The sequence below is a fragment of the Lepisma saccharinum genome, chromosome 17 (genome assembly GCF_977018435.1).
Source record: "Lepisma saccharinum chromosome 17, izLepSacc3.1, whole genome shotgun sequence".
Taxonomy (NCBI): domain Eukaryota; kingdom Metazoa; phylum Arthropoda; class Insecta; order Zygentoma; family Lepismatidae; genus Lepisma; species Lepisma saccharinum.
Window position 1 is genome coordinate 26,786,465 of NC_139245.1, and position 144,179 is coordinate 26,930,643.

At 37.7% G+C, this 144,179-nt stretch overlaps 2 protein-coding genes across 5 annotated transcripts; one reads left to right on the plus strand and one right to left on the minus strand.

Moving 5' to 3' along the window:
• Window positions 1-6,050: 6,050 nt before the first annotated feature.
• Window positions 6,051-28,604, minus strand: RFeSP (Rieske iron-sulfur protein). 2 transcript variants are annotated; one of them, XM_083139205.1, is made up of 6 exons: window positions 28,277-28,604; window positions 22,958-23,074; window positions 22,007-22,184; window positions 13,675-13,823; window positions 10,611-10,781; window positions 6,210-6,348 (listed from the first exon to the last, which is right to left on the minus strand). In XM_083139205.1, the coding sequence occupies exons 1-5, from the start codon at window positions 28,479-28,481 to the stop codon at window positions 10,639-10,641; spliced, it is 792 nt and encodes a 263-aa protein (XP_082995331.1). In that variant the 5' UTR covers window positions 28,482-28,604; the 3' UTR covers window positions 6,210-6,348; window positions 10,611-10,638. The 2 variants fall into 2 exon arrangements, with proteins under 2 accessions (XP_082995332.1, XP_082995331.1); XM_083139206.1 differs by lacking the exon at window positions 10,611-10,781 and having other exon boundaries at window positions 6,051-6,348; window positions 28,277-28,600.
• Window positions 28,605-28,827: 223 nt separating this feature from the next.
• On the plus strand, window positions 28,828-72,090 carry chinmo (Chronologically inappropriate morphogenesis). Of its 3 annotated transcripts, none has more exons than XM_083139209.1 (6): window positions 28,828-28,870; window positions 36,638-36,787; window positions 42,499-42,716; window positions 45,639-46,272; window positions 56,933-57,103; window positions 60,911-72,090. In XM_083139209.1, the coding sequence occupies exons 2-6, from the start codon at window positions 36,670-36,672 to the stop codon at window positions 61,129-61,131; spliced, it is 1,362 nt and encodes a 453-aa protein (XP_082995335.1). In that variant the 5' UTR covers window positions 28,828-28,870; window positions 36,638-36,669; the 3' UTR covers window positions 61,132-72,090. The 3 variants fall into 3 exon arrangements, with proteins under 3 accessions (XP_082995335.1, XP_082995333.1, XP_082995334.1); XM_083139207.1 differs by having other exon boundaries at window positions 28,838-28,917; XM_083139208.1 differs by lacking the exon at window positions 28,828-28,870 and adding an exon at window positions 29,059-29,124.
• The last annotated feature ends 72,089 nt before the right edge of the window (window positions 72,091-144,179 follow it).

Below are 144,179 nucleotides of genomic sequence, written 5' to 3' on the forward strand. Positions count from 1 at the left end.
AAAAAAAAGGAAATTTATGAATATAATTGCAGTGGAATATGAAAAAGGAATATTTTGAACAACTTTTAATTCATGATGGTTGCGGTAAACGCGGTTTAAAATTACTTACGTGAAATTTAGAAGATTTCGCACTTCCGCATTGCACAATTTAATGGTTCAATCCTATTAATTTTGAAGATCCACTGTCTTCATTCACAAAAGGGTACCGTGGTACCATCTCCGCTTCAAACGCTGTACCCTTTTGTGAATGAAGACATTGGATCTTCAAAATTAATAGGATTGAACCATTAAATTGTGCAATGCGGAAGTGCGAAATCTTCTAAAATTCACGTAAGTAACTTTTAATTGTTCTAATTTTCAAGCATCAGTATCAGTGAGACTTAATAAAATTATTGGCGTCATTTCAAAGTGCTATCAGCTCAGCCCTGGTTCATACTAGTTTTCTATTTTCCTTGACACTTTTTTTTATCTTAATACCATGCTACAATTGAATCTTTAAATTAATCATACTTCCCCCATTCAGTGGCGGATTACCAAATAGGCCCATTAGGCATGTGCCTAGGGGCGGCAACTCTTGGGGGCGGCAAATCTTTTTTCCAGAATATCAAGAATAATAAAAAGTGTCTTACGTACACAGTGACAATTTAGATCTATGAAACCAATGTTTCAAATCAACGGCTTGCAACACTTTCGCTTCATACGAAAGAAACCTTGATGTATCGGATTTGTGTTATCAAGAAATGTTTCGTCTGCTCTGCCTCCTTCAGGCGTTAATCAATTTGTTTTTAACCCGTGCTGTGGCTTTTATCGCTTACAATGACAATGCAAGCCGCCCAGCCTTTCTTGGTTTGTTTTTGTAAATACATACCCCTCGATCTTCCACTAAGCTTTTGTTAATGGCCAGGCAGGAAAGAAGACTGATTGTTTGAAACTCGCATCTGTAACAATGCCAGTAATGCAGTCTTAAAAAAAATAAACACGTAAACACTGCTGATAAGTGTGCGAGTGAGTGCAGCTTTCGCGTGGACCGCAACTAGTTTTTGTCTTACTGTATTCTCTGGCTGGTGCATTTAGTTTGTTGCTATTATAGTGCGTTTGCGATTTGGTGTTTTTTTTATTATTTTATGCAGAAGGCAGCATGAAGCGAACAAAGTTAAGTGGGGCGGCTTATCGTAAACTTGCAAACGAAAAGCATGAAAGAGAAGCAACCTTACAGAAAAAGCTTTGTAGTGCACACGTTTTTTAGGCGAAAGGAACAAGTGATTTCCGAAAGATGTTCAAAAATTGAAGTGGAAGCGGCTACATCGAGTGAACTCTGTGAAACGCAAAATGTCGAAAATATTGTGGGTTTAGTGGAGGAAGAAAGTGCACCTGAGGTAGTGTCCCCTCAGTTCGTAGGAGTTCCTGATTGTGGCAGTGAGAGTACAAATTTCGTCAGTGACGATCCTGAATGAGTCTACAATTGACATTCTTCTAAGACGTGGAATTAATCAGAATGCTGAAAACGTTGTTTGTTATTGCTTTTTATCCTTTGTTTTTTATTTCAGTGTCTTCACTAATTTTTATATTAGCCTGTAAAAATACTGCAAATAAGTTACTACTTTTCTTTTCAGAAGGGTGCACAATAAGTTTGTGCCTAGGGGCGACGAGGAAGCTTAATCCGCCACTGCCCCCATTACATATTGGCAACTTATCTTGTGCTCTCCTTGTTATACTCTCTGCTATGCCCTACTTGTGTTCTTTTCTTCTTGTGTCACCCACATGCTGATTTTCAAAATTGGCACGTGAAGCCTCATAAACTTCTGCATTTTCTTGTTTTTGTGGTCTCAATTGTTTTAGAAATGGGATGTAAGTTTGTACTTACTAAAATGGGATTAAAGATTTTCCCTGCATATGATTAAGTACACCGATAAGTTTCTTGCTTTCAATGTCTATTCCTTCTTCATTTTTGAGAACTTTTAATACTGATTGCTTTATTGAACTGATAAAATATCTATTAAACTTTAGCAAATGGGAACATTTCAAACTTGCAACAATGTTAAACAATAAAATAAAAAAAGAGAACTAATTCAGGGTTTGCCACACATCTGGAAAACCTGGAAAAGTCAGGGAATTTTGCAGATCGTCTGGAATTTACGTGCATTTTGGAGTCTGCAAGAGAAAAAGTTGCAAAATGAACAAGCAGTTCACTTCCACTTCTGGATCCAGTTCTTGTCATTCCACTCCAAAAAAAGATTGTTTTGAAACGTTGTTTCTTTCGTTCTTATGATGCTGTCGAATTTCTGTAATAGGGATGGGCCGATATGAAATTTTGGCTGATACCGATAAACTAACGATATAAAATTTACCAATACCGATATTCTACCGATCCGATATAAAATTAGAAATGGTCCTTGAAGAACCTGAAAGGTTCATTGACCTCCTTAATAAATGTGTTTCAAGGTGACTGCAGTGAAAAATAAATTGCATATTTAGATATTTACTTTTTAAGAAATTAGGGCATGGAGATTATCCATAAAAATTACAACAAAATGGCAGAATTTTGCACTACATTATCAGATATTTATCGATATATCGGATCGGTAAAATAATCGGTAATTTTACCGATAAACCGATATAGTACTGATTAATCAGTCCCATCCCTATTCTGTAATAAATTTTCACTTTTATAATACTAGATATTAGAAAGAATATCAAAGTAAAACTTGCAGTCCAGATATCTGATTGATAAATAAAGTACATTGACAATATGATCACAATTATCGGAAAGGTTGGTGAAGATGAGGTTATCGTCTATTACTTTATAATAGGCTTGTCTTGTTGGCATTTTCTATAGAATTCCTATATGCAACAAACATTTCTCTAGATGCTGTGTACTTATAAATGTAAGCAAAAAAGGCAGCATTTTCTAAGACACTATAAATCTGCTAGAAAATGAAAAATTGTGCATGGTTTATGAACTTTTTCTGTTTTTATATTGTGGAGGTCTGTTATGGTGAAATAATGTACCTCTGTTACTTAAGCCTGAAGGCTAGATGCATGTGATTGTAGCCCCCAATACATTTGATGCAGATTGTAATTTTACATTTTATTCTTCGAATTTTCCCATGTTCTTGTGTGTATAGAATGAAATTTGCTAAAAGAAAAAGTTGTGAAAGTGAATATTCATAATAATCAACGGATTAAAAATATTAATTAAAAAAACAAGGTTCAAAATCAAAAATCATAAACATGTCCGAAAAAAAATCATTTTTGGATGGGAAAAACCTGGAAATGTCTGGGAATTTCATAATCAAAAAATCGTAGCTACCCTGTAATTGCTGTAGAGAGATGTAATTAGTTTTTTTTTTTTTCTCAGAATGAGAGTACTCTTAGCTGAGGACTTTTAAAATGGGAGTAACTTGTGGCATAACTTTTTGGGAAGGCAGAATCAAACTTTGCACTTATCTTCAGAATTAAGTTTTTTTGCTGAATAAAAAAAATACATCAATACTTTTCTACTCAGGTCCAGGAGGTTAACAAAAGTATCATTAACTTTTAAATTTAGTAGCCTGAAAATTTTGGGGGGCCCACCAATGTACGCCTATGACTTTTACATCCCAAGGGGGGGGGGGGGGAATCAAAATTTGTATGTATGTAGCAGTGGCACATTCCTAGTCATTCAAAATAGTGTGGCAAGCAGTGTAGCCATCTTCCAGAAAATTGCTTCTAGCATCTACCTTATGGACCCCAGATGCACCAAATTTGCAGGGAAGCATGACAAGATTACTCTTTGAAGAAATGTAATCCCTGTCCCCCAATTTTGGGAGGAATTAGGCACAGTTTAGAAAATCAATTTTCGGATAAATTTGAAGTCTCCTGCTGAACCCTAACTGCCACATGCTGTGAACGTCTTTTTTTTTTTCATTATTACATGTAAAAGTCAAAAACATCAACAAAAATGAGTGGTTGAAGAGTAATACCCATTCATGGGTTATATAACAATTTGAGAGAATAAATAGTTGCAGTATTTTCAAAATTGTTTAAATAGTAACAATAAACAGATTGTTCTGTCATTCCAGTATGCCAAACCTTCATATGTATATAAACGAAAAAAAGAGAAAAATGAATAGTCATTCAAGAAATGGCATGTTAATTGCTGCCAGGTGGTGGTTTCACCTGAAACTAACTGTCTGCTAAAGATTAAGACTAACCACACTTTGCAAAACACTGGGAGAATTCACAGCGAAGAGACAAGGTGCACGTGACACTTGTTTCTTTGCTCAGTTCGCATGATGGTACCAATATAATTGCATTAATCAATTTAGTAGTCACCTGAAAAAAACGTAACGAGACATTGTTAATGTAAATCATGCTGTAACATGTGTGGAAGTTATTGAAACTTGGGAGAGGCATGTTGTGCATGAGAAACTGAGAAATAATATGCACTGACCTCAAACTGTAAACGCTAGACTTTCCAGCCTGGATAAACCGAAGACCCAAACACTAGAGAATTGGTTCTCAACCTTTGTGAAACCATGTCCTGGTATTTTTTTTAAAGTCAATACCTTTAGCCCAAGAGTTTTCCTCGTAAATACCTTTCCAGTATTTAATATTTTATGCATGAATTAACATGTACCCATGGAATTAAATTTTAAAAAAAAGGTAAAGTGCTCCCCTGTGCTTAGCACCATGCCATGAAGGTGTATAGGGGTGTCGGGGTAACGCCTCACACTTTCTTGATCCGGTCGTGAGTGGGGGTGGTGATGTGATCAGCATCACACCCCTGACCACCTTTACCCCCCAGGTACCCATGTCATTTGATGCTGGGTGGGCGCCGGGGCTGCTTCCAAATTAAATATTAAATAAATTCTAGCATAATCATAAAGAGTAATAATAGTTTCATTACATGTAGGACAAATATATAAATATGGATGACGAAGTAGATAACGTCGTCTCCTTGTAATTAAGTTATCCTGGGTTCGATACCCGGTGGAGACACCAGGTAGGTCCAGTTGGTTAATTAGTCTATTTCTGCATAAAATGCACTTCTAAAACTAAAACTCATAACTCAATGTGATATTAGGATTGTGTTATTCGTCAACCACTTTCAGCAGAACCTTTCGCAGCTCAGTATAGTTGATACGAGAGCCTGGCAGTTGAGAAACAATGCATTAGAGTACTTTACCACGTTGACTGATCTATTTTAGACTAAACTGCCTCCATGTGTTGGATTTTTAAAATAAAAGCAGTCACGCCATAAATGTCCAAAACACTGCCTCTTTAAACATTGTTGAAGGCAAATTACAGCCGATAACTTCATCAAAAAACTTGATAAAGCGAAAAGAACATTTTTAAATCTTAAAACATTGTACATATCGATACTTTATTATATCAACAAATTAGAGCTTTAAACATGTTGTAAGGCATCCGGTTGGGCTCTCTTCTAGAGTCTAAATATAGCACGCAGTGAAGCATTGACTGTGCATACGTGAACAACAAACTTGAGGCAGCACAATACAGGGTATTGAGTAAATAGCATAGTCTGAGCGACACGCAGCCAACATGAGCAGCTTGTGTTGCTTCAGTTCGAAAGGTTCAATTGATTACTGATTATCTAATACAATTAATATTAGGGATGGGACCGATTAATCAGTACTCTATCGGTATCGGCCGATATAGGCATATCGGTGTATCGGTAAAATTACCGATTATTTTACCGATCCGATATATCGATAAATATCTTATAATTTAGTGCAAAATTCTGCCATTTTGTTGTAATTTTTATGGATAATTTCCATGCTCTTCTTTCTAAAAAGTAAATGTCTAAATATTTAGCTTCTCTTGCACTGCAGTCACCTCAAAACACACAGTTATTAAGGAGATCAATGAACATTTCAGGTTCTTCAAGGACCATTTCTAATTTTATATCGGATCGGTAGAATATCGGTTATCGGTATCGGTAAATTTTATATCGGTACTTTATTGGTATCGGCCCATCCCTAATTAATATACTTTCCCATCAGACTTTTATATTTTATTGCTACACTAGACAAAATAATATTACTTCAGAACCTTCAACGGTTTATTGTTGGACATTAAATATATATTACAATCTTCACATACAAGTATTTGAACAAGAGTTGAAGCAGATATGCAACTGTTTCTCAAATACTGAAAACAAATTAATTTCTACAGTTAAAATTCTGCAATCAAATCACTACCATATTTAACCAACAACGAGACTCCCCTCCTCTGGGAACTCATAAGGTGGGACTTCCAAGTTTAGGGGAGCCGGGCCTTTCCGTATTCTCCCAGAGGCATCGTAATGGGAACCATGGCAAGGGCAATAGTAGCCAAAAAAGTCACCTGCAAAGAAAGCAATTTGTGAAAATTTTGTTCGGTTATTTCCAATGAAGCACGCATGTTGTATATTGCAAATTACAAGAAAGCATTAAATCAGTACAAGACACACAAGATACAGATGTGTCAGACTGTTTGCAGATGCTTAGTTTTTAGCTTGAGAGAATACCTTTGCTCTATATATATACGTATATGGAAAAAAACAAAACCTTTCATGTATGTGAAAAAATGAACGGAATTAATATTTCATTTCCAGTCAGTCACACCTTTTGTATTTCATGTATTTTAAGAAAAGCTTTATAAAATCTTTTCCAATTGTGCTTATATATTCAAAATTTTCATTATAATGCTTACGTAAGTGGATGATATTCTAATTATCTACAAATAATTCTTCATGTACAAGCAGTAACTACTATTCCACTTAACATACAAACGAGCTCTGTTCTACAATTTGAATATGGGCCAAGAAAATAAGCTAGTATGAATGAGCTATTGAAAAAGTATATTCAATTTTACATACATTCAAGATACAGTGAATCTGATGCTAATGAAAAACTGATGGATTAAATATGGTTCAAATTCAGAGGCATAACCAGGAGGTGGTGGACGATATAACACTATTATATTATCAGCCTGAGGGATGATAATTAAAGAATGAGCCATATCCACCCCTACAAATAACTTGTGAGATTTTTGGTAAATTTCTTGAATACACATTTTTTGTACACTTCGCCAAATGTTACTTGACCGTCCAGAAAGTTATCCAAGTCCAGAAATCGTTAATTTGGCAACATAGCTCTGCAGAACCAGCAGAGAGTAGCCAACTCTACTGCAGGTCCTTCTACTAGGCAAGAAACCCTGTGTGAAAGTTTTACATTCTTGTTTATAATAAGAAGTCAGAAACTATATTCATTCACCCAACATATTAATAGAGAACAAAACTGAAAACTCAAGAATGAGGAATAATTTAAGGGAATACATGCGATTCGGCATGCTAAAATTGGGATTATTGTGAGGTTGGAAACACTGCACTCACTTGGAGAAAATCGCTGTCAAGTTTGAACACAAAAGAGCATAATTTCCAATAGTTTATGCAAATTGTATAACACCACCTTTGCAAATACTGTGCAATGAGCAAAAAGTAACAATTCTCGCAATTTCGAGTGAAAATGTGTTCGTCGGATAGAAAAGTGGTAGTTTGCGCAGCCATCAACACGTTTCAAGGCATTTGCTACAAGCAAAGTTGTAGAGTATTGGTAAAGTATGTCTCGGTTATGTTTTTTCCAAGAAATTAATGGTCCCAGGTTCATATCCTCAATCCTCCATATTTTTTAAAAACTTTTTTTTATTTTGGTCATTCAGATACATGGAGTTTAGTAATTAAGTTGAATAATTTAGTTTCAGAATGTTCGCAAAATGTAATTCAGTTTGGAATTTGACAAATGTTTTCAGCAGCTGAATGTATTTTTTTTTTTTTATGTGCAGTAAGGTTTACAATTCAGAGATGAGATTTATTTCAAGGCACTAACTTTCCACTCAATCTAGGCATGCTACATATGAAATGTCTGCAACATGTGAAAAGTCTTATGATCCCTCACACACGTCAAGCACAATACCGCTACACCCCAGGTGCCACTAGTACTAAACACGTAGTTTAAAAAGTGACAGTTCACTATTTAGGTCCTTTAGTTTAACAAAATCTATTCGTATTCACTATTAGTTATATGAAACATGCGGGGAATTACTCATACATGTGCAAATATTGCGTTCCTGTGTTCAGAAGTTCAAAGTACTGAGAAATGTTGTAGAAAGAAGAACGACCAAGCACAAACCTTTTCTATCACAAGTGGCAAAAGTGAAATTATGTCCATATATTGATTGAGAGAGAGAGAGAGGGGGGGGAGGGAGGGAGAAAGACACCTTACTATCCCATGTGGGTATTTACAATTTCATTTTGTGTGATTTGAGAAATACGGATATGAGATGTCAAATTAAAGGACGTAAATAATGGACTGTCATTTTTTAAACTACATGTTTAGTACTAGTAGCACAAGAAGAAAGTGGTATCATGCTCAACGTGTGTGACAGGGGTCGTAAGATCGATCCCCAACCACAGGAGATAATTTTTCAGAAGGCGAGATGCATTTGACGAAATATTTCTTCAGATTCATGAATATAACTGATTTCTTCCAATACCTTAAATTCCAGACAGGTATCTAAATTGAAGCAGACACACTGATACCACGTGACAGGTGCAGAAACCACACAGGAAGCATAGCTTAGACATCGTTAGGGCTCAGAAGTTGACCTGTAGAATAACCTTGAAATTGATTTAAAAAATTGCCTAAAATATTTTTCGCACTGAAAATGAAAGCTTGATTTTTTAATAAATGAAAAAAGAGTTGTTGAATAATTCGATAAAACCTGCTGTTTGGAGGTTTAAACTACTAACTACTAAAGTAAAGGGATAAAAGCAGTTATGTGCTAATTTAGATTTCTTTAAATTAACTTCAAGGTTACATAACATACACTGCAACTTTTATTTGTATAAATTGTTCACCTCCATTGATAATGGGTCTTCCACGATACAGTAGACGGCCAGCAACTGAAAATAAATTTGTGCTTGGTGGACATAAGATTATATATTTTGTAATATTGTGCCTAACTTTATTTTAAATCACAAATTAAAGAAATAACAGAGGCTGGCAAGGGAATCTTAAAAGTAGACTTCACACAAAGCATTTTAAGTTTGTTGCAGGAAAAATAAATTTACCACAATTAATTATTTAATGCATTGCTAAATATTTCACTTGAAAATAATAGTTGTGCTTTTCCATTGACCATATATTCGTTTAATGGTAAACTTGCTAAAATGACCATGTCAGGAAATTTAAATTATAAGTTATGCTAGCAAATGCATCTAAACTTCACGAAACAACAAGGAAGGAGAAAAATAAGTTTTAAACTTCAGAAAAATGTAATAAAAAAGAAAAATATTGAAAATGACTTAAAAGCAAGAAAAGGGCCGACAAATGCAAAAAGAAATATGTTTTCTAGTTCCAGCTAAAGGGAAACAGACTGATATCAGGTTTAGCGTTGTTCCGAAGGCTCAGAATTCTTCATTAACTTCCGAGCCTTAGTCAGCACATTCATTGTTTGGCCAAATATTTTCTGTTGGAATACAAAAACAATTTAGGTATTGTTCGATCCAAATTGATGAACATTCCTATTAATTTTCAAAGAATAATAAAAATAATTACTTAGAATGAATGGTAATAACAATCAAGGGCATGTGTAAATTAGTTTCAAAATAATGGCAGACTTTTCACATGTAGCATGCCTAGATTGAGTGGGAATTTAGTGCTTTGAAACAAATCTCATCTCTGAATTATATAATTACTGAATTCCATACTCAATGTATCTGAATACCATACTTGGGGGGGAAGGAGGCTTCAGGATTTGAACCTGCGACCCTTAATTTATAAGAAAAAAATCTCTTTACAATTTCACTTGTAGCAAATGCCTTGAAACGTGTTGACTGCGCAAACTACCACTTTTCTATCCGACGAACACATTTTCACTCGAAATTGCGAAATTTGTTACTTTTTGCTCATTGCACAGTATTTGCAAAGGTGTTGTTATACAATTTGCATAAACAATTCAAATTATGCCCTTTTGTGTTCAAACTTGACAGCGATTTAATCCAGATTGACCACGAGCGAGTGCAGTGTTTCCAACCTCACAATAGTTTCTCTGATCCTAATTTGAACATGCCGAATCGCAAGTATTCTTTTAAATTATTCCTCATACTTGAGTTTTCTGTTTTGTTCTCTATTAATATGTTGGGCGAATATAGTTTCTGAGTTAATGTTATAAACAAGACTGTAAATCTTTCACCACAGGGTTTCTTGCCTAGTAGAAGGACCTGCAGTAGAGTTGGCTACTTTCTGCTGGTTCTCCAGAGCTATGTTGCCAAATTAACGATTTCTGGACTTAGAAATCTTTCAGGGCGGTCAAGTAACATTTGGAGAAGTGTACATACTTGCACTCAACTATTATAAAGTTCATGAGCAGCACATGTTGATATATGAAAAAAAAAGTGATACATAATAATATGCACCAAATATATACCGCCATCACCCATTTAGGCAAAATCTGAGTCATTTATTTAGATATGGAAAGATGGGAAAGGGAAGGAGAGAAGCAAAAAGGTAGCAAATAGCAAAACTACTCAAAAATAGATTTTTCAATGGATTCTATGACATTACCACACTGCATCAAGGAACAGGAATAGGTTTAACCAACAATAACAGTATTATCATCTGGGAAAGCATAGACAGGGATTTCCATGTTGGTAGGAGCAGGGCCTTTACGGACTCTGCCTGATGCATCGTAATGAGTTCCATGGCAGGGACAATAATAGCCACCTGCGAAATCACCTGAAAAGAAAGCTGGCGTGCTTTAAGACATGCAATGGGAGAATGAGGCAAAATTCCCTTGTAGAACTATATACACAGTAGTAAATCTATTGAACCAATGCACACACAAATAAAGCACTTGTTTTTGTATGACAGCACCACGTTTTCATGTGTAATGAGAGAAGTCTTGGATTTACCTTCATAATAGAGTAACAAAGATGAAAATGTTATAATTGATAGGCCGAGCCACATTTTTATAGTGAATGAAAGATCCAAGATTTTGGTACAAAAGCAGTATATAAAATGGTATTAAAAATTATACTTATTATGCCAAATAAACTTTTCCCTTCTAATAGCACATTAATATCTCCTGTGTAAGGGAGTCCAATTTTGCTTCACAAATATTTACAGCAGAATTAATCAATTTTTCATGATTTGCATAACTCTCAGGATGATTCAGACTAGACCAAGTGTCGCATCGGTAAATAGACTAAATTTTGTGTTTTAGAGTTTATTTCGTACTTTGCAGTACATTTCACATCATTTCATGTCAAAACATGGTAGGAAAATGCACCTCTCGCCTTTGAAAAATGAACATTAGTGTTATTTCAAGTTTCATGTTTCCATCGGAAACAAAAATATCAAAAGTTACAGATGAAATTATATTCTTGCCAGGTCCTGAATTTATACATTCCATCTAACCAGATTCACTGAGGCTAAAGAGAATAGTGCTAGAATTCCATCCTAATGTTTATCAAGTTGGTGTTCTATGTTGGCTGCCTGAATGATTTCTTATTTTTTATTAATATACAGAACATTTCATCTTTTTTTTTTTACTCACACTGGTTTATTTATTTATTTATAGAGCTCAACAGGCTGACCCCAATTGTAGTGCTCTAATTACATAATATTACTACAATAGATTCAGTGTTCCAGTAATAATATTTTAAAAATTGTATAAACCCATTGCAAAAATATCAATTGTGTTGAAAGAGTTGCACGCTCTCCACACCAGAGAGGTAGAAAGAATTGATGTTTTCGCTCTATGGCAATGAAAGATTTTGTGCTTGGGACGTGTTTTAACTGGGAATATTAAATGATATGGTTGATAATAAGTTGGAATCGTCTATTATACCGTTAATTACTTTATACAGAAAGAGCAGGTCATTTACCTGTCGTCGGAGTGCTAGTTTGCTGAAGTTGGTCTCAGACTAGATTATCGTATGAATTGAATGTTGAATATTCTCCACAGGCTTTCAATTTGAGATATCTATGAAACTTTGACTGAATACGTTCTAGTTTATGAATTAAGTCTATTTGAGTGGGATTCCAGATTACTGACGCATATTCTAGTTTTGACCGTACGAGTGGTTCTATTTTCGTGAAGTCGTGGCTTGACCGGATTATAAAACCTAAGTTTCTGAAAGCGTCGTTAGTAACAGTTTCAATATGCTTATTAAATTTGAGCTTGGTGGCAAAGGTCACTCCGAGGTCTTTAATTTCATTTTTGTGCGTGATTTGTACATTTTTAATACGTTATGGAAACACACAAGGAGCTTTGCATTTTGGGTAAGTGACTATGCTGCATTTTGTTGGGTTAAGATCCAACTTGCTATTTTTACACCAAGAAATCACTGTCTACATCTTCCTGTAGTTTCAAGCAGTCGTCAGAGGTAGTTATTTCGTGGAAAAGCTTAAGATCGTCGGCGAAAAGCAACTTTTGAGAATTTTGTATGCAATTTGGTAAGTCGTTGATAAGTAATAAAAACAGAAGCGGTCCAAGATTGGACCCTTGGGGAACACCAGAATGTGGTGTGAAGGGATGACTTTTGATTTTTCTGTATATTACAGTTTGCATTCGATCGGCTAAATATGAAGAAGAAATTTAAAGTATTATGTGAAATATTGAATGATGCAATTTTCTGTAGTAATGTCATGGTCAATTTTGGCAAATGCCTTAGTAAAATCGGTGTATATTGCATTGACTTGTCCTGTGTTATCTAGTACATTGCATGTGTAATGGGTAAAGTTAACTAAGTTTGTTATGGTAGACCTCTTTGGAGTAAATCCATGCTGATAAGGAAAGATAACTGGATTGACGTGTGTTAACATCCTCTTGTAAATGATTTGTTCAAATATTTTAGCAAGACTAGAAAGGATTGCTATCGGTCTATAATTTTCTAAGCTTGATCTTTGGTGAGACTTGGGGATAGGACAGACTGACGATGTTTTCCATCTTGAAGGAAAAGTATTGGTATCGAGGGAAAGGTTAAAAATTTGCAGCAAGGGATATTTTAAAATATCGCAACATCCTTTTACTATATATGGTGGTATGTTGTCGGAGCCGGTCATTGATTTGGATTTCAAATTCTTAATGGCAGCTTCTACTTTGCTTACGCAGATGTTGCGCAAAGTCAAAATACTAAGTTGTTCGTTAGAAATTGCTATTTTCAGATTATTTACGTCATATTTAGCACTTTAGGCTGCATACACAGAATGAAAGTAAGTTAAAAGGCATTTGTGATGTCATTTTCGTCTGTCAATATGTCTGCGCTGACTTTAATAGCTTCGCAGTTTTGATGGGATTTTTTACTTTTGATATAGGACCAGAATCAAGAAGGGTCTGCACTTATCTGGTCTTCAGACTGTTTTATGTAATTAGTGTGAGCTACAGTTACGTCTTTCTTAACCTGTGAACGGAGCAGAAGAAATTTTTCCCAATGGTATTCATAGATGCTGAGAACAGCACCTTGACTGACATACAGCCTTACTGATGTTATCAGTAATGCTAATGGAAGAAAAGTACTGGTTCAAATGGAAAAATATACATTAAAGAAAAATTTCCCTGGAGCTGAAAGTAGAACATTCATTGTTAGGAAAAATGTACTTTTGCATGTTTACATAGACTGCCTACCTGCATTAGGAATAGGAACACATCCAAGATGTGTGCAAACACCAATCAATATCAACCACTCTGGCCGCGGTGCCCTGTCTTTGTCATGTTGTGGATCACGGAGACTTGCAAGATCAACTTGACTTTCTCTCTCTATTTCTTCCTGTGTTCTATAAAAAAGAAATGATGATATATTAATTTGCCTTTCCTTCATGTAAAATTAAATTACAGTTTATACAATATATAGTGAAACCTTGATCATGATTTTTGGGTGACTTCAATTAACAAATAATGAGATAAAGTTTCCACTGAACTTATGATAACATGCAATGGAAGTAGCATATAGCTTGTTTCATCATAAACATACAGTATAGCACATACTTATTTCTTCAATTCTCAACATATAAGTGCATTGGGTCCTAAAGCCTTTCCTTTTTTTGGCTTTCTATTCTAGACTGCAGTTCACTTCAACTATGTCATTTTACACTCTAAGAAGATGGAAACACAGACATATTTCTTTGGATTCTCATAAATCGTGCCTTCTGCCCTATTTTTGACATTTAAAAAAAATGGTGCTGTATATGAATATTTACATGATTTAGGTTCCAATTGTGTAATGACTTTCACAAGTATTACAGGCAGGGTTGGCATTTTGCTTTTTTTTAAAAAAAAAAAAACAACCAGGGTGGGGGTTTTCAGTTTTTTCCCCAGATAAAACCCAATAAAACACTGGGCAAAACTGGGTTTTATTGTTTTTTTCAGGTTATGTTTATAAATTTTAAAAATGAAATACATTTTTCCCTGAAAGTAATATATTGGAACATTCAATTTGTATTGTTTTTGTTCACTGAATCAAAAACTATTTAATATTTTCTGTTAACATAACTGTCTCAAATTCTCCATGGAAATGTCAACACTCAATCTACCATCTCTGTTTTGGACGATCAATCTGTGTTTTTGCATTACAATGACTTTGATCAACTCATTTTTGCTGATGAGATTATCCACACTCGCCAATTGCTAGACACGACAGTCGCGACGTTAGATGTTCCTCTACCATTTAATTTTTCTGACATCATTCTTCCGGATTGGACAGATATGAATCTAGCTTTACAGAAATTAAATCAATCTTTGGCCACAGAAATCCCGTTACATGAGATAGTTCTCTCAAAATACTCAATCGCCAAATTCCTTCTTGTCGTCTGGAATTTCGCACTTACCGGCCATGCTTTATATCATTATTACAAGAATTTTTGTTCAACTACCACATAAGAATTTAACCTTCACTTATTACATTACTTCAGTTACCTTTCCGATCACGGTTACATTCAAAATTTTGTTCCGATTCGCATACTAATTGCTTTCTCAAACCTCTGTAGATTTACGGACACTTATTGCAGTTTTGTTAGCCTTTGATCCATAATTTTCACCACGTTTGCACTCCAGTTATGATCAAGTCATGTCCATTAGCAATTTTTTAACTTTTTTTTTTTGCTATGAAGTTATTAAATAATGATTTAAATTCCCTTTACTGATCATTATTATTATTATATTTTATTTAACATTGGCCCCAGATTTAGTGATATTGTACTTTTATTGAATGGCATACTCTGGTTTATTGTGATTTAAGACTGTAAATTGGTAATCTTTTGAGTTGTTTTTTTTCATTTTGCCACCTCATACCTATACTAACCTACTAATGTGTTGTATCTCGAATACATCTACGTCGCATGGCAGAGACCTCCTTGAAGCCTCAACATGGGAGTTCCACGAGCTAGTGGCCCTCAGAGAGCGATTCCATCCATCTTCGCCTCTCAGTCCGTGGAGTGAGCAGTTTCAGTTTTCACCCGGCATCCATAAACCTGCAGAGTACTTCGCATGGCCTCCTCGAACTCAGGACTTCACTGCGACCATTGGCCGATGGGATTTGTGCTAGCCACCATCCCATTTCTATGCTACGGCCCTCCAGATGCAGCGGAGACACACCTCTTTCCCTAAGGTACTTTCTCCATTTCCGCTGGAGTTCCAGTCAGAACTACATTCCAGCTCAAAGTGATGCAGTAGATGAACAATTTTCCCATCATGTGTCCCAGTCTACAAGTTTCATGTGTCCAGAAGCATGACACCTTTTCCCAATCTTCAGTCTCTCTCGACTTGTTTACCATTCAAACGCCCATACGCAGCAAGAACAGCTATACTTTCATGTACAGTCCCCACCACAAGTGTTACCATCTTCGAGTGCAGGCCTATGCAACCCGCCAAGCACACCTACTTTAGCTGTTACTTCTACAGCATGGCAGATTTTACGAGACTAGTTTCCCTAGTCCGGTGACAGCAGCATCTTCCCCTGACTGCTATTTCAGCAGTACAGTTGGCAGCAAAAGTTATTCCGACTGTTTCTTCATTCTGTTCACCGGCCGATCTTCAAGATTTTTACCCCCCCCCCCCTTCCCTCCTCAGCACACGTCACTACCAGAATTTTACATCCAGTGGTACAATCATGAACACTTTTTGTTCCTTTAGCTACAAAGGACAGATCTTCTCACGTGATGATTGGGATGTAAATTATGCCACAAATTTGTTCCAGAGTTTCACAGTTGAAAACACTTTTGCATGCACAGAACCCATGGAGTGCAGTGGAATTTACACGCTACACCAAAGTGCTTTCACGATTTTAAAACATTCCGAACTTTTAATTGGAACTTTTCCACCGTACGATTCTACTTTATTAACCAAGATGTACACATATAATGGACTTTACTTTTAATATTCCACAAATTATGTATTTGCAGTGGAATAAGTTGGGTTTTCTTTACATATCATGTGTGTATTCGATATCTACTCATATCTAATGGACGGTGTTGGACAATTTTTTTTGGGTATATTAACATATAATGCAGTGTAGCATTTCACTATTCTATGAGATATCTTTTCAACATTTTTTTTTTTTTGGATGATTGTACTTTTATTTATGCATATATTTTTCTCAGAGAGATTCAATGGACGGAGAACATGCGTGCGCTTCGATACAATATATATTCATATGGATCTTCTTATATTAGTGCTCCGTACAAATTGACCCACAATTTATTGTGGTGTGAGTTGTTGCTCCCGTACTCCACATGCTTTGCCCCCCCCCCCCACATGCTTAGTGGGAGGAGCCACAACTCATGCTCATTCTGACGTCAGTTCAGCTGACAAGTGATAAGTGACTCTTTGCGCTGCCTCTCGTGAGAGGTTTGGCCGAGTTCGTTGGTGTGTGTATGTTTGACGTATCAACATATTTCTCATGGTTCTTTGACCCGAGCTGACGTCACAGCTTGGCTCATGTTGATAAAAAATTCTTGGAAGCCAATGTATGTGCGCTCAGCATAAATTTTGTAGTATGCACGCGTTCCTCTCATTCATGCAAGAGACAAACAAAACATGACATTGGACTTCTCGTTTTGATTGTCATCTCTATTTTCAATTTCAATTTTAGTCAACCAGAGATTAAACTTTGATTTTCGATAGTCAAAATTAGATTTATGATTTGACACATGTCAATCAAATCTAATTCTGATTGCAATTTGGTTTCCAGTTTAGTTTTAGAGTAGTTTTAAGGTTCCATTTTTTTTCTCTATTATGGGTGTATTTTATTATTTTCTTCGCTGAATAAATAGACCTTCTATGGGACTGGATTGGCATAACCGGCAATATACCTGCAGTTTATCGTAACATTTTAAAAATTCGAGGGAATTTGTTTTTCGCCCAGCTGGATATTGTTACATATCCCTTAGTTTGTGTCATTTTTCAAGTTACACTGAACGAGGTAGCCAGGCAGGAAACAGTAAGGAATGTGTTAACTTCAGCGCCACCTCAGCGAAAAGCATTTGCCAGTTATTGCATTGAAAAGTGGGCTGATAGGAAAAGTAGAAGGAGCTTAAATGGACAGGATGGAAGTTGAATCTGAAACAGGAGTGTCGAAGTTTAGCTTGAAAAGGGGTTGGTCGAGATAGTCAGTTTGGAGTTTGGAGAGAGAAGAGTGGGATTTAGATTTGGGGAAACGACAGGGAGTCATTCGAGCTGGATAATGGAAAAGTGATCGTGAGTTTAAGAACTTTATTTGGGATTGAAGTGCTGAGATGCTGAGAGACAAAACATCAGAAAGTGAGTAAGAGTAAATTTGGAGACTCTTTGATCTACGCTTCAACAACGAGACAGGTAATATGTTTTTCTCATGCCAACCTTGCCTTTGCAGTCCTTAGGTTATTATAACCAAATACGAATGCATTCTTTTAAAGGTTCAATAGGTTAAGTTATTTAGGTACCTCCTGCAGCCAGCAGATGCAGCAAAGCGAGTCCATCCAAGCTACCAAGCTCTTACCCCCAAATGGTAAGAGCCACATTTATCTAAGGGATCCTGGTTCGATCCCTGAACCTTTAAGGTTCATAGCACACACCAAAAGTGTGTCACAATACGATAGTTAAGAATTGACAATGAAGGTCTCACACCTTGAAATGATTAAACTAAAAACATACATAACCCGTACCGCAGCAGACCATTGAGGGCCCAGGCCTACCTACCAACTGCCGGCTGCATTCCCACCTGAACCTACTCTGAGATGAGAGATCATCAACCAGTTACGGGGTGACATGTGGTCCGGTCCCTAATTATGAGACAGACTTCTTGGGTATAGAGCTTCTAACCACAAATAACATTTATCCTACATGCGCAAGCAACCCATTACGTTCAATCAATGCACTGAACTGGAGGGAGGAAGGGATTACTTTCTCCGTGCAAGGCATTGGAAAGAAAACAGAACATTTGAACATGTACTAAATTTTGAGAAATGAAATGAATCATTTGAAAAGCGTTTGATTTCATTATACCACAGTTAACTTTATTCTACTTTCACGACATTTCAATAAAACATACTCAATTCTCCTTTGTAATGTTTTTTTTTTTACATGGAAAAATTTATTGTAAAAGTTGATCGTCACAGGTGAAACTATGTGGCTTGCCCATATACGGAAGTGACTGATATATAAAGTGCTGCCACATTTCAAAATTATAAGCTTTGTTCATTCAATGTTTTATCTAAATATTTCAGACCCTTTCGATTTTTTGTTTCCTGGATATATGTTCGTATTACTAGGTAAATCAAAAACTAAAGGCAATTTTGTGTTTTCGCAAGAATACATGAAGACTGGGTGTGTCTGATGTCACCACGAGTATACTTGGAGTGACGTGGGAGTAGGAGTATCCATCACTGCCCCATTCAGTCGAGTGTTGCGGAGCTAAAAGGACACACATATGGACGCACCACTCCACGAATGCACCATCGAGGAACAGCGTGCCGTAGTGCGCTTTCTGTGATCGGAGGGAGTCAAACAGGCAGACATCCACCGTGAGCTGTTAGCGCAGTATGGAGCTAGCACCATGACCCAACGAAAGGTGTATGAGTGGGTGGACCGCTTTAAAGCTGCGTCGTTGTCAGTTCAGGTCAGATGACGAGGTCCAGCAGGCGGTGCAGACGTGGCTTCGTGACCAACCAATTCTTCGCGGACGGGATACAGAAGCTGATTGCCGTGCAGGGAGCATATGTGGAAAAGTGATATGTGTAGTTGTTCTTCTTGTGTGGAAATAAAGATGCTATGTGAAAATTGCCTTTACTTTTTCATTTACCCTAATATTTCTGTTAAAAGTCCATTTCTAGCATGATTTGAGAAAAATATCCTGAAAAACCCACTGTGACTTGTACCACACTAATTATTTTGAGTATTATAAGCTTGGCTAAGCCTTTGTTTTACAAGTTTTCTCAAACTGTTGACAATTCTAGAACCTCACAATTATTTAAAGCAATAATTTACAACCAGGACAATCCATGTCAAGTGGTCCAGGATATGAGAAAATCGTTGCTAGACAATTTTTAAAAAATCTAATTTTTTCTGTGCAGTTACTATACCATGTTGTTAGTTGAAAACAGTCATTATTTTAATTTTAGTGGCTGTAGGTTTCGAGTGGCAGCCATATTTGTTTTCAAAGATAGGCCATTTGGTGGTGTCGTAAGGGGTTACCCAATCTGAAATATCGTAGACCCCAAATCTCTTCATGGTGGTGGGTTGCCACAGGCCGAGAACCCAGGCGGACTCGAACCCATGCCGTCCCGCAGTCACAGCCTAAAGCACAGCACCTTAGACAGCACAGCCACGGAGGACGTTATTTGTATTTGGTCTGAATAAGTAAGGTTTATGAGGTTTGCGAGCCGAAAGTATTTCCAAACTTCCTTCTCATATATGAAACATTCTCCATGGGAAAACAGAAATGCTTCAGATAGCAGCAACTCTAGTATGGTTGTTTACACAAACTAAGTTCAACATCATTTCTGTAGAGAAGATACAAATTAGTTTCCCCCAACTGTAAACTTATTTCCAGTATTCTAAACCCATACTTCATGCTCTGAAATCAGGTGTGCCCAGCCCAGTTTTCCCCACGCAGGTTTTTTCCAGAAAAACCCACTCAAAATGTTTTTTTTTTTTTTCAGAAAAGGCTGGGACAATCAATGTCAAGTGGTCCAATCCTTGTTGCTCGACAATTTTTAAAAAATCTATTTTTTTCTGAGCAGTTACTTTACCATGTTGTTAGTTGAAAACAGTCATTATTTTAATTTTAGTGGCTGTAGGTTTCAAGTGGCAGCCATATTTGTTTTCAAAGATCCGCCATTTGGTGGTGTCGTAAGGGGTTACCCAATATGAAATCTCTCAGCCCCTAATTATCCTATCATTGTGGAACAAAAACCAAAATGATCAACAAACTGTAAGCTACAAGACTGTGTATTAGCCATTGTTATACAGGGTGATCGAAAAGTCCCCGAACCAAAACTTCAATTATTTTTTTCGCCGATCGTTATTATGATAATGTCAAAATTTCTGTGGAAACTGGTTTGTGAGGGTCTTGGCTGTACACGACACAAGAGATGGCGCTGGGGAGTGGCGCCAGCAGTCATGGCGAGGAAATGAACTACGAGCAGTGCTGGTAACAAAATAATCACGCCAGTTGCAAGGATGACTTTGTCGGTGGAGGAGGATTTTTTTTCGAAAACCGGGTGAATTCTATTGTGTACCAGGACATTATACAGCAGTTTATCGCGCTTTTGTATGCCGATGAACGAGATGTGTGGTTGCAACAAGACGGGGCAACATGCCATACGTCCAATGCCACCATGGCAGTTCTGCGTGAATTTTTTGATGACCGCCTGATTTCATCAGGGCTTTGGCCGGCAAGATCACCCGATTTAACAACACCCGATTTTTTCTTGTGGGGTCACAGTTTAGGTTAACTCTTGGTTTGGTTTACCTGATTATTTTGTTACCAGCATTGCTCGTAGTTCATTTCCTCGCCACGACTGCTAGTGCCACTCCCCAGCGCCATCTCTTGTGTCGTGTACAGCCAAGACCCTCGAAAACCAGCTTCCACAGAAATTTTGACATTATCATAATAACGACCGGTGATTTTTTTTTTTTTTTTTTTTTTGAAGTTTGGGCTCGGGGACTTTTCGATCACCCTGTATATGAATTATGAAAGGGTGAAATTTACATTTGAAAAAGTAGGTTATTGACGCTAAAAGTCCCGATTTTAGGAGATAATATTTGCAAGAAGGGAAATGGTCAGAAAGTTGAGCTTTACTGGATAAAGAGCTCTGATATAGATGTGCTCATTCACCAGGTTGCCCCCCTTTTTTTTCTAGAAATGATTAAAAAGTGAAAAAAGTGCACCTTTCACAGGTAGATATCTCTGGTGGGGGACCTGATAAAAATATACAATCCCTCCCCATAACAGTTCAGTATGAATATATTATGTACCAAAAATTAGGATTTTCAGATTTCATTATAAGTACCTTTAATATTAACACACGGTTATATCTACAAATAAGCATATGCAGAAGTATCGATAACTGAGAGTTTACTGTATATACATCATAAATCAATTGACAGTGATAAATTATTCATTCCTATCATAAAAACTGACTACTTGAATGCTATAAAACTTTAATAAATTCAATATTCACACAAACATACATAAGATATTCAAGTAGTACATTTTTAGCTCTAGGGCTCACCCAGCCTAAAAAAATGGGTACCCGGGGCAATTTTGGGGGGCAAGGTGGTGGGAGTATGGTTCTGACCACATCATTAAAAAAAAAACTGGCGATTGAGAATGTGAGGGGCCTACCCCCACATCCCATACAATGTGCCTTCATGGCACGGTGCTGTATGCAAGGAAAACTTTACCTTACTATCCTATGCAAACAACATTAACGAAAAGGAGTCTTTTGTGATACGATGTGGTGGAAAATACTGTACAACTCACCTGTGTTTAATAAACAAAGGCTTTCCACGCCACTTGAAAGTAACATGCTTTCCCTCCGGAATATCAGCCAATTTTACTTCTATCTTTGCCAGAGCCAACACATCGGCGGCTGCACTCATGGAGCTCACAAACTGTGTAACAAGAACTTTAGCTCCATAGGCTCCTCCCACACACCCTCCTGCAAAGAATAATCCAAATTAAACAAAAGCTTGCAATTACAACTTGTGAAAACTGAGGCTCACGTAGGGACTAAATCTGGCACTTTTTGAGTGCTTTCAATATCTATTTCTATGCAAATGTTAAGTAAGGAACTTAGAATAAAGCCATTGGTGAGATCTAAATCACTTTTCTCTACCACTCACAATAAAAGTTATTTTCATGACATGGAGGCGGATGATGACAGATTACATGGATGGCAACTAATATTCTCTTGAAATTTATTCAAAGGCTTATTTACTCTATTAAAAAAATAAAAGCAATCATAAACAAGAATACTACATCAATCTTCTTTGGACACAAATTTCATTTATGGTCACTAATTCAGAATTTATTTCACTTGTACCATAAAGCAAGGGTTCTGAACCTTTGTGAGCCTGCGGGCGGTAAATTTGTCTAATGGAATCTTTTAGTTTCCTCTGGCCAATATCATTAAATTAAGTTGGTAAGTGCTAATTTTCATTGGCATGTTATATTTCGGGCACCGAAATATTGCAATTAATCAGAATATTTCCACTTCAATATATTTGTTAATGAAAATTACTCTGCACACTAAATTGACCGTGGTGACAGTCCATGAGCTTCCAAATTTGGAGGCAATGACCCCTTCCCCCAAACTAACTTTTAAATCACAAAAATTCCTCTCAAGGAATAAAAATTTGTGATGTCTAGTGGAAATGGTAGCCACTCTATAAAATAAAAAAAAGATTTGCATTAACAACAGATTACACTTACCTGCACCAATTAAGTAAGTAAAAGATTTGCGAGCCTCTTCACTATCACTCTTTCGTCTGTACTCTGAGAAGTCTGGTACCTGAATATCAGTATGAGCAAATCGTGCTTGTGTTGTGACTGAAATAGAATAATATTCAGAATCATCATAGGAATCAACAGCTTTAACAGAATGAGACTTTTCTCTAAATTGATAATGGTTCCAATTGTTTTATGATATTTTCCAACTGTCCTAAATTTTAGCAATCATTTCACACGAAATTTGAACCTTCCTTAAAGTAATGAGCAACATTTGGATTTCGAAAAAGTTATGGCCCAAGTTCCTTTTGTTTTATTGCAATTTCATCATACTAAGAATGCAATTTTCACATGGTTCGTTGTCGATTTACGTCTGTTAACACATAATGTGGTGTTTTAGCGATTACTTAGATCTTGTTTAATATATGCTTTCGTGGTTACGTTAGGCAGGTCAGGTTTGGTTCTCTTAGCGGTAACAGTTTCGACTAGTCAAAATGGATTTCTTCATTTTTACAGAAGAAACTACTTACACAAATCACTTTCTGTAGCATTGTTGAAGTTCCTGAATATATTTTCGGTCATCGTTTCATCTTTTTTAGCCATAATTCATGTTTTTATCTATAAAAATATCGCAATTGCCGTTGCTTCCATGTACTTTCCCTACCTCAGCCGGATGTTCCGTGCGTTTGATGACGTAACCCCCTGTCACTGTTTCCAACTACCCCGTCTTTTTCCAAAAAGATTGTGAGACCCCAAATTTTATCTATGCTTGCCTAACCTAACCTTACTGTGAATGATTCGTGGGGCTATCCGTGAATGGTTTGTGGAGCTACCTGTGCATGGTTCTACGTATTAGTACAATTTAAAACCCGGGAAAAAAATAGGAAATTAACATAGAAGTATGTATTTTTTTAGTTTACAAGCTTGGAAACACTGCATACCCACTCCAAATCGACAAAATACAAGCATGACGTGCGATGATCCAAAATGCTCACACCATATTGTGTCACGCAAGCGAAAAAAGGAAGAACAATAATTACTCGTTACATTAAAAATTGAAGTTATCTTCGTCAGAAATTCATAATTACACCTTATAGAATGTTCCGCAATGCACAATAAGTAAGCCGCAATGTTAAAAAGGACGAAATAAATTAGTTATAGGTGTTTTGACTAGATGAAAGTAGTAATCTCTTAGCATTAAAATAAAGTCCCTAAAGGCATTCTACTAAGGTTCTGATTTATTTCTACATTTATTCTCACTAGTCTATGAAACTTACTGTCTCTTGTCAACAGAGAATACAGGTCGGGTACCCTATTCTACACCCTCGAATTTAGAAATTTTTTTTTTTCATTATGAAGGTTATGTGATCTTATTTGTGAGTAAAAAAAATTGGAGCGCGGAAAGAAGTATTTAGGACTGTACAGCCTTTTAAAGTTGCGATTTTGTCGTTTCAAATTGTTGAGTCAAAATTTCCCGCCGGTTCCGGGCTCCGCCCCTGGGGTAATTGACTTACCGCCCCCTACCGCTACCGTGGCCCCGCCTGTATCTATAGTGTTCCTTTTAAAGGCATGTTAGAAATTGGCCGAAGTCATCTGCCCCCAACACTATTTCTCACTGTTTTCCTACGTTGAAAGTCCTTGTTGTCCTTTTCCACAGAATACCAACCTCCACTCCCTTCCCATCATAATAATTAGAAGTCGCAAATTATCCCATCCCACAAGTCATTTAGAAAAAACAACCCTCCCCTTTACGGCATGCAGTTGCCAAAAAAAAAATTATTATATCCAATTTCTGAAGTCGCATAAATGAAATTGAATGTCTGAAATGTCCAATCCGCCAATATATCACACAAAGAACATATCGCAATCGCAAATGTTCCTATTGCACAAGTCAATCATAAGAAAAAGAAAAAAAATCAGATGTGCGCCTGTGACATAAATCGATGATCCGAAATCTTCAGACTTGCGCCTGTGACATGAATGCATCATTCGCCATCATAAAGTTGTGAAAAACCTTTTTGACGTTACGCAAGGAATTTTAATTTCATAAAAAACGTAAGTTTCGTAGCACGTAGATCTAAAAAATTACTTTCCGTGCTATTTAGAAACATCGTTTATTATGAAGAACTAATTTTTGTAACGAGAATATTTGAAATGTGCGAAAATTCGAGGGTGTAGAAAAGGGTACCCCAGTTTTTTTTCCAAACATAAATAACTCTTTTTCAAATCCAAGCAGTGCTCATTACTTTAAGGAAGGTTCAAATTTCATGTGACAGTGATTTCCAAAATTCTACGTTAAATAAGTCTTTCTGCTAGGAGAATTTGAAAAAAAAATCATAAAACAATTGGAAGTTGCCAAAGTTATTTGTTGGAGAAAAAAACAGCTAAAAATTACCTTTCACAAGTATACGTGCTTTCCATGGACAATGCATTCTCCATTGGTAGATGCGACAGTATCGTAGACTAGTGAGAATGAATATAGAAGCAAATTGGAACCTTCCTGAAACCAATCAGCCAAGTTCAATTTTGAAACAGTCCAATTTATGGGCAAAAATAAGATGTTTCAGGTGCCTTGCGCAAAACTCCCCGTTTCGCACACATGTTTCCCTTATCAGACAACGTGACAAGCTTGCATTCTGACGTTCCAGGAATACTTTCATTATCATGACCTAAGTTCTTACGTTAGGATTAGTTCTCTTAGCATAAGTAATACATTTACAGTGTATTTATGCTAAGAAACGAATGGCTGTTGGCAAGTACAGGATTATATAGAAGTACATGGAAGTGAAAAACCAGTGTCAAGGAAACACGCAGTAAGCAATCGTAAGTAATCTCTAAAACTCGGCAGTATTTGTTAACAGACCTACATCAAAATTGAACCATGTAAAAAATGAATACGTAGAATGATGAAATTGCAATAAAACAATAGGAACTAGGGATGCCTTATAATGCTACATAATGATGAAACTAGTTCCACAAAAATGTTCACAATCTCAACATGTAGTTTACTTGTGTGTGTGTGTAGCACCCCCCCCCCCCATCAAATTTCCATACACCCCGAGTCCAAGAAGTAACAAAAGCATACGTATCTTTGAAAAATCTGAGACAACTGTAAATAGGGTGCATTTCAACATACAGGAAATCTTGTTTCATTTCGGACAATACACGGGGATTTCGAAGTTTGTGCTCTTGAAGATATTGCATTATTATTTACCAGATTCAAACGTACTCAGAAAATATTACTTTCAGGGCAGAATAATGTAGTTGCAATGCAAAGACAAAATACTTCAGAAAAAAATATGGAGGGGGTAGGCATGTTATTTGGGAAGTGAATGGGAACGAACTGAAATATTTGTTTTAGAAGTGTGTCTGGTATAGTAAGTGTTGTTAGTGAATACTCTAAACATTTACTATGCTACGTGGAAAACCACCAATGTTATTGAACACTGAAAAGTGAATTTAAAATCAAACAATGTTCGAAAATTTTATTCTGGGAAATGAGATGAAATAATTTTACAAATAAAATAACATTGGTCATTTAAGGTAACCCTTAAATCTATGTTTCTGTCAATAGAATTAACATCTGTCCAAACTTTACAGCACTTAAATATGTAAAGTTGCAAGCATAGAAGGAACGGTCAAATTAAATATAGATATAAAATAGACGTTACATTTAAAACATTGGTAACTATATGGTATAGGGAAAACACCAGGAGAAACTACTTACAGAACTGAGTTTCTGTAGACTTTTCAAAGCTCGTGGAAGCATTTTCTCTGTTTGTTCAACTTATTCGGCCAGTAAATCATGTATTTTTCGACATTAATTTATCTCCGATGCACAAACGCTCTTACCTCCATTACGTTCGACTACGTGAACCAGATGTTCCGTGCGTTCTATGACGTAACCCCCGGTCAGTGTTTCCAAACTCGCCATTGTTTTGCCTGAACTTGACAATTTTAACTATGTTTGCCTAACCTAACCTTGGATGCATGGTTCGTGGGGCTATCCATGAATAACTCAGAAGTTATAGGGGTAACATTATCGTATGAGGGAAACGGATTCCTTCAAATTTACAGGAGAAAGTACTTACGTAAATCATTTTCTTTAGCGTTGTGGAAGTTCCTGAATATAGATTTGATTCATTCTAATGTGAATGTGTGTTGTTTTCTGCGAAAATCTGTCTGACACGCTGTTTCTGCTCCCGCCATTTGCTTTCTGCATGAGAGTGCAATGTTCCGTGTGTTAAGATGATGCAACCCCGTAGCCAGTATTTCAGCCTCACCGTGTTTTCACTAGAACTACGTGTCGAGTATTTTTAATTTTTTTTTTGAACTATGGTTGCCTAACCTAACTTAACCTAACCTCACGGAAAATTGTTTTTGGGGCTAACATCAATGGTTTGTGGGGCTAACGTCAATGGTTTGTGAGGCTAACGTCAATGGTTTGCGACGTATTAGCATAATTTCAAATCCGGGCACGAAAGTAGATATTTTCCGGTGAACGAAGTTGCAACACTGCATAAATCGACAAAACACTCTCAGAACGCCCCCTAAGCCAGTACGCTATCACGGCCATAATGTGTTACAGATTCGAAACAACAAGTAACAGTAAGTACTCGTAAATAGAAGAAATAGACATTATCTTAGTTAGAAATGCATTATTTCACCTTAAGAAATGTTCCGCATTCGAAAATAACACGTTAGCAATGTAAAGAAGTCCGAAATATATGATTCGTAGGTGTTTCCCTCATACGATAATAATACCGTTATAGGTGTCCGATGGATAGTAAACTTTTACTTCTTCCGGTGAATATGGTTGCAACACTGCAAACTCACTGATCATCGACAACGCTAGTCAAGATTTATCCGCCATATTGTGTGAGAGGAACGAACAATCATTACTCGATATGTGTAAACTTGAAGCTATTTTCGTGAAAGAAGCGAAATCCCACCTTAAACAATGTTTCGCAATGCGTAACAGGCAAGTACGAATGTAAAAAATGACGAAATGAACGAGTGAAATGTGTTTTCCCTATACCAAACTGTTACCAAAACATTTTACACTAAATCGGGAAAAATAACATAGAATTTGTGGGGGCGAATAAAACCCAAGACATTTTCACTATTGCCCATTTCAAGAACAAACTATAAAATGATCTAAGTTTAAAGCTAAAACTCAATTACCATCAGAGATATTGTCGGTTTTTTCAATATTTTTTCATTCAACATGGAAAGGAAAAGGCCTTTGCATACTGCTGATAACTCATATAATGAAATGATTCTGTAACAGAAGAAAATACAAACCTCCAGGGCCAGATGTAACTCGAATAGCATTGCGTGCTAGACATTGGCTTATGGAGTAATTTGTTAATTTTTCTGCCTTCGGTTCTGCAACTACTTTTGCCGATGTTAATACTGGTGGACACAACGGCTTAATATAAGATGGTACAGCCTGGCTAGTCACTTTGAGACATGCTGTCAACGTGCCAGGCTTGTAAGTGTTTATCATCTTTCCGCTTTAGAAAAATGCACCTTATTATTTGACCACTTAGGTGATTCTCTCGCTGTGCTGGTAAAGGATAGGAAACTGGGAAAGGAAGATTGCAGTTTCGGGTTGGTGACGTAATATTAAATCTGTATTCTGCCGCTAGGGGGATATGAGAAATTATTGAACCAACATACAATTTGCAAATTTATAGTTGCGTTGAAAGCTATATAATTCCTCTACATCCATTCTGATTTTGTTACATGATAATATATACTTATGCCATGTGTAATTACTATACGCCGTAGATGTGCTATAATACATGAGCAAAATATAGTCGATTAGTCAGAATTTCTCATACAATATCAAATCGTGCTTCCGGCTGTACACCAACATTTTCTTTTTATGCACGGGTTAGAGATTTTAAGTTATTTATATATAACAATTGGATCTATCTCAGGTGATATTATGCATTTTTTGTTTGTTATACCTCGTTTCAGTGGTTTGTAGATGTGCCAAGGATATTTGCTTTCGCACAGAAATGTTGCGAAGTTTGATTTTTCACAAATTTTGCAACCGAGCAGTTTTCGTATTATGGTGGTGGATTCGCGGTTGGTGTTTCGTGTCAAGATGGATGCATGAACCGTGTTGCACTTCGGAAGAACGGGTAATGCGTTGCCAATCGTTGGTATTTTATCGATTTCAGAACATTATTTTCGTGGAAGTTTAGAAATTTAATGCAGAGAACTATAAACTGATGTGATATTTGCGATAGTTTGTCCAATATATGTATGTAGGCTCAAGTGCATTCGTCGTAATGTCTTGGCCTTCGCTTGTTACATTTTTTTTTCATGGGTCGTCATATTCACTGAACCTATGAAAAGCATTTCGTCTGTGAACTTAACATTAATAAGCGACATGTGCTTTATTTATTGGCATACATAAAGGTCTTAGTGCATTCCAGTGGGTAAAAACTGTGTATTTATTGTTTCGAATATAATGAAGGTGCGCCGTATTAGTGCGTATGTTACAAAATATACACCTTGTTGTATTTATCTCGTGGCAAAGTGAAGCCAGTGGTAGATATTAGTATTTATTGCGGAAATTGTTGATTGCACAATAAAGAGCAGAAATTAAGGTTATATAAATAGCCAAAATAGATGTCATTGACTGATGGATCAGTACAAACAAATACACACGGCATGCAATTGTGGAATAGTATTTGTGTGCTAACTTAAAATGCATTGCTGTAGTTCATGTAAATTCAATTTGTCCGTGGAAAACTATTGTATATTCTAGGAAGTAAAGGCGGATCATTAACATTTTCTGTAGAGGGATTGCACAAGTATATCTTGCAATTGGGGTTTCAGGTTAGCAATGTTGATAATTATGGAGAAAATAATTAATAAAACTTATTCATGGGAAGCAACATAAGCAGGTTTTATGTTGCAGATAGTGATGACTTAGTTTCTGCAATAGTTTCATTGTTTTGGCATAGTAAACTTACAGCCACTGTAAATGATTCTTGACCTTGTACGAATTTGGAGTAAATGCTCAATTATAGGCACAATTGGTAACTTGGCTTGCATTGTTTTGGTTACCATCAAGTGATAGATTCATTATGTTTTCATTTCTTTTCTTCTCATTGAGTGTTTTGTAGTTGATGACTGACATGCCAGACTTTTGTTGATGTGTGTCATGTGAATTTATTCCCCATTTGTAATATTGGTTGCCAGCATTTGGCATGTTCAAATGTTACTGTTGTTGTTTAATTTTAATTTGAGTGCCTAATTGAAGACTGAAGTCAGATATTTTAGCTACGTCATTTTCAACTTGTTGATTTTTCCCCCATTTGTCGAAATTTTTCTACATTTTATGGTATATATGTGCTTCTCTACTGCATCAGTACAGATGTACTTCATGCTCAACTATTCATAATTGTATCAAAGAAAATAGGCATGATATGAAGGCAAGATTGACTCAGTTAATACATGTGATCATTTGGAAAATTTAACATTTAGAAGTTTTTTAAAACCCAGGGTCAGTTAATTCCATTATCATATACCTGCATTTTCTGATTACTTAACTGAAATTTTTGTACAGAACAATTCACTTCTATATGCAGATCACCTTTGGAATTCTTGCCATTATAATTAAACTTCTAGATACTTATTTGTTGTAGTAAGTCGAAGCTCTCCTGAGAACACAGGAACAGATTTTCTTGGATAATCAACAAATTGAGTTCTGGAAGGGTTTCCAAGCTTTCAAGACCTAACATCACTCACCTTCATGGTAGAATTAAAGGTAAGAGAGATGTTAACTCTCAAAAGCTTGAAAACCTATACACATCTCATCTGGTTGAAATCCTGAGAAAATCCATTAATTATGCTTAGTTCTATTTGCATTTTTAAGTTTGTTTGATTGTGTTAGTATTTTCCCTTCATGTCCTGCACCTGTGCTCAAGATTTTCCATACAAAAATAATGCTTCAGACAGTGGTAACTTACAAACTTGGTCATTTACAGGCCCAACTTACTTTTTGTAATATAATTCCTTACAACTTGATACTTTCTGCATCTTTAAAACACACCAAAGTTACTTCTCTAATCATTTCAAGAATTCCAAATGCTTTTCTCACATTTGTAAAGATCAGTACAGTCAGCATTATCTTATCATTTGTATACCTTTGTCACCTTAACTTCTTTCCAACAGAGATCACACAGTGGGCATGTGCATATTTTGCATATGATATTTAATTATCGTGTATTATATCTCTTGTTATTCTTGAATGGATGCATAGTAAGGAAATAACCAGAAATCACAAAATGCAACTAATAATTCTTTGACACACATGCCACAGATGTATTTAGGGAATTGGTGCGTTGAACCTCCTCCTCCAATGTACTAAAGCAAATAAGAAAAGTACTTGTGCGGTTTGTTGTTTAATATAAGGTTTACTGATTTCCACCAAACTTCCATGAAGAAAGAGATTCAATAGAAATTGATTAGCTATCTGTTGACAGGGTTTATGAAAATTAATGGATGATAATATTTCTTAGTGATGATAATATGCAAAAAATAATAATCAGGGGCTTCATTATTTAAAAGTTGGAGGTAACCATACAAGTTTATCTCAACGTCTTGAATTTTTCTATTTATTTTGACATTATTTTCCTTCATAAAACAGCTTAATGTACGAAATTTTAGTCGTCCTAACTAGAAACGATGAGCGGAATACAACCATCATTTTAACTTATGTAATAATAATAATAATAATAGTTGTGCAAGTGATCCCTGGTGCTATACCCAGTGGGAGCTATTTGAAAAGGAAGTAGCAGACTGCTATCTCGGAAACAAAAAGCATTACGTGCTGGCCATGCATCGCCCAATGAAAAAACTACTTGTCAGTCCCTGCCTCTCGGAGGACTGTCACACAGTCGCGGCGGTTAATGGGACAGTTTCCCCCCTTTTTTTGCCACTTTCGTCCTTCCACTATGCTAAACCTTATCTACAAAGGGAAATATTCTGTCTTTGCCCCCACCCCCTGGTTTTCGTTACACCATGGAGTTTAGTTAATTTGATATTATTCTTAATGAGAACATTTATTATTTTGAAATATGAGACAACATGCAATAATTGTTTTTATTAAATACATGCCAGACCTCACTCAGTTACTACTACTTCCCATGACAAATTTGGTACAGTTGAACTCTAGATGAGTGTTCCTGTTAATGAAGATCATTAAAATTAATTGCTTGGAGTAGCCCACTAAGCTTAACTGTTTGAAAATTATTTTGATTTTGATAAAAAATCTGACAATTTATTGTTGTCCAGGTAATATGCAATTTGACTGCTCAGTCTAATCACCCAAATCTGATCTGGTCAGAGGATGTGCAGAGATTTTTAAATAATTTCGGTGATCCTAGCTCAGCCTCTTATAATGGGTTCTTGGGGGTTAATCCTGAAAAATCTGTCTTGAGAGTGGTGTTGATTACACCAGCTTTACCTAAGAGAGTATTGAGTCTTCTTTCAAGTCCTGGCAGGGTAGCAAGAAGGTGAAACCATGCTTGCGATAAATGAAAGATTTGTGTTAATTTGCTATGACCCTAAAAAAGATGTCGCACACAATGTTTTCCTCTTGATATAGATACAGCATATGTTTGTTTTAAATCGTTTTTTTTTTTTTTTTTTGGTAACTGTCCTTCTGTTCCTGAATTGGCTGTCTTGTCTTTCTAAGTTTTGGTGTACAAGTATTATTTGTCAAGTGCCAAGGTTGTGTTTCAAACATCAAACACTGTTTTATCATATGTTAGAAAAGGAAATGGTGGAGAATTTATGAGGTTATGTGATTCAAACTTACGTGAAATGCTTTTAGTAAGCACCAGGTCCTACAATTTTTTTTAGTATGTTATTCCAGCATTTATAAATCTGCAAATTTCAACACTAGCGTCAATGAAATCTATGAGCTAACACATTGCTCACTAGTATTTTCCTTATTTATGTTGCTTTTCCATAACTTTTTGTTAATTATGATGAAGATGACTGATAGTGGTCTCTCTGGTGGCCTAGTGTAATCAAGGTGTCCTCGGTTCAGATCCCACTTTAAACTGTAGGTCCAGTCCCAATTAGCCTTACTGTGCATAAAGTGCACATTACATAATTTAGAAGTACATAATTTGTATCCATGTCCAGATATTATTAGAATGATTAAATCAAGAAGACTTAGGTGGGAAGGCCGGGGGGAGGAAAGAAGAGTTTACAGGATTTTCTTTGGGAAACCTGATGGTAAGAGACCGGTAGGAAGACCAAGACGAATATGGAGGGATAATGTTGAGATGGACCTGAAGGAAATCTGTAGGGATGGAAAAAGAGTATATAGATCTTGCTCAGGATAGGAACACATAGAAGGCCTGTGTTGCTACAGCCATAAACGTTCGGGTTCAAGAAGGCTAGATAGTTAGTTAGTGCATAAAGTGAACTTAAAAACACCAACTCAACTAACAAAAATTATGCCCAAGTACAGAGGTGGCAACATGTTGTGATTTGTAGAAATTTATGTTGCATATAGGGTCATTCCACGTCAAATCATGAAAGCTCACAACCCGACCATATCAGATATTTATGCAATTTGGTAGGATGGTTGAGGAATGAAGTAACTTGCATGTGTAAAATTTTAGCCTCAGTGATACTTACACATTGTTCATACAGCAGGGTTGCCAACATAAAAAATGTCAAATTTATGATTACAAGGTCAACAAAAAAAAAATCATAACTCTTCTTCTAATCATGGTATAACTCTCATCTTGGGCTTGTTTTGATGCTAAAGGAGTATAGTTTTCATAAAAAATACTTTTACATGAAGAAATTGGAATTTTAATTTCAAGGTTGCATGATGTGTCCGCTGACCTTGAATACCTAAGAAAGTGTATCTTCAATTTTGGTATGTCTTTGGGAATTGGAATAAAAGAAACCTGACTTTCAGTGAAACACCGTTTAGTCCGGTAGAATTAATAGCAAATTTGCTGTTATTTGTGTCAAATACCAACTTTTATGCTAATTCAAAACATTTTAGTAAATGAGTGAAGCCTTCTAATTCAATTAAGATTTAAGGTAGCTCTATAAAACAGAAACCATGTTTTATCAAATTTTCTGCTCTTTTCATTTTGTTTATCTTCACCTTTTGTGTACAAATCACAGTTTTTGAGATATAATTTTTTAAAATTTTCAAGGTTAATTTTTGGCACCATTTTTCAAAATGGCGGCGAACCTACATTTCAGAGAGTGGCAAACTCTTCAAAATCAGATTCATCACATTATTTTTATCATAGAGGAAGTTATTTTAATTTCTATTGCAATTAATTCTCCAGACAACATACTTTTTGCTAGATTATAGGGTAAACACTGAATGTAGCATTTTCTAATGTCAGATTTCTTTTTTCCTGTTACCAAAGACATCCCAAAATGAAACTTACACCAAACAGAGATTATATTTAATTGAATAACATACCTTATTTCCACCAATATTGAAGATACATTTTTTAGGTATTCAAGGTCAATGGTCACATCATGTGACCTTGAAATTAAAATTCCAATATTTTCATATAAAACTATTCTTTGTCAAAACTGTATTCCCTTAGCTTCAAAACAAGTTTAAGATGAAAGTTATACCATGAGTACAAGAAAAGTTATGATTCTTTTTTTTTGTTGACCTTGTAAGCATATATTTGACATTTTTTACAAAGTTGGCAACCCCACTGTACAAACAGTGTTTCACTGAGGCCTAAAATTTTACACATGTAAATTACTTCATTTTTCATGAAAATGTGACATGGTCAGGTTGAAAAGTTCATTTTCTTTTTGTGATAAATTGTCATGGAATGACCCTATAGATAATATGGTATTTTGGAATAAAAATTGATGCATTATATATATTGTCAAAAAAGTACCGGGAATTGTTAAATAAAACACACAATTTTCATTTATTCATCACTATTTATTTTGTCGCCTTCAAAGTAGGCCCCATTTGATGCAACACACATATACCAGTGGCCTTCCCGATGGCGCAGTGGTAGCGTTGCCGCATAGTAATCTTGGGGTCCCGGGTTCGATACCCGGTGGAGGCACAAGTGGTTCGGATCCCACTTTAAACTGTAGGTCCAGTCCCGATTAGTATTGCTGTGCATAATGTGGACTTAAAACACCAACTCAACACATATGCCAGTGTTTTTTCCAGTCTTGGTAATACTTTTTATAGGGCTTTCCGATATGACCTTCAGCTCCTTCCACGAATTTTGCTTTATAGCTTCAATCGAGTCAAAACGGGTACCCCGGAGCGGCAGTTTTAGTTTTGGAAACATAAAGAAGTCACACGGGGCCAGATCTGGTGAATATGGTGGTTGTTCGATGGTATTTATTGTGTTTTTGGCCTTTAATTCGGTCACAACTGTCGCTCTATGCGATGGCATATTATCGTCGTGTAAAATCCATGAATTGTTCTTCCACAAATCTGGCCGTTTCTGACTGATTTTCTCACGCAAACGCTTCAATACGGCCAAATAGTATTCTTTATTGACGGTCTGTCCCTCTGGAACGAATTCATGATACACCAAACCACGAATATCGAAGACGACAATGAGCATCACCTTGACTTTTGAGCGACTTTGACGTGGTTTCTTCGGTTTCGGCTCGTCTTTTGTCCACCATTCTGATGACTGTTGACTTGTTTGCATGTCAAACTCGTAGACACATGTCTCGTCACCAGTTATGATGCGTTCCATGAATGTGGGATCAAAATTGGCACGATCCAGCATGTCTAATGAGACCTGCTCACGGTACCGTTTTTGAAGAAAATTCAGCTCTTTTGGAACAAGCCATGCGATGACGCGTCTCATGCCCAAAATATCCACCAATATCGAACGAACAGACTCGTGAGAGATGTTAAGGTCACTAGCTATCTCTCTTAAGCTGGAATGGCGATTATCGAGCACAATTTCCTTCACGTTTTCGATGTTTTTATCGGTTGAAGAGGTCGAAAGTTGTCCAGAACGAGGCATGTCTTTGACGATCTCTCGGCCCTGCTTGAACGCTTTGTACCACTCGTAAGCCCGTGTTTTTAATAAAACTGATTCACCATAAGTCTTTTCTAACATTTTTAGCGAGTCAGCACACAAAATTCCGTTCGCAACACAAAATTTAAGGCAAACTCTTTGTTCAATAATTTCGTTCATTGTAAAAATCGTGATGCACTACTGAAGTGGACTGATTCAACCTGCCGCTGTAAACAAACTGGTTGACAGATCACACTCACGTTTGGCATAGTAATTAAGTACAGAGCTACCAACTTGGAAAAAAATTATTTTTAAAAAATCATTTGCGCACGCCTTTTAAATTACAAATTCCCGGTACTTTTTTGACAGAAGGTATGTAAATGAATGAGCATGATTGTATATTTTCGAAAATTGAAGGTATGAAACCAGCAGTAATAAGTCATTTCATTTCGATGTCATCTTATAATTTAAGTTTACTGTCTTCACGTTTCATGATTTTTTGGAATTCACTTTTTTTTTTTAATGATTGCAGTGAGTCATTAAGATAAGTTGTTCTATTTTGGGAGAATCACCTACTTCCACTTCAAAGTTTTATAATTAATATTAATATTTGTTTTTGCTTTATCATTTGTAGGTACTCTGTAATACATTCCATTCAACACCAGAATGGAATCACAGCAGCAGTTCTGTCTTAAATGGAACAGTTATGGGAGTAACTTGGCAACAGCGTTTGGAAATCTATTCAAGTCAGAGAGCTTAACAGATGTCACATTATTTTGTGAAGGTGAGTCTGAAAAACTCATTTTAGGAATCAAACGACTTCCCTATAATTTAGCATTATTTGTGTTTAGAATTCTCACGTTGGTTGTATTTATAAAAGTGAAAACATGGTCTTGCTCCTCCCTTGCTCACATAGTTTCCAAAGTTCATTTCCTCATCTATGTATCAAGAGTTTTGTTGGCTGGTAATATACATGGGCAAGCACTTGCACAGCTGTATGCGTATGCATATGCGGTATGACTTGAGATGACCGGACCCCTCTCCTATTTTCTTCATATTTGACATAGTCACTAATTGAGGCCTCCTAATCACGAACCTGAAGTTAAAATTTGTCGGAAACGTCTAGAAATGGCAAACCATTGACACTAGCCTCACGAACCATTGCCGCTAGCCCCACAAACCATTGGCACGTGGTTAGGATAGTTTCGGTTAGGTTAGGCAAACATAGTTAAAATTTTGTGTCATGGTAGTATCAGGATCTAGAAATTGCAAATAATTGCGAACCATTGGCACGTGGTTAGGTTAGTTTCGGTTAGGTTAGGCAAACAGTTAAAATTTGGTGTTGTGGTAGTATCAGGAATATATATATTTGCTTGTGAAACAAAAAGATTTGCGAAAATCGACGCTTTCCATTCCAAAAACTAACGCCTTATTTTCGCTTATTTTGCAATTTCTAGACGTTTCCGACAAATTTTAACTTCAGGTTCGTGATTAGGAGGCCTCAATTAGTGAGTATGCCAAATATGAAGAAAATCGGAGAGGGGTCCGGTCATCTCAAGTCGTTCCGCATATACATGAGCAGGTGCTTGGATTCTGCTCTGGTGGAGGCACATAGTGCTGCGAATCTCACTTTCAACTATAGGTTCAGTCCCTATTAGCCTATCTGTGCATAGCGTGGGAGTATTTTTTTAAATATATACACAAGAGTCAACTTTAACAACTGTAATCTGTTATGCAACTGACCACAGTTTGGCTTGATAGCTGGTTTTAGAATGTAGAACATCTGTTTGTTGTGAGGAAGAATGCAAATAATGTAAATGTTTCACAAATAAACTGACTTATGCATTTGTGTGATGTGACCCACATATTCATTCAGCGATTGTGCTGTAAAAAATTGTACAGGAAATGTAAATGTCTTAGGCAGCTAAACATTTTCAACCCTTTAAAAACAAACCCTCTATTATTATTGACTTACAATGCAGACCTATTTTTTTTAGTAAGAATACAGAATAGGTTCGTTTGCGTTATGAATTTAGAAAACTGGATACAGCTCATTTCTAGCTTCAGTGTTAGTTGCCTTCACCCTCCCCCAAAGTTAAAAGGTAAAATATGGATTTGTTCTTTGCTATAGTGTCAATCCATGTGAAGTCATACAACATGGTTGCTTGACCATTTTTTAAAAAAATATTTTTTTTGTTTGGTGTGAACCTCATATGTTGACAGTTCAGAACCACTGTTATTTTATTTTTACTATCACCGATTTGAAGATGGCTGGCATTTTTTATCATGGCGAGTGTCATTTTCTCCATTCGTTAGCATCAGCGGCAACTTTTGTATCTCAGCTCTGGTAACTCCTACGACAATGAGACAAAATCTGTGATATTAACCACATTATAGGCTACAATTATATTTGTGTGTAATTTTCTAAATATTATTCCTTCATAATAAATTTTAAGGTCAAAATTGTGTATTTTAATCGCTCAAAATGACATTTTTGGACATTTGTTTTAGGGGGAAGGTAGTTTGTTTGACACTGACATTTTTTTTGTGCAAGTACCTGTGTATCAATAGTGTGTGTCAAAATTATTTGAAGCTTGAGATTTTAATCCTTTTTTTCTACAGGGTCATAAACATGTACTTTTTGTTTAAAAAATCCAAGTTCAGGGTTAAATATATCTGGTGGGCAGTTAAAAATCTGAAATTTCTAGACAATACAGTACTCCATGATAACTAACTTCAGTAAAAATTTTGAGTTTGAGATTCAATTGCTTTAAGAGATACAAAACTCATGAAAAATTCAATATTTTGCATTAAATATGGTATTCCTAATTTAATTTCTTATTAACATTTTGTGTTAAAATTCTGCAAACTGTAATTTGGAATGTCAACCAACAACATTACAATCCTGAAATGGATCTGCAATAAAGTATATATACGAGGGCATGCTGAAAAGTAAAGCTTCCTAGGTTTTATTTTTTTTTGTTACCTTGTAAACACATTTTGGATTTTGAGCAACCATACATTGCACTTATAAGACTTTCACGCTTCTCCATTGAAGGTCTCAAACTTATTTTGGCAAGGGGTGCTGAACTACAGCGAGGAAAATGTCAGCATATAACCATGCAATGTCGGTGGAGCGCCTGAAGTAGCGTGCCATGATCGAGTTTCTAACCGCAGAAAATGTGCTACAAATATACATTCATCTGAGACAGGGCATTTTATGGGGATGAATGCGTAGACATCAGTACTGTGCGATCTTGGGGTTTTGATGCTCGTAAATAAAACCCCAGCTGAACACGATTCTGATGACCTCCATCAGTTGCAGTAGGCTGCCTTCCACTCCATTCTCTCACATACGCTGAGAGTTCTTCAGCTGGGGTTTTGTTTACGAGCATGAAAAACCCAAGATCGCACAGTACTGATGTCTATGCATTCATCCCCATAAAATGCCCTCAGTCTCCGATGAATGTCAATTTGTAGCACATTTTCTGCGGTTAGAAACTCGATCATGGCACGCTACTTCAGGCGCTCCACCGACATTGCATGGTTATATGCTGCCATTTTCCTTGCTATAGTTCAGCACCCCCTGGCAATATAAGTTTGAAACCTTCAATGGAGAAGGGTGAAAGTCTTATAAATGCAATGTATGGTTGCTCAAAATCCAAAATGTGTTTACAAGGTAAAAAAAATAATAAAAGCATAGGAAGCTTTACTTTTCAGCATGCCTTCGTATATATACTTTATTGCAGATCCATTTCAGGATTGTAATGTTGTTGATTGACATTCCAAATTACAGTTTGCAGAATTTTAACACAAAATGTTAATAAGAAATTAAATTAGGCATACCAACCATATTTAATGCAAGATATTGAATTTTTCATGCCTTTTGTATCTCTTGAACCAATTGAATCTCAAACTCAAAATTTTTACTGAAGTTAGTTATGGAGTACTGTATTGTGTAGAAATTTCAGAATTTTTAAACAACTGCCCACCAGAGATATTTAACCCTGAACTTGGATATTTTTTTAACAAAAGTACATGTTTATGACCCTGTAGGAAAAAAAAGGAAGTCTCAAGCTTCAAATAATTTTGACACACACTATTGGTACACAGGTTCTTGCACAAAAAAATTCAAGTGTCAAACAAACTACCTTCCCCCTAAAACAAATGTCCAAAAATGTCATTTTGAGTGATTAAAATACACAATTTTGACCTTAAAATTTATTATGAAGGAATAATATTTAGAAAATTACACACAAATATAATTGTAACCTATAATGTGGTTAACATCGCACATTTTGTCTCATTGTCGTAGGAGTTACCAGAGCTGAGATACAAAAGTTGCCGCTGATGCTTACGAATGGAGAAAATGACGCGCGCCATGATATAAAATGCAGCTATCTTCAAATCGGTTGAGGCACATATTTTTGGTAAATAAAGAAGCAAAATTTCGGGACAAAAACAAAGTTGATTTCGGGTTCAAAAGTGGTAAATAAAATAAAATTTCCTTGTTAGAGCGGTGAATAATCACATCAAAAGTGCTATATAAAATGACATTTTGGTTTTAAAATTGTGAATCCTAAATTTGATTTAAAAACTGCACTTAGTACACAAAATAAACTTACCCCTTCTAATAGCACATTTGTGTCGTTACCAGAGTATTAAGTTTATTCCTGTGTAAAGCTATCCATTTTTGCTTCTCAAATGTTTACAGCAGAATTAATCAATTTTCCGTGAATTGCATAACTCACAGGATACTTCAGACTTCAGAAAGTGTTGCGTCGGTATATAAACGGTAAATTTAGTTTTTTAAGAGTATATTTCGCATTTTGCAGTTCATTTCGCATTATTTCGTGACAAAACAGGGTAGAAAAATTCGCCTCACATTTCAGAAACATGAAAAATGAACATTACAGCATGTTATTTCATATTTCGTGTTTTCGTCGAAAACGAAATTTGCATGCCTCTACAAATCGGTGATAGTAAAAATAAAATAACAGTGGTTCTGAACTGTCAACATATGAGGCTCACACCACACAAAAAATAAACTTTTTTAAAAATGGTCAAGCAACCATGTTGTATGACTTTATATGGATTGACCCTATATGCGTTATCCTTGCCAAAGGGGTTAGTAGGGAATCGGTGTCATTGTATCAGAGGGAATGGGAAGGTAAATGATGAAGATGTATCCCGAATGCAGGGTTGCTATGCATCTGGAAAACAGGGAAATGTCAAGGAGTTTTGCAGATCATCTGGAATTTACGTGAATTTTGGAGTCATCAAGAGAAAAAGTTGCAAAATGAACAAGCAGTTCACTTGCACATCTGGATTCGGTTCTTGCGATTCCACTCCCAAAAGATAGTTTCAGTTTAGAAACTGGTTTCTTTCGTTCTTATGATTCTCAGTCTTTTGCAAAATTATGGTTCCCTCGAATTTCTGTAATAAATTTTCACTCTTATAGTACTAGATATTAGAAAGAACATCAAAGTAAAACTTGCAGTCTTACTTTTGCAAAAGGTTCATAAAGATGGTCTATTACATTAAGATAGAGATTATGTAGATTATAAATATCTTGATATCTGCTTAATGTATTTCATTAGTATCTGCAATATTCAGATATCCAGATAACTAACTGACATATATGAATATATTCCAGCTAACAGCTACGTTTTTTTTAGCTGCATCGCTATTTTGGGGAGAAACATGCCTCCTTTGCTGCACTGCTGGAAAAAGTGCCTCGTTTATGTCACCGCCGGAACAAATCCTGTGGAAATCCATGGTGTAAGAGACACCAAAATGTAATTAATTGCTGTGTAAAACACAACTTGCAGTGCAAAAATGAGAGGTTGATTTTCCACTGCACTGACAAAGGAATAGTGCCAACAATAAATGGCTCAGTCGTTAACAACATTGTTCATTGTCAAGGGTCTCACCAGCAAGAAATTATTGCTACAAGAATGATGGAGTTTCTGGAATTACAATTATTTTCGCGATAGTAGCAAGTAGCGAACAGGAGTAGCGTATCGAGCTAGTTTTTGGTAAATGTAGCTGTTGCAAAGCTACTTTTTGGAAGAGTAGCTGTAGCTGATAATAAGTAACTGATTATATATTTAATTGAAAAACACAAGGTTCCAAAGCAAAAATCATGATGAGCATGTCGGGAAAAATTTCATTTTTGGACTGGAAAACCTGGATATGCCAGGGAATTTCGTAATCAAAAAATCATAGCAACCCTGCAATTGAATAGGGCCAACTGAGAAGGTAAATTACAGATTACATTTTATCTGTTCATTACACTTGAGGTTTTCAGAATATGGCGAACATGTTATTTGTGGTATTAGATCTTAACAGAGATGCTCATCAGAATGAAACTGCTGCTGATTCACTTCCTTCCCATATTATTTCCATTAATGATTTTTTTATTCAGGCAATTGTGTGTTTCTGCTATTCATTCTGTATTATACGTGCACTTACGCAATTTAATTTCCTTTCCAGGTGTGTCATTCAAAGTGCACAAAGTGATTCTTGCTGCATGTAGCAAGCATTTTCAGGACCTCTTTGAAAAAGCACCTTTGTCTCCAAGTGCGCTCATCATACTAGATGGAACATCAGCAACAAATTTGGGGGCACTTCTTGAATTCATGTACAAAGGAGAGGTCCACGTATCTCAGGAAAGTTTGTCTAGTTTTCTAAAAGCTGCAGAAGGCTTACAGGTACGTCAGACACTTCTACTAATGCAAGTATAGAATTTATCATTTTTTTAATCAATTTGGTGATGCACCTAACATTCATGCTTCATAGCCTGTGAAACTGAAAAGTCAGAATTATTTTGGTTTAAATGTTATGATTCTCATTGTTTAATGATTTTTTGCATAAAGAGTGTATTTAGAATAATTGGGGAAGTAAGATTGAAGTACAGATAAATTAATTTGTTCATTGTCAACATGCACAAACTATTACTTTGTACCAATTCTGCAAGTGGCCACTCTCTTTAAGTTGCTGCTGCCTGAAGTTTTTTCTCCTCATGTAAACATATATTCTGTCAAAAAAGTACCGGGAATTGTTAAGTAAAACGCACAATTTTAATTTATTCATCAATATTTATTATGTCACCTTCAAAGTAGGCACCATTTGATGCAACACACATATGCCAGCATTTTTTCCAGTCTTGGAAACACTTTTTATAGGGGTTTTCTGGTATGGCCTTCAGCTTCTTCCACGAATTTTGCTTCATGACTTCAATACGGGTACCCCGGAGTGGCAATTTTAGTTTTGGGAACATAAAGAAGTCACACGGGGCCAGATCTGTGAATGCGGTGGTTGATCAATGGTATTTATTGTTTTTCTGGCATTAAATTTGGTCACAACTGTCGCTCTATGCGATGGCGCATTTTCGTCGTGTAAAATCCACGAATTGTTCTTCCACAAATCTGGCCGTTTCTGATGGATTTTCTCACGCAAACGCTTCAATACGGCCAAATAGTATTCTTTATCGACTGTCTGTCCCTCTGGAACGAATTCATGATTCACCAAACCACAAATATCGAAGAAAACAATGAGCAATGCCTTGACTTTTGAGCAACTTTGACGTGTTTTTTTCGGTTTTGGCTCGTCTTTTGTTCTCCATTCTGATGACTGTTGACTTGTTTGCATATCAAACTCGTAGACCCATGTCTCGTCACCAGTTATGATGCGTTCCATGAATGTGGGATCAAAATTGGCACGATCCAGCATGTCTAAAGAGACCTGCTCACGGTACTGTTTTTGAAGGAAACTCAGCTCTTTTGGAACAAGCCGTGCAGTGACGCGTCTCGTGCCCAATATATCCACCAAAATCGAACGAACGGACTCGTGAGAGATGTTAAGGTCAATAGCTATCTCTCTTAAGCTGGAATGGCGATTATCGAGCACAATTTCCTTCATTTTTTCGATGTTTTCATCGGTTGAAGAGGTCGAAGGTCGTCCAGAAAGACGCATGTCTTCGACGATCTCTCGGCCCTGCTTGAACCCTTTGTACCACTCGTAAGTCCGTGTTTTTGATAAAACTGATTCACCATAAGTCTTTTCTAACATTTTTAGCGAGTCAGCACACAAAATTCCGTTCGCAACACAACATTTAAGGCGAACTCTTTGTTCAATAATTTCGTTCATTGTAAAAATCGTGATGCACTACTGAATTAGACTGATTCAACCAGCTGCTGTAAACAAACTGGTTGACAGATCGCGTTCATGTTTGGCATAGTAATTAAGTACAGTGCTACCAACTTACGGAAAAAAAAGATTTTTAAAAAATCGTTAGTGTGGGCCTTTTAAATTTCAAATTCCCGGTACTGTTTTGACAGAAGGTATACATTTGCAGAAGATGAAGGAAAGTGTGCAGATACTACACTAGTACATGCTATTGTGTTTAATTTTGTGCAAACATTGTGGATATTTTGATTAAAGTTTAATATTTCTGATTATTTCATTATATGTAAACACAAAGATTTGTAGGCAAAACTCTCGTAGATTTAAAAGGGATAGTTGCAATGGAATGACATTCATAAATTTTCTGAACAGCTTTATTAAGTTAGTCGTATGCTACAGTAAGTGACATTTTTTAAGACTTCTAATCCAATGTTAAACTTTGGGTCTTATCTTTGCCACCACATTTTCTCGTATCAATAGTGTCCTCTGATGGTGTAGTGGTAACACAGTTACCCTGTAATCAAGGGGTCCCAGGTTTGATACCTTGTTTGGATCCCAGTTTAAATTGTAGGTCCAGTCCCGACTGGCCTATTTATGCATAAAATGCACTCAAAACTCTCATATTAATAGCTCCATAAATGTGCCTTTTTGGAGACAGGATTGTAACCTAGTGTATAAATTAGGGTTGGACTGATATGGAATTTTGGCTGATACTGATAAAGTACCAATATGAAATTTACTGATACTGATCTGATGTAGAATTCCAAATGGTCCTTGAAGACCATGAATGGTTCCTTGACCTCCTCAATATATGACTGCCGTGCCAAAGAAGCTCCATGTTTAGACATTTCTTTTAGAAAGTTAGGGAATGGATATTATGTTTGCATCCTTAAAAATTATAATAAAAGACCGAATATCGCACTAAATTATAAAATGAAGGTAAAGTTCCCCATGCATATGGCACTGTGCCATAAAGTCACATTTTAAGGGATGTGGAGGGTAGGTCCCCATGCATTCTCAATCTCGGCCATATTGGAGGTGATGTGATCAGCACCATGCTCTGGCCAGCTTTACACCCTGGGGATCCATGTAGTTGAGGCTGGGTGAGCCCCAGAGCCACTTTTATGCGGGGACAAGGCTGGAAAAAATTCAACCTTAGATCATCCATCCCGGGAATTGAACCTGGGTCTCCCATGTGACAGTCTAGACCGACTAGACTACCGCAGCTAAATTATAAAATTTTTAGATAATTTCTAATTATAATCTAATTTAATATAATACATGTTATATAATAATAAGAACCTATAAATTTTCTGAGTGGTAAAATTATCGGTAATTTCATCGATACCTATATCAGCCAATATCAATACAGTCCCAACCCTAATATAAATTTTCATAGTACTTTTGCATGGCTTTAAAATTTATTGTGCTTTTCTTGTTATTACCAGGTCAAAGGATTGTCAATAGACCATGAAACATTAACAACTCAGGAACACTTCAGCCATGAAAACCAGTTGGAATCTCCAAGCATAAAAAAGCCCAAGCTCATAACTCAAAGTACAAAGGACTCAGTGGAACCTTCAGATTCTCACCTCTTGCATGTGTCCCATGCAGCATCTACCTCATATTCTCCTAGTTTGTCCGTGATATCTCCTTATATACCTCACTATCGAGCCTTTGATAGGGCAGCCATTTCCATGCCTCCTGCCTCAGGGTATGATCGACATGAGGTGGCAAGGAAAAGATATCGTGGCATAAGAGTGACTCAGGCAAGCCCTCTGCAGGATGAAGAGACAAACGTACAAAACGTACAGGATGGAGTCAGGGCATCAGTATTGAGAGATGCTTCTGTTCTACGAGATGGCAAAGCTGAATCGGAATCGTTGCCGCCTGCTCACCCGATAGCATACCGTCCTTCCCTCTCCATAGAGCCAAACGTGGAAAATGAGCAGAAGGATGAGGGTTACACACACTCTCATCAAAGATTTGAAAGTGAAACCACCACTTTTGACAGAACTGCTGCTGATGATAACAAAGACGGGCATCATTCAACTGGAGATGCAGGAAGCAGTTGCCCTGAAGGTATTGTCTTTTTTTCTGTTATGGTGTGCGTTTGTAGGCACAAAGAAAACTGTAAAGTAGCCAGTACACATGAACTTGTGGATATTCTTAGTCGGTTGCACACTTTTTGACCTGATTGTTTTGCATTTTTTTTATTTTTGCCATTACTTTTCTGTTATTTGTTCCTAATCACAGTGATGATGATGAATAGTGGTTGATGAAGAGACTACTTACAAAACAAGTTGCAAAAGAAAGTCATTTTTAGGGAAGATTGTGCAAAGTAGGCATTTATAGACACTAAACACATGAAAAATCTAGGATTTTGATGACCTTAAAATTGCCAAAAAAATGACCTTTATCCTTTAGTCCCCCGCCATTCCATATGTGGAACAAAAAAAGTATGTCCCTGTCAGCCGCGGTTGCATATATGGAACAAACAGCTTTAGATACAATTATCGAGGGTTTGCCACACTTATATTTGTATATTGAGGTTGAAACACTGACAGTTCGGTTCGGGAACATGTGTTTACGAAAATTCCAAATCTGCCCCCCCTCCTTTCTCGGAATATGTCACGTGTTTGGGCTTACACTTGACAGACACAATGAATGCTTGGTATTTACGATGTTGTTTTCCTCCAAGCTTCCAACGCTGTGATTTAGTACTGATAAGGCACACATTCTTCTTTGTGTTTAGACATGGTGATCCAGCCAAAAGTAGTAGCAGGGGGGTGGGGTCAAGGAGAGGCTGGATTGGAAGAGGTTTAGTGGTGTCAACTTTCTGTCGCCTCTATGTTAGAAATGCAATGAAGCCTGACGACAGCCCGAGGCCAGAAGCCAGAATCATGAGTCTATCCAGAAGTATAGACAAAACAAAGGATTGCAAAGGCTCTCTCCCCTCCTCTGTTTAGGAAAGGCCTCGCCATAGACATTCAGAGCAGTGGCTGTGAAAGACCGTGTTTTGTGCTTTCCGATTGTGTGCCCCCTGAGCTGTGTTGAACTTGTGTTGGGTAATTTTCTTGTGATATGTGCTTCTGATTTTTTTCGTTCGCACTTGCATCTTCTGTAGCTACTGTGAATCCATTTGTTCCCTGTTGACTCCCCAAAGTAGCTGGAGAAGAGGGGGCAAACTCCACATTTTATGTTTTTTTCATTGAAATTCGGGGGATGCAGCCCCGCTGTAACCCCCCCCCCCCACCCCCCGTGGTTGGGGCATCCAAATTTTACATGGTTGCATGCACCGATGTTCTACCTGCAAAACAAAAGTTATCCGAAGTAGATTGGTCCCATAGTGCCAGAGTTATTACGATTTTTCTCCATTATGTATACGAATTCAAATTTCGCGCTCAAAGCCTCGGCGACACTGGGCTTACTTTCGTCAGACCGTGCGGCGTACTAAGGGTTAAAAAATGCATTTATGACCTAATACATGCAAGAAAATGCCCTAAATACTTAGGAAAATGAGCTAAAAATTCTGAAAGATTTGTGAAAAATTTATAAACTGCCAATTGAAATTCATGTTACAAATTAACGTTACAGTATCTATCACATGTTCATTGCGTATGGTAGTACAAGTAAGAAAGTTCACTTTTTGCCATCTTTTACACTTGTATTGCAACTCAATACACTTTAAGTACTTCGTTGCAGTACACAACGAAAATCATATGCAAATTTTCAAAAGTGAATGATTGTCGGTTGTTGGACAAGAGAGCCTTGTACATGGAAAAACTACTCACGATTTCCACCGACACAAGAGGCGCGTACTTGAAATGAACAATATCACTTGCTGTTAACTCACTTTCAATTCCATGTAGTGCGAATTACTTCCCTGACAAAATGTCCGATACAGAGCACAAAACTTTGTACCCGTTGTTTTTTTTAACAATAATCCATCTAGCGACAATGTATTTTCAGATAGAGGGGGAAATCACATTGTTTGAGCGGAATTGTTACACAACAGCTTGGATCAACAATACTGCACAGAATTTCTTTGTTTCTTCAAAAACAGTCGTTCAGAACTGCGCTGAAGGCAATGAGACGAGAGTCGGGAACCTCTCTGCTTCAAAGGATTACATTTGCATGTAAAATGCCCCTTCTTTCACCAAAATTTAGAAAAATGCATAATATGACTTTTAAAAGGCTGAAAAATGACTGAAACGGTTTAAAAAATGACATTTACTCCAAAAAAGTCAAAAAATGCCCTAACAAAGGCATCCCAATTTATTCACTTTCGTATATAACACGTTCCTATCTACTTATGCAATATTTCTTCCTTACAAAAAAAAAAGATGCATTTGCATCAATATCCTAGCTCCACATAATGTTGATTCTAATATGTTAACAATAATGCTATCCCCCTAGAATGTGAGTTGGAGAAATTGTGGGGATGGCAGATCATTGGCATGGAATCCCAAAGACTGGTATAGTCACTGGTTGTTGTCACTGCTCAGTTGAGCTATGGACCTGATCTGAAAGTGTGGGTGGAAGAGTGTTAAGATTTGTTTATGATCTGTGCATGTAATTCATTTGTGTTGCTCCCTTCTTATCGTGCATTGCAAGTGCATTATTTAGACTTGAGCTTGGCAAAACAAAAGCAGAGTAGGTCAGAAGACATGTGGCCTCTCTTGCAAGGTTAATGCAACTGACAGCCAGAATAGAAATTGGAGGGGTGGGGAAGAAAATAGTACTTGACATCTGTATCTTCCATCACAAATGTTCAAGTGCACATGCACATGAAAAGTGTCTAATGAATAGAGGCACATATTTTTGGTAAATAAAAATGCAAAATTTCGGTATAAAAACAGTCAATATCGGGTTCAAAAGCGGTATATAAAATTAAATTTCACTGTTATAGTGGTGAAAAAGCGGTATATAAAATGGCATTTGGTTTTAAAAATGTGAATATAATTCCAAATTTGATTTAAAAACTGCACTATTACACAAAATAAACATATCCCTGCTAATAGCACAGAAAATCATTACCAGAATATGAAATTTATTCCTGTATAAAGGGGTCCATTTTTGCTTCTCAAGTATTTACAGCAAAATTAATCAATTTTCCGTGAATTGCATAACTCACAGGATACTTCAGACTTCAGAAAGTGTTGTATCAGTATATAAACGGTAAATTTTGAGTTTGAGTCTATTTTGCAGTTCATTTCGCATCATTTCGTGACAAAACAGGGTAGGAAAATGCACCTCACACCTTTCAGAAACATGAAAAATTAAGATTACAATGTGTTATTTCCCATTTCGTGTTTTCATCAAAAACGAAATATGCATGCCTCTACTAATGAAACATGTTTCTGAATGAATTCAGTAATATTTTTCAAAAAATATGCCCACTTGCAAATAAAATTTGTGTACATTTCATCATTGAAAGGAAGTCATTATTTGCAGTTCGTGTGTTTGCAGATTGAGAAAATTCAATGTAATATTTGTTATTGATGTTTTCGACAGGTGTGAGGTCCATATTCCTACCATATTTTATCCTGGAATTTATCAGAATCAAGTGTAAAATGTAAACTCCCCAAGCTTGAACTTTGGGGTTATTTACCAAACTTTCCACAGTCTGAATGAGTTATGGAAAATCCTTTGTTTAATTTTACTGCAAAAGTTTAAACATAGAATTCCTGCATAAAGAATCAATCAGACATATAATGTTGGGTGTTTTTCACTTGTTTCAACTTCACATAAGTGAGGTTAGGAATGTGCTATTGGAATGTGTTTTTATTCTGTAAAACAAGTGGGATTTTATTCACCATTTTAACACCAAAATGTTATTTTATTTACCATTTACATTCCAAAATGTACACTCCTGTTCAAAGAAAGTGGCGCATACCACAAAACACTAACCAAATAAAGTGTGCCACACCATGTGAATAAGAGTGTAGTTAGTTTCTGTACCAAAGTTTTAACCTCCGAGAGAACTTTCAGACTGAAGTGACAAGCAACAAGAGGATGCACGAACAACAGCCTGAAGCAACATGATGCACGTTATTGAGAAAACAGCCCAGTCCAAGCAACAAGTAACATGCTGTGCTTGTCACATGTGGATGTGGTCCGGGAGCTTCCTTATTTATCCTAAATGTGTCCCTAAATATTAGGTGCCTACTCCCCTCCAGCGCATGGATCAATTTTTTCAGTTACATTTATCAGATCCTATGTTTACTCTCAGCTCAATGAACTCCTAAACTCTTGTCAATTTTGAATTCACTGCATACCATGTTCATTATTTAATTCAACACAAGTTCCATCGTGGCCTTGGAGTATGTTGTTGTTGATAGATACATACAAAACATAGTTTTACTTACTCTGCAGGGGATACTCTTGTTGCCAACATAATGATCAGTTTGTTACTAAAACACTTATGTCACCCTTTTACGATCCATTTGCTTAAGTCAGCTGTTGCATATGGGTTCCATTTTATGGGGACATGCTTGTATGTGTTGCTGCTTCATTCACGTAAAATGATCTTCTGTGTGACTGCAATAATGCACACAGCAACTTCCCTAATGTACTTACCATGTAAGATAACTATGTAGAACCTTTTAACCCTACAAGTTGGGTTTTAAATGTCCCACCTACTCTACTCCGAGGGGTCTTTAAATTTGTTTATTACTTCTTGATCATAGAACAATGAGGAAGAGGCTAAAACGTGACCAGAGTTCTTTTGAACCCCCTGACAGACCTATGAAATGATTTTTTAAATGCCTTCGTTATAACTCGTACCATTGCCAGAAAGGATCACCATGACCCTGTAGCAGAGATTCCTTCTTCATTATCTGCAGCATGAGTAAATTCTTCTTGTGCATAATGGGGACTCCCCGATGGTGCAATGTAACGTCTCCTTGCTGTCAAGGGGTTCTGGGTTCAATATCCAATGGAGGCACATTGTGCAATGATTCAAATTCCACTTTAAATTTAGGTCTAGTCAGGATTAGCCTATCTATGGATAAATTGGACTTCAAACAACAATAATTCAACTTTTGTGCATAATCTAATGTGCTTTTGGCAGTATCTTAAGCGATAACAAAATTCCAAATTATTGTCTCCTAAGAAGATAATGTTGAGTTCTGCAACACTTACCAGTCATGACAAGCCAATCTTTATTCATGTTTGATTTATGAAAACATCAACAAACAAATAACTTTTATTTTCCTGTAGATACAGTAAAGTTCAGGCCTCAGGCCAACTGTACCGCTTGGGAGTTCAGTTTCTCCTCTTGAAAAGAAGTGCTATAAATTTTATTGGGTGGGTACAGTTAGGTGTGTATGCGGCATCCATAATAGGAAAGATGAAGCAAATAATAATTCCAGGAGTTTTCAGGCAACAGCATAGAGGTGACTGACAGTCCTGATGACTTTTAACCCCTAGCATGAGACATGGTTTAAGTATTTATTACCTTGCTGACTTTCCACACCGGTTTTTAGCCTGGTGAAAGAATAGAATTTTATTCTTTTCCATTTATTATATTATTGAACTACGATTAGAGCTGCATATTTATGGTGAATAAAACTTCAAGATTTTGGTACAAAAACTGGACACATTTCGGGATCAAAAGCGATATAAAAAAAATGGCATTTTGATGGTAAAAGGGTGAATAAAACTCAAAATTTGATTAAAAAACTACACTTATTACACAAAAGAAACATTTTCTTTCACATCAGAGTATTAAGTTTATTCCTGTGTAAAGGAATCCTCTTTTTTTTTGCTTCTCAAATATTTACAGCAGAATTAATCAATTGTACAAAATTTTCATAACCCATAGGATAAGTCAGACTTCAGAAAGTATTAAGTCTGTAAATAACTGTAATTTTGGGTTTTAAGAGTTTATTTCACATGTTGCACTTCATTTTGCATCATTTCATGACAAAATATGGTAGGAAAATGCACCTCACTTTTGGAAAGCATGAAAAATGAACATTTCCAAAATGTTCCAAATAGTGTAAACTTTCATAATAAATCAAGACTTATTTTATATTTTGTAAAATTACAAATTGTTTGTTAGAAGTCTTTAGATGAACTGAACCCCAATTTTTAATGATTTATAAACTTACCTTCTTTATGAAAGTTTATACTATTTCGAACATTTCTGAGAAAACCGGACATTGATAGGAAACACCGTTCCCGAGATATATCATATCAAAAAAAATATCCAATAGGCCGGATTATTTTCAAGGTGGCGGCCGTCAGGGTGCAGATATCAATTGGCTACTTGATTGAAAATATTTTTACTGATATAACAATTAATCCTACTAAGTCTCTTTGGGATTGTTTCTATCAAAAAGTCAATGATTCGGGGCTTAGCTGCCGGCCTGTAGTAAAGACACACTTTTTTGGCACTACCCTCTATTTTGGGACACATTTTATAGTGTATTTTTCATTCAAATGCATTAAAACTTATATTGTCTTAAAGCTTATGAATTGGGCTACCACTTTTATTCGAAACAATTTCCTGTCATTTTGATTATTTAAAAGTTACAAGGCAAAAACTTCAAAAAGTACTAGAAAAATTACATATTTTAAAGATTATTTTTTAAATTACGGTTATTATTATTAATACGGCCCCCAAAGTTCTCCGCCATATTAAGTGGGGCCCAGCCAGATCTACGGTGCTGTAATATAATGGCAGCCACTCTTGAACCCGACCACCTGTGAGGTGGGTACAGTAGAGCTGTAGAGTGCCCTGCTCGTGTGTAGCATGCTTCATGTGGTTAGGGTGTAAACTACAAGGAAAGCACACCTAGTTTAAGTTGTAATCTCAGACTTCTGCCTTTCGGCACTTTTCGGGTGGTATGATTGAGAAGAAGGAAAAGGAAGGAAGTTGCAGAAAATGTGAAGGAAAAAGTTTTTAACGTATGAAGGAGAAAAAAACCTGCCCGAGGGGCAGTAAAAAACCAACCAATCAATTTTATGTAATTAAGGTTTGACATGTGTATTTTAATTTTTGTGACTGAGTATGGGTTGTTATGGGACAGCAAGCGTAAGATTTCTAATAAATTTGGGTGGAATTTGGGACCTATGAAGAGAATTATTAGGTTTGATACAAGCTATGGGTTGTTAGTGGGAAGTAGTGATTTGCACGTTTTTAGTTTTGAATTTTAGTGTGATTCTAAGTTAATTTGATTTATGATATACATCAGTGTCGTAGCAAGAGGAGTCTGGGTGAGGGTCTGTCTGGGTATGCATATCCCGTTAATCGACAGCAAGAGTGACGCCGGGCTCCGTTCCCGACCAGAAATCCGGTCCCCTTCACGATCCACTCTAGGACAGGAGGTATGCAGAGGTGTCACGGCTTCCGTCCCCACCCACGATTAACAGCCAGGGAGGGCTCCCCGGCGCCCGTTCCTCCGCCTTGACCAACATTGGAGCCGGATAATAACATAACTTTGGCTTACGAACTGTTTGCTATATTGCACCTAGTTGGTCAACCCCCTTGAAAACCTCCTAGTGCTCACGACTTACCACAGCCCGATCGTGGCCATGTGACGTTTTTCCTATGCTTTGCGTACAAAAAAGTATTACGTAATAATTCAGCGTGGAAAAGCGTCACACTTCCTCATTCTTCGTACGCCTTGCGTCTCGTTTGTCTTTGGTTGTTTATACTAGTCCCCGCTAGAGGCCTCCACTGACCTCTCGCTTCGCGCTCGCTTCTCGAGCAGACACAAAAAGAACGGCAGTATCAGTACCGACTTGGCAGACCTTCGCGAAACTGTCGGCGTGACTTGGGTCACGAGAAGAAGGCAGGCAGAGAGTATGGTGCTGGTTTAAGTGTGCAAGTCGTCTCGCGGGCGAGACTTAAACTTTTCTGATTGTGTTTGCACGCTATGTTACTGCTACTCTCTCTGAAATTCGGCACGTCAACGCGAGACAGAACTACCCTTTTTTGGACGGACCTTCTACGCTTGCAAGGAAGTTGCATTTGATTGGAGTGAGAAGTTTAACGACGCCCTGTTAGATTTCGTCAGTTTCTAGCAACGCGGACCTGTATCCAGAGCTATAGCCGAGGGACGAATTTGATTGACGTTTCCAGACGTTACCCCAATATTCTGATGCCAGAACGAGAAGGAAGACAGAGTTCCGTTTGACTGACCGCCCTTTACAGTGTCGAATTGGAGGTTGGAACATTTTGGAGGAATTTAATGGAGGTATGTACAGTGCCGATACGTTCTCTTAGTTCTGCGAAGTCCAAGTCGTGAACTGGGTTAGAATCCCGTGTCTTTATCACGATTGAGTCAAAAAATTTAAATGAGCAAACGAAGGAAGAGCGGGCGGCGAAAGTTTAAACTATTCTAAATTGCAACTAACGCACGTTGGTGAATTAATGAGACACGACTTGTTAAATATATTGCGGTACGATAATGAAAATGATGGAACTTGCGACGTTCACGTAACATTAAAATTTAGCGAGGCGTACGCGTGTCAATTCCCATCCATCGTCGCGAATCCTTAAATCTTGAAGTAATTAATATTAGGGTGGCACAATACCAAATTAATGTAGTGGGAGCATCAAATGTAAAAAAGGGAGAATTGCTTAATTTAATGTGACAAAAGGATAACAGACTAAAGTGAGTCATTTGTTAATTAATTGTAAATATTCAGTTTGATGCCCAAGTGGATTTTATAATGTGTCAAGGGAAAGGATTTAATTGTGATTGTAATTCATGTTGCTGTTAACGTTTAAATTTGTAATACATATTCCTGATACGTCAAATGATGGGTGATAGATTGAAAGAAGGATTTGTTAAAGTTACAATTGGAGAGATTTTCTAATGCAATTAAACTGGGTTTGTTCATGATGAAATGTTTCTCATGTTGTTGATAATTGAGATATTGATCGTTTCTTGTTCGAGATTGAATCTAATAAATTTTTGACTCAAGTCTTTAAAATCTGCATACTGTTCTATACATTTTGTTCACGAACCTTCCACATAAGAAAGCGAAGCTGCGAAGTCGCTATTGGTAAGAAAGGAAGTTATGAACTTCATTGAGTAGTATTGATCCTGGTGTTTTTTGTGAATAGTTAGTGTGTATTTTTTGTATTGCAGGATACTTTAAAGAATTGTCAAACCTGAGTGAAATTTTCCACGATATTTTGTGAATGCCATTGCCCATAAGTTTATTTTGATTGATTTAAAGATGAGACCAGAACGGAGGATTATATATACATATTTTTCTTTGTTCTTTGGACACAGTCTTATCATTGGTTCTCCTTTGAGACTGAGGTGGCAGTGATAAACACTGGCCAATAACCTCAACGACTTGCGACTTGTAACTGTTGGTTCTTGCTTAATTTAAAGCGCGTACTTTAATTGATCCCGGACCTGTTTCCTCACGCTTCCCATAAGGCTTTATTGCCCCTTTTTTCTAGTACGCGACCAACACATTACAGCCAATACCAGGCTCCGCTGTATGGTCTCAGCGGGATTGCGAACTTTGGTTTCTCCCCGCTTTTGTCTCTCGTAGGCAGATATTTCGGCCGATCTCCCTCAGTGTGGTTCTCAGTTGGACCAAAAAACGGCCCTTCTAAGGACCACCAACGCTCTCCGCCAGAGCGACAGGCTGAGCCTCCCTCGATCCCCAACTTCCTGGTGTCATTCAGCTTCCAAGTGGATCATACGCAAACCCAAGGGCCAACCTTCTGTGGTTCCCCCACTCATCAGCATCCCTAGTCAAGAGTGGTCATTCGGCCGGGAGGCGCGGTCTGGCATGCCGACGGAATGCCGGGGCTCAGTCGCTGGCATGCAGGCTTGGTCTAACACCGCAAGGTCTCCACCTGCATGTTTATCTGCAACTAGGCCCCATAGCGTCCCATTGCGGACTGCGTGGCTGCATCCAAATTCCCCAGTCCGAATCCCGGGAACCTGGCAGGCCTTCCCTTATCCCGTTGGCTTTCAGTTCAGAGGTGGTCGTAACCCGGCTTTTAAATTACGGTAAAACCACTGATATTAGCAAAAAACTAAACAATCTTTTTCGTAGTCCATCTAATGAGGACCAAGACTAGAAAAACATTTTCTGTTTACGACGATTGGTTACTGATATATAGGTCATTAACTGGAAAGTCTGCCATCTTGAATTACTCAAATTGCTACAAGGTTGACTGTGGCATCAATTGGATATGTTTCAAGAACAGTCAAAACATTTGTCATATCTCAAATCCAGCTTTTCACTTTGGCACCCGGACTTTAAGAATATGTTTTATTTATCAGTGGTGTTGGAAGTCCCAAAATGACAGTCTTACATTTCACTTATGAACACTTTGCAGAGACTGGGGAGTCAGGTGTCATTGAAGTTCCATTAACTGGATCAGACCTTGTTTTCAGACTTGTGCTTAATATCCAAGTTCTAAACCTATTTTTGCTTTTTAATAAAAGTCAAGGGTTACAGGCAAGCCTTTCACACTGTTAAAATGTCCTGTGCAACATCAACTCTGGATCACTTTTGTTCCTTTTTCATCCACAATGGAGTGGAAGTAAAGAACTATTGTGGATTACATAGTTTTAATTGTTGATTGTTTACCATACTTGTTAAAATTAAGTGATTTGTGATTATACCTCTTATACTGTAAAGGGTGTCACTGTGTTTTAGTTGTTATGATTTTTAACTAAGATATGTATTTACATAGGGAGATTTTTTATTAATGTTTTTCAATAGATAATGGAAACTTATCTTGCCATTTCAGATTTACGGGTGAAGATGGAACCATCAATTAGGGTTGATGAACATGCAAACACAATGTACAATGAGAAATGTAGCTCAAATATTGAGAAGGGTGTGGAGGTACTCTCACAGATGTGGAACTCTGATTCAAAACCAGTTGTCCAGAAAAGTGGAGGAACAGCTACCGGTGATGGTAATTACTTTATGCATGGTTTATATATATATACGAGGGCGATTCAATAATTATTGTCCCCGGCATACTTAAAGGATATGAATTGCAATGAATGAATGATGGGGATATTGTAGCCTAATGTCTTAGATGCCTATATGCAAAATTTCAGAACCGTAGGTGCTATAGTAAATTTATTTTTCTCGTTTTACGTGAGAGGTGGCACTTAGTTTGAAAAATAGAGAAAACCGAACAACGAGCTGTCATCAAGTACCTCCAGAAAAAGGGGCTAAGCCCAAAGGAGATTCATGAGGACATGGTCAGTGTGTTGGGTGATGGGGCTCCTACCTACCAGGTGGTAAAAAACTGGTGCCGCGATTTCCGTTGCGGCAGGGAAAGCTGTCAACAAGCCCCTGGTGCTGGTCCTCCAACAACAGCATCCACCCCAGGAAACATTGATGCTGTGCATGACATGAGTATGGCTGACAGAAGAATCACGGTGCAACAGTTTGCAGACATCATGCACATCTCTGTAGGCTCAGTGGAAACCATTGTGCATGAACACTTGGGATTCAGAAAGGTTTCAGCGTGATGGGTCCGCAAAATGTTATCCCGTGAACAATAGAAAGACAGAGTTCAATGTTCAAGGGCTGGTTTGGAGCTGATGGGGGCAGACCTGAAGCAGTTCTGTGATAGATTTGTGACAGTGGATGAGACATGGCTCCACCACTATGATCCCGAGTCCAAACGACAGAGTATGGAGTGGCGGCACAGCAATTCACCTCCCCCCCCCCCCCCCCCGCAAATTCAGGGTGCAAGCATCAGCACGCAAGGTTATGGCCACAATTTTTTGGGATGCGAAGGGTGTGCTCCTTATTGACTACAAGGTGGGACACACTGTTACTGGGGACTATTATGCAGCCCTAATCCCTAAGTTACGCGAAGCAATCAAGGAGAAACGGCGTGGGATGTTGCGGCGAAAAGTGCAGTTTCACCACGATAATGCTCCAGCACACAGAAGCCATGTTACTGGTGCCGCAATCCATGCTGCTGGTTTCCATGTGTTGGAACACCCTCCCTACTCACCCGACCTCGCCCCTAGTGACTTTCATTTGTTCCTGAAGTTCAAGGAGCACCTCAAGGGGACGCATTTTCCCTCAAATGCTGCTGTTATGGACGCTGCGGAAGAATGGCTCACGGCTCAGCCACAGACATGCTTTGAAGCTGGCATAGTGGCTTTACAGCATAGGTGTAAGAAGTGCATTACTGTGAAGGGGGACTTTGTGGAAAAATAATACTACTTATATGTCAGGGACAATAATTATTGAACCACCCTCGTATTTCAGATTTGCCAAAGCCACTTTTTGCTGGTAAAAAGAAAGCAGGAAGGGTGCATAGGTGTAGGATTGCAGACAGACATGGACAGGGTGGCTACTCCGGGAATTCCTTGCATTCTGGGCATTATGCATGAATTATTGGCTCCGGGAATTATGCGTGATTTCTGCATGCATTTTTCTCCATAGACGTGAAAAATTGTAAATTTTATTAATCCAAATCGCATTGAATTTATTATTTATAAATACTTCAAGGCAAGTTTTTCACAGTTTAGCATCTATATTTATCGGGGAAGGAAAAGACAGCTGCGTGGAAAATAAAAGAGAATTCTCTCAATTTGTTTACTTTGTTAGTGTCCTTTGCAGAACAATATCTGACAGACGGACGATTATTGCAAGATAAGATACTATTTTGAAGTTGATTAGGTAAATTTGAGTGAAATTCTCATACAATTAACAATTTTCGATAGATTAGTATATCCTGTAATATTTGTGACTTGTATTTGTAGATGTATTTCAAGACTGAGTATGTGATATATACAAATGTAAACCCTGCTGCTTTAAATTAAATATTTATACCGTTTAATTGAATTAATTAAAATTTATGGATACATTGGATTCCATTTATGTTGTTAATATATTTATGTAGGTCTGTGAGTGGGTGGTGAGAGGCGGTAATACATAATGTTGAAACAGAGAAACAACTGCTAGTACCCTTGAACAATTTGCTTCGATCCCCCCCCCCTTTCCCTGTTTGCTGATAGGAAAAGAGGGAGAAGTCACTCAGCCAACAGAACAATTTTTTTGGCAAATTTTATGACCGGCACAGTTGGGAAGTGGGAAACGGGAGTTACAACATCAGTAAGATCGAGGTAAAATTTTGCAGAAACATAGATGACAACGCGTTAAGTGGGTTGACCACCTTTAGTTGGCCTATGTGGCTTTATCTGTAACATTTCCCCCTTTTTTATGAAATTCTACAGGGCACAAGGAACAAGTTTTTAATGAAAGTGGTCACTTGTACCGAAAGTTGTCTGCTACCAGCCCAAGAGTTGCTCGCTCACGGGAAACTGCTGAATCTCGAGCTGAGAGCGAGACAGAAGGGTGAGACTTCTTGGCACCACATGTCTTGTATTTTGGAACATTCCTGCAATCTTATCTCGCATTTCTCATCTGGCACTGGTGAAAATTTCGAAGGTGGCACATTCAGCAGTGAAAGAACTTGATCTGCCATGCAAATTGACAAAGAATGCAAGTCCAGCGAGCATTTCAGGCTGCTTTCTTCGAGTTGTCATCAGCTCTGCAGCTCTTAGGACAAGGAAACATGTCAAGATCAAATTCAAATGAAGTCCAAGCTCTCTACACATTCAATCTTCTTGTCGACTTAGGCAGGTGTCTACTTCAAATTAAGCGAAACCCGTTTTGCCGAAGGGTCTTGTAAACAACTTCGTATTAAAAACTATCCGTATTGAAATACATTATAGATCCTATCTTATCAGCTGGAGAATGGGAAAAACTTCGTATTAAAGGGTACTTCGTATTAACCAATATCGTATTAATGGGGTTTTCCTGTAACTCAAATTTGGCATAAACTGTGAATTATTACCCTTTTCACAAAGTTCAACACATTTTGTGCTTAAAAATAAATAAAATACCACCAAAATCCAACAATCTTGGGTTTTAGGCTTAAGAATATAAAATGTACCAAATTGTCACATGTGTACATTTTCCAAAGTTTTATTTTAAAAATTATGATTCATGTTATATGTGGAATAATTGCGACTACTACATTAAACCACGTGTAAATGGTTGTTTCTCATGTTTCCCACAATTTTTCACCTTTTATTGGAAAGAGTTTAGCATCCCAGAGCAAAGTGGTGGGGTTCTCACAGGAGAGAAATTGCGTACCCACCTTCACATTGGAGCAATAACGTTTGTATTTGTCACACCAAGTAATGGAAAAAAACTTTGTTTCCAACATATGAAACTCGCAAACATGCATAGGCTATGTAACCTACAATTTAAAATACTACTTAAAAAGCACAATGAAGGTGTGATTTTAGGTGTATTTGGCAGAAAGTGTGCTAAAATAACCAAAAAATCAAGGTCCACACCTGCAGTACATCGGTTATAACTTTTAACACATGCTTCCACCAGCTGTTTCTGAAAGTTTACCATCTCCCAGCTGTGTGATGTAAGTTTCAAAGAAGGCTTGCATATAGAGCTCATTGCATTTGTCTTTTCACGAAGTAATATTTTTTTATTGAATGTTGTTTTAAGAATTACACCTGGAAACTTGGGAATTGTGGTGTGCTAGCTTTTTACTTAGCAGCTCAGTCAGTAGAGCATTGGTACAGGATTCCAAGGACCTAGGTGGTTGATCCCACAGTTTAATAGAAATAGTTACATTTCCCCAGTTAGTTGTATGGTGTTTTGCAAGAGGGTAGTGATGTAAACTGGTAAACAGATAGTCTTTAATTATGTCTTTCTTTTATAGGGAAAAAGTTGCAATGTCCATTTTGTGAGAGATTGTACGGGTATGAAACTAACCTGCGTGCTCACATAAGGCAACGCCATCAGGGGATTCGGGTACCATGTCCCTTCTGCAGCCGGACCTTCACACGAAACAATACTGTCCGTCGTCACATTGCTCGTGAGCATAAGACAGAAATCAGCCTCAAATCATTTCAAACTCAGGTCTCCAACCACAACCAGTAAGGTTTCTCAGTGTCTTTCGGCTTACCTGCTGGAAGACAAGCATCTGCACTGTAATAAAAAAGAAAATTAATCAGGATAACAGAAATACCTCAGTTGATCTTTTACATAATATACATTCATAATATATATATATATTATATAAAAATATATATATTACTTTGTTAGAGGGCAAGTAAGAGTATGTGTAAGATTAATGTCTTTATTTCTTCCAGCACGTTTTCTGAATGTTTGTGTAAGAACAAAAGTGTTGTAGCTCTCTCGTGTTTGAAGATTAGTGCAGTCTTTTATGTGGGAAATGGGCTATACTGTACATATAGATTTTAATGAGGAAGTTAGTTTTACGAGTCTTAAAAACTGTTTACAAGAAGAAAACAAATCAGGTTATGTATTTTGAGAAATGAGCACTTTCACTTGAAACACTTCATCTGGTACCAACGAGGCACTTACATACAATACCTCACGCTTGTGGTCAGGTTGCATTTCTGATGACTAAATTTGGTCCGTAAGCTCTGGCAGTTGGCCATATTTGAGAGTAATTTTAGGAAGACAAAATCTCGAAAGATTTGCATTTGTGTTTGTCCTGTCATCAGAATTGCATATCAAATCATGCTTTGTGTAATTTTCTCGTGCAGCCTGTTCATAGCAAGAAAGAGCTTTGTGTGTGTGAGGTTCATATTTCAGCATAGTGGAAAAAAATTACATGAAGCATAACAGAATTGATGCACTACATTGTTATATTTATATAGTATATCTTAATTTGACAAGATTATCTGCATTCACCCAACATTCTCCTGATAGAAAACTAGTCATGAAAGTGCAACAGATTACATCTCTAAATCTCAGGAAAACACTTGGAAATATTCATATATTTACTTTCTCCCGCCAGTGGGAAATCAGGGACAGTTATTAGAAACTATAGTGCCAAATAGCAGTTCAATCGAAGCATGCACTTTTTTTATATATATAAAAAGATATATTTATGCCCAGTGAATTAACTTGTGTATGGGTTGTGTTGTGTTTTAAATGCAGTTTCTGTTCACTATTTTCACACAAATTATTGGTACTAATGGATTACCAACTGGATTTTTACCATATTGAATTGTAATCTTCATTTTCCTTCAACTTTCTCCTTTGTTCCAGTGCTTGATATGTTTTCCTATGGGTAGACATAACCAATTTCAGCAATTGGTATCTGCTCCTAGTCAGTGTTTTCTCCTGGTGTAGATATTGCCAGTAATAATTACATTACCATTTACACATAGGTTTCAGTATTTTCCATATGTTTGGTTTGTACATACATACGTCTATATAGAAATATATATATAAATATATATTTTATTTTTCATGCCCTGTTATTTCAGATCTGAAACAGTAAGTTACATGACATTTTTTTGTTTACAATGCTCTGGTTGGAGCTTCAGGATATGCAAAATGTTGTTTTTATAGCCATTGAAAAGTACATTTTCGAAAACTACTTTGTATAGATTTTCTACTACATACATAGTCAGGTAATCATGTTATATAATTTCTCTTCAGTCAGACTCAGGTAATTTCATATGTAATATATTATCAATATAAGTGACACTATCAACATTTGAGTACAGTGTGTTCTAGATATATTAACTGTTACTTTAAAATCTTAAATTGTTCAGATAAATTTTTGTTTTGTGGATTTTTATTATTATTATTATTATTACTGTGTTGTACAAATAATGTTTCATCATTCTTTATAAGTGTTACTGTGGACATCAACACAAAATATAATGTTCAGATTTTTATGGACAAGGAAAGGGAAGTACCGTTTACAGGTAATATCTTGTGTCCATTTTTTTCCATGTTATTATTTGTAACCATGTTCACTTTGTGTGTATGTGTGTAATTAACCGTTTCATTTATATTGTTAGCAAGGGGCTCTAATTTTGATGCATAAAAAAGCCCCTTCTTCCTTTTCACTGCAAATGGAATTCACATGCTACTCAAAACGTGATTGCGTTATCATGTTCTTAGCATGATGAAAAGTTACAAAGTTGTTGTTTCAATGATGTTGTTAATTGAAATTAACAAATTGTACAGGTGAGTTGTTTTTTCTGTATGCCGTACTTGTTTATTTTCAGTACCGATTGTTACACTTGAGGCTTATTTCCAATGTGAGAAGAAATAGTAACCAATTCACTTGTATTCCGACAGAACACTGGTTCGAGAACAAAAAAAATATAAATTGCTTCATTGCTTCTTTCCTATAGTTCGGTATTATTAGCGTAATTGTAGGCTCGTGCAGTATTAGGCTTGATTTATATCTTTTATTTATTCAAGAATTTGTTGGCTTGATGCAGACATTGTTGTCTCTAAATGTGTTGTGCATATTTTTGTGTCTGTTTTTAACAGGTTACTCAAAGTTGAAATTAATGTCATGTTCAGAGAATTTATCCATCTGTATCATTCAGTACATTGCTGAATGTTCTTTTTGTCCCTTCATTATTATTTTTTTTAAATTGAATGCTCAAGTAATGGAATACGCCAAGGTACATAAAATTATATTGGTATTCCATAGTGCATATAATGCCAGAATAGTTTTTCTCCAATTTTGGTGTATATGTTTGCTCTTTTCCCCATTATTTAATGTCTGCCAAAAAAGAAAAGAAAATGAAATTCTAGGTCCCTACTGGTTGAATTGTGGTGAAACCTAAGAACCAGTTTGGTAACTTTTATGTTAGAACCATTGGTTCTTCATGTAGCATATTAGAAAATAGCATTTTCACTTGTTTCTGAAGTTTGGATGAAATACAAGTATATATATAAAATTCAAAATATAAAACAGCCAAATATACATTTTGTGCAATTGTGTAAAAAATCTGATCACGTTTTCAGGAAAAATGGCATTAAGGTTTTTTCAGAATATGTTGAGTTTTGTAATTTTACGCCATGTACAATTTTAGATGCTAAACAACCAAATGGAAAGGACGAGACAAGATAATAGTAAAGTCATATTTCAACCCTTAGGGTTCTCTTACAACCAACCCTTATGAGCTAAAAGTCCATATGTAAAATCTACATTAATTGCTGTTAATAAAAACTACCTCATTGGATCTTAGTGCTTTAACACTAGAAGTTGGTTCTTTTTGTTTCTGTGGAGGAGACTTAATCCAAATTTCTTCCTGGTCACCACCACAAAATGTCATAATTTAAATTTTGCATTTTATTCTATACTTGCCCATTTGCATACTGTTTTGCATGCAATTTCTTGTAGTTTTCACAATGTATGTTTATCATATATTGCTTTTCCTAGAAAAAATTGAAACTTCAATTTTCTGTAATTGTCTCTCTCTCTTGAATGACATTTTTTTTTGTTTTTGTGAATTCTTCTTTCCTTAAAAATGAAATGGAAATTTGCCTGTAATAATATTCAAATAAGTTAACCTCTGTGAATGTGAGGTACATATCTTGTCTCGTCCATTTCAAAAGACCGTAAGATTAGCTGAAGATGTATTGTGATTTGGTAAGATGAATAATTTCAAAACAGCTCTTGGCAGTTATTTCTTCCCAGTTACACACAAATATTACAAGAGAAAAACATTTTTGCAGATGAACATAACATGGCACAATTATTGCTGGGTATAGGTACTGAAATATTTCTGTGGATTAAACTTCAGACAATATTCCTCCACTTCTTAAACACTTATAGGAAAATACAGAGTATTAATTATGCAACATTTGAAAAAAAATAATGTGCATAAATAGAAAATTACGTTACATGTCATTCTTCATTAAAGAATATTATAGCATAATATATGCGCAGTTTGAAACAGATGTTAACACTCACAATTCCACACTTTTCTTTTTCACTATTTTGCAACAGGATCATTATATTACAAAAGGAAAAAGAGTTATTGGTAGTGTTCTATGATCTAGTTCAGGTTCAGACTTTCACAAATGATTACTCAGGAATCTTGCCAATTTCCATTTTCTGATTTCAATCGAAACCCACTCAGGAATATTCAGGGAAAAAAATGTTATTTTTTATTTGCTGTTGGTTTACTCTGACATGCCACACCCTCAAATTGTGAGCTTCACAAAAATTCTGTTTTTATTCAAAAACCACATTGACATCATGACACTTTGTAATAAGTACAAATCTCTACAAGTTTCCCACACTGTTGATCAATCTTTACAGGGCAAAATCATAGTAGCAGGTACAATTGTGTGTATGTCGCATGTGCAAATGCAAGATAAGAGATCGTGCATTTTAAGAAAAGGGGAAAAAATGAATAAAAGTTAATTCTAGTTAATACTATAATAAAGGTGATGGTGATTATACGTTAAGAGTGATAGGTGTCAGTGATGGAATATGTTGTTCATAAATGCAGTCGCTTCAAGTGTTACCCCACATTTTGATAAAGGGGAACTCTTGAAACATTCATGTTTTTTTTCTGTTTGCAATTGCAATGAGAATGAATGTGGTCATTAGTGTGAGTGAGTAATTATGTGTATAAAAGCTTTTTTTTTCAAATTTAACTGCCATGTCTCAGGAAATAAAAAATAGCCTTGTTCTAAAGGTCTCTTAAACGGGTCAAAGAAGAACCACTGCAAACAATACAATTACTTTGAATATATATATATATATTAAGTAAAGGGAATAGTATCTTTGAAATCCTACATTTTTAGAGTTTGTCTTTTGTGTAGTTGCAGCTAATTCTTTTATTTAGCACTTTTTTTCTATATATATATATTATACTGTGAGCTGTATACCTCATAATGCAAAATTCTATACAGTACAGGGTGTTGTACTGACTTTGCTACCTCATAGTGGATATATATTTATATATACATATATTAGTATTAAGTAGTATTTAATATTATTTGCTCAATGTGAGGATACATTAGCTTGCTGGTCAGGATTATATTTGTTTAGTTTTAAAATTTTCTGTGAGAAAAAACGTAGTTGCATAGACAGCAATACTTCGCTTAGAGTTCTGAAGGTACTTCCAGAGTTACGGACTGGGGTAAGGTCTTCCCAGTTAGCAGTCCATCAATCGAATTTTAACCACAGTGACATCTGAGAAAGTGAAACATCCAGGAATTTGTTAGGTTTGCTTTTGTTTTGTTGTTATTTACTTGGTGGAGGGCAAAATGCCAAAAAAAAAAAAAAAAATCTTGTGGTTTTCCTGTGTGGAACTATCACTTGTAACAAGCCTACTTTTTCTGTACCACTGTCTGTTTTAACTGTTGCTGTTAACATCAATAACTAAACATCCATTGCACATGAAGTGGTATGTTCCTTGAAAGCACACTATTAACCTCTTAATGAGATAGATTTGGAAGTTTTCTTCATATCGCATTCTTCGCTATTCAAGATTACGTAGCACAACAGTTTGTCAGAAATGTCAAATTTTGGTGCAATTTTTATATCGTTTCATATGGATTGTTTCTCAGCAAAAATTTGACCTACATGGTATTAAAATTTCAGATGGCATTTTGTGAATCCAGTGTATTTTCCCCCCTTCTCTCTTATTGATGATAAAACAGGAAGTTTTGAAGTATTCTCACACTATGTGCATATATTTTCTCAAGAAAGTAGATTTTTGTTGATAATTTATTTGCATATTTCTTTTCTGATCAAGGGTAGGAGCATCCACAAAGAAAGCTCTCAAAATTAAATAATTTGAGAAAGAGAATTCAAAAAAAATAATACTAATTTGTGCTTCACTTTTGGAACAGCAAAATCAAGTTATTTTGCACAGCTGTTTATGTAGTAATATGTGTGAAAAACATACATTTTGTTATTTTTTGCATTGTTAAGGTACATGAAATTGTCACATGTTGCTATTCTTAGTTTTTATAATGAAATGATTATAATTTTTTTTTAATGATTTTTGTGGAACAAAACAATAACACATTTCTTCAAACATGAAGCATGCTTTACAGTTTAGCAACCATACTCAGGAATTATGGAATAATTTTATCTGTGTTCATAGATATGAACCATTTTTATTTTAAATTGATTTCAGACAGTTTATATACGTTTTAGCGTTGCTGTTTCGATTTGTGTGTCCCCTGATTCTTCTAGTTGTATCAACTTTAGGTCCAAAAATTTTCCCCTACTTCCATTAATGCATACAGTGATGGAACAACTAAACCAAATATGCCATTCTGTGCAGTTTTTCAAATTTAATTTTACTGTGCTTCAGCAAGCAGTATGTACTTTAGTGATGGAAAGTTGGGGGGAAAAAATCCTTTACTTTCTTTAAAATTACATGCAATTAGTTTCAACATCTCCGGTTTTCTAGGGAACATATTTGATAAGAAATGTTACATTTCACTAGTTAATTTTATGCACAGAACTAAATGGACTAAAAATCACCTTATGAGAAAAATATTAATTCATTCAGAGGATTTTTTATTTAAAAAAAGATTATTAATATTTCCTGTGTATATTTAATAACTTCTTGTGCATATACATATATTTATCCCCTACCATCTCTGATTCCAAATTAAACATCCTCATGATATTGTAAAAGAAATTGCTGTTCCATCACTGGAGTTTCTGTATTGACATTGTTAGCTGTCCCCCTTTTTCTTCTCTGATTCACTGAACCATATTTTTTTCGAATCAAAAGAAAATATGTTTTGATAGGTATGATAGAAATGCCTTTTATGGATAATAATTGGTCACCACAATTTGGCTATGTAGGTCTAGTTGCGTGTTGTGACGCATGGTGATTCTGGGGAAAAGGGTTTGTTTATTGTGGTTTCAGTATGAAATAGATTCTGTGGGTAACACTACTTTTTCCCCCTCTCTATACTTTGTTTCCTTTTACCCATTTTCAAAACGTTTTGTTTGGTTTGAGAGGCAATGAGATGTGCTGTGATTATCCTGATTGGAGAAGCAATTTGAGGTGTAACTTCAATTGTATTGTGGCTGGAAAAAAAGACATCTCGCAGGAAGTACTCTGTATACAGTTGATGTTGTTTATCTGCAAAATGAGATATGCACAATTTTGTTTAGTTTTACTTAGCATAATATACGTGTGTGTATGCACATTACGATGTATATATAATATATATATATATATGTTTATATTGTTATAACTGCAATTCAAATCTCCTGTGTTAGATTGTGATGATATATGACTACATTAATGAGATGAAGGAACATTTTTAATGTAATGGAAAAAGAATTATTCACGTAAATTAAGTTTCAAAATGTTGATAATATTATTTCTTTAATGTGTTGAGAATTTCTTTCATGTGTTCAAATCTCCTGATCGTTTGTACCTAGTACTTTCTTGTTTTTGACCTATGATAATCGCTAATGTGTTGGTTTTGAGTATTAGCTTTTAAGTATCATTGACTTTAAAAAAATATATAAAATTCACTAAATGCTATTCTCAGTACAGATGTGATAGTATTTACACAGAAGGACGACTTGAAAAGACACCTTAGAAAAGAGAGACGTAAAAATTGTTAGTGCATTTCTCCATTTTGCAGTATTGTGGAAGAAAGAAAGGTATTTGCTGTAGCCGGAGCACACAATGTATCTTCTTGTGATTTTTTTTTTGTGTATTTCAGTTTCTTGATTGTGCGTGTGTATGGTTACGTATACGTGTGTGTTTGTATGCGTGCATGTGTGGATATGCAAGTCACTTATGAGAAGATGCATTAGTGCATGTAGTACAAGGCAATCTTGGCTTTAGTTTCTGTTTTCTGTTTATGGGTTGTACTGTACAGTGATAGGATAGTTGGTTTGTATAATTTTATGATATAACAAAAATGTGGATTTGTATATATAACCTTGTTAATTTTTTTTCTGTTAGTGAAACATGGATCACATCCGTAAGACAGCCTTCAAATATTCATTGTGTAGGTATAGTAGTTCAGATCTTTTTTATGTAGAGATACCTTTATTAGTGTTCATATTATGATTATTGATGTTCTATTTTTTAGGTATATAATATTAGTTGCATGCAACATTTTTTTGGTGATGTAGGAAATATATTTGTGTATATAATCATTCTCCTGATAAATTATCCCAATTGAAGTGTTCAAAAGTGAGCATAAAAAACATTTTCTACCACTTCATAATTAATTGGGGATATTGAATTGAATGCTATTGAACAGTAATAACCAAAAGTGCATTTTTGAAAATGACTTGAACACGAATGTGCAGGGAACCTAGAAAATTGATATCTGTTGGTGTTTCATAACCCCGCATGGCCCATTGAGGCAGCCACTTTTGTTTGAGAAGGTTCAATAGGAGATGCATCGACAAGTGTCATAGCACAAGAGAGAGCTTTAAATAACAAGCTTTATTTCTTCAGCCAATGAAATTTCGTAGCACCAGTGAAGTCCTGCTATCAGCATTATTCCATTCTCTTATTTCCAGTGAAGGCATTGAACCAAAGGGTAGGTGTGCCTTACATGTGCAGTTGACAGGCATAAACTCTAAAATGGATAATCTTGTATTTGATGATTCTCATAACATAATACCAGTTGTCCTTTTATTACTATTATGCATTGAAACTAAAAAATCAACAGACCCAGTTTTGCAATCACTCTTAGCAGGTGAAGCTCTCTCTGCTCCTCATTATTGAAACACTATAATTTATAAATCTCAATATATAAGGAAAATAAGACCACACATTCACCTCAACAGGAAACATATCCTTGAAATTGTTAGTTTGTACAGATTGAGTGCAAAATACCCATTTATTGTTCTCAGTTTATACCATATACCATTATTCAGTGTGAATTTGAAGTTCTTGCCAGTTACATTTGATGAGTTATATTTTTGCTGTATGTCAAAGTATGTTCAGTTTAGTATGTAACTCTCCACTAATTGCTTTTTTTCTATTCGTGTATAATTATTACTTTTTCACAATTTATTAGGTGATTTGGAAATTGTTTTCAACTATTTTCACAAAACTTTTTTATTTATGCATTTTTAATGGAAAAATGCTAAACAAGTGTCTTTTCATGATTTTATTACTTCTAAAAGTAATGTTTAAAAACTGTGTATAGTTTTGAAAACACTTTAGATTTAGTATTGAAGAGGGAATCTATTTATGATTACTAATTTTGACAGAAATGGAAGTTGTTTGTGTAGGTTGTTCTCTGGACATTACTTTTACATCAAAGTAACTTTCATTCTGTTAAAAGTAGGAATTCTTTTCAAATACTAAACCTTACAGACTACAGGTTTTTTTCTTTTTACTATTATCCTTCTAATGTGGTTCACAATCACTCTTTCCATCATATGCTCTGAGATGTCAACACATTCCTCATCGTAACACGTGCACATTGTCTTCAGAAAATCATCCTTGCCATCATCACGCACCAAAGTTTCCTGATCACTCTTCATGTACGTATGCAGTCTTTATTTCAACATCACTAATAGTCACAGGATTGATAAAAAAAATATATGTAAGATGTGACACTTAATGCCCCATATGGGCTACTATTGTAGCGCACCTGACTTGGAGAGAGAAAAGGAATAACATAAGGATAAACTAATTTCAACATGCAAGCACACACTGACCAACGAGAAACATAGTTAATCGGAGGGTACAAGGACCCGTGCCTCTCCACCACCATGACTATTTGATTTGTTTTGTTTTAGTTTTGCAGAAATGGGCCTACAGTTTAAAGTGGAATCCGAACCGGGTATTATAGTTATTTGAGTAGCAATGAAAAAAAAATGTTGACCTTCTGTGGTAGCCTGCACAATAGTCACAGGTTAATAGATTCACAGATTAACATTTCGACTTAAGTGTATGGAGTAGTTATCCTAATGTAGAAGAACTTAAATATGTTCAAAATATATTGCCATGTTAAATACACACTATTTTTTCGGCAGTATTTTGTGAATCTGAGTGCTTATTATCACGGGAATAATTAAAATGTGTAGAGGCTAGTTGCACTACATCTGTACATTATTAACAGTTCGCAAAAAATATTTTCCTGTGTCTTTTGAAATCCATTAAGAACAAGGATTTTTATACTTTGTAATTTCAATGCATTTTATAGATAAATGTATCCAGATATCAAAATAGCGTTTCGGTTACTTACTGTGTACGCTTACAGAAACCTTTTGATTTTCTGTCCTTGGGAACTATTACTATTGGCTGAATGAAGAGTAGTTCATTTGAAGATCTCTGAAAGATCTTAAAATAGGCACACCCTGCCATCGCTAAAAGGATGTCCTTCATAATGTCATTGTTGGTGACATACCATGCACAAATACAGGCGTCACACTATATTATGATGTTTGTAATTCAGAAGTTGTCTACGTAGAAAGAGATACATGTACAATTGTATATTGGCTGTTCTTCGTTGCATCTTGTAAATGGCAAGAAAAGCACGAATTTACATAATTCGAGTTAAATGATGTGGATTTCGAACGAACAGTTTCCTACACTTGATCAAAAGGTACCAAGTGAAATTGGACATCCTTTAGAATACTGGATAAAGGAAAGTTTCAGTATCAGCTTTTCAGAATAATTGTGAACAGAAAATTGTCTTCAATACAAAATTATGAAATGAGGAAGCGTACATCTCAAACAATGTTCTATTCCTTGCATATTTAGATAAATGTTCATTTATCCCAAGAGGAAAGTTTTATCGTAGAAAAGTTAATTTCTTATGATTTGAGCATTCTTGACCTGAGCTTTAATTTACATTCATGTGAATTGCATGAATTAATTTTTTTCTCCTGATTTGTCTCCTGAGCTTGTACCGGTTGATATTTTTCACCCCTTTATTTATTTTTTAAATTGGCTGTCTTGTGTGGTACGTGTTTCATTTTGATATATCTATATGAATCAATATATGTGTAAAACATGCAAATGTATATGCTCTTGTGTACTTAGGACTGTCTGTTAATTGTTTTGTATTCAGATGTTGGCACTTTTCGATTTCACTAACATGATTAAGAGTTAACATATTTTCTGTGGCGTTTTCACTTACTTTTAAAAAGCATTGTCGGTTGCAAATATTCATGTGAAACAAATTGTTACACAAACTTGACATGTGCTTTCATAATAATTACACCTAATGCATTTTTGTTTTTGCACTGCCTTTGACTCACGAGATATTTAAATGAAATGGGGAAAAAATTCAATTTTTTATCCTTTCACAATCAAGTGATACAGCAAAACACGCTAAAAAAGATTCTGGCAAGGAGGAGTAAGAATGGTTAATTGCTAGTTGCATAAAGCACTGTTATATCAACAAATGTGGTTACTTTTTGATATAGTATGCAGCTATTCATTGTCACATTTTTAGATGTTCCAGATTTAATATGGTTTAATGTCTGCCACAGGAAATGAACAGCGTAAATAGAGCTTTTAGTCCTGGTAACATTCCCTATTTTTCTAACTCAGGTATTGCATCAAATGTAGTTTTTTTCCTTGGAAGAAAGGGTTCTGGTGCTCCTCGAAAGTTGATTTTTAAATTACACAAGTACTAATTATCCAAAGTTAATCAGTAAAGAATACTTTTGTGTATTTATTTATAATCATATGTTCACGACTGCCACATGGAGAGACCCAGGTGGGAATTTTTTTGACAATATCCCTGCATAAATCACTTCTAGGGTTCACCCAGCTTCTAATCAGTGGGTACTTGGGAGCAGGAGCACAATGCTGGTGGTATCACATGGTCAAGATCAAGAATGTATGGAGTGCTACATCCAGGCCCCTTATGCGAGAGTATGGCAGGGTGGAATATGCAGTGGATAGCTTGACCTTTTAATTTGTTCATACATATTTCTCTGTATTTCTTTTGTTAATGTAAATGATTAATAGGTTTTGGATCTAAATTTATCCCACTTCGGACCTATTTCTAGTTATGTTAATATTTGAGCATTTTACTGATCATAACCATGTTGGTTAACCAGAATATGGTTAAAAATATATATTCATTGACATGTACAATAGTCAAAACTTTAACTCTTTAATAAATCCTTTTTGCTGGATTTAACGTTACACATAATTGACAGGACACAAGTTTTAGGTCCGTGAAGTACTGTAACTGTGTGCATTAAAATTCTAAATACTTTTTAGTAGTTTTGGCTGTATACCCAATTCCAACTTAAAATCATTTTACAAGTAAATGAGATGTGGTTGATGTAAACATAGTTGATAAATCAAATAAAGAGAAGTGATTGTGTAATTCTAATGCCACGTTCACATGCCCTAAGAGTTTCTCTAAGCTTCAATTCCCAAAAGAATTACAGCAGGAAGGATGTTGTGGAGAACTTAAATGTTTAATCAAGTAATTTAATCACATAGCTTCTGCATACCAATATATGTGTGAGTCAAGAGGAATGAGGCAAACAACAGAAACAATAATATTTTTGTAATAAAGAAAATCATGTCAGTTGCTTATGTTTTGACATTTTTGTTTTTAAAATCTTGAAAGATTGATTTTAAATTGCGAGGTTGTAACTTGCATTCAATTCATTCAGAAGAGAACATATGATTTGTGATGAGTAGCTGCAGTTGACAGTGTTTTTTTTACAAAAAGAAAACCTACTGTAAAAAAATGATAGTGTGCATTTTTAGGTCATTATTAGACCACTTTATTTTTATCCTTGTCTAAAATGAGTTGCATGCATAAAGTGTTCTTTATTGTATTCGCTCATTTATGGCAATTAGGAATATCTTGGTATAGGGACACATGAAGGGAGACATGTGTATTGATAGATTTCTGCCCTACATCACTATTTCTGGCTCCTGCGCTTCTCACTTGCTGTTAATTTACACACTTCTTTCATTTTTTTAAAAATACTTGTGATGTGGATAAGGCAAATGGGTGAGTATTACTTGATACAAAGTAGCACATAAAATGGTTGTTCTTGCTCGTCATTTTATAGTTGATGTGTGCACCAAACTATTGTGTTCAGTTAATACCAAAATGTTAATACATAATGGGCCTCATGATTATGCCTTATATTTTGTGTAACTTTATTTTGTAACAGCTGTACCCAAGATTGTGAAATTCAGTTCGAACACGCATACTATATTAAATTTGTTGCTACTAATTTGCCTTTTATTTATGTATTTTATCCTGGTAACCATTATTGTAGAGTAAACATTGGTAACATACCTGTGAATTTTCAAGGTAAAATGATTGTGTTCTAATAAGTACAGTGGGATCCATAAGTATTACCAAGTAAATTGTCCATCACCACGTTTACTCCCTTTGTTTTATGCAATGAGAGCTTCAAGAACTGACGCAAAACACCAAACAATCTGTTTACAAGCTCTGAACCAGTATACGTAAAAATACAGTCCATAAAAACATGTAGGGTGAAGATAAAAACCCAAAGAAAATAGTCATGGACAATTTGCTGAGCAATACTTATGGATCCCACTGTACATTGTCAGCTACAGTAGCATCATGTCTTACTCACACTAGTCTGATAGTAGGAAAGTTTGTGCAACATGTTAGTGTAGTCAGCACTTGAAGTAGAAAATATTAACTGGGGATGATCCTATGGTTTAACTTGGTGACACAGGCAGGGGGGGGGGTTATCCTCTGGCATACCCCCTCATTTCAAGAACTGAGCATAGTAATGGAAAACTTATTATTTATTATTAATAACAATAGTATTAACTATTACTCAAGTTGCTCATTCAAGAGACCCTTAATTTCATTTATGATATAGTCCTAGTAGTAAAATTAGTAGGAAGAAAAATCTTACATAATAGGGTCATTCCACGTCGGATCGACCAGGTCCTCCAGGTGGTGGTGGTGCGCAACAGAAAATGTGATTCAAATTTAAGGATTTGAGCCTCAGAACTAACTTCAGGACTCAATAACTTAGGAACTATTGATCACAGCATACACACCAAACAAACCTCTCACCAAGGAACACTTGTATTGCATGAAAATACCCTCACCTTGTTTACGTTAGCAAATGAAATACCCCAAAATATGCCTTACGTGTCAAAAAATGCGTATTTTGTGTGCCTGCTGTTACAACTGTAATCCAACCAGGAAGGTGTCATTAATTTTTCTAGTAACCCTGATGCGAGCTCAGTATGCACACATTATGTCGTCTCCATATATATCACGCAATCCATATTATATGTGGTTGAATATGCAAGAAATCGAAAAATCACCAGAAAATGGTGGATTTTTGGAATGGTGCAGCACAAAAGGGACGAGATATCCAAGCCAAGTTGCATACACTACGTAATTAGACCTTCCTCTAATGTGTGTCAAAATTTCAACTTGTTATTGCAAGGTGCTAGTGCACAGTAAAGGTAGACAGACCCTTAAACGCCCAACACGTTTTCAGTGGAAAGTTTAAAATTGAGCAAGGTTTTAAATGAAGATTTATATCTCTCTGACTACGAATGCTAGAGTTACAAATTATAGCTGGTTTCTTTCAGTAGTGTCTCAGCTACATGCCTATTGTTGAAAAAAATCCAATTTGCACTAACTAAATAGAAGAAGACAAAAGTTAATAATCTTATTTTTTCTTTACAAAATTCAATTTCGTCTGGCCCTCACGTATTTCAGTCTTGTGACAAGAATTGTGCACTTACTGATGATACTTCCGTAGAAAAATATTTTCTAATATAAAAGCCGTGCTTTTTAACGTGAAATTCAAAATTCCAAAAATTGTTCTCTCTGAAACTATGAATCTTAGCTTAAATAGTTTTGTTCTGTACACACTAGACAATACACCCATGGTCGAATAAACTTAATTTTTCCTTGCAAAATTTAAATTTCATCAGACCCCCACGTAGGCAATGCTGAATTGTTTGAAACGGAACCTGCATATTGCTGGATATGTGTTTCATTCTCGTGGCAAGAATTGCGGACTTGCTTCCGAAACTTTCGGAGAAAAAATATAATTTTTAATGTAAAAGCAGTAAAAATTTTTGGGGGGGGAAATTGCACCCCCACCCCCCAAATTTATTCAGAATCAAATTGAACTTTACTAAATACTAATAGGATGCTGAAGCCTCTTTGTGTAGCACTCCAGACATGTATCTGTGAACTTTGACTGAGTCGCAGTACTATGCTCCAAAAGTTGAAAAAAACAAATGTGACATATTTCACGTCTTGGCGTTTATGGTTAAAAAACATGCATTGGAACAGATGACCACTTTTCTGTAACAACCACAGAATTCAGCTTTAACCTCGCACAAAATTACTAGAAAGGAAGTAGACAATTATTTACAGTTCTTTAGACATACATTAACAGAGTGAATTGAAATCCATAGGACACCCTTTCATTTCAGAAAAGGAATGGATAATTATATATCCGAATACCACAGGTAAAAAGGTGCGTTTTTGACACGTAAGGCATATTTTGGGGTATTTTATTTGCTAACGTAAACAATCTGAGGGTATTTTGATGGTATTTTGGTGAGAGGTTTGTTTGGTGTGTAAATATCACTAGGCTGTGATCAATAGTTCCAAAGTTATTGAGTCTTGAAGTTAGCTCTGAGGCTCATTTCTCATATTTGGAACACATTTTCTGTTGCGCACCACCTTCTTCCACAGGCTATAACTCTAGAACTATTTCTCGGAGGAACCTAATATTTGGAATACAAGCCTTGCAGACATGATTGAACCTTCATGCCAAATTTGATCCAAATCAAAGAACCATGAGCTGGAAACTTTTCTGAAATAGTTCGATTTGACATGGAACGACCCAATATCAATATGTATTTTTTGACTAAGGTAATTGTTCAATGTTCTATCTCTCTCTCTCTCTGCCTCCACCCCACCTGAGAGAGAAATAGAGTGCTTTCCCCCCCATCCTTACCTCTTTATTTCTTCTCAGGGAGGCATGGGTTCGGGTGGAGAAGTAGGGAAGAAGAATGGTGGGGGAGGGGATCCTGCCCCTCTTTTTCTTTCTAGTCTCTTTCTCTCTCTCCTTCTAAAGAAAGGGAGAGAGAAGGGTGAAAGGAAAGAAAGCATCTCTAAGTATGAATTTTTAAAATTTTGTTTGTATTTTTGTTATATAGTCACTTTTCTACCGCTTTTTAGCTAATCACAACAATAAGAATAAGTGATGATTGGATGAAATTGTTGAAGTGAGACAAAGAACACTCATTCCCGGGCTACGAGGGGGTGCTGAAAAGTTCGTAGCCCAACTCGGAAGGAGTGCACGTGGAATGATGAAATTTTACAGTTATTCTACATACTCCCCCAGAAGTGCAATACACTTCCTTGCACGGTGCTCCAATTTTTGCAGACCAGTGAAAAAAAAATTCTGAAGGCTGTTCCACACACCAGTGTTCCGTAGCACTTATCACCTCCTTATCAGATCCAAAATATCGTCCTTTCAAGTGTTGTTTGAGTTTGGGGAATAGGAAATAGTCTGACGGAACTAGATCTGGGGAGTAAGGGGGATGATCTAGACATTGAAACCCTAGATCATGCAATGTCAGTTGTGTTTGCAGTGCTCGATGGACAGGGACATTGTCCTGCAGGAACAGAATTCCTTTTTTTCATTTTTCTGCGGCGTTCACTTTCAATTTGTCTTTCAATGTTGTGAGTAATGCAGAGTAATACTCTGCATTAAATGTCTGACCCTTGGGCAGGTAGTCTATGAGTAGGACTCCATCCTTATCCCAGAAGAAAGTTGCATACACTTTCCCAGCCGACTTCTGCATCTTGAACTTCTTGGGGCAAGGGCAACCTGAGTGCCGCCACTCCATTGACTGTTGTTTTGTTTCAGGATCGTAGTGGTACAACCATGTTTCATCCATGGTTAATATTCGTGACAGAAATTGGTCGGCATTGCGTTCAAAATGGGCAGTGACTTCCCTTGATGTCCTCACTCTTTCACGCTTTTGATCTGCTGACAGATTTTTGGGAACCCATTTTGCCGAGAGCTTGCGCATGTCCAAGTCATTATGAATTATGGTACCAACGCGTTCCCGAGAAATGCCCATAATCTCCGCCACACGTTTTGCTGAGATTCTGCGATTTTCAAGAATAAGGTCATGAATTTCATCCACGATTTTGAGGACAGTCATTGTTTTTGGTCTTCCTGCACGTGGAGCATCATCTGTTGAAAAATCGCCACGTTTAAAATGTGCCACCCACTTCTTCACAACTGCATATGATGGATGAGAGTCCCGTAGTGTTCCACTGATTTCCTCATGAATTTGCTTTGACGACTTTCCTTGGTGGAACAAAAATTTGATGACGGCTCTGATCTCGATGTTTGTGAAAATCGCTGGCTGGGTACACATGATCACTTCCCGGGCCTGAAAAGCACAATACCAATTCCATTATATGAAAATTTGCATGTGTACATATAAGATATGTTCTTTAAAACTGTAAAGTTTCATCATTCCACCTGCATTCCTTCTGGGTTGGGCTATGAACTTTCAGCACCCCCTCGTACTACTCAAACCTGGGTACTTTGGTCGTGCAGTGACAGCCAACCAAAATTTATTTCATGAGCTCATCCATTTTGTGATTTCCTCTGAAACATCTAAAAATGTGAAATAATTATAATCAAGGTTGATTGATTTAAATCCCTTTAAATGAATAATTTATATAATAATGTACATAAGAATTTTGTAGATATCAGAATCACTTTTGGTGAAAGTACAATAATCTCGTAATAATTTAATGGTGTTTATTAGGCTCTAAGAAAAACAATGTATGTACTGAGGAAAGGAATGTAATATGTAAACTTTAAACAACACTTAAATTTCTCTCATAGACCATGTTATAACACAATGTACGCAGAAGTGAATCTTTTCCAACAAATCTGCAGAAAATAAGACATTCAAATGCTGGTAAATATGTGTGCTCATTTCTAGTCTGTGGCTATGAACTTCGCCTTTGCGCCTGGGGTATTTAGTAAGGGAGTGCGGAATCCCGAAAAGATGGGACCGGGATTGGGAAAAAAATTCCCAACTTTTCGGGATCCCGAGCAATCGGAAAATACCGAATGGTCATTTTAAAAAGTTGTTAATTCTCAATGTTTTATGCATTGCAAGTGTCTGGAACTTATCGGAATTTTTTTGTTTTTATGCAAGAAATGCAAAAACAACCACTTAAGTTGAAAATGACGTGTAGAATTCAAGATTTCTAGAGCTTCGGGAAATTTCGAACATTTCCCATCCCGAAAATTTCGGGAAATAGCAAATTTTTCCCGTCGGGATTAAAAAAAATTCTCGTCCTGATCAAAAAAAATTCTGTCTCGCACACCCCTGGTATTTAGGAAAAACCTATGATAAGATATGCCACTTTTAATTGCACTAATTTACTTCAAAGCGTAATGGAGCTTTCAGACTGAAGCGACAAGCGATATTGAAATTTCAGACTGAAGCGACTCAGAAGCATTCAATCTAAAGCAAATCGTTCACCATACATGCACAAACAATAGACTTGAGGCGACACGATAAAATGACCCAGTCCGAGCGACACGCAAGTGACAAACGACACTTGCAAGTTGTCATGTTGCTTTGGTTCGGAAGGTTTTGTTTATTTCTGAAGATTGGTTTCCAAGAGACGTTTAGCATGTCACTTCAGTCTGAACACTTCCTTTCGAACCACATTACATTACAAAATGCACCCATCACTTGGATTGGGTCGTTTTCTGAATAACATGCATAGTCTCCACTCAGTGTGTTGTTCTTGCATGTGCAGTGAATTGGTTGCTAGGGGCTTGTGTTGCTTGTCGCTTCAGTGTGAAATCTCCGTGTCACTTTAAAGCAAATTCTCGGTAATCAATGCAACCTTTCAAACCAAGGCGACACGGCAAGCTGCACGTGTTGCTCGGACTTGTACCTTTTCTCAATACTATGCATGGTGTTGCCTCTGTCCATTGCTTTCGCATGCGAGGTGAATGCTTGTGTATGTCTCCTGTCGCTTGCCACTTCGGTCTGAAATCTTCTTAATGGATCTTTCAGACAAGCGAAGCAAACCATCAGTAATCAATGCAACCTTTCGAACCGAAGCGACACTACAAGCTGCATGTGTCGCTCGGACTCCCAATGGTAAATTCACGGTAAATGCTTGCTTGCTTAGAAGGGTTGCTTGCCACTTCGGTGTGAAACCCCCGCTATCCCGTGTCGTGGTCTGAAACCTCCCTAACACGTGTTTTTCACCACATACACAAATACACGATCCATGTGCTTGTAAGAAAATACAAGTCGTGCAAATGACTGTTGAACTGGGTACCAATCCTTTCTTCCTTCGGCTTGTATCCACAGATTACTTCTCTTCATGTGCTTCGGAAACCTAGAAGTGATACTTGACTGTACAAATTTGTTTCCGATCGAACTGTGTAACCATATGTTACACAGCTTGCAGCCTTTTTCTTTGTAAAAGAATCTCCACTTTGCCGTTTCATATTAACGTCCATGGCACAGTCAGTGTAACTGGATGTTTGAGGGGGACCAGACGAGTGTGCATGTTCCGCAGTAGCTCCACGTTTAACACCATCCATTAGGCAAACAGCAAACATTTTGTGTAGAAAAATATACAAAATACTAATGTTAAACTGTAAGCAGTGTCATTTTCATTAAACTGTAAATAAATGTGGCAGCTGATATTTTCAAACTATCATTTAAAAAGTTGCCAAAATTCAACTACAAGACTTTAAAAAATATATTTTAAGTTACAAATTGTAGAGTACACCCAAAAAGTTTTATTTTCACTGGAAGAAAAGTTGCTGAAATTATAATAGTTTCAATAACACACTCAACAAACATTTCCACAGTAGGTTCATGTATACAGTATCAAACAGAAAAATGTATATTTACATTTAATATTTTATTTGCTATAATCAAGTGTTAATATATTTTACAGGTCCGTTTACTAGAAAAAGCCTTTAAAAGAACAAAAATATTTCTATATGTATGGTGCCAAAATCCATAGAAGCAATTTTAAGCATGTTTTTTTTAAAAAAAATATCAAAAATGATTTTTTAAATAAAAATTATTATTTTTATCCACCCTGATTACAAGTATACAAGCAATTTTAAGCATGTTTTTTTAAAAAAAAAAAATAGTACAAAGTAGAAGTTGTGAATAGGGTTCTCTCAGATTTATAACTTTTATTTGGAGACAAAGATGATCAGATGCTCCAAGAAAAAGACCAAACACTATAATTTATACCTTGATTCATACTTACCATTCATTGTAGCAATTGCAAAAACCCCACCAAGCGCACACATATCAGTAGGCTTAAAATCTTTAATATTGAAAAAAGAAAATTCAACATAATGCAAAAAAAATAGTATTAAAATGTATATAAATAATTTTAATGTGTAGTCCTGCAATCCAGCCATGCAGTGGCGGCATGCTTTGGGTTCAGGATACAAGATGTTTCGAGTCTATGGGGGAAAGCTTAACTTTTCTCCTGAGATTTCAGACAGTATGGGACCAGTGGCCACCCATCATCATGATAACACTGGGAATCTATGAATGAATAATGTAACCCAGTCATGGAAAAACACAAAGACTACTAGTGGTTCGTTGTGCTGACCACACACCACCCTGGAACTGGTTAGAGACTTGCCCACCTCTGCTGAGGCTGGCAGTAGGTAGGCACTGCCCCTTGAGGGCTGTTGTGCCACAGGTTGTTCTTATAATTTTAATTTATATTCAGAAAGTAAAATATAATAGCCTAGATGTATTCATTGCATATAGCTGCATTCTTGCACAATGTTAATTAAAATGGAAGTATTCAACAGTCCAAATCATAATTATACACAGAAAGCACTTGACCCTATGATTTGTTACGAGGGTCACTATTTATATTTTGAGCATTGGCAGCACTGATTGAAGTTAGGCGCGATTTGACGTTTGCACGGAATCGTCTGGCATTATTGACCATAACGTACTTCAAATGTTTTGTCAATAGCTTCATTTGTGTTGTTTATGTTGCCTTGGAGATTGCGCGACAACAATAAAATGGAATTAACTCGTGAACATTTTCGTGCGATGATTTTTTACGATTTTCGGCGTGGATTATCAAGACAAGAGTGCATCGATCAACTTACTTCCACATTTGGCGATGAAGCCCCATCCTTTGCCACTGTGAAACGCAGGTATAACGAATTTAATCATGACCGCCATTCGCTCACCGACGAGATTCGCGAAGGTCGTCCAAAATCAATTGTTGTTCAAGAAAACATTGATGCTGTGCAAAAACCTAATACTGCAAGATTGAGGCAACCATAGGCATTAATTCCACCAGCATATATAAAATATTACATGATCATTTAGCTGTGAGAAAGGTATGTTCTCGTTGGATCCCACACAATTTGACAAAAACTCAAAAAGACGCTCGCGTCAATTGGTGCTAACAAATGCTCAATAAATACAATCGTGGTGCTTCAAAAGACGTATATAAGATTGTAACAGGTGACGAATCATGGATATATGCATATGAGCCGGAACGTAAACAGCAGTCGACTGTATGGGTGTTTCAAGATGACCCCAATCCAACAAAAGTTGTTCGTGCTCGAAGCACATCGAAACAAATGGTCGCCTGTTTTTTCGGGAAAACTGGTCATGTGGCAACTGTGCCTTTAGAGGAACGCAGAACGGTCAACTCTGAATGGTACACAACAATTTGTTTGCCAGAGGTCTTCGGTCCAATACGGAAAACAAACAAACGCCGTCGGATCATTCTTCATCAAGACAATGCCAGCTGTCACACATCTCATCTAACAACCGACTTTATGAACAGTCAAAAAATCGAATTGATGGGTCATCCGCCGCACAGTCCTGATTTGGCACCCAATGACTTCTTCTTGTTCCCGAATGTCAATAAATTGCGTGGACAACGATTTTCGTCGGCGGAAGATGCCGTTGATGCGTTCAAAAACCATATTATGGAGGTGTCTCAAGTAGATTGGAAAAATTGCTTTGACAAATGGTTCGAACGAATGCAAAAGTGTATTGACCATAAAGGAGAATACTTCGAAAAACAATAAAGCAGTTTTCAATGCCAAATTCCTGTTTTTTCATTGTTAGGCTCAAAATATAAATAGTGACCCTCGTACATTTAGCACATTCATGAATTAATTGCAGTAGTTTTCTGTATCAAAAAGATTCAAAGTGTGATAGAAGGAATAGAGTTTTCATTACAATAATAGCCTTCACTGTATTAAAAATTACATTAATTTTTTACATTGGGCCAGTGCATGTTAGACTTAAAATTGGGATGATTAAGCATCCTACAAAATACCAATTGGAATACCAGAACTTCTAGATGAAATCTTGGATGTCTGGTCACCCTATATTTGATTGACATTCCTCAAAATTATGTTTTTGTAAAGTTGTGTTGAATTTCTTTAATGTATAGATCCACACAGCATTCTAGAATAAGAAATCAGTATAGCTGTTGCGAACTTCTATTATTGTAAAGGATTGATGTTTGAGGGTTTAACCAAAATGCTCAATATTAGTTTAATATTTTTATTCTAAGCAGAAAATTTATTTTGAATCAAATTAATATAGTGCTGTTGTTGATGTTGCAATTTCCATAATGTAAGTATACATTTTGATAGCATCTGCCCCTTCCTAGTATTCTAAGTATAATCAAGTTTAATTGTAGGTGGCAAATCATTTCTATGGTTTGGATCCAATGTTACACAGTGCCTATTAAATGGAGTTGAGCAGTCTTTGCCAAAGTGTTATGCGTTGCATGTGTTATTAAAAAAAAAAAAATCACTATTATTTTTGCATGAAAGATTAAATGAATGCCTCTTTTGGCGAGTCCACCAAAGTATTTTTCTCCCAAGTATAATGTTCTTAATCACATGTGACAGTCATTGACCCTTCCTCGTGTTTTTCTTTGTTTCTAATTGCCCTATCTGTTGTTGTTTTAAGTCCACTTTGTGTACAGTAAGGCTAATCGGGACTGGACCTACAGTTTAAAGTGGGATCCGAAGCAGTATGTGCCTCCACCGGATATCGAACCCGGGACCCCTTGATTACAAGGTGACGACGCTACCGCTGTGATATCGGGAAGGCCCTGCCCTATCTGTAATGCACACTCATTCACTTAGACGACAAGCTAGGATGCTAGGCAATCACTATTACTTTTTGATATGTTTTTAGTTTTAGATTTACTTTAACCACCTGTTGCACTTTGGTGTGTCTGTAATTTGACTTTTCTACAATGGAATAACATGACCTAAATCTATAGGCATGGAAAATGGCAAAATAATTCAGGAAAGTATATTATTTCATACAATGTTGACCCTGTCACACACAAGAAACAGTGAATCCCCCAGTAATGTAAGGTATTCATTTTGGGAATGAACTGTAAACAATGTCTTTAACTTTTTTGTAATTTTTCACTAAAATTTCTACATAATCAGTAATGTATTTGTGGGCGAAACACCGAACTGTGTGTTCGTCAAGCAACCACTCTGGTGCAGTTGAACCTCCACAGAACGACAAGTACAGAAGGCAGAAACTGGCATTGGTGATGTAAAATACATGCAGACATATACTCTTGAAGGTTCCTCTCTAAAAAAAGGAAAATGTGCTGATATGTGACATTTAATCTTATATTTGTATTACTTTTGCAATAATTGCAGATTGTGGTAGCAATAATAAAAGCTGGAATTAGAGTTTATGAATTAAAATAAAAATGATACATTAGCAAAATAACTCGTGCAAACATTCAGACCTTTTTCCTTAAAGGTGGGAAAATGCCTGGATACTTATTGTAAAGTACTAAAATAATGATTTTGGTGAAACAAGGTTACATTATTTCATGCAGTGTGGCTGTTGCTGTGTGCGCAAGTAAGAAATGGCCGCTATGAAGAAATTCCGAATGATCTTTTATAATCCGCCAACTTATTTGGCAGAGAAGGTCTATTTGCGGAAACTCAATATGTGTCATGTGACTTCGCTGAACTAGAAAAACAATGCATTAGCCGTGCCTGATGTGCTATTAACAGTGATATATTGATATATATATATATATATATATATATATATATATATATATAAATGGGATGGGAGAGACTAATGCATTGATAACCATCAGTTTTCCTAAAGATAGCATTTGGCCACTATTGTCGCTTTGCAAAAGGTGTCATGGGTTCGATTCCCAGAAGCATAGTGGTTTGGATATATGGATGATATCGAGGCAGTGTGTCTTGTCTTTAGTCACAATGTGAATGACATATGTAGCGAGTTGCCGCACAGACTTTCACAGCGTATCGAGATCATTGACAACCTTTGTTAATACACTATCTACCAAAAAGTAATTGGGCACCTGTACAAAATTATTGTTTGGTGGTGCGAACCCTGTTAGAACCTCGTGGAGCCACCTCTTGGTACTATAACAGCAGCCACCTGTCAGGCATGCTCTCGACTAGTTTGTGGAAGAAGTCCATGGGAATAAGTCGTCATTCCTCTTGCAAGATCTCACTCAGTTGGACAATGGAATTTGGCCGCATCTCCCGAGACCTTACCCGCCGGTCCAATGCATCCCAAAGGTGTTCTATGGGATTGAGATGAGGACTCTGTGCAGGCCAGACCAATCGGTGAACATTGTTGTTGGCATACCACTGCATAGTAGCTTCCGAAACATGGTACCTATCTTTGTCATCCTGGAAGTAACGGGTGTCCATTCCGTAAAAACGCCACAAGGTTGGGGAGCATTTCATTGTCTAGTATTGAACAGTATGCCTGTGAGTTCATTGTACCACGAACAACCACTAGTGGTCCCACACCGTAGTACTAGAAACAACCCCTAACCATTACTTCACCATCACCAAATTTCCTGGCAGGCACTATACACTCTGGTAGAAGCTGTTCCCCGGGTAGCCGCCACACCCATACACGTCCATCAGACCAAAACATTGTGAATCTCGACTCATCACTCCACAGAACAGCTTTCCACTACTCCAGTGTCCAGTTGAGACGGTGAGCTTTATTCACTTTGGTGATATGCGGCTTATGGGGCCGCTGTTCTTCAGGAATATCCGAGTTGGTGGGCCTCTGTTTTCAATGTTTTAATATAAACTGACGCTCCTTTTGCTGCCATAAAGTCCTGTCTGATTGTAGTCATCGGCTGTGTCCTGTTCGTAACAATTTCACGTTTTAGGGTTCTCCGATTTCTGTTAGTCAGTTTTTTTTGGACGCCTGGAACGTTCATCATTGTCACAATGTCCATGCACGTTCCACTCACGAAGCACAAATGCTATTGTTGATTTGGGCCTGTTTAACTTTGCGGCTATGGCCCTGCTAGACAGCCCACTGAGGTGGCAGCCCAAAATTATGCCCTTATCAAAGTCTGATAACTTTACACTACGCGCCATCACTTTCACAAGTGGTTCTCTTGCTCAAGGAACAACATGAAGGCCACACGAATCAAATAAGATACTAAATGATTCAAATTTGTTACTAAATTAACCACCATCATAAGTACCCAATTACTTTTTGGTAGATAGTGTAATATTTTTCTGTTTGATGTTTCGTTTTGTCGCTACGAGCCCTTGAAAAACGGCATTTTATCCTGAAGAAATGCAACCACGTTGCACAGGTTAGCAATTGCTCCTTATGGATCTGCTTTGTGATTACCAGGGCCCGGGTTTTGTTGATATGTCATCTTTTTTTTTCCTTATGTAGTATGCATTGCCCTTAAGTATTAAGATCTTGAATACGAACCTCTGGTTATAAAAATGTGAATTTTATTGTGCATTTTTCGTCATATTTTCTATATTTTTTTAGTTTGGGGTATTTTTTTCAAGTTTTACGTCAATTTTTGTGTTTTACGTCCTTTTCCGTTTGTTTTTTCGTAATTACATTACGTTTCACTCGCGGATTTTTAGCCAGGAACTGGCATTTATCCCTTTGATGTCGGTAACAATGAAAATAATTCTATCGCCACACGATTATAGGAACAAAGTAACATACTGCTCAACAATGCAAATGTTTAAAGTCTGTGTCTTAGCTACTTATTGTCACGAGACGCTTTTGATTCGTTATTTTCACTGCTACACTTTTAGACAGTGAAAGATAAAGAAAGTTTGCTTTTCTGTTTCCATAGTTTTTCAGTCATGCCTAGAGTAAAGCCATGTATATATCGTGTCATTTAAGACAGATTGCATCTGAATTCGGAGATGTTTTTTCTATACGGTAAAGTATTATTTTGTAAGATGTGCAAAATAAAGATATCGACGGATATAAGATTCATGGTGCAACATGCGGGTCGCGATATGCATATACGGCAGTACAACTCGCAAGTAAGAAGAAATTCACGCAAATTTTACTGCAACAAAGTATATACGTGAACAGGGCTATATTAACCTGAAAATAAATCTTAGAATGAAATTTGGAGCCCTAATTTCGGACGCCTAGACTCAGGTAGTAAAATTTTCACCTTGAAAGTTAGTTGTATACAAAAAAATTGACGGTAAGCACCATCAGGCCCAATTTCGTCTTAATCCGGCCCTGGAGGCATTTAAGCTATCGACTACAAAACCATGAAATATCAAAGTCAAATTCAATGCCTTAAAAAATGAACCGAATGTGAATTTAGACTGCAGAAAAACATAACTATTGATGAGCAACAGGGACTGTTAATATCACAGGAAAAGCAGCATTAGCGTGAGGCCTTGAAATGAAACGAATTCGCGGGACGTACTATATAGGCTATATATTTCAATTTCTCTTCCTTAGTCTGAAGTACAGGTGTCCTACAAAATCATAATGTAAACACTATTACATTTTCATTTAGTTTTCATTCTGAGTACGTCGTTACCAGGCGGAGGTACATGTCACAGTTGTTTGGATCCCACTTTAAACTGTAGGTTCAGTACCGATTAGCCTCTCTGGGCATAAAGTGGACTTACAACAACAAATCAATCAATCTGACGTACGGGAATGTTCAATATCATATTGTTACTTTAACTAAAAAGTAGCAATATTTAATCATATCCAATAACAATTGTTTTCTTTACCTTTCCCCTATACGCCTTCATGGCGTGGTGCTATGCACAGGGGAACACTTTACCTTTTTACCTTTTTTACTTTTCTTTGAATTTTGACACTGTAGTGAATTTGCATTGCTTCCATAAAATAATATTTTCATATCATATTTCATTCTATAAGTAAGCAAACAATATGTTAACTACACAGGTCTGCAACCAAGAAACTGCATAGGATATTTCAACTGTTTCTTGTAGATTTTTGTATGCTGAATACGGGGAAAATATTTAAAAAAATTCATCACGTAAGAGTTTCTCGCAAGAGTTGTTTTTGTGGGTGTAGAGCTTCGGAATCTTACACTGAACAAAAATTGTGCGAGATATTCTCGATTTGAAAATTCTTATTAAAAAATGACTTCTAAAACAAAGATAAAGAGTAAAGAAAGAGAAAATGGAGGACAGTGAGGGTGAGAGGAGAAGGAAATAGTGGATTGGATATTGTGGGGGAGGGGAATTTGGGCCAGCTCACAGAACCATCATGTCTTGACGTGATTCATTCGGTTCTTGGGGAAAGTTGCCGTGGAGGTGTGGGTGACAACAAGATTAAACAAGCCGTGACTTGTTCTATTCATTAACTGTACGTACAGGTTATTTGTTTATCCATCATTACTAGTTTTGCATTCAAGCTTGCCAGTACGATTCTTTCATCTTTTCGCAATATGGCTCCAAGAGGCTGTGTTATTTCTCCGGATAGCTTTTGTTTTATTTATGGCGAATACACTGTTAAAGAGCAACGAAGAAACATAAGTGATTTTGTGAAGAAAGTTTATTTCGCCTACTTCAAACTGAAACTTGGGGATGAAGACAAGGCCTGGGCGGGAGGTGCGAAGAAGATCTCCGCTTGTGGTATAAGGGTAATAAGCAATCTTTTCGATTTGGCATCCCAATGATGTGGCGTGAACAGCAGAACCACAGTAATGACTGCTACCTTTGTTCGGTCAATGTTAAAGGTTTTAATAGACGAAACAAAAAAAGAAATAACTTACCCAAACCTAAATTAATCTATTCGTATAGTCCTTCACTCCAGCGAAATACCAATACCACATCCACCGCCTAATTTGGATGATATCAGATTGGAATCAGAAGAAGAAGATGCAATACCAGCACAGGAAGATTCTGGCTCTGATTTTTCTATCGATGAGGGGCCTCTACTTTTTTCTCAGAACGAGTTAAACGATCTTGTTAGAGATTTGGGCCTTTCAAAAGATGCTGCTGAATTGTTGGGATCAAGACTCAAGAATAAAAAACTTCTATCACCTGGAACGTCGTTTTCGTGGTGCAGGCATAGAGAGAGAGAATTCACATCGTTTTATTCTAAAGAGGGAAATCTCGTTTTTTGTAGTGATGTCCCTGGGCTGATGAGGCAATTTGACATAGAATACGAATCATCACAATGGCGCTTATTTATAGACTCTTCCAAAACAAGCCTCAAAGCAGTCTCGCTGCATAATGGAAATGAATTCGCTTCAATTCCTGTTGGACACTCAGTGCATCTGGAAGAAAGTTATAAAGATTCGGCTCTAATTCTTGAGAAAATCAAGTACGAAGGTCATGGCTGGATGATTTGTGGAGACTTCAAAATACTAACCACGTTGTTGGGCCAACAGTCAGGATATACAAAGTATCCCTGCTTCCTGTGCTTGTGGGATAGTCGAGCCCGAGATCTTCATTGGAAAAAACTGACTGGCCACTTCGAGATGCCCTAACTCTTGGTGAAAAGAACGTCATAAGTAAAAGCCTGGTTCCACGTGAAAAAGTTCTACTCCCACCTCTTCACATCAAATTGCAACTTATGAAGCAGTTTGTGAAATCTCTAACAAGAGATGGGCAGTGTTTCAAATACCTGTGCTCCAAGTTCCCGACACTGTCTGAAGCCAAGTTGAAAGAGGGAGTTTTTGTAGGACCCGACATACGTAAACTTTTGTCTGATTCCTTGTTTCCAGACTCCATGAATGAAATTGAAAGAGAAGCATGGGATTCGTTTAAAGATGTGGTGCACAAATTTTTGGGAAATAACAAAGATCCAGATTACAAAAACATTGTAGAACAAATGCTGTCTGCATTTAAAGCTCAAGGCTGCAACATGAGCTTACACGGTCCATTTTTTACATTCACACGTGGACTACTGTCCTGAAAACTTAGAAGCCTACAGTGAGGAGCAGGAGGAAAGATTCCATCAAGATGTTATGGAAATGGAGACACGTTACCAAGGAAGATGGGACTTGAATATGATGCCTGACTATTGCTGGATGCTTAATCGGGAAACTGGAAATACCGAGAAACGAAAGTGTACCAGGAGAAGTATGAAAGAGAAGGAAAAAGGTATCACAGGTCAACATTGTGAATATTGAACATGTATCAATCAACTGTTTCTCATGGATGACAAATTTAATTGTGTTTTAGTTGATAATAAAATTATGTTTTTTTTGAGCGAGAATTGTGGATTCAAAACTATTTTATCTTCTTTTGCAAGAAAACGGTACGTGATGGGAAAAAAATGGAGGTCATATTCAGATTCAGCACACCAAAAAACATAAAATTCACTAAAAAGAACCCATGCAGCTGTTATTATTATTATTTTTTTTTTTGCAGACCTGTGGTATTTTTGATACAAATATTTGTAACACTATCTTTATGTCGTGGCCACTTTGTTTATGATTTCAGTAATTTTGGATATATTTAATTATGTCAAAATAATACACGCATGCAGGTTATATCAGATTAGTTACTTAATTGGAAGCACCAGCATCCTATAAACTCGTTAAAAAAAACGCACGCAAGGTGTCACCCCTGTCATGACCCCCTTCCGTATTTAGTGCATTTTCTGACAGAAAAAAATCACATCAACAACAAGGGTAAATTTACAGTACATGCCTGCAAACACAAAGAATAAGAAAAGAAAATTCTGGGGCTTGCATTGCTAAAATTAGGTATCAATCAGCAAAAGTCATTAAGAAAAACTGGTTGCCAAATTTTAAATTTTATTGGTGCTAAACGGCGATACTGCGAACGCGCGCTCGTGCTTAACAATAGGTAATAATTGCACAATTCTAATAACCAGTTTGGCGTTAGAGAATAATTTTACAAGAAACGGATGTTATCGATAATTTAACATTACATAATACAAGGGCCTCGCGTTCCCTAACGGCGGCCTGGGTGGAAGAGCATTCAGGAAGTCCTGGATGAGCTTTCGGCAGCTAAGGAGCAGAAGGCAGAGCGTGCGATTTTCACGCAAGATGAACGAACTTGAGACAGCAGTTATGGCGACTGCCTGGAACGATATCCTTGGCCGTCTGAACACTACGAGCATTAGCCTCCAAGATCCTACAGTCAGCCTGAATACGGCAACTGGCTTGATGGTATCACTGGTCGACACGGTTCAGTTTGCACGGGATAGATTAGACGTGTATGAGCAGATGGCGACCGAAAAGCTTCAACACGGCGAATGTAAAGATGAGCAGCGTCGAGGCCGTAAGCGAAAGCGAATGACTGACGAAGGAGCTGCAAACGAAGCAGATCTCAGCCAAAGGGAAAAGTTCAAAACTCAGACGTATCTGGTCATGATCGACAGTCTGTTAGCTGAACTGGAAAAGCGGATGAAGGCATATGACGATATTTGTAAAACATTCGGATTTCTCTCGGAGCTAACGTCATTGAGCAGATAGAGGAAAAAACAAAGAATTTCGTTTCCTCGTATGATGACTTGGAAGACACACTGGCGGCTGAGCTGGTACAGTTTGCTATATTTATGCGCACTCAGAAACCGGTAACTGTGAACGAATCAGCAGAGCTTACCATGTGCAGGCTTCTGTCATTGTTGAATCTTCATCAGACGTTTCCAAACGTCGAGATTGCGTTGCGCATCTATCTGTGCATGATGGTGTCCAATGCCTCCGGCGAACGGAGCTTCTCAAAGTTGGGAATAGTCAAAGGAGAGTTGCGGTCTTCAATGGGGCAGGAAAGGGTAAGCATTTTGGCGCTTATGAGCATTGAGCATGAGCTGCTGCGCAGCCTTGACTTCACTAACACGATCGAAGAATTCGCGCTTGCTAAGGCTCGAAAAACAGCAATATAAGTAAGTAGCACTAGCGCACCTCTCATAATCATTTCATGGTACATTATCGTAATCAAAATAATAATAATAAAAAGACATAAAAACAAGAAAAACGTTAAAATAGAAAAACTACTATATATATATATATATATATATATATATATATATATATATATATATATATATATATATATATATATATACACACACACGCGATTCTCCCAAAGTGAATGTCTTTTGTGCCATTTCCCATGAAAAGATTTATGGGCCATTTTTCTTCTATGAACGTACTGTGACAGGACTTGTTTTCCTTGATATGCTGCAACTATGGATCCTTCTATAGCTCGCAGATTTCATTCTCCAATTGGATGGTGTCCCTGCGCATTACCATCGCAGCGTTCTGGACCATCTCAATGGTCCATTGGAACAACGTTGGATAGGCCGTGCATCTCCGGAGGATCGACCTCTCCTTCATTGGCCACCTCGTTCCCCCGACTTGTCCCATGTGATTTCTTCATGTGGGGTTTTGTCAAGGATGATGTTTACGTACCACCACTTCCAACAACATTGGATGACCTCCGTGCCCGCATCACAGCAGCCATTGCTGATATTGACCGCAAGATGCTACACAAGGTTTGGCAGGAGATAGACTATCGGCTTGATGTGTGCCGTGTCACGCGAGGTGCTCACATAGAACACTTTTGATTTGTTTGAAAGTTTACCTTTCTTAGCACATGTCTCACAATAACATTTATTTATTATATTTGAAATCAGGTCCATCATTTTGACTTACCCTGTATATATATATATATATATATATATATATATATATATATATATATATATATATATCAGGCGCGTATATTCTAGGCTACCTAGGCTATCGCCGAAGCCCATATTAAAATACAGGAAATAATAGACTAGCAAATTTAACCGATGCTTCACTCTCACGTAACGGCCACGGTGGAAAGCGCTAGTGTAAGGTCGTCTTTATTTATCGCCAGGCTTCTTCGTCTGAGGGAATAGTCTTTGAACCAGCAGGCGGTCCTTTCAACCCATGACGTATTTGTGCTGGCAGGGACGACCTTGGTGGTCCCTGATGCTGGCTTCCAACCCCAAGCGCTGGAGAGTGAAGACTTCGCTGCATCCTGGCGATGTTGTAGTGTTGCCAACAATGGAAATACGAAATTCGCTAAATCGCTGGGGAAAAAAATATAGGCGGGGGTGTCAATGCAAATTATTCAAGCTAGGGGGATGCCTCATGAAAATTACATCACCTCCCCCCCTCTCCATCCCTTCGAGCATTGCCCGTCTCTCTTACAGTTCCATGAATTTCGTCACATACAAGCATTATAAATCCGCCAAATTTAGTGAGTTTCCCCTGAAGGTGGCACTCTGCTTCTCCATGAAATTCGACTGTGGTCGCAGCCGGTCGCTGATGACGTCAGCCATGTTGCCATCCTGTTTACTTCTGTTTCAAGCATACCCCCTCCCACATCCCCCCGCTGTCAAAATGTCAAAACCTTCGCCCTCGCGGTGGGGGTTTTGGCCCGAGTCATCCTAATGAAATACGTTTGGCAACATAAACAATCCATGTTGTCATAGCAACCATTCACGCACGTGTTTTCAACCACGCGGGTCGGTGGTGGTTTCCGCAAAAGGAAGGGATATATGGTCAAACTTGTGTCAGAGATCCGAGTTCTTTGTGTCGCCCGCGTATCGTGTTCATGGATGGGAATCCTTTTGTTGTGCTGTGTTTTTGTTCCGTGAGCGTGTGAAAATGGATTTAATCACCGAACTTGTCTCCAAGACGCGATTCTCACGGCTTCCTTACGAGGATAGGATGCAAATAATAGAGACAGGTAGGCCTCTTCCACCTCCTCCGGACCTTACAGTCGTGCAGAAAGACAAAAATAAGGTATATATTAGGCGTTTTCACGAGACCAGCTACCAAAAATATCTTTGGTTCACTGGGTCGAGTGCACTTAATAAGTCGTATTGCTGGGCATGTTTGCTTTTTTTCTACCGACAAAAGTCCTTAGAATACAACAGGATTTAGTAATTTAAACTATTTGGTAACTGCTTGCGATAAACACCAAAAATCACTTAGTCATATACGTGCGTTCAGTAACTTACAGACATTCGGTTCTCAAAGAATTGATCATTCCTTGAATTTGCAAGAGAAGATTGCTGACAGTTTGCATAAAGAAAAAGTGAAGGAAAACAGAATTATTATAAGAAGATTAATTAATGCAATAGCATTTCTGGGGAAGCAAGAATGTGCATTTAGGGGCCACAATTAGCAACACAGGGACAAGCGCGGCTTAGCAATTTAGCTATAATGTCTATTGAGAAAGGGGTTCTAATGAACATCAGAAATTCATGTGAGGACACATTCTTCTATAAAGTGACAAAAAAAAAAATTCACGGAAAAGGAGAGAAGAATGGAGTTTACCTTCAAGTAAGGTAAGAAGTTAATTATTATTTCATACTCGCATGAAGGTCCTACATATTGCATGTTATAGACCGCTCCTCTTTATAAATAAGCATGAAATACTTTAGTTTATGTCCATTGCCTACTATTGTTGTTTTTAATGGCAAGATATCGATGTAAACAAAAAAAATCGAAAATTAATGCGGAAGAGCCCCCCCCCCTCTTTTTTGCCGGACACATTTTCATTTAAAATTCAAACACTACTATATTTGGAGATAGCCCTGATCTTGGTCTCAGCATACGCCACTGATATATATATATATAAAAATCACAGTAGCAGGCCCAAATTTGCGCTGCAGCATCAGGCCCAATTTCGTCTTAATCCGGCCCTGTACGTGAAGGAGTGTTGTCCGACAAACAGAAATGTGTTGTCCAACAACAGGCGTCCCCTCACTTTGTTACCTACTGTAATAATTCTGAATAAGATTTTCGTACCTAAAATTCACATACACCTTGTAATTTCAGTTCTAGCGTTACAGAAGTAAGAACTGTGCCGTGTCATATTATTGATATTTTTAGGTCAGTTTATAGATCATTTTTCAGGTATTTTTAACAAAATAAGTAATGGGGCGAATGTTTGGTCATGTGACGATAATCTGTTGAGTACACCTTGATTCTTCTTTCGAGCCAATTTCTAACCCGAACTTTTTCTTATCTTTTTAAACCTTTAATTTTGGCAATTGTAAGGAAAATAGCAACAGTAGCTATTCTGACATTATATGTCAAGTCGGTCCTTCATTTTTTCAATGCGCAATGCCTTGTAGGAACCAGTGGCGTGCGGTGCTAAATCAGGCAGGGGAACAGGTCACGTGCACTTGCCCCCTCCCCTCCCATACCTGTCGTAATATAATACAGTAAACCAAGTAAAATTCAACCCTTGTTGAAATGAACCAAATGAACATACGAAACATATGTTAAAAACTTTCAGAAGTGGCATACATGAAGCACGTTAAAATTATGAAAATACCAATGTTAAAGCAAATATGATATAATGTAAACAAAACATTAAAAACAAAATTGTTGATGCGCAACATAGGAGGAAATAATAAAAGCAATTTATGATTGATCAGAAAAAAAATGTTTTGTCGAAACCGGTTTCATCTCTCCATTTGTAGATTAAGTTGACATTTTTTTTTCTAGAGTTGAGTATTGTAATTCAAACGTCCTTAATGCAATAATGGCAATCAGATGGCCGAGTTTTTTCATGACGTCCGCTAGATTTGTAGAAATTGTGACAAAATCCGAACTGTTCCAAACTCCCTCTCGGGAACAAACAAGGACAACAAAAATTTGCCACTGGAAGAGTATCCAGTTAATCATTTTACAGAGTTGTATTAACTTGTTGGAAAATGCCTTGTGTACGATTTCGTTTTAGTTTCTAATTAGGTTAGGATAGGTGTATGTCTGCTGTCTTTTCTGTAAAGTTCAATGTACTAAAAACTTTCGTCTTCAGCCGGTCGATCATACAACATTCGCAACATTCGCTTTCTTGTCCTGCGCTGCGCTTGTCTTGCTGGTGGAACAGGTGGATGCGAGCTGTTCCCTCGGAAGCTATTTCGCAGCGTTTCCAAGGCATTTAGCAGACCCTTACACTCTAGAAGATTTTTCCAGTTCGTTATGACTGGCAGCCCGCAATTTTGCAATGAGATTAGGAAACTATAGACTTACTACACTCCAAACTATCACTACGACGCAATTAAGCTTTAGCACATAGCAAAAACTCGAAAGAAAACGAATTCGCTATGTCTCTCCTAGGGAACAGCTTTAGAGTTCAGCTTCCGCGGTGGGAAGTGGCTCCATGAGGATCGTTTACCTTCGCGCGTGGTCGGAAATACTCGGCTTCAGAGCAGAGACCTTGAGCAGAGGGTGGGACGACGAGGGTAGGTGAAGTAAACAAACTTCCAGTCAGGGTGAAAGTTTTTCTTCGGCGTGTTGATTTCGGAAGAAAGAAGTGTTCTTATTATGTTATTATAGATAATTTAAATAGCTAAAAAGGGCGATAAGTAGAAGGGAACAGCCTGTTCCCTCTGTTCCATGGAGGGAGCGCCACTGGTAGGAACAAAAGTCTACCAAGTGCAGTAACAGGTCCGAACCAAGAGAAGGGCCATGACCCCTCAAACTCTGAAATAATATATTGTGAACCCATAAAAACCTACGAAAATAACATTGGCGGTTTCAGATTGTGCAAGAATTTCGATTTTGTCATTGCATAAGTGAATGGTTTGTTTGTGGAGAGAGACAGGCTCCAGAAGTTTCAGTCTGCAACATTGAGTAAATTTTAGTTTTAGAACTATTTATATAATTGTTTTAGTTTTATTTATAAAATGTTAGTTTTTTGGTGGGGGGTGTCTATCGATGAATTGATGTTTTCCTTTACTTAGACCATAACATTGTACATCTACAATTGTACAGTCAACGGCAAAGATAATAGTGGGCAAATTGTCAGTCATTATTTTAATTCTTTTTTTACTCTGTGTTGCTCAAAGAGATGGAATTCTGTTGATCCGACTACGAGGCTGATGTTGACATCTGCTTAGTGGCGTTTCTATTTAAATCCATGATCATTACACTGTGAAAACCAGACTGAATGGAAATACACTGCTCCACAAAACTTAAGGAACACCAAGGGATTATGAGAGCAAGTAGAGTATTAGAGAATGTTGTAAATCTTGAGAATAACATTACAATAAAGTATCTCTTTTGCAGATCATTGTCCCAATTTATTTAAGCTTTGTCACGCTACACTGGCGTACGCAGGGAGTGGTTGATGAGGCTTCAGCCCTATCCAAAATTGAGAAAAACAACATTTTGCGTTCATATGTTCGCAATTTCCGTGGAGCATTTCGTCCGGATTTCCTGTTTATGGATGACAATGCTCGCCGTGCATCGCGCACGTATTGTGTCGGAATTCCTGGAAACATAAGACATCTCCCGTATTGAGTGGCCTAAATGCTCACCGGACTTCAGTCCTATCGAGCATGTTTGGGATGCCTTTGATCTGGGCTTATGAACACCAATAAGGTACAGATGTAACATGCAACGAAAATGACCAGCAATATTGAAAAATGGTACACAGGGTGAACCCTGTTTTTATGTTTGTTTCCATATGTTCCCTTGGTGTTCCTTAAGTTTTGTGAAGCAGTGTAGTAACGGACATAGACGTGCTCAGATCCTCTGATTAGGGGGATGGGGGGAAAAGCTTTGATGAAAATTGAATTGTATTGATGGGTACAAAACAGGGGCGTATATAGTGTGTGTCCGGACCCGCCAAGAATCACTGTATTAGAAGAAATCAAACTTCCGAACACCAATGTTCTTTGCCCGCATGCTTTATTTACTCTCTCAGAGACTCAGTGGTTCAGAAACTATATAAACATGATTTCGCACATCAGGTTGAAAAGAACTACACATTAATTTATTCATTTCCAACAGTGACGGCGATTAGGGGGGCTGGGGGAGCAGTTGCCCTCACACTTTTTGCCCCCACACTATGACCTCTCAATGCTAAGCCTTGACTACAAGGAAGAAGAAGTAAACTGTCCTTATCCCATCTCCACTTTTCTCAACCAATCGCCTATACTGATTTCCAATGCATGAGTAAGTAGAGGTAACACAACTAACGAATAAAATGTATGAGATTATTAATAACAAGAAATTTGCTGGAGATCGAAGTTAGATAGTTCAATTTCATAGGAAATAATGCACTTTCCTCTCCCCTCCGTAGCTGCTTGGAACCTTCGTCGACTTGCAAATACCTAATTTTTTTAAAGAGTATAATATTTTTAATAACAATGATAAGATTCCTCTACACTAAATTTCTAAGTGCGAGTATTAGGGGGGGACTGCCCCCTCTGGTCCCCCCTTCGTGCGCACGCTTATGGGGACAATTCACTTTTGCCGTTGGGTGTAAAGCCCGCATCACACGGAACTGGATATCCAGTAGGTATGCCCTAGTTGGCGCTGGACTGGCTACCAATTTGCTAGTTTTCGCCTCACACGATACTTATCAGAGTACTTGTCGATAGACTTTTGTTCCCATACGAGGCAAGTTGTAATGGCGGCCGCGTGAGATGTAAACAATGTATCACTTCACATTTTTAAAAGCCGATAACTATTCAACCGAGAGGAATAGGTACAAAACAATGGCGCTGCTTAAATACATACTTTACAACGTTTACTGTACATGTATGGAAGAATATTTTAGTTGCTTCAAATGTAAACACCGTGCACTCAGCATAGATGGTGTAACTCAACGCGCCTTTCATGCTGTATACGTTATACATTGCTGGAGTAACACTCGGAAACCACAGACAAAAGCGCTCCTTTGCACACTCACAGATTATCTTCACATGGCAAAACTTTGCTCTGATTGGCTGTTCCACAGAATCCAGTCGAGGAAAGCAAGTAGCAATTAGAACATGTCCTATTCCTCCAAACCAGTCAAGCAGTCAGCCAGGCGGCCATGATTGCTAGAGTAGTCTCAAGAAAAGCTTGCCACAATCACCGATGCGCAGAGAACGCGATTTCGCCTGTGTGACCCAATGCTCATCACGGGGCTGCTCTGCTTGATAATACGCTCGTTGCAGGGCACAGTCTTCAACATCGGCTCGAGCGGTATGTATCGTCCCGCGGTGCACGCACAGCAAGAGCGAGTAAAGCCCCTATCACACGGAACTAGATTTCTAGTAGGAATGCTCTAGTTGACGCTGGACTGACTACCCATTTGCTAGTTTTCGTCTCACACGGTACTTGTTACACCGTACTTGTCGATAGTCTTTCGTTCCCATAATGGCGGCCGCGCGAGATGTAAACAACGTATCACTTCACACTTTTAAAATACGATAACTATTCAACGGAGAGGAATATCGCGTCGTATTAAATAGTTTTAGGTAGAGAAGAATGGCGCTGATAAAATACATACTTTACAACCTTCATTATACACATATGGAAGAATATTTTAGCTTTTTCAATTGTAAACACCGTGCACTCAGTCACCATAGATGATACTCGACATGCCTTTCGTGCTGTATGCACTCGGAAACCACAGACAAAAAACGCTACTTTGCAAACTCACAGATTATCTTCACATGGCGAAACTTTGCTCTGATTGGCTGTTCCACAGAATCTAGTCGAAGAATTAGTAGCAATAAGAACATGTCCTATTCCTCCAAACCAGTCAAGCAGTCAGCCAGGCAGCCATGATTGCTACCTAAAAAGTTAGTTCAGCGCCAACCTACTAGAAATCCAGTTCCGTGTGATAGGGGCTTTAGTGTTCTTGTGGAATTGTGGTGGCTCGTGGTGTTCTGTGTTAAAATATTTAAATATCAGCTCTACGTGACTGTGTATGTGCTGTAGAGCGTAACAATGGCCCCACATAAGTCTAAATTAGGAAGTGCCAAAACATTACATAGTCAAACAAGGGAAGTTATTTATAACGTCTACAAATTCATGAGAAATGAAAAGCCCGACCCTGTGGCCGAGTGGTTAGCACATCGCGCTGCGACGCCAAGGGTCCCGGGTTCGAATCCCGGTCGGGCTTGGTTGTTTGTGAATGTCCATTCATCAATTTCATCATTTCATCACTCATCCCCATCTTCGCAAATTAGCCAAGAGGCACAAAACGCGAAGTAAAATAAACTAAATCAAATCAAAAATGAGAAATGAAACAGGTGCTCCTCGCAATGTAAAAGAAATTCAAGTGAAAGTGGCGAAAGCAACGGGTGTGTCCGAAAGGTCGGTGCGGAGTGTGCTTCAACAAGCGAGAACGGTTAAAAGTGGGGAAGTTGAATCGTTTACAACGCCGGGGAAAAGAAGACCAAAATGTGTCAAAAAGTGTGAATTGGATGATTTTGATAAGTGTGTGTAAGGCGAACAATTCACAATTTTCATAAAACCAACGCCGAGAGACCAACGCTGAAAAATATTCGTAGGAAGTTGTTTGAAGATATACAGTTTCAAGGTGGTGTAACTACACTAAGCAAGATAGTTCGAGGCTTGGGATTTCGATGGAAAAAAACAGAAGACATGCGCAGAATATTAATGAAGAAGAATGACATATTATTCATAATTGTAATAAAGTACTAAATTCGCTGCACATCTTACAGTTTTCAATTTGTGTGTTAACATTCAGTCGATCGAGACCCCTAGATCGGCTGTCGCATTGCAAACATCCGTCTACGCGGCAACCTTCGTTCGGGCGAAGGGCGGAGCTACCGAGTTGACCCGAATGTTGGCGAAAGTCCGCGCAGATTTTTGTGGCAAGCTTTTCTTGTGACTACTCTACCTAGAAAGTTAATTCAGCGCCAACTAGGGCATTCCTACTAGAAATCCAGTTCCGTGTGATAGGGGCTTAAGTTTAGCTCTAGCTACAATGCTACCATAACATTGGTGGAAATCTAGGCTCGTCTGATACATCCTTTAATTTGGTTGGGAACCAGTGGCGTATGCTGGTTTTAACTAGTGGGTAATCTCCGACACTTGATTCATCCACCCACTCCTGAAGTCTTCCTGCAAATTTACCTCAACATCCATACAGGATTTATGAATATATGTGTTAAAATTTTACCATATTGTTGCGACCACTGTCGAATAATTGTTGTGATTGAACTTGCAGTTAATCTACGTTTAGAATTTCAAATAATAAAACAAGACAATATAATACTCGTAAATCTATAAGAAAAAAACTGTAACAAAGAATATGAAAGGAATGCGGTAGTGAAATAAAAACCCTCAATATTAATTGAAGTGTAAAATTCAAGTTACCCCAGTACCCAGTCACTCGTGCATTCCCGATTTTTGTTTTTATACACGAAAGTTTAAGCTCAAAAGAGATGTTACTGGCCTACCTACATTAACTATTTCCAATTTCTCCGGAAAAGATCCCGTTCCAAATATTTTCACACGCAAATATTGTATTATATCTATTGCCTTTAACTTCAGTAAACACAGCACTATCACGAATACTAAACCACTAACAGCTAAACAAATATTAAATTCTCGAATCGCTACAACACGCATTCAATTCCCTGCGCCAATCTTCTGTTGTGGTTCCTTCCTGCTTGACACAGAAAGAAATTCCCTATGGATGCTGAAAAATTCCCTTTCCCAGCTTTATATTCCCTGCGATGCGCGAGGTTCTATAAGTTGGAATCATTGCGTTTTTTGTTTATATATTTTACATTCAAACATCTTTTATCATTATTATCATTTTTAATCTAAAGAGGGGGGGAAGCAACTTAAATTACCTAATATATATGTACAGTCTTAGAAAAAAATACCTGGGCCAAGGGACGTAGAATTTCGTAACGTCTTAAAGCCTGTTGTTTATGCAACCCAAATAACAAAATATTCGCTTAAGTTTGCCTGGTGATTCTGATTTCTCGGGAAGGATTGAGCTTTGATAGCATGAGTCACATGACTCGTGCCCCAGCCACAACAAACAGCTGGGTGCTACGATGCCTCCAGAAGAAAATTTCAGGAACTGGTTTCTTGACAAGATCTACTCGTAAGGAAATACTATTCTATCAAGTGATATTAGAGTCATTGTCAAGAAGGTTCGCTGAAATGATGGTTCTCATCACAGACCACATGCCACACGTTAATTGTTTAAGTCCAGTTCATGCACTGGACCTACAGATTAAAATGGGATTCGAACCAAATGCCTCTCTATTTGGTATTGAATTCGGAAGCCTTTCATTACATGGCGAAGACGTTACCACTACGACATCAGAGAGGCAATGGAACCCCTTGAGAAAGAGATAAGCGAAAATTGCTACGTGACAAACCATATTTGCCCGTAAATTTTAAAAATAAGACAATATTTTGTACTGACAGTTTCGAACCGTGGGAGAGGCATATATTTTTTTGTACCATCGTCCATTTCACGAGTTTATAATTCTTCCTCACCGACACGAGTAACGCGAGTGGTAGAAGAAAAGCGAAGTAAAATAACTGAAACAGAAATAAAAGGAAAAAGCGAAATAAATTTTATTCATAATATTCTGCAGTCACTTGAATTGTATTCACGGGATGCTATCTTTAAAGAAAGCCGTGGTCTCTTCCTTGTCTTTTTCGCTTTCTTTGTGCTCTTGCTTCCCCCGTCACGATTGGTCTAAAACTAATTAAAGCGACGTTAATTAAACAATCCCAACAACGAAACAATGCACAATCAACTGCACAAAACAACATTCCAAATGTTTTCGAATCGGAAAACAATTGAGATGCTGTAAAATGACTTAAGATGCAGTAATAAAGTGGGAATTCGGTACCGTATAGAATTAAATCGGTAGAGATGTTCGATTTGATTGGATGTTTGTTATTTAGATTTGCTATTCTTTCACTTTTGGCAAATAGCGACGATGAAGATGAGTGATGCTATGATGAAATTGATGAAGGGACACTTACCAAGGACACCCACGCCCAAGTCGAGATTCTAACCAGGGACCCATGGCATCGTAGCGCGCTGTGCTAACCACTCCTCCATGGAGTGGACATTATAGCATATTTTGTGTGCTCAATTGGGATCAATCAATGGAATGAATAGGCATATTATATGATTAATAAATTCATACCATAATACCACGTCATATTATTCGGCACGAAGTAACATCAGAGACATTCAATCTTGTATGTTTGCCTTTCAACTAATTCTTTGAATTCAGGTTAATCACAACAATAAGATAAATTATGAAGAAAATGATAGTGAATGTGGGATATTGACAGTTATTACGAATTACCTGACAGAAACAACATTAAGCAGGCTCGGTGGTCAAGCTCATTAAGTGATTGACATTCGATATCGTCGCCAAAGTTCCCGGGTTTGAGTACCGTCCTTGTCGGGGGTGTTTGACTATTTCGTCATCAATTTCATGTAATGGTCACTCGTCCTTATCGTCGCGATCATCGAACAGGGAATAAAAATTATAAAAATAAATACGATGGAAGAGTACTTATTTCATCTCTCACGAAATCTCCTAAAAAACCGGAATATATAAAATACATGTATATTCATTCACATACATTTTCGATTTCTATATTTAACTAATCGAGACCGAGAACGGAAGAGCAATTTTCAGTTCGACAAACCGAGAGACGGAGGAACTGTCAAGTCTCGTTTCTTCTTGGCATCTCCGTAATCGAGTTGTTCTGTTTGTCATTGGCTTTGTATTGGCAATTATTGTCATTATTCTTCCCCTGCAGGTAAACCATAATGATGAATTATGATGAAATGAAGCAGATAAAAGGGCAATAACAAGAAAGTCATGCCTGTTCGGGACTCCAACCCAGAACCTTATGTAACGAGATTTGAAATTCTGGAGAAGGCGTCCGTGTTTCGCTTGGTTTTCTCTTTCCTCTACTTCTCTTATATTATCATACATGTATAATAAAAATGGATCTCATACGATATGTTGCGATTCATAATTGTGCTGATTAGATGCTACAGATGTGAACTCCAACCTGCAATATATTATTCCCTTTTGTTTCGTATCTGGTTGAACATGAAATTTTCTTACACTGTGACAATTTCTTTCTTAGTTTTGGTTTGGTGCACAGATATGCTAATCTGGACTCGACCTTCAGTTTAAAGTGGGATACTAACCACTATGTGCATCCATCGTGTATCAAACCCGGGGTCCACTGATTACAAGGCGACGACGTTATCACTACGCCATCGAGGAGGCCCCATGACAAAATGTTATTCACTCGATCTCTACCATAATTTATTTCAGCATTTACATTTTCGTTTTCTTCTTCTTTTTTCCTTTTGTTAACTACTCTTATACAACTCTTTTTGCGTCTTCGAATTTCTTCTTGTTTCAGGAAAAAATAATACATGCAGGCTGTATAAAAATCCCCCGTTCAAATAGATAAAACGTTCACTCTCGAGAACTAATTTACATGTTTATCACTAACGTAACCATTAGAAAACTATTGAAATGTTAACTGATATAACTGCAGATGAAACAATACTTACAGCCACTAACGAAATATCTATTCTTGTGTAGCCTCACAGACAACAAGTATCTGGTGAGTCATTCACTCTTGCTGACTATGGGCGAAGGTCACTGAACTAAAGGGTGGTGGCAAGCAAGCAGGCTTCTGCTCTATCAAAGACGAGGTCACGTGTTCCAGTATTCAATGGCGTACGAAATAAGGAGGAACACAGCTATCTGACGTATGTTTTGGTCCCGTCATTGCACTAGAACACTTTATCGTTGTGGCCTTGAAGTTCCCTCAGGGCACTCCTACGTAAAGGCTTCTCAGCCAGAAGGATATCTTCCCCATTGAGTGGAGGAAAAGTGGTTGCGTATAGAGGTCCTTCAACTTTCGTATTCTTTTTCATTTCAGAACCCGTGCTGTATCGTCGACTTAATCCAATCTATCCGATGTAGGTTTTAGGTTCTGTTTCTGTTCGGTTATTTCACGTTGTCTTCCTGCTTATGTTATTCGCGACGAAGGCTCTGGATTCGATAATCTGGACAATAACGGGATTGTGTTGGTTGCTTGATTTGGTGTCTTAAGTCCACTTTATGTCCTGTTAGGCTAATCGTGAATGGACCTACAGTTTAAAGGGGGATCCGAACCACCATGTTCCTCCACCGAGTATCGAAACCCGGGATCCCTTAATTACAAGGCGCCCACGATCCCACTGCGCCATCGGGGATTGTGTTCGAAACGAATGAATCAAATTTGAGTGATATGATATGCAACAATTGGAAGACTATTGAAAGAAAAGCTATGGGAACCTGCCAGTTTTTCTACTGCAGACAGGAAACCATAAACATGGAAGAGAAGCTTATATTCTATGAAACCTGACGCTATGTGCTCGAATACTGGCTAAATATAATCGATAGAGGCATAGCAACGTTAAACAACCTCTTATATGATACATATAGGTTTAAAAAGGTCGAAATAGAAAGATTGTGTGCGCCTCACTGATGGCGTAGTGGTAAGGCCTTGTAATCAAGGGGTCTCGGGTACGATACCAGGTGATCGCACATAGTGGTTCGGATCCCACTTTAAACTGTATGCAGTTCAGATTAGTCTATCTGTGCCGGTGACTCAGTCGGTAACGCGTCTGACTACCATGCTTTAGGCCCCGGGTTCAATCCCCGGCCGGTTCAAGCCCGGTAACTTTTCTAACGTTGGAAGCGGCCCCGGCGCCCACCCAGCGTCGAATGACATGGGTACCTGGGGGAAACCCTGGGGGTAAAGGCGGTCAGGGGCGTGATGCTGATCACATCACCCCCACTCACGAACGAATCAAGAAAGTGTGGGGCGTTACCCCCACACCCCCTATACGCCTTCATGGCGTAGCGATAAGCACAGGTGAGAACTTTACCTTTTTTTTTTTTTTTGCATAAAGTGGACTTACAACAAAATTTAAAATTGCGATAAAGATTATGATCAGGTATTAAAGAATTGGGTCTAACACATTTTTTTATTGTTTACCAATGACATTGTTAACTAATATTCTTAGTTTCAGTTTCAAGATGAAATCGGCTACGAAATAAAAGGAGTGGGTTCATATTTCTGTTACGAAATTCCACTTTTGTAGTAGACCTGTGCCACACTAAGATGTGACATAATAAACAAATCTGAGACACGCTCAAAGTATTAAATTGCTATCTACGTATTTGGGAACAATCTTTCAATATAATACTTTTTTTGGACGCGTCAAATCATAGTATTTAATTCCTGTTTTAGCAGCTTTAAGAAACCTGATTTGGGGGGGGGGGGTTACAAATGCCCTTTCTGCTCCCGTCAAGTTACGCCTATGACAAACAGGAATTCAAAGTAAAAGACTGTCCCGACTAAATCGGGAGACACGTCTGATAGATTTACAATTGGGAAAATTATAATTAAGCGTGTAGTTGAAAACAACCTATTTTCATATATTGCATGCAGCTCTACTTTTTCTGCAATGTGGATCAAGAACTGGGGACGTGGAGAAGCACAACAACACTCCACGTAACCAATAGTCACGTGACCCTCTTTGCTTTCCTGTCATGTTGACCTTCGCGTGGAACACATTTCTCGGTGTTAAGACAGGCAAAATCACCCGATCATCGAAGGGTGCAATATGTGTTGCCTACCCTCCTGCATTACTTGCTCCTATTAAAGCCTTATGGGGAAGAACTTTTTTCCATGACTGTACGTATATATATAATTTATTTCTGATAGCTTTCCCTTTTAAAAATTATTCATTTCTGTGAAAGAAGTACTCTCACTGGTTTTGAAGGCTACAAAGAAAGTAATCATGCATTTTAAAATACAAAAATGAAAAAGTAAGCATATAAATAGTTTAATTACTTCATTAATCAATTGATTAAATTGTTATTTGACGTCACTTTTCTGCCACTTTTCGCTAATCACTACGAGTGATGATATGAAATTGATGAAGAGACATTTACAAAGAACACCCATGCCCAGAGCGGTATTCGAACCCTGGAGCTCTGGCTTCGAAAGGAGCTGTGCTAACACTCCGCAACGGAGGTCGGTGTAATTTCTTGAATTTCTAGTTCAAATTTTAATTTATTTAATTACCTTCATCCTCATTATTAAAGTTGTTCTTTTTCCCTTTGATAATATCTGTTGAAATAGCAGAGATCAGGAAGACAGAAGCAAATGTAAAATGAGAATTAACATAGAATTGGTTCGCAAATGTTGTTCAGATTTCCCTGTTTCTCGCGCATTTATAGATGTATTTTCTCTACTTTCCTTTTCAGTACGTAATTTGTGAACCCAGAATTCTGTTTCCTGAGAAATTTCCCTGTCGTAAACAACACAGCTCCTATGATACAAAGACCATCGGGGAAGAATGGCAGTTGGCAGAAGAGGGTGCCAGCCGACGGAACGGCAAAGGCTCTGGGGGTGGAGAGTGCGACCGATGGACTCTCTCCAGAAAGAGGTTACCCTTGACACGGAATAACCGCGCCTGAGAAGCAGTGTTTCCTTCCCCTCCCTCCTGTCAAGGGATTTAAAGGGAGCCGGTGGAATCTCACCCTGACGTCACCAGATTCCACCAGCTGGAGAAAAAGCCTCACGGACATTCCGCGGCAAACGGTTGAAAACATTCGCGCCCTGGAAGCAAAGAAATATGTGAATCAAAGATTGGTTCTGAAGAATATTGCAAAGAAATAAAATACAACTTTTTAAAAAATTATAGCCGGGTCATCTCCGATTACCTAGGTGACCCAGGGTATACGCCGCTGTTGGGAACGAGGCTGGTCTTTGTTTTACAGATGTGACTGACTTAGAAAAAAAAGTGCATCACACATAAATTTGCCGTTGCGTAGAAACGAATTTTCGTTTTCGTCTCCCTCTCTCTTAGCATCACGTGTTCTACCCTGCTCGAAAACCTTCGCTATTGTTGCCATATTGTCATTCCATTCCTAGACACACTCACGCAAACATCATTGAAAACAATTGAATAGCGCTCCAGCTCGCGGTTCCCACCGTTCGGCAGGGACGGTAATGTGGCAATATAGCACGACGTAGTGGTTGCTTCTTTTATGCAGTGCATGTTCATTGGCTAGCTAGTAACTAGTGTTGCCAACTGTAATAATGAAGCACTATTTCTGTCACGGAAGGGGAAAGGCAGGTAAAGTGGCGGTGAGTTTTGTTGGATTGGAAGCAGCATATTTTTATTTTATACTAAGTATTTGACCGGTTTGACGTTGTGTGCGTGTATTGCGTGTGTGTATGTAAAAGTGTGTGTTTGCTAATGAACGTTAAATTCCATAATGCCTCCAGTTCTGTCGAAGTTGAAATCAAAAACCTTGCATAGCCAAGCTCGGGAAATTCTAAGCAACGTGCACGAGTTCATGAAGGAGGAAGCCAGTCATGGTGTTAGCATCCCAATAAAGCATTTTGGCAAGAGAGCAGCGAACAGCAGCAACAAATTGTACATATTTCATAATTTTGGAATTATTCAAAATAAATAAATTATGTGGCTCCAACATCATTTCAACTATGGCTCCGGCACGTGTTCTTGTAGAAATTGCATAGAGGAGGCTGTCATTTTTGCTGCTTAATGCGATCCATATTGTTTTCTGTGTTAAAATTGCCATGCTTTGATGGGTGACCAAGTTCATAGCAGGGCCGGCGGAAGGGGAGGGCGAACCGTGCCATCGCCCAGAGCGGCAAAATTTGAAGAGAAGAAAAAAATAAGCCTATTGAAAACTGTGATCGAGCGAGATATTCTTTTGCGCTGAATAGTATTGAAATAGCATAAGAAGTCTCATTATTTATTTTATATTTTGATGTTTTAGTTAGGAATATATTGATTTTCAATTTTCCGTTGCTGCGTAATGACCGGGGGTGGGGGGTCGAAATAGAGCGGCATCTGCCGCCACCTCCCAGGGAGGCAAAATGACTAGCGCCGGCCCTGGTTCATAACAAAAGAAAAAGCCGCGCAGCTTATCGTCTAGTGGCAGTATATGTACTTGTTATTGTTGTGGAAGCCGGCATCCTTTGTAAATGTACAACAAAGGCAACCGACTGTCGCCGATCTGAGAGAGGAAATAATAATACTGCTTGAGGAGGAGTGTTATGGTGCAATTGTAGCGGTTTAACACGTTGGCATGTTATTATCTGCCGTTGCAGTTCCATACCAGTGTATACGGGTTTTGGGAGTGAAAAGTTAGAACGCCACCAGTGCATTAATGCAATGAAAAATAATATATATATTTTTTTTATTTTGTTTGAAATCACTCAAATAAGGAATCGTATGAAGAAATCTTCTTTGCAGCATTTTTGGTAATTTTACTTATGTGTTAGTTCATATTTTGCGAATTTTTAGTCCATATGTATGTAGCTACATACAAAGCCACTTGTTAGTACATATTAATCCTAGTCCTGGTATAATGCATGACGTTTAAAACTCAACGTTAGATAGACCTGAATTCTCTAATTTTATTGTTGTACGTAACAGCTGTGCATCGGCGCACTGCAACGATTTTTCTATCTGCTCCATTAGCAACACTGCTTCTTTAGTTGTTTCGCGCATCGCACGGCAGAAATATCTGCGCTGGACTCTACCGTCTGTCACGTTCTCGTCTAATTTTTTCAAGGCCACCTCAACCTTGTATTCGCAGAAGGAAGGGTAGAAAAAGAAGCGTACATAAGTATAACCCAAGAAAGAAAGAGGAAATGCCCTCCAGTGTGGGCTTGACTGTTCGCCACGTGCAAGGCTGGCATATTTTCAAGCCCTTTTTGTGCATGCATCGCAGCACGCACGTCCCATTATTAGGATCTCTTCCTGATAAACAGTATGTTAATTAGTGTGTTCAACATTATGAAGGTGCAAGTTCAGTGTCAAGATCGGCAATATTGCATTTTATAATAACCGGTCAGCCTTCGGTGAACGGTGACCTTCGGTTTTCTTATGAATTTGTAGCTCTTGTTCAGGTTCTTGATTGTATGATTGTGACCACAAGGCGGCTAACACACCTGACTACTAGCGGTAGTTTAGAAGCTGGGAAGGTAAGTGCAATTTCCTTCCTCACTTTCGAATTATTTGGGCGAAATTCTCGGGAAGTTGTTTTCTTGAAAAATACCTGGCATATGCATTACAAATCCTGGGGTCCTAAGCTTCGAATCCTGGGCAAAGCATTCGTTGTTTCTACATCTATTTCTTCAATTTAACATTCAACTTCAAGAGTGCTTGTGCGTCGCTAGAAATTTTTGTGGGGGACGGGAGTCAGGACATTGATAAAATTTGCTAAAACTTGCTATTCTCGTAATTATTACAATGGTTATCGTGTTGTTATTATACTATAATAACTATTATAAACTAATAAAAGTAAACAATTTTTATTATAATTTATTACTAACATATTATTATTATTATTATTAGTAGTAGTAGTAGTAGCATAGGCGTGCGCAGATCCTCTGATTTGGGGGGGGGGCAAAAGCCTAGAAAATTCAGTCGGAAAAGAAAAACGTCATTTTATCTCACTGTTTTAGTTTCTTGCATTGATGTGATATATATGCGTGTGTTTGCGCGCGTGTGTATATTATATATATATAAACATTATTTAAAAACATTACATAATATATTCATCCGACCCATAACAAACGAACAGCAAAAATTATATAAATTGCCTATGAAATGTGAACGCTCCTTTTCCTCCAAACCAAACTGTTATAGCAGCAACTGTCTGAAGTACTTATTTGTTCCTACTTCTCTCTGGTAATTTACAATGCAGTGGAGAAAATAAATTGCGAGCGAGGCGAGCAAGAAAATTCTTCGATCCAAATTTTTGCAAGTTGAAAACAGTATTGATTTAATAGGGCGCAAAAAATTGGACACCATGGCATTCTCTTTTACAATTTTTCTCAATCAGATTGTTCGGGCCAACTCCCGCCGCTTCCTAGCTATGGCTCTGAACTTCACAAGACCGGCAGGAAAGCAGACATTGCGAGCAAAGCGAGCAAGAAAATTTTACGAAATGTATTTTTATTTGTATAAAATTTAAAGTCGAGGGGACAATTGCCCCTCTGTGCCCCCCTGCTGGTGATCCTGGCCGTCTGGAAGAAATAATGCAAGAAGGACATGAAAACTAATTCCACTTTGAATATCCTTTTGTCCTGCTACTCGTAGAATCTGCTAGTCTTGCTTTCTTTTACTTCAATGTTTGCCCCTCCCCACTAAAATTGATTTCCGTCCAAGGTTGGGAAAAGACAAAAGCAATGCCCCCCTGCCCCCTGTGGTTGCGCTATTTCCATTTAGAGTATAATATTGTTTAACAACAGCGATAAGATTTCTCTCCACTAAATTTCTAGGTGAAAGTATAATAATATAGGAGCATGGAACGTCTGGAAGGGGGACAAGGAATGACCACACCATCCCCTTCTAAAACGAAGGTCAACCTTAAAGTATATATTTCACACGTATAATTTGATTTCAGTCATATTAATTTACATTAATTATTATGTAATTGGGACGCAGGAATGCGATAATTTCAAATTCAAATGGTGTTTTTTGAGGGGACAGCATTACTATCGGGGTAATATGCCCCATGGAAAAATAACTTGCTTGTCCCTTTGTGGAAAAATCTGCGAACGTCCTTGATTAGGGGGGGGGGGCAATTGCCCGTGCGCACGGCTATGACTAGTAGTAGTTGTAGTTTATAAAAGGGGAGACTGCTACTCGATCATCAGATGAGTGAATATCCAGCATAACCGTTTTCCATATATATATTACATTTCATATGGTTAGTGTAGATACTGTATAGCTATTGCATTTTGTTATTAACGTTTACACATCTCCTTCAGCTAAACAGCAACAAATACGTATTTTGCTAATTTAATTTTGAACTTGGTTGGTTTTCGGGGCGGAACCCTCCCCTTCCCTAAATACGCATTTGGGCTTTATGTGAGTAGTTTTATTAAACTGTCAGAAGATACTGTAAATAAAACCTTTCTCAAAGGTGCATTAAAGTATAAACAAATATATTCATGTAGAAATGTAATATATGTGTTAATTCACTATTTCTTTTCTGAAAATTAAAAATAAAGTGCACAGTGCGCAGATATGGTAACCCTGTCCAACGTACCTTTTTTTTGTATTTTTAAGAGACGTTGAGTCATAGAAAATAAAAAAAACAAAAGGAATTAAAAAGGAATACGAAAATAATACAATTTTAAACGCACACATGCTCACCGTTTCACACACATGGACAAAAAGGCAGTACGAGGAAACAAAGAAAAACTCATTACAAATAATATAGGTTATGGGTCATTCCATGTCAAATCATCCAGAATTTTGTGAAAATGTCACCCACCATCACCGATTTTGATGAAATTCGGTAAGCTTATAGAACTTTTGATGCTGATTACAAAAATGACAACTTTTTAAAAATTGGTCAAGGGGTTCAGAAGTTACAAGCTTTTTAAGAAGTCCCTGTACGCCACATGCAGCTCCACTTTGGATGACACGCATTAAGATATAAACGATCTTATCTTCCATCGGGTTTGCCGTAGAAACTTCAAGTTTGTTTTCTTTTGTTCAGAATAGTATAAGCTTTTATTTAAATAATGTTTCAGATGAATGCATCAATAAACATGTATTTTTATATATAGTTTTATGTATTTTTTTTAGAAAAATAAATGACTAACTTCAAGAGCGAATTTCATGCAATGCCCCCCCTTCAATTTTACACAATTTTATATGTAGGTAACTCAGAGTGTGTACTAATGCCTGATGGAAAAATTTGGATGGGCGGTTCAGAGAAAGGGTGATAAAAAAATCATTTGCATAAAATGACATTAAAAGTAAATGTTATTAAAAATGCTTATGTATTTAGCACAAAGCCTGAAGTACATTATATTTCAAGCTACAATATTCAAAATTTATGTTCACTATGTGTGAATGTAAGCATAGGCGTAACCTGGCGGGGGCAAAGGGAAGCACTTGCCCTATCCCAAATTTATATATTAATTAAAATTTACAAGTTAAATATATTTTGTGATCCTCCTTGCACTTGAGGAACGAACGAATAAGGAGTAATAATTGTGATTTTTCAAATGTATTCATCAAATTATCCTGGACACTATTTTTATGCGATGGAAAACTTTGTGATTATCCAAACCCGAAGATAGTTTCCAAGTGACACCCATTAAGGTAGTACTATTTTTGCTCTGACTGTTAAACAACTAGTGTTTCGAAGTAAATAGTTACAAAGTTGCAAGTACAGTTAATTGTTATTTAGAAATTCTAACTGTAACTAGCTACTTTTAAATGTAAGTACCTGTAACGTTAACAACGGTAACAGAGTTACTTTTTGCAGTAGGGAAATAGCTAAATTGGCCAATTCTGTTCCGGACGATAAAAATAAAATATGTACCTTCTCCGTATGCTACGTGCAAGGATTTTCTTGGAATTGCTGCCAAGGAAGCTATGCTTTGTTGCATGCTAAATTTAGAACATCCACGCTTTACTGAAATTCATTTCTAATTGTATGTGAAAACTCCATTGTTTTTGGTAGACTGCTGCGTTCGTTTGGAATGTTGTTGTCCAGCTAGGAAAAAGTCATTGTCGAGGGAGTGGATTTTTGGATCTTGTTGAACTTGGAATGGAGGAGAAAGAAATAGGTGCAAGTGGAATCAATGACACCATATTCAAAACAACGTGGTCAGCATACAAATGATTTTTTAATTATAATCGTTCAAGCAAAGCTGACTGTGTTTTCCATCATTTATTAGCAGTAATAATGTAAATATATGAATGCATATTATGTACTGGAAACATAAGTAAAACACGGAAGTCTTCATGATAGTTGATATTGTGTAACTTTTACACAAATCAATGATAATTAACAGTACGTTACTGTTACAGTAACTGTAAAACAAACTCAGTTACTTTCAATGTACCAGTAACAATAACTGAGTAACTTTTTTAATGATTGACTGTAACTCAGTTACTTGTAAAAAGTAACTTACGGAACCTGTAAATTCAAATTAGTGCATACTTCCTGGTACTGTTGTAGTACTTTGCAATCACTGACACATTGTACTGTGGGTTGTTGTCATTTCACCCTAGATGATTACTAAGAAATTTATGCCTTGAATACTATTTCTACGGAATTGGTACATAATTGCCGTACTTGTTGCTTTATACTATAGAAGTCTATACAAGTATTTTTACTGTTCCAGTCATCCCGTCATAAGGGTATTTTCTGTGGTATGTGGCGAAAAAGCTTCATTTCAAAAAACTTCAATCAGCTCAAATGTGTAGTATTAATTCTTTCTTACTTCATATTACGTATCCCCATGAAGAGTAGCCTAAAAAGAACTTCCACATTGAGATAAAATGCACAAAAAGAATGTTCTCGAAGATAAATTTGCTAAACTTGGGAATGTTAATAATGATGATTATATATATAATTATATAATATATATTTTTTTTTAAAAAAATGAAGACTGTTGAAACTAATTTACAGTTGAACGTCGATTTTAAGTTATCCAGGATACCAAGCTGAAAAAACTTAATACAAGGGAAAATGTAAAATCTTGGAAAATTTCTAAACAATTTGCTATGAGGGATACTAAATGCAAGGTGAAGATTGAAGGAGAGCTCACAAGGGAATTTGCAGTGAACCAAGGTTTGAGACAAGGAGATGTGCTATCTACGATATTGTTCAATATAGCTTTAGAAAAGATCATGAGAAGAGTGGGTCAAGAGTGTAACCCAGGAGGGACTCTCTTCAACAGAGTGAACCAAAATCTAGCATATGCTGATGACATTGATATGATGGCACGAAGATTGCAAGAAGTGAAGGAAGGACTGGAAAGATTGGAGAACACAGCTAGTGAGATGGGACTCCAAATAAACCAACCCAAGACTAAATACACGTTCTCAGCGCGAAATATGGAATTCAGGGAAGGCCAACAGTAGAATGACAGCATTTTGTTCCTACGCGTCAGCAAAAATTTGATGCGCCTGGTGTTACGTTACATCCGGTTGTAGCGGGCCACGAGTGATTTTATTGTTGAGTCAGCAGAACGTGTCTGATCACCTTGAAGACATCGGAAGCGGTGGGGGGAGGGGGGTCAATGGGTTTGTCACGTTGTTTCTTGATGTATGCTAAACTAACACGTGCGTATGTTTGTGTGTGTGTGGAGGAAATGCGCGCGCAACCATTGCGTATGATTCAAAGACATGAAGAAATGATTTAAAGATGGCGCCGAAGGTGCTTTACCCCCGAAAGTTTAGCGGCTAAGGTTATTGCTTTGTAAAACAAGAGGCGTCGAGGGTTCGATTCCTGGTAGAGTCAATATTGATTGGTTGATAGATTGAGTTAGTTTTTTTAAGTCTGTTTTATGCACGGCAAAACTAATCAGGATTGGAGCTACAGTTGAAAAGTGGTGATTCGGACCACTATGTGCCTCCACCGAGTATCGAACCTGGGACCCGTTGATTACAAGGCGACGATGTCAATATTGAATGGTCTCGATTAGCCTGTGTGTAAATAAAGGCAACAAAATGGTTGAGTTCGAAAATCGAGTTGGGTTAGTGGTTAATGTTGTCACCTGGCAATGAAGAGGTCGCGGGTTCGATTCTCTAGGTAGTTAAATTAGGCCAATTGTTTTGCCCCGCCATTATAGGTCCCGATTAGTCCATCTGTGCATAAATAGTATTTGAATAAAATCAAAATGGCGGCCGCGTTTTGTGTTTAGCGGCGGCGGCGACCGGGGCGCGGGGCGGCGCGGGGCGGCGCGGCGCGGGGGGTGTTTTTTATTCCGCGAGATGTTTTAACCAAGTGGTTGAGGGTTCGATTCCCAATGTTGGTGAAAATTGGATATTCAATTGTATTTGTTTAAAAGTTCCGATTAGCTTTTTGTGCACAAAGAGAAAATGAACTAATTGGAAATAGGATGTTTATGCTGTAATGAAAAGGTCCCCGGGTTCGATTCACAATGTCAAATTGGCAGATAATGATGTTGTTTAAAAAAAAAGAAGTGTGTTGAGTCCCCATTAGTATTTAGGCAGGAACAGATATTAAAAATCAAAACAAAATGGCTGTGACTGGTGTTTAGTATTCGAAAGGTTCCAGGTTCGAGTTTCTAGTTTTAATTATTTTTTTTTTAGTTTACAGAATTAGTCCCCATTTATTGCGTTTTGGCGAACACGTTCTCCCCCCTTTGTGGCATTTGGACATGTTGGAGATATACATAGAAATTGTTGTCAAAGTGGCTAATAATGATTTTTTGTTTAAATAAAAAAGAAGTGTGTTATCAGTCCCGATTAACACGAACAGATATTCAAAAAGCAAAACAAAATAGCTGATATTGTTGTTTAGTATTCAAAAGGTTTTGGGTTCCAATGCTGGCAAATTTGCAGAATAACATTGATTTGTTTAAAAAGTGAGTTACTATTCCCGATTATTTTTGATACACAAATAGAAAATGGGGTGATTTTGGAGTTTTGCAACCAAGGGGCTAATGTTGGCGTTTTTTTTAACGCAGTCCCGATTAACCGTAATGCATAAAGCTGTTTCAACGAATATCGAACCTGGAACCTTTTGATTACAATGCAAAGACTTTACCACTAATGTATGCTATGTTTTAAAACCAAAAATAAATAATAGTATCGAATTTGTTAAAAAATGCGTTACCAGTCTCGATTAGCCATTATGCACAAACAGATGTGTTTTGAAACCAAAGGGGGGGTCGAGGGTTCGATTACAACTGGGTATGTGTGTTGAGGAAACTAAAGGTAAACTGGCATGGAAAGTTTTTATTCGCCATCTCAAAATAAGTTTTTGGGCTTGGTACAGGTAGCTTTTTGTAGAAAGCCCCACAACGACATCAACGTGGCTACCATCTGTGGGGGCCTCTTTTTTTTTTTAAGTTGGAGAGGGGCACAAAGCCGTTTGTACCATACAACGTTGCACCGAAGAACCAACTTGTCAACTAGTCACTCACTCCATCATTAAAGTGCACAACATAATATCAGATTTGCACTGATAATAAGCAAAAAATTATAGCGGCTGCATAATTATATTTCAATGACAGCAAATGGTTTCAAATGAATGGTTTTCACTTTTATTTTTTACTAAGTAACAGATTTTGTAATGAAAAGCTTTAACATTTGCATATAATATGAGATTTGTTTTGGTATCCAGTTTGTATGTTGACCAAATCACAGATATACTATTACTAAGGATAGCATTAACTTAATCTAATAAAAATATATTCCCCTGCATTACAAAATTAACTCATTCTGTTTTCTGTTGTTTGAATCCATATGGTAAAGTCTCGAAACTTGATGCACATCTTTTTCTTTTGGTATATACCACCTGAAAAACCCTTATTTCCGGCTTACTAACAACGGAATGTGTTTTTGTGCGTACGATTTTGTTCGAGTTGAGTAAAGTTAAAGAGGAGGTGTTGTTGAGAATAGCATTGGTGAGTGATTCGAAATTGATTGTGTTGCTGTTTTTATGGTTTAGACATATGCCTTTCACCTTGCAAACAGTAGTAACATTAGTATTGTCTGGATTTACTACCTCAAATGCATAACTTTTCGGCCCACTGGATGAAAATGCTCTGATATAAGTATTTTTCCTATAGAGTTCTAGTTCATTTGTTAGAAAAGGCGCATTTAAGAATTCCCCGAGTCACAGATAGTAAAGTCCAACTTTTGCCCCCATCCAGCAGAAAGTGATTATTCAGTATTTTTAAGTTCAAAAATAGTTTCAAAAACTCAGTTTGCTGTGCTCTGTAGTCAGAAAAAGTTAAGCGGATTGTTTCGCTGCTATACTTTTTTATTTCTGCTGCAACCCCACAATGCAACTGGAGGTAAGTGCGTGATATAAGTTTGCTTTTCTAGTTAACTGTTATTTCAAACTGCTTACCCTATTTCTCTAATGGTTACTAATTTTAATCTCTAGTGCGTGTGTGTCTGGTGTGTAGTTTGACCAATGTAGCTCAACCAACAGTAGAATTCACCAACGATAAGATGTAAACCAAATTGAAATGGAATAAAATTAACACTGCAATAAAAAATTCTAGGGTTCGAATCAAAGCGGGTTATATGTATCTATATAAATTTGTTTTTAAAAACTGTGTCACCAGCACCAATCAACCGCTGTGCGCAAACAGCGAAATTGTTTAGATGCCCGCTTTATGCACAGATGGGGTAATCGGGGCTGGACCTATAGTTTGAAGCGGAGCCTTATGTGTGTATTTAAATTAGTTTTTAAAACTGTGTCACTAATCCCAATCAGCCGCAGTGCGCAAAAAAAAATTGTGTAGATGCCCGCTTTATGCATAGAGGGGGTAATCGGGGAGGGCTGGACCTACAGTTTGAAGCGGAGCCTTATGTATGTATTTAAATTAGTTTTTAAAACTGTGTCACTAATGCAAATCAACCGCTGTGCGCAAAATGAGAAATTGTTTAGAAGGCCGCTTTATGCACAGATGCGGTAATCGGGGCTGGATCTACAGTTTGAAGCGGTACTATATGTAACTATATAAAATCACTCTTTTAAAACTGTTACCAGTCCCAATCAGTCGCAGTGCGCAAAGAAAAAATTGTTTAGAAGGCCGCTTTATGCAGAGATGGAGGTAATCGGGACTGGATCTACAGTTTGAAGCGGTGTCATATGTATGTATTTAAATTAGTTTTTAAAAACTGTCACTAGTACCAATCAGCCGCAGTGCGCAAACAGAGAAATTGTTTAGAAGCCCCGTTTTATGCATAGATGGGGTAATCGGGGCTGGATCTATAGTTTGAAGCGGAATTATATCTATCTATTTAAATTAGTTTTTAAAACTGTGTCACCAGTCCCAATCAGTTGCAGTGCGCAAAGAAAAAATGTTTAGAAGGCCGCTTTATGCACAGATGGGGTAATTGGGACTGGATCTACAGTTTGAAGCGGTGTTATATGTATGTATTTAAATTAGTTTTTAAAAACTGGCACTAGTTCCAATCAGCCGCAGTGCGCAAACAGAGAAATTGTTTAGAAGCCCGTTTTATGCATAGATGGGGGTAATCGGGACTGGATCTACAGTTTGAAGCGGAGTGATATGTATGTATTTAAATTAGTTTTTAAAACTGTGTCACCAGTTCCAATCAGCCGCAGTGCGCAAACAGAGAAATTGTTTAGAATGCCGCTTTATGCATAGATGGGGTAATCGGGCCTGGACCTACAGTTTGAAGCGGTACCATATGTGTGTATATAAAATAACTATTTTAAAACTGTTACCAATCCCAATCAGCCGTTGTGCGCAAAAATAGAAATTGTTTGGAAACCCCGTTTTATGCATAGATGGGGTAATCGGGACTCTACATATAGTTTGAAGCGGAGTCATATGTATCTATTTACATTTGTTTTTAAAAACTGTGTCACCAGTCCCAATCAGCAGCTGTGCGTAAAAAAAGAAATTGTTTAGAAGGCCAGTCCCAATCAGCTATTGTGCGCAAAAAGATGAACTGTTTAGTAGACCGTTTTATGCACAAAAAGGGGGGTAATCGGGACTGGACCCCACAGTTTGAAGCAGAGCTATATGTATTTATATATTTTTTTTAAATTGTCACCAGTTCCAATCAGCCGCTGTATGCAGAAAAAAATGTTTAGAAGGCCGCTTTATGCACAGATGGGGTAATCGGGACTGGGTCTACAGTTTGAAGCGGTGTCATATGTATGTATTTAAATTAGTTTTTAAAAACTGGCACTAGTTCCAATCAGCCGCAGTGCGCAAACAGAGAAATTGTTTAGAAGCCCGTTTTATGCATAGATGGGGTAATCGGGGGCTGGAGACAATTTTACAAACACAGTTTTATATAGATTAATGATGGAGTGAGTGACTAGTTGACAAGTTGTTAGGTAATTTTGAACTTTATAATTTTCAGATATCTTCGAAAAATGGAAACTGGAAGTACTACTAATTTTGAGAAGGTTATTGAAATAAGCACCCAAGAGGTGTTGAATAAAATCAGAAATGAAATCGGAGAATTTAGTCAAAGTAGCTGTATATCCACCCAAGGTGTGCTCAATGATTTGGATTTGGCCTTGGGTACAACTGGGGGAAATAATTCGATTGACAACATAGACAAAACCGTAAACATTGATACTCAGAATATTTTTGTTGCTGTTGCCAATGAATTGGGGGAAGACATTGCTAATAAAATCAACTGGGGTTGATTATTCACAACAGCATAATAAGCACAAACAAAATGTCTCTTCTACTGTTCATAGTTATGGTAGTTATAGTGACTACATCCAATCTACGCCCTCCACCTCAAGGGCCTCCCCGATGGCGCAGTGGTAGCGTCGTCGCCTTGTAATCAAGGGGTCCCGGGTTCGATACCCGGTGGAGGCACAAGTGGTTCGGATCCCACTTTAAACTGTAGGTCCAGTCCCGATTAGCCTTACGGTGCATAAAGTGGACTTAAAACAACATATCAACAACAACCCTCCACCTCAATGGAAAATGCAGGCACTGCTAATTTTGAGAGGGGTATTGAAATAAGCACCCAAGAGGTTTTGAATACAATCAGAAATGAAATTGGTGAATATAGTCAGAGTAGCTATATATCCACTCAGAGTATGCTCAGTGATCTGGATTTGGCCTTGGGTACAGATGGAGCAAATATATCGATTGACAACATAGACAAATCTGTAAACAATGATACTCAGGATATTTTTGTTGCTATTGCCAATGAATTGGGGGAAAATAATGCTAATAAATCAACGGGGGGTGATTATTCACAAGAGCATAATAAGCACAAACAAAATGTCTCTTCTACTGTTCATAGTACTGTTCATGACCTCAACCAATCTACCCCCTCTACCTCTACTGCTATTAACAGCAATCAATCCAGACCCTCTGTCTCTATTTCTAGTGAGACCAACCAACATGTTGAAATGTTTCCTAACAACTATAACAACCAGGATACAGAGATATTTGGGTGTATTGGAACAATCGATGAAAAATGTGGAGATATTTTCCATTTAGAATCTGTTTTAGACACTAGAGAATTGGAATTCAAAGACATGAAGAAATGATTTAAAGATGGCGCCGAAGGTGCTTTACCCCCGAAAGTTTAGCGGCTATGGTTATTGCTCTGTAAAACAAGAGGCGTCGAGGGTTCGATTCCTGGTAGAGTCAATATTGATTGGTTGATAGATTGAGTTAGTTTTTTTAAGTCTGTTTTATGCACGGCAAAACTTAGAAATGCGTGCAGGCGGGGCTTCTGCTCGTCCCGTCAACTTAGCACGAGCCGCGGAAGCGACAGCAAATTCACTTGTTACTGTGTAAAAAAAGTATCTTACAACTTCCAGTGCAAAAATTTGTGCTCCATTTCTTGGAGATGAATTATGCCCTAGCAGTATAGTAGTAAAGGGTTTTCCCATTAGGGTGACAAAGCAAACCTTATAACAGTCAATGGCTAAACACGTGAACAGCCTTGATAGGTTGATTCTGACTGGTAAGAACTTATTGTTATAGGAATGCCTTTTCTGGAATTACAATTATTTTCGTCATAATATTTTCTTCGCAAATTTTAAGATAATACGTTTAGAACACACTGGTTTACACGCCCATTTCTGCAATATAAGAGGTGATACGGTATAGAAAGGTACGGGGAGTTTTTAAATTTCCTGCAGTAAATGACAGTTTTCTTCAGTTAATATATATATTGCAAATTTTTGTATTTAGCCTACTTTTACGTCGCTTTTCCGTTCACTTTGTTTAACCGCAACGATGAGAACGCATGGTTAATTTATTATGTATCATCTCTTACATCACATTTCTTCCCACTTTTGGCTAATCGCTACAATGAAGATGAATAACTACAAGCAGTATTCGAAGTCGGGGTGCAGGAGTATACCTTCCCCACACACACACTACCACCAACTGTACAATCTAAGTATCACCCAACCTGCCATGATAAGAGACGAAATTTTTCTTCTGTCCCATCTCATTTCGAAAACATTCACTTGTCCCATCTCCTTTTATGAGACGAGACGGAACATGTCTCGTCTCGTGAGCAACATTAACATTAACAATAGAAGCATCCCCCTACCTGTCCCCAAAGTCTCGAGCAAACATCCTCCCATGTAACAATTTCCAGTTCAATGAAATGTCACTCACAAGGAAACAGTCATGCCCAGGTCGAGAGTCAAACCTGGAACATGCGACTTCCTCAGATAAATCATGAATTTTGTGTATTATAATTACAACACCAGTTCATTCCTGGTAATTCTGAATCTGCTGTTTGGTTTGCATATATAAGCAGGATAATATTTAGTTTTCGAGGGCTGTACCGTCGAAACTAGGAGTCAAAAAAAATTTTTAAAAAAATATTAAGAATGTTTTCTTTTGTATTTATAATGACAAGCCTTTGCATACGTTGTTAATTCTATATTTTTCTAGACTTGAGACGAGAACAAGAATTGCCCTCCCAAACCGAGACGAGACTGTCAATGAGACATTTACAAATAAACACGAGACAGACATTTACAACTCTCAACGAGAACGAGACCAAGGTTGCCATGTCTCGTCTCGATAGGATCCTTAGTGGTGAAGTTGTGAACCAACCAATTAATGCGTTCGGGGTAACGAGATGAGGCGGCTTTTTTCGCAGTACAAAATTCAAAATAATTATATCGTACCATTTCAGTATGGGATATTGTTATACACATGGGCGTATATATAGTTCACGGGGGGGAGGGATGGATCAACTTTTGATATGATTAGGGTTGCTTTATTTCGTAAGTGAAAATCCAGGACACTGCTGGCCGGAAGCTTGTTGGGGAGCATGGGGGGAGGGGATGTTGGACCCGACAAAGTTGTGTGTTTGTAGTCACCAAGTCTTGCTACTTAGTATTGATACTTTTCTGTTCATCTTGTGTCACTACGTTTTTAAGAACCAAATTTCTTTAATATAATTCGAGGGGGAGAAAGAACTGATTTGATAGTCTCAATGTAGTTTCTTATCGCAGAAATTCCGAAACTAGCAGGAAATTGCAGATATTGGTCTGCAGTCCCATCTGGCGTGTGGGATTACGAAATTTCCTTACCATCCATATCCCGTCCTATACGTCTCTAATTTAAGACAATGAAATAAGTCCGAAGGAATATTTTTATGAACAAGCGGATAGAACAAGGAAACTGGTAATTTTAGTTAACCAAAAATAGAGGGGGAGATTTGGACCCGTTGAATCCCACTTAAATACACCCATTGTTATACACATTATTCCCTTGTAATAATTATACATAAACTAAGTAAAGATATGTACTGTGCAACTAATGTAATCTTCTCAGTGTATTTTCTCTTATCTGCACAAAAATATTTGATCATAATTTGCGCAACAGAAATGGAACACAAACTGAAATTGCTTTATGGAAAATAAAGTTAAATCGACTTTATAAATAAAGTGAAGAATGTGAAAATTCCTATTTTGCACTACATAGGTTACGGTAAATATCGATAAATATAAGTTTAAAAAATATTTTTGAGTGTCTGGTCAGCAACCAATTTTATAAGCAATATTTTTCGCATGGCCTGAGAACACACACGCAACTGAACCCTTTCATTTATCTTGCACGTGAGCAGCACGGATATTTCATAGAAAAAGCATAGCTTTCCTTTCTCCTATCGCTCCTTCTTCCATTATTTAAATCGGTACAGATTTGTAAAACTGCTGCACGTGTTCGCTCACCGTGGGCTACCCATCCGGAACTGGATGCTCGAAGCAGACGACAACGAGCTCTCCATAGGAGTGACGTACTAACATGGCGGCGGCGTGTTTTTAGCGCAACGCTAGGCTCGCAACTTTGGAAGTCTCGTTTCTGCCTTAAACTGGACGCAGAGAAACGCGAGAACTTGCAGGGGTCATTTTTCCAGGTTGTAGTTTTTAAAATTGTTGTAAAAAAAATTGAGTGGAAATGTCCATTCCACCCTCTCCGAGTGTGGCCCAACACCTCCCGTTAAAATTTCCTTAACACACTTTATACTTTTTCACAAAGGGCCAATTTATGGTCATTTTGGCTCTAAATTTACACATGCACCTCTGGATAAAGCCGTGAGTAAAGGAACGCTTTATTTGTTTATTAGTTCGTTTCATACCAGCTTTTAGGACTTCTGTCACGACTTTTCGCCTTCAATAATCCTGCGCCCTAGGCTCCACTGGTTAATATAGCACTGCCTAAAATTCATTGAAACGATATATTTATTATTATTATCATCATTATTCGACTCGAGAGCTGACTGAACTGATTCTTGAGTGTCTTCCATTTCCTTTATTTAAAATGGATCATCTCTATAACAGCTAACGGTAAAGTTATCCCCAGTACATTGCACTGTGCCATTAAAGTGCATAGGGGTGCGAAGTTAGGTCTCAACAGGCCAGTAGCGAGGAGTGGGCAAGGGGAGCTGAAGCCTAGAGCACCATTCAAAGCTTATTTTTATTATTAATTCTTAGCATTTTTCTTCTTTTGCTTCTAGGCTCATATTCTGCTAACTGCTGGAATTTTCTGCTTCTCATAGTAGTAGAAATAATACGTTTTTAAAGATGTTCCTCAGACACTGAGACATAACTGAAATATTCTGATATACGTTAAACTTTTAAAAAATCAGAAATGCAATCTACGAATCTTTAAATATAAGGATCATTCCACGTCAATTCATCCAGGCCATGTCACCCACCATCACCGATTTTGATGAAATTCGGTATGCTTATAGAACTTTTGATGCTGATTACAAAAATGACAACTTTTTAAAAATTGGTCAAGGAGTTCAGAAGTTATAAGCTTTTTAAGAAGTCCCTGTACGCCACATGCAGCTCCACTTTGAATGACACGCATTAGGGTATAAACGATCGTATCTTCCCTCGGGTTTGCCGTAGAAACTTCAAGTTTGTTTTCTTTTGTTCAGAATAGTATAAGCTTTTATTTAAATAATGTTTCAGATGAATGCATCAATAAACATGTATTTTTATATATAGTTTTATGTATTTTTTTTAGAAAAATAAATGACTAACTTCAAGAGCGAATTTCATGCAATGCCCCCCCTTCAATTTTACACAATTTTATATGTAGGTAACTCAGAGTGTGTACTAATGCCTGATGGAAAAATTTGGATGGGCGGTTCAGAGACAGGGTGATAAAAAAATCATTTGCATAAAATGACATTAAAAGTAAATGTTATTAAAAATGCTTATGTATTTAGCACAAAGCCTGAAGTACATTATATTTCAAGCTACAATATTCAAAATTTATGTTCACTATGTGTGAATGTAAGCATAGGCGTAACCTGGTGGGGGCAAAGGGAAAAAAATATTTTTTCCAGTTATTGACCAAAAAAAAGTAAAAACCTTACTCAAACTGTTGCATGCTCGCGTATAGTGTTGCCCACGAGACGAGACATGTCTCGTCTCGTCTCGTGTCCCGTCTCGAAAACGAGACGAGACACGAGACGGGACAAGCGTTTCAAAATTCGAGACGAGACGAGACTGACCACCTGTCTCGTCTCGTTTTCGAGACGAGACACGGGACGGGACGGGACGAGACGGCTCGTGAAAAGTCTCGTCTCGTCTCGAAAGTCTCGAAAGTCTCGAAAAAAATACAAACAAAATAATTAATCAGTTGCGAATATTTATTTACTCGGAGTAAAGGATATTCTTTCGAAACCCAAATCAACGTCTATTACATTAAAAAAGGCTATCTTATTTAGTTTTTATACTCTTCCGAAATCCAGTATTACTTCCATTTTTCAATGTATTCAAGCTTAGTAATTTTAAGCTGTAATAGTACTCCAGATAGAAGTACTTTGCTAAAATATTGATTCAGATATCTCTCTGTATAAAAATATTGTGAGAGAGAAGTATTCTCAATAATTTCTTTGAATGGAAAATGTATGAAAAATATTGTAAACCTTACGAAAATTACGAAAATTGCGGAATTTGTTTGCTTTTCCATAGTAACGGAATTTATTATTTGTTTATCCTTAAAACAGCTTAAATATATTTAACGCCTTTAAAGTAAAAACTACTCCTATAACGCGCAGGGTGGTATTTGTAGGGGGGATGGGGGATTTCCCCCTCTGGGTACTTGTATCCTCCTTCGCTTGATAAATTTTATCCATGGGGGGAAATGTTATATGGCATAAAGTCATTATCTCATGCTGTCCCTAGACAGTCAGTAGAATTTCCCCCAGTGGAAATTTCTTAAATACCACACTGAACAGTTAAGTGAGACATACAATAATTGTTATCTTCACAACACGATTATTCCCGAACAAGGAATAAGGAATAATCCACATAAAATCGTGTCATCTAAGGAACGGACCTACAGCATTTTTTGTAGTCTTCTCATGGAAGGAGTGATGTGATTTTTGACATGTAACCTCCCTTGCTAATTGTAATAGTTCCCCATCCAAACTCCCTCGCGGTCAGTAATGATTTTCTCTAGGTATCTCTCACCTTTTAACTTTTTATTAAGCATTTAAATAATGTTTCAGATGAATGCATCAATAAACATGTATTTTTATATATAGTTTTATGTATTTTTTTTTAGAAAAATAAATGACTAACTTCAAGAGCGAATTTCATGCAATGCCCCCCCTTCAATTTCCCCACAATTTTATATGTAGGTAACTCAGAGTGTGTACTAATGCCTGATGGAAAAATTGGGATGGGCGGTTCAGAGACAGGGTGATAATAAAATCATTTGCATAAAATGAAATTAAAAGTAAATCTTATTAAAAATGCTTATGTATTTAGCACAAAGCCTGAAGTACATTATATTTCAAGCTACAATATTCAAAATTTATGTTCACTATGTGTGAATAGGCGTAACCTGGTGGGGGCAAATGGAAGTTCTTGCCCTCTCCCAAATTTATATATTAATTTAAAATTTGCAAGTAATAATTACAGTGGAACCCCGTTTTAAGTTCCTCGATTTTACATTTTCCTTCATTTTGCATTAAATCGTGGTGGTTCAACATACCTACTTACTTACTTACTCCTTGGCTACTACAGCCCCTAAAGTGCCTTGGCCTCTCTCACAATGATAGCCCATTCTCTTCTGTCTTCTGCTCGACGTCTCCACCGTCTTACTTCCAACCTCCTAAGGTCCTCCTCAACGTCCTCCAACCATCTTTTCCTTGGCCTTCCTCTTAATCTTCTCCCTCCTGGTGTCCTTTTATAGACCTTTTTAACCGCTCTGTCTTCAGGCATTCTTTCCACATGTCCTAGCCACCTCAGTCTCATGCTTCTTATATCGGAAACTATATCTGTTTTTTTGTAGAGTGCTCTTATTTCATCGTTTCTCCTTATTCGCCATTGTCCATTCTCATTTACTGGCCCGTATATTTTCCTCAGTATCCTTCTTTCCCATCTTCGCAAAAGTTCTTCATTTGCTTGCACCAAAGTCCATGTCTCTGCTCCATATGTCACCACTGGCTTTACGACTTGCTGATATACTTTGATTTTCAATTTTCTACTCAGGCTGCGAGATTTGAAAACTCTTAACAGTGAGAAATAGCTTCGATTACCAGCTGCAATTCTTGCTTTTATTTCCTCCTTAATATTATTATTATCCATGGTAACTAATGTTCCAAGATATTTAAAACTTTTGCATTTTTCATAGGTGCCTCCATTAAGTTGTATATGTTGGAGTAGAATGACAGCATTTTGTTCCTACGCGTCAGCAAAAATTTGATGCGCCTGGTGTTACGTTACATCCGGTTGTAGCGGGCCACGAGTGATTTTATTGTTGAGTCAGCAGAACGTGTCTGATCACCTTGAAGACATCGGAAGCGGTGGGGGGAGGGGGGTCAATGGGTTTGTCACGTTGTTTCTTGATGTATGCTAAACTAACACGTGCGTATGTGTGTGTGTGTGTGTGGAGGAAATGCGCGCGCAACCATTGCGTATGATTCAAAGACATGAAGAAATGATTTAAAGATGGCGCCGAAGGTGCTTTACCCCCGAAAGTTTAGCGGCTAAGGTTATTGCTCTGTAAAACAAGAGGCGTCGAGGGTTCGATTCCTGGTAGAGTCAATATTGATTGGTTGATAGATTGAGTTAGTTTTTTTAAGTCTGTTTTATGCACGGCAAAACTAATCAGGATTTGAGCTACAGTTGAAAAGTGGTGATTCGGACCACTATGTGCCTCCACCGAGTATCGAACCTGGGACCCGTTGATTACAAGGCGACGATGTCAATATTGAATGGTCTCGATTAGCCTGTGTGTAAATAAAGGCAACAAAATGGTTGAGTTCGAAAATCGAGTTGGGTTAGTGGTTAATGTTGTCACCTGGCAATGAAGAGGTCGCGGGTTCGATTCTCTAGGTAGTTAAATTAGGCCAATTGTTTTGCCCCGCCATTATAGGTCCCGATTAGTCCATCTGTGCATAAATAGTATTTGAATAAAATCAAAATGGCGGCCGCGTTTTGTGTTTAGCGGCGGCGGCGACCGGGGCGCGGGGCGGCGCGGGGCGGCGCGGCGCGGGGGGTGTTTTTTATTCCGCGAGATGTTTTAACCAAGTGGTTGAGGGTTCGATTCCCAATGTTGGTGAAAATTGGATATTCAATTGTATTTGTTTAAAAGTTCCGATTAGCTTTTTGTGCACAAAGAGAAAATGAACTAATTGGAAATAGGATGTTTATGCTGTAATGAAAAGGTCCCCGGGTTCGATTCACAATGTCAAATTGGCAGATAATGATGTTGTTTAAAAAAAAAGAAGTGTGTTGAGTCCCCATTAGTATTTAGGCAGGAACAGATATTAAAAATCAAAACAAAATGGCTGTGACTGGTGTTTAGTATTCGAAAGGTTCCAGGTTCGAGTTTCTAGTTTTAATTTTTTTTTTTTTTAGTTTACAGAATTAGTCCCCATTTATTGCGTTTTGGCGAACACGTTCTCCCCCCTTTGTGGCATTTGGACATGTTGGAGATATACATAGAAATTGTTGTCAAAGTGGCTAATAATGATTTTTTGTTTAAATAAAAAAGAAGTGTGTTATCAGTCCCGATTAACACGAACAGATATTCAAAAAGCAAAACAAAATAGCTGATATTGTTGTTTAGTATTCAAAAGGTTTTGGGTTCCAATGCTGGCAAATTTGCAGAATAACATTGATTTGTTTAAAAAGTGAGTTACTATTCCCGATTATTTTTGATACACAAATAGAAAATGGGGTGATTTTGGAGTTTTGCAACCAAGGGGCTAATGTTGGCGTTTTTTTAACGCAGTCCCGATTAACCGTAATGCATAAAGCTGTTTCAACGAATATCGAACCTGGAACCTTTTGATTACAATGCAAAGACTTTACCACTAATGTATGCTATGTTTTAAAACCAAAAATAAATAATAGTATCGAATTTGTTAAAAAATGCGTTACCAGTCTCGATTAGCCATTATGCACAAACAGATGTGTTTTGAAACCAAAGGGGGGGTCGAGGGTTCGATTACAACTGGGTATGTGTGTTGAGGAAACTAAAGGTAAACTGGCATGGAAAGTTTTTATTCGCCATCTCAAAATAAGTTTTTGGGCTTGGTACAGGTAGCTTTTTGTAGAAAGCCCCACAACGACATCAACGTGGCTACCATCTGTGGGGGCCTCTTTTTTTTTAAGTTGGAGAGGGGCACAAAGCCGTTTGTACCATACAACGTTGCACCGAAGAACCAACTTGTCAACTAGTCACTCACTCCATCATTAAAGTGCACAACATAATATCAGATTTGCACTGATAATAAGCAAAAAATTATAGCGGCTGCATAATTATATTTCAATGACAGCAAATGGTTTCAAATGAATGGTTTTCACTTTTATTTTTTACTAAGTAACAGATTTTGTAATGAAAAGCTTTAACATTTGCATATAATATGAGATTTGTTTTGGTATCCAGTTTGTATGTTGACCAAATCACAGATATACTATTACTAAGGATAGCATTAACTTAATCTAATAAAAATATATTCCACTGCATTACAAAATTAACTCATTCTGTTTTCTGTTGTTTGAATCCATATGGTAAAATCTCGAAACTTGATGCACATCTTTTTCTTTTGGTATATACCACCTGAAAAACCCTTATTTCCGGCTTACTAACAACGGAATGTGTTTTTGTGCGTACGATTTTGTTCGAGTTGAGTAAAGTTAAAGAGGAGGTGTTGTTGAGAATAGCATTGGTGAGTGATTCGAAATTGATTGTGCTGCTGTTTTTATGGTTTAGACATATGCCTTTCACCTTGCAAACAGTAGTAACATTAGTATTGTCTGGATTTACTACCTCAAATGCATAACTTTTCGGCCCACTGGATGAAAATGCTCTGATATAAGCATTTTTCCCATAGAGTTCTAGTTCATTTGTCAACTCCCCTAGGTAGTCTCCAACAGGCAGATCAACATCACCTGGCCTTTGAATATAGATAACACTATCGGTATCATAGTACAATACATTTTCACTTAATGTATCCAAATATTCATAAAGCTCTTATCGTGCATGTGTTGTAGTGTATGCTGCAATAACTACATTTACAGTCGATAATGGAAGTGCAGATTCTTCGAGATATTGCCAGTGAACAATCAACATATCTTCATTTATAGGTATAACTTGATGTACTTCAACATTGGGACTTTCTAGTTTATCGAAAAAATCCTTAGGGTTGTTGATAATACTAACTTGACCAGGGTTTTCTCTCTGTCTAAATTTACCCCAAAATGAATTCAGCATAAGTTTTGCTAAGCTTCGTAATCCAGGATTAGCACATATTCTGTTTTCATCCAACAACACACCCTCCTTTTCAAAATAGTCAGCTATGTATTTTTTTTTTTGATTCTTCATCAATACACCACAATGGCCAGCCGCTTGCTTCAACTTTTGCTTTGAGAAATGTATTGATGTACTCTGCAAAAACACCACCTGATTTTTTTGCAGGATCATATTGTTCAACATTATATTCCCATACCTCATGTAATTCTAAAATTTTGTATTTCTTTTGAACTGCCTTCTGAACTTCATCCACAACCCAGGTTCCAGTTATAGCTCTTTCCCCAGCAGTATGGTTACATTCCGCCTGGTTTATTTCATCGGCACAAGTTCTACATAGAGGGAAAGTTAATTTTGAATTGGTTCGATATGGTAACACAGGATGGTACAGATCTCTCGGTGGAAGTATTGTTGCTTTGACAAGTCCTTCAAAAGAATAAATATCGGGGCATTCTTCCCCCACATAAATTTTCACCGGATGGCCAACTGGAAACTTTTTAACTTTGCAACAATAAGGGTACAGGCTACATACATCCTTATATTGAATTGTTTCATTTTCTTTCACAGTGTAATGTAGTTTGGTAGCATTAGTTCTACCACCATAAAACGCCTCCCGGGGAATTATGGGGGCTTTAATTGATAACGGATGTTTTTCAACATAATGTTTCATGGTTTTGTTATTTCTCAACTGCTGGTGAAATTCGCACCCCCACATCTCATGGACAATGTAGTTAAGTGCTTTTAATCTGGTAATTTTATTTTCTGTTCTTTCGTACCGAAAAGACAAAGTATCATATGGGTCATCATGAAGAGGTTCTGTACGTGAAGTAGGGAAACATTTGACACAACCATGTGTTCTGCATCCTTGATATTCAAATACATGCTCTTGCCCCTTTTGATCTTTAAAATATCCATCTATTTTCAAATTTCCTCCAACTTTTACTTCTGGTCCTCTGGCTGCATGTTGGATTTCGATTTTATGTTTTTTTTCCTCCCATACCAGTAGACCTAGTGGCCCGGTACCCAGTCATCATTTGGAGCTCGAACCATCATTTGGAGCTCGATCGCCTTAATGGATTTCTCTCGTAAGGCATGTGTTGCCAACTCCTTACCCGAAAAAATCACCAAGGTTGTGGCGCTCGTCGTAGCTTTTTATGATGTATATTTTGAGGGCAGAGTTGGCAATACTGTGGGGGCACTGTAGCTTTTTATGAGGGGGGGGGTTTATTGCTTTCTGTTTGCATCTGGCAACACTACCGTAGATTGACAGTGTTGTTAACCTACTGGGTTTTTCACTGTAAATTTTCATCAAAAAACCTGAGGGGTCCATGTATTTTTTATGTCTGGCAACACTGTTGGGGGCCTAGTGTTGGCGACACTGTGGGTTTACTGTAGCCTTTTATGAGGGGGGTCTATTGCCCTCTGTTTACATCTGGCAATTTTATTGGATGTTTTGTTTGAGGCTCGTTGGTGTTACCTACCCATCCGAAGAAAATTCTACTATATGATTTTTCACTGGCTAAGCTAACCTACAAATAGGAATTGGCAACACTGACGAGTCTTGAATTATTATTTGAGGCTCGTCGGTGTTGCCTACCCACTCTTCAAAAATTCTACTATATGATATTTTGAAACTTTTGAATGCAACTTATCGTAATTTTCCAACTGTGGGACCAAAGGTTTATATATTGTGACTTTTGTAAACCTTTTTCGGGAACAATGTGTCGCACACACACACGCGCGCTCGCGTGCCTGTATTGTGACGCAAGCAAACAAAAAAAATTTTGCGTGTCATTACAAAAAAAACACTTTGACCGTATTCTTAAATAACTAACAAAGACAATGAATCTTTTTGGCTTTCGCAAACAGATCAACATGGAGACTGCACCGCCAAATTCCAATAACCTTTTACCTTCCGTGTTACCTAAACTCAACGGTCTGTTGATCATTCACCTCAACAGCATTTGGACGAAACTGAATGACGATGTGGGCAAGATGTTTTATGTTTTTAATAACAATTTACATTTCTACGAAATTCCGATCGACGGGAAACTTCAAATCACCGTGAATCCGGAAAACGCAGGCGAAATCAAAATTTCTACCGGCAAGAACATTTTTCGAATCAAGCACGACAAGATGCTTTCTAACATTACGTACGATGTGTCTGCAGGAGATTATTTTTACATGGAACTCCTCGGAGATTACGACAAACTCATTCCTCTCTTCGTAGAATTACGAATCGTCTATCCTATTATAAATAACCGTTAACCAAAAATGCCTAACGACATTTTCGGCAACACCAAGCGTGTGGACCACGCAGAAGAGATTCTTATGTTGGATATTCGAGTTAAGAAGTTGAGGACCGATTTGATCGCTTTGCAGGAAACCTTAAACAAAAGTTTAGAGTCGGAAATCGCTACGCTCCAAACGCAATGTCTCGACCCCATTCTGAAAATCGATTCCGAACTGAAAACGCTCATAAAAAATTATGTCGACGTACCTTCTTACGACAGCGTTCAAAATATACAGTTGAGCGTGGATTCGCTTCAAAATGATTTGGCCAAATTACAGCAATTTCAATCGAAAAATGAAGATTTGGAAAAACTGAAACTCGAAATCGAAGAACGAACTTCCGCAATAGAAAAGAATTTCTCTGAACTTCAAACCGTCGTGAACGATATAGACGCAGAACGCTTGCATGTCGTTGTTTCCAAATTACAAGAAGAATTCACCAGCACGTTGGAAGAAATTAAATCCAAGTTGCAGACTTTGGAAGATACAATGACGAACCTACCATCGTCGGACGAACTGCAGGTCATCGGTAAAAGCGTCGCGAACATAAAAATTCAATTGGAGGCCTATCAAGATTTCGAACACATTCAAACCACCATCGCTACGCTTCAGGCGTCCTTGGAATTGATCAACGAAGAAATTAAAAATATTCACGCTGAAGCGAGAGCGTTGACGAGCATTCAAGACACGTTGAGCACGGTTCAGCAGAAGATCGAATATTTAGAAAATTTGAACGTCGAAACGAATCTCGCTCATTTTCATCACGTACTCGACAACATACAGGGTGACTTGGAATCGTTACGGACGAGCGTACCTTCGAGCGAAGATTTGGAAAAATTGAAAACGGCGGTGACGGCACTATCCGAATCGAGCGACATCAAAAGTTCATTGAGCGAACTCGAGAGTAAAGTGGCCAATCTCCCCACCTCCAAAGAATTGCACGCTTTGAAAAGAAACATATCTCGAATGCTGAAACGACTAGAAACGGAAACGGCGAACGTGGAACAGATTCGAGACGAAATTAGTTCGCTAGTGTCGACGCTGCCCACTTCCCAGAGCGTCGCCGACCTTCACACGCAGTTTACAGAGATGCGAAGCATCGTGAACGATCTTACCGAGAAGAGCTCGAAATTGAATCAAGTCGAGAACCTTCAGAACATCGTCGTCAACATCAGAGATCAAGTCGGAGTGCTGGAATCCACGCAGGAATCGACGCTGGCCTCTTTCGGTGCCAAGTTGCAAGAACTCAACGAAAACTACAAGCAGTTGAACATGGAAGTGAAAATCAAACCGTCGTTTTCTGCCGTAACGGATACCATAGTCGAGCATTTGCTGCCCATCGAAAATAAACTCGGACAAGTTCACAGTAATCTGCTCGGCGTCGACACTAAATTCGCTAAACTGCATTCTCTGCAAGCCATCGAAATCAACAGCGTACCCAATCAACAGAGAATCTCCACGTTCGTCGAAGGTAACAAACTGTACATGTTACATCCTTATCATCCGTACTACAAGTTTCTCCTCGATGGCACGATTCAGATAAACGAATTTTCGTACTGGTCTCACGGCAGAAAAGCTAGCGTTCCCACCATGACCTTGATATCGAATCGTGGTGTCCAGAAAGCGGGAAACATTCCTCTGGCACGTTGGAACGAAACGCGCAACATATATGAAATACACGAAGACGAAGATCTCACCGTTTTCGACGTGAGTGCCGGCGATAAGCTGATCATTCAAAACACGAGCGAAGTGCCACCCTCTTTGAATCCCATCACGCTTGTGCTTCTCTTGAAACGTAATCTCTAAACAAAAAAAATGTCTAGGCAGGCCATCGTCGAAGAATTGCATAAACCTGCACGCCGCAACTACGAACGTTTGGCTGTGGTAACCAAGGGCATCGACGACCTCTGGCAAAGTGACCTCGTGGAGATGAGTAGCGGCAATTTGAAAAACGTGCATAAATTGAACAAGGGCAACAAGTACCTTCTCACCGTCATAGACACGTTTTCGAAATTCGCATGGGCTCTACCTTTGAAGGCGAAAACGGGAACATGCGTCACGGAAGCATTCAAGACAATTTTTCGCGAAAGCGGTGGCAGACGACCACGGTTTCTGCAAACAGACAACGGTAAAGAATTTTACAACGCCGTATTCCAAAAATTTATTCAAAAACACAAGATTCGACATTATTCGAGCTTCAGTCACATCAAAGCCAGCATCGTGGAAAGATTCAATCGAACCTTGAAAACACACATGTGGAAACGATTCACGCTTCGGGGAAATTACAAATGGGTCGACATCCTGCCGGAACTCGTCGACACCTATAATGAAACGGTACACAGAACGATAGGCATGAAGCCAGTTGACGTTACCAAGTCCGACGAGCAGCGTTTAATTTCTACCGTTTACTGTCCAAAGTACACTCCCACGACAAAGAAAGCTAAATACAAAATTGGAGACCGGGTGAGGATCAGCAAATTCAAACGCACCTTCGAGAAGGGGTTCACAAAAAATTGGAGCACGGAACTTTTTACCGTGGTTCGAGTTCTACCCGGAAACCGACACACGTATATAATAAAAGATAGTAGCGGCGAGATTTTGAAAGGAAGATTTTACGAAGAGGAACTCTCTAAAACGAAACACCCCAACACGTACCTCATCGAGAAAGTATTGCGTAGGAAAGGTGACAAACTGTTTGTCAAATGGCTGGGACTTCCGGAAAAGAGTTGGATCGACGCGAACGAAGTGATCTTGTGAGTACCTGGAACGTGGTGAAGCGTCTACCGGATCCGGAAAGTCAAACGAAGAAAAAGAACGGCAAGTTGCTTCCCGACAGCATCCGCTGTCTGATCGTAGGTCCATCGGGGTGTGGGAAAACGACACTGCTCGTGGACAATTTTCTCCTCGCACCGAATTGGTTAGATTGGAAGAACAGGCACCTGTACGTGTTCTCGAAAAGTTTGGAGCAATCCAAATACCAGCAACTGATGAAACTGTACGATGGTCTGGACATTGCAACATTCGCCTCGGAAATAAAACCACTTGACGATTGTCGTGAAAATTCAGTCGTTGTGTTCGACGACGCCATCCTGGAAAATCAAAATGAAATTCGCAACTTTTTCACGCAAGGTCGTCACAAAGGAATGGATTGTTTTTACCTAGCTCAAACGTTTTCCAAAATTCCAAAACAGTTAGTGCGCGACAACGCTAATTTCATATGTTTGTTTCGTCAAGATCACACCAACCTCAAGCACGCATACGATGACTACGTAGGCGGAGACATGAACTACAATCAATTTTCGGAAGGCTGCTGCTCAACTTGCTGGAACGGTGACGATTTCGGATTTGTGACGATCGACATGACGAGAAAACCCAACGATGGAAAATACAGAAACAAAATCAACGACTTTCTAAACGTTGCAACGTTGTGAGAAACGACGTATATAAATAACGTCATGACGAAACGAAAAATCGAAGACGAAAATCTCAAGCTTCGCGATTACCTCGCGAAGCTTGAGATTTTCGTCTTCGATTTTTCGTTTCGTCATGACGTTATTTATATACGTCGTTTCTCACAACGTTGCAACGTTTAGAAAGTCGTTGATTTTGTTTCTGTATTTTCCATCGTTGGGTTTTCTCGTCATGTCGATCGTCACAAATCCGAAATCGTCACCGTTCCAGCAAGTTGAGCAGCAGCCTTCCGAAAATTGATTGTAGTTCATGTCTCCGCCTACGTAGTCATCGTATGCGTGCTTGAGGTTGGTGTGATCTTGACGAAACAAACATATGAAATTAGCGTTGTCGCGCACTAACTGTTTTGGAATTTTGGAAAACGTTTGAGCTAGGTAAAAACAATCCATTCCTTTGTGACGACCTTGCGTGAAAAAGTTGCGAATTTCATTTTGATTTTCCAGGATGGCGTCGTCGAACACAACGACTGAATTTTCACGACAATCGTCAAGTGGTTTTATTTCCGAGGCGAATGTTGCAATGTCCAGACCATCGTACAGTTTCATCAGTTGCTGGTATTTGGATTGCTCCAAACTTTTCGAGAACACGTACAGGTGCCTGTTCTTCCAATCTAACCAATTCGGTGCGAGGAGAAAATTGTCCACGAGCAGTGTCGTTTTCCCACACCCCGATGGACCTACGATCAGACAGCGGATGCTGTCGGGAAGCAACTTGCCGTTCTTTTTCTTCGTTTGACTTTCCGGATCCGGTAGACGCTTCACCACGTTCCAGGTACTCACAAGATCACTTCGTTCGCGTCGATCCAACTCTTTTCCGGAAGTCCCAGCCATTTGACAAACAGTTTGTCACCTTTCCTACGCAATACTTTCTCGATGAGGTACGTGTTGGGGTGTTTCGTTTTAGAGAGTTCCTCTTCGTAAAATCTTCCTTTCAAAATCTCGCCGCTACTATCTTTTATTATATACGTGTGTCGGTTTCCGGGTAGAACTCGAACCACGGTAAAAAGTTCCGTGCTCCAATTTTTTGTGAACCCCTTCTCGAAGGTGCGTTTGAATTTGCTGATCCTCACCCGGTCTCCAATTTTGTATTTAGCTTTCTTTGTCGTGGGAGTGTACTTTGGACAGTAAACGGTAGAAATTAAACGCTGCTCGTCGGACTTGGTAACGTCAACTGGCTTCATGCCTATCGTTCTGTGTACCGTTTCATTATAGGTGTCGACGAGTTCCGGCAGGATGTCGACCCATTTGTAATTTCCCCGAAGCGTGAATCGTTTCCACATGTGTGTTTTCAAGGTTCGATTGAATCTTTCCACGATGCTGGCTTTGATGTGACTGAAGCTCGAATAATGTCGAATCTTGTGTTTTTGAATAAATTTTTGGAATACGGCGTTGTAAAATTCTTTACCGTTGTCTGTTTGCAGAAACCGTGGTCGTCTGCCACCGCTTTCGCGAAAAATTGTCTTGAATGCTTCCGTGACGCATGTTCCCGTTTTCGCCTTCAAAGGTAGAGCCCATGCGAATTTCGAAAACGTGTCTATGACGGTGAGAAGGTACTTGTTGCCCTTGTTCAATTTATGCACGTTTTTCAAATTGCCGCTACTCATCTCCACGAGGTCACTTTGCCAGAGGTCGTCGATGCCCTTGGTTACCACAGCCAAACGTTCGTAGTTGCGGCGTGCAGGTTTATGCAATTCTTCGACGATGGCCTGCCTAGACATTTTTTTTGTTTAGAGATTACGTTTCAAGAGAAGCACAAGCGTGATGGGATTCAAAGAGGGTGGCACTTCGCTCGTGTTTTGAATGATCAGCTTATCGCCGGCACTCACGTCGAAAACGGTGAGATCTTCGTCTTCGTGTATTTCATATATGTTGCGCGTTTCGTTCCAACGTGCCAGAGGAATGTTTCCCGCTTTCTGGACACCACGATTCGATATCAAGGTCATGGTGGGAACGCTAGCTTTTCTGCCGTGAGACCAGTACGAAAATTCGTTTATCTGAATCGTGCCATCGAGGAGAAACTTGTAGTACGGATGATAAGGATGTAACATGTACAGTTTGTTACCTTCGACGAACGTGGAGATTCTCTGTTGATTGGGTACGCTGTTGATTTCGATGGCTTGCAGAGAATGCAGTTTAGCGAATTTAGTGTCGACGCCGAGCAGATTACTGTGAACTTGTCCGAGTTTATTTTCGATGGGCAGCAAATGCTCGACTATGGTATCCGTTACGGCAGAAAACGACGGTTTGATTTTCACTTCCATGTTCAACTGCTTGTAGTTTTCGTTGAGTTCTTGCAACTTGGCACCGAAAGAGGCCAGCGTCGATTCCTGCGTGGATTCCAGCACTCCGACTTGATCTCTGATGTTGACGACGATGTTCTGAAGGTTCTCGACTTGATTCAATTTCGAGCTCTTCTCGGTAAGATCGTTCACGATGCTTCGCATCTCTGTAAACTGCGTGTGAAGGTCGGCGACGCTCTGGGAAGTGGGCAGCGTCGACACTAGCGAACTAATTTCGTCTCGAATCTGTTCCACGTTCGCCGTTTCCGTTTCTAGTCGTTTCAGCATTCGAGATATGTTTCTTTTCAAAGCGTGCAATTCTTTGGAGGTGGGGAGATTGGCCACTTTACTCTCGAGTTCGCTCAATGAACTTTTGATGTCGCTCGATTCGGATAGTGCCGTCACCGCCGTTTTCAATTTTTCCAAATCTTCGCTCGAAGGTACGCTCGTCCGTAACGATTCCAAGTCACCCTGTATGTTGTCGAGTACGTGATGAAAATGAGCGAGATTCGTTTCGACGTTCAAATTTTCTAAATATTCGATCTTCTGCTGAACCGTGCTCAACGTGTCTTGAATGCTCGTCAACGCTCTCGCTTCAGCGTGAATATTTTTAATTTCTTCGTTGATCAATTCCAAGGACGCCTGAAGCGTAGCGATGGTGGTTTGAATGTGTTCGAAATCTTGATAGGCCTCCAATTGAATTTTTATGTTCGCGACGCTTTTACCGATGACCTGCAGTTCGTCCGACGATGGTAGGTTCGTCATTGTATCTTCCAAAGTCTGCAACTTGGATTTAATTTCTTCCAACGTGCTGGTGAATTCTTCTTGTAATTTGGAAACAACGACATGCAAGCGTTCTGCGTCTATATCGTTCACGACGGTTTGAAGTTCAGAGAAATTCTTTTCTATTGCGGAAGTTCGTTCTTCGATTTCGAGTTTCAGTTTTTCCAAATCTTCATTTTTCGATTGAAATTGCTGTAATTTGGCCAAATCATTTTGAAGCGAATCCACGCTCAACTGTATATTTTGAACGCTGTCGTAAGAAGGTACGTCGACATAATTTTTTATGAGCGTTTTCAGTTCGGAATCGATTTTCAGAATGGGGTCGAGACATTGCGTTTGGAGCGTAGCGATTTCCGACTCTAAACTTTTGTTTAAGGTTTCCTGCAAAGCGATCAAATCGGTCCTCAACTTCTTAACTCGAATATCCAACATAAGAATCTCTTCTGCGTGGTCCACACGCTTGGTGTTGCCGAAAATGTCGTTAGGCATTTTTGGTTAACGGTTATTTATAATAGGATAGACGATTCGTAATTCTACGAAGAGAGGAATGAGTTTGTCGTAATCTCCGAGGAGTTCCATGTAAAAATAATCTCCTGCAGACACATCGTACGTAATGTTAGAAAGCATCTTGTCGTGCTTGATTCGAAAAATGTTCTTGCCGGTAGAAATTTTGATTTCGCCTGCGTTTTCCGGATTCACGGTGATTTGAAGTTTCCCGTCGATCGGAATTTCGTAGAAATGTAAATTGTTATTAAAAACATAAAACATCTTGCCCACATCGTCATTCAGTTTCGTCCAAATGCTGTTGAGGTGAATGATCAACAGACCGTTGAGTTTAGGTAACACGGAAGGTAAAAGGTTATTGGAATTTGGCGGTGCAGTCTCCATGTTGATCTGTTTGCGAAAGCCAAAAAGATTCATTGTCTTTGTTAGTTATTTAAGAATACGGTCAAAGTGTTTTTTTTGTAATGACACGCAAAATTTTTTTTGTTTGCTTGCGTCACAATACAGGCACGCGAGCGCGCGTGTGTGTGTGCGACACATTGTTCCCGAAAAAGGTTTACAAAAGTCACAATATATAAACCTTTGGTCCCACAGTTGGAAAATTACGATAAGTTGCATTCAAAAGTTTCAAAATATCATATAGTAGAATTTTTGAAGAGTGGGTAGGCAACACCGACGAGCCTCAAATAATAATTCAAGACTCGTCAGTGTTGCCAATTCCTATTTGTAGGTTAGCTTAGCCAGTGAAAAATCATATAGTAGAATTTTCTTCGGATGGGTAGGTAACACCAACGAGCCTCAAACAAAACATCCAATAAAATTGCCAGATGTAAACAGAGGGCAATAGACCCCCCTCATAAAAGGCTACAGTAAACCCACAGTGTCGCCAACACTAGGCCCCCAACAGTGTTGCCAGACATAAAAAATACATGGACCCCTCAGGTTTTTTGATGAAAATTTACAGTGAAAAACCCAGTAGGTTAACAACACTGTCAATCTACGGTAGTGTTGCCAGATGCAAACAGAAAGCAATAAACCCCCCCCCCCCTCATAAAAAGCTACAGTGCCCCCACAGTATTGCCAACTCTGCCCTCAAAATATACATCATAAAAAGCTACGACGAGCGCCACAACCTTGGTGATTTTTTCGGGTAAGGAGTTGGCAACACATGCCTTACGAGAGAAATCCATTAAGGCGATCGAGCTCCAAATGATGGTTCGAGCTCCAAATGATGACTGGGTACCGGGCCACTAGGTCTACTCATACCAACCATTGAATAGCCTCTATAGACTGAATATCACACCATCTGTATCCGTTTTTAGGAATAATTCCTATATGTTCTGCTTTCAAAAATCTTTTACGGAATACTTTATTACAAGCTGAAACGATGGTGATGGCTTCCAATAATGGGTTCACTGTTGTTTCTTTTTCAAAAGTGGTCATGAATTTCAAACAGGCAGCACGTAGTACATTAACATCTTCTACACAGTATTTTCTCAACTCCTTCTGCATATCGAAAACTACCCCTGTTTTCTGTTGTTCACTATGCCATTCCAAAAAACTGGTTCTCTGATTCTCCATCATAGAATCAACAGCGTAAAATTCAGTACCAGGGATACATCCGACATATTCTTTATTTTTCAAAGTATTAAAAAAATGAGGAAAATACCCTTTGGACATTGGGAGATCAAATGCTTTCGGTAATTTGTTGAGCGCCATTGGAATAAAGTTGAGAGAATCTATGAAATGGATATTGTGCATCTTCAAAGATAATATTTTGGCTCCATTCATGATCACAGACGGTGTCCATTTCATTTTTTCGATCATAGTTTGCAGTACAAAGTGCGAATCATACCCTCTACTATTGTGTGCAATACACACAATATTGTTAATTTTGGTGCGGTGAGCTGAAACAAATTGCAGAAAATTGTAAACAGGTTCTGTACTATCAAAAATGTGCTGTCTTTTTCCGCATACACTGCACCATTGAGACATATCTTTGTTCTCAATGCAACTATAGCATACATTTTGGCACACCAAAAGATTTGGAATATGCAGAAATTTGTTTTCAGTGCCTTCTAGTTTTGTGTCCTGCCTCGATTCAATATCGTAGAAAACAAGCATTGCTTTTTTTGATATAAGAGAAGATATTTGTTTGCCATAAATTTTTTGGATGTGACATAGATGTTCAGATGGTACCATATTTTTACAGCTGACACAGAATTTCTCTCCACATATATGAGGATTTCTGTTTGTACGAATAGCATACGCTTTCAGGCATTTTTCACAACATTTTACTGTCTGACAAAGAGAGTTTTTTCTATTGTAACATGTTTTATGATTATTGTAACATTTTTGACCATAGAAAAATCTGTTACAATCAGTGCACTTTATTTTGGTTTCTGAAACAGTACATTTGGGCTTTTGTTGGCATTGTGAACAAACAGCTGTACAGGATCCTAGATGTCTAGAAACATGATCATATTTTTTATGGCAAGTTTCACAATAGAAATTAGCGGAGAATGCAGCTGTAAGAGATGTTATAACATTAAAATGGTTGTTTATGTACACCAAATTTTAAGTTTCGCGCCTAGGTAATAAAGGACCTTCATATATCACATCACTCCCGGAAAATCCATTATATACGGTAATCTTGAAATCAGATAAATAGTTCTGAAATTTTTGAATTTCGGTAGTTCCTCCACCATCATTCAAATTTTCCCCAGCTTCTCTGCACAGTTTATCCACTTCTTCTTCCATAACACATTTATGTTGTCTAACATATTGATAACGTTTTTTAGGTTCATTTTTGTAAACATTAATACCTCTTGCCACAACCAACGCATAAGCCAAACACCTGCTATCGGAATTTTTAATAGTTATAATTCCTTTTTTTAGTTTACAGAATTGTTCCCCATTCATTGCATTTTGGCGAACACGTCCTCCCCCTCGTGGCATTTGGACATGATGGAGATATACATAGAAATTGTTGTCAGAAAGAAATGTTGTATTGCTCTGCAATACTTTTTCCAATGCTGCCCACAATATCTCCATATTTACCGCCTGTGCTTCCCGAAAAGATAACCAAAAAGGGCGATCAGGGTGATCTTCATTTCTGATAGTAATACCAACTTGGTCATGCGCGGCCACATCACGTAGAACATATTGGACCAGTTCTTGCAATCCCTCCTGAACCCATATCACCAGATTCTCATTGTGTGGTGCCCCCCGCAACCGAGCACGCACCATTCGTCCTTCCATATTGAATCTTTGGTAACGCCTTTTTGTCTCTTCTATAACTTCAACATGATGTAACACTGCATCATCGCCACCGCCTACCTGTCTGCACACTTCCGCTTCCTGAATACAATCCCTAAGCACCATTTGGTATAACGCTGGCGAAATATGATTTGTACATTGCTCCAATTCTCTAGTGTCTAAAACAGATTCTAAATGGAAAATATCTCCACATTTTTCATCGATTGTTCCAATACACCCAAATATCTCTGTATCCTGGTTGTTATAGTTGTTAGGAAACATTTCAACATGTTGGTTGGTCTCACTAGAAATAGAGACAGAGGGTCTGGATTGATTGCTGTTAATAGCAGTAGAGGTAGAGGGGGTAGATTGGTTGAGGTCATGAACAGTACTATGAACAGTAGAAGAGACATTTTGTTTGTGCTTATTATGCTCTTGTGAATAATCACCCCCCGTTGATTTATTAGCATTATTTTCCCCCAATTCATTGGCAATAGCAACAAAAATATCCTGAGTATCATTGTTTACAGATTTGTCTATGTTGTCAATCGATATATTTGCTCCATCTGTACCCAAGGCCAAATCCAGATCACTGAGCATACTCTGAGTGGATATATAGCTACTCTGACTATATTCACCAATTTCATTTCTGATTGTATTCAAAACCTCTTGGGTGCTTATTTCAATACCCCTCTCAAAATTAGCAGTGCCTGCATTTTCCATTGAGGTGGAGGGC

Excerpts from the sequence above, each read along its gene's own strand:
- RFeSP (XM_083139205.1), bottom strand. The coding sequence starts at position 28,481 with ATGATAAACACTTACAAGCCTGGCACGTTGACAGCATGTCTCAAAGTG. Across the intron at positions 23,075-28,276 it reads AGTTACATCTGGCCCTGGAG|TCACAACACAAGCACGATTT; the intron begins GTTTGTATTTTC and ends ATTCTATTTCAG. Across the intron at positions 22,185-22,957 it reads TACTTACTTAATTGGTGCAG|GAGGGTGTGTGGGAGGAGCC; the intron begins GTAAGTGTAATC and ends TATTCTTTGCAG.
- chinmo (XM_083139209.1), top strand. The coding sequence starts at position 36,670 with ATGGAATCACAGCAGCAGTTCTGTCTTAAATGGAACAGTTATGGGAGT. Across the intron at positions 36,788-42,498 it reads TGTCACATTATTTTGTGAAG|GTGTGTCATTCAAAGTGCAC; the intron begins GTGAGTCTGAAA and ends TTTCCTTTCCAG. Across the intron at positions 57,104-60,910 it reads AGGAACAGCTACCGGTGATG|GGAAAAAGTTGCAATGTCCA; the intron begins GTAATTACTTTA and ends TTTCTTTTATAG.